General features: G+C 44.9%; 2 protein-coding genes across 2 annotated transcripts in view; both read left to right on the top strand.

Moving 5' to 3' along the window:
• Positions 1-393: 393 nt before the first annotated feature.
• Positions 394-97,520, top strand: LRRC43 (leucine rich repeat containing 43). Its single transcript, XM_033956000.1, has 12 exons — positions 394-480; positions 13,658-13,915; positions 18,762-18,872; positions 22,477-22,616; positions 32,739-32,977; positions 36,015-36,196; positions 49,912-50,059; positions 60,038-60,174; positions 74,634-74,729; positions 86,971-87,174; positions 89,579-89,660; positions 97,201-97,520. The coding sequence occupies exons 1-12, from the start codon at positions 394-396 to the stop codon at positions 97,332-97,334; spliced, it is 1,818 nt and encodes a 605-aa protein (XP_033811891.1). The 3' UTR covers positions 97,335-97,520.
• An 11,484-nt stretch (positions 97,521-109,004) lies between these two features.
• B3GNT4 (UDP-GlcNAc:betaGal beta-1,3-N-acetylglucosaminyltransferase 4) overlaps positions 109,005-121,896 on the top strand; it is a 25,623-nt gene continuing 12,731 nt past the window's right edge. Inside the window, exon 1 of the mRNA XM_033953575.1 lies at positions 109,005-109,223. The gene's annotated coding sequence lies outside the window, so the exon portion shown is untranslated. The remainder of the gene's footprint in view (positions 109,224-121,896) is intronic.

Genomic DNA, 121,896 nt, shown 5'->3' with positions numbered 1-121,896 from the left:
GATTGAGAAACTGGAAGAAATAATTGAGCACTGGATTTTTGTTTGTTTTAATTTTAAAGAGAAACGTTATTGGCCTCACAACTTACCTTGTAAGTTTCTGCTGTTAGCCTTTCAAAGGTTTTCTTTTCTTGTACATGACATTTGCGTTTACAATAAAGCTGTGTTAAAAAAAAAAAAGCAATTTCATTCATAGCATTTAGCAAATAGAATCTGTCTCCTAGCAACGCACGTTGACACAGTGCAACCTCCTGTCAATAGTAAATACACTCAGGCACTCTGCTGTTGTTGCAGAAAATCAATGTCCTCACACCTCTAAGAGGCTTATACAGCCATTGCATGGGAAGGGGAGGGTATCATATTGCTTCTCCCTGCCTTGGGGGGTGAGTGGCCAGCATGACCCAAGCCACAGTGTTTGCAGCCTTCACAGACCAGCTGAAAGCCTTGTGCTTGAAAGAATTCCCTTGCGGCGTTGGAAGCTGGGTAACTGGTTTAACTCCTAACTCTTACCAATGTCTGTTTCATCATTCCCTCTGTGAGAAATGCCCTAATCCCTATTTGTCCCATTTGTTTTGATTAGTTTGTAAGCTCTGTGAGCAGGGATTGCCTCTTACATGTTTACTGCATAGTGCTGCGTAGTGCGTAGGTCTGGCAGCGCTATAGAAATGATAAATAAGAGGAGGAGGATTGTTGATATTCCTTGTGGTAGTCACTGAGCCTGCCTCTCAACTGACAGTACAGGAAAGTGTGGTGCTGTAGGGTCATGAAATGGTTAAATGTTGTTTAAAATATTGCTCTGGTCTACATAGCTGAAGAAAGTGTACAATCTATTGACTTCATCTGCCTAAAATGTATGTCCCTACCTTACCACATTGTAAGCTAAATAGATAAGAATTTGAACCATGATGTACCCTGCTCTTCTGTACATTTAACATTTAGAACTGTAAGAGTTAGATAAGTGACCTGCTAGTGTGAGCTTAGGACCAATAATAATTGTAGAAAAGTTATAGAAGTAACAAATGAAAATTGTAGTTTTTGCATATATTAGTTTGCAAAAAGGGCATAAAAGTCTGTGTATTTCCTGTTTCTGACACTCTAGTAGGCAGGCTATTAACTGTACTAGAGTCCGGTATACCGTAATAAATTTCTTGTACTTTTTTCACACCTCTGACTTTGTGTGTCCAAGTGACCTTTCAGTGCCATGAGAATCTGTGAGGGCGAATGATTGGGACCAGAGATACTGTTATGCTGTTAACCAATTTGTAAGTTTTATGTTGGATTATACATGCTGTAAGCCAGGGGTGTCCAACCTTTTGGCTTCCCTGTGCCGTATTGGCCGAAAAAAATGTTTCTGGGGCCGCGCAAACGCTGCTGCAAGACAGAGGAGGGAGCCGGCAAGACTGTAAACACCCGGGGGCAGCAGAGGAAAACACTGCATCGCCCTCGACCGGGGCCGCACAAAATACTTCATGGGGCCGCAGGTTGAACACCCCTGCTTAAGCCTTGGGTGAATCTCTCGATATAGGCGGTTAATAAATCCCAATAAATAAATATCACTGGAGTCTTTACAAGTGTGCAATGGGAGGGGGATAGGAAGGAGATGACAACGAATTCCATGGAGATGTGCATTGCATGATTAGGAGAGTGATGGTAATCCATTGGGGGAGTTCATTGAAAGGAGAGGAATCGAGCACCAACCTGCTACTTACCTGTATTGTGCTTTGAGTCTTGATCATGTTGATTAATTTAACAGGACATTAGAATATCAGGCGGGGAAAATGAATTCTTGGATAAGCCCGTTGATTGTCCAAGCTTATTCTTACCCTATATTTAGGAAATTGTTAAAAACTCATTTATTTGATAAACAAGAATGTTCATTTTTATTAAGTTATGTTTATAATGGTATTTTCATTAGGTTATGTTTTATTCAATTTTCTTTTTTAATCAATGTTGTATTTAACTGAGGTATTAACAGCTGTGTGTTTGAAACTATACTTTAACTATGTTGTATTAATTTGTTATATTAGATGCATTGTGCACGAGATTGTATTTTGTAATTGAAATGTCTCAATTTTTTCTGTTGTGAACCGCCTAGAACTACTGGTAGGGAATGGTAGGGCGGTATACAAGAAAATAAATTATTATTATCAGTGGCGTACCTAGGGTATGTGGCACCCGGGGCCCATCATTTTTTGACACCCCCCCCCCATGTAAAAAAATATTTTTTGTAATGACCATGAAACGGAATAAATGGTCAGAATAGAAACAGGCAGTGAAAATTTTCTTATATTCCAAACATAACATAACATAACATAACATAAATTATGTCTGAATTGTCATGACATCAGAAGTACATATGGAGTAGTTGCAGGTGATGCTTGGGACATAAGAACATAAGAACATAAGAAGTTGCCTCCACTGGGTCAGACCGAGGTCCATCTCGCCCAGCGGTCCGCTCCCGCGACCTGTGAAGTGGTTTCTGACCACTTTTATAACCTACCTCAAGTTCTATCTGTACCCCTCTATCCCTTTGTCCTCCAGGAACCTATCCAAACCCTTCTTGAACCCCTTGTACAGAGTTCTGGCCTATCACTTCCTCCGGAAGCGCGTTCCATGTGTCCACCACCCTCTGCGTAAAAAAGAATTTTCTAGCATTTGTTCTAAACCTGTCCCCTTTCAATTTCTCTGAGTGACCCCTAGTGCTTGTGGCTCCCCTCAGTTTGAAGAATCTGTCCTTATTTACTCTCTCTATGCCCTTAAGGATTTTGAAGGTTTCTATCATGTCCCCTCTAAGTCTCCTCTTCTCCAGGGAGAACAGCCCCAGCATTTTTAACCTGTCAGCGTATGGAAAATTTTCCATACCTTTTATCAGCTTAGTCGCCCTCCTCTGCACTCCCTCGAGTACCGCCATGTCCTTCTTGAGGTACGGCGACCAGTATTGAACACAGTACTCCAGGTGCGGGCGCACCATTGCGCGATACAGCGGCATGATGACTTCCTTCGTCCGGGTTGTGATACCCTTTTTGATGATGCCCAGCATTCTGTTTGCTTTCTTTGAGGCTGTCGCACATTGCGCCGATGGTTTCAGTGATGAGTCGACCATCACCCCCAAGTCCCTTTCCAGGTTACTCACAATCAGTTCTGATTGTGTTAGTTCGGTTTTATGTGTTTTTTGAATAGAAGGGTTTTTATTTCTTTTTGAAGGTTTTGCAGTATGTGGTCGATGTCAATTGGTTGTAGGGTTGGGGGTCGAGTGTTGCAGCTCGAATGGCTAGGAGGTTGTCGAACAGTTTTTTTCCTTTTGACGTTTTTGGTTGGAGGGTGTGTGAATGGTGTGTGAGTTCTCCTATGTCTGTCTGAAGTGGATTGAATTATTTAGCTGAAGAAATTAGTTACCCCCTCATCCCACACACATTAATTCTCTTCCATTTTTGTTCCCATTATAAAAAACACTGATAAGTTCCCAGAAAAAAAATACATTAAAATAAGAAGTGAAAACAAAGTACCCTACAGATGAGAACATAACATAAGAATAGCCTAACTGGGTCAGACCAATGGTCCATCATGCCCAGTAGCCCATTCTCATGGTAGCCAATCCAGGATACTAATACCTGGTCAAAACCCAAAGAGTAGCAACATTCCATGCTACCGATCCAGGGCAAGCAGACACTTCCCCCATGTCTTAATAACAGATTATGGACTTTTCCTCCAGGAATTTGTCCAAATCTTTCTTAAAACCAGCTACACTATCTGCTTTTACCATAACTTCTGGCCACTTCATTTTTAAGTTTAGATCTTTCCTTTCAAACAGAGACCTTGCTAGATGTCAAATACAGCACAAGGTAACTTCACATGGACTTAGCTGTGCAGGAAATGTGAATCTCCTCATACACCCACCATATAGTGCAAAAATGTGCAAAGGTCTGTTTTTTTCTTTCGATCACTACATAGCCTAATGCCACACAAGCAGCGCTGTTACAAACATATTCTGTAGGTCAATGCTAAGGATAACAAAGTTTCCTTCCTTGGACCAGAAGGAGATACTGATAAACCACTGGAAGAGATCCCAACACAACACCCAATGACCCACTCAGTGTGTGAACCAGTTGAGTGGAGTGGACTAACTGGGGGGTGGAAATGGGCCTGGAGTTTGCTCAGCAGAATTTCCCAGACCACCTCTTCCTCTCAACACATTGACACGCTGCCACCACCACCACTAGAAACACCTCACTGGGTAGGCCAGCTATGCTATAAACTTTATAAAACACATTATTATATTTTCTTATAAAGCACATATTTTAACTGAACTCTCTGACATCCTCAGCCTTTCCATTCACAAAAATAGAAGGAAGAAAAGTTCCCATTTCCTGCTGTTTCATGTCCCTGGCCTATACAATATTTTTTTTCTGCAGACCCTTCAAAAGTCTGACCAAATCCTCGTTTCACTTGCATTATAAAGTACTGAGGATGCCATCTCTCCCCAATCCCAGGTCCTAAAGTCTAAGACAGTAGCGCAAACTAATGCTGCCAGATTCAGGAAAAAAAAATTTCGATTCGATTCAGCCTATTGAAGTGGTTTTTCAATTCGATTTTCCTGCCCAGTTGGGTGATTTTTTTCAAAACTCCTGGTGGGTTTTATAGCTTTTTCACCCCCTTTGGCTTCTCCTAACCACACTGGCGCTGTGGTGTAAATAAAATAAAGAAACAAAAAGGACTTTTCCTCTCTCTGTTAAATCCTAGCTCACGTTTGCAGTCCAACACCAGCTCTGTCAGGATATACATTTCAAATCTGACATATTATAATCACAAAACAGAAAATAAAATTAATTTTTCTACCTTTTGTTGTCTGGTTATATTTCAAATCTTGTTGGTCCAAGGCTCTGGTTTTCTTCTGATAACTTGCTTGCCAGGGTCTCCTTCTTTCTTCTTTCTGCGTGCTAACCATCCATCTGCCAACTCTGTCCTCCCTTTCCATTTCCCTTCCCTCCCCAGGAAGTCTGGTATCTTTCCTTTTTTTCATCTCCCTCCACAGATCCACCTTTTCTTAACTACCCTTTCATCCGGCATCTCTCCCTCCTTCCCCACCACCCCAGAGTCCACCATCTCTCCCTTTCTTTTTCCAATTACCCTCCTATCCAGTATCTCTATCCCTCCTCCACACCATCCCTTGTGTCCAATTTCTCTCCCTTTCAGTTCCTTCCCTCCCTAAATCCCAAGGTCCATCATTTCTCTCCCTCTCCTCTATTTTCAGACCCATTATTTCTTCATCCCCCCCCCCAAAGTTTGGCATATGCACGTCTCTTTGAACACCCCCTTCCCTCTGTGTACTTCTAAACCAGGGTCCCCCCCAAAGGCCTGTCCCCCCTTAAAGGTCTGCCTGTCCCTCCTTGAAGGCCTGCACCCCCCTTGAAGGCATGTCCCACCCCCTTGTAGGCCTGTCCCCCCCCTTGAAGGCCTGTCCCTCCCCCTTGTAGGCCTGTCCCCCCACCTTGAAGACCTGCCTGCCTGTCCCCCCCTTGAAGGCCTGTCCCCCCCTTGAAGGTCTGCACCCCCCCGAAGGCCTGCACCACCCTGAAGGCCTGTCCCACCCCCTTGTAGGCCTGTCCCCCCTTTGTAGGCCTGTCCCCCCCTTGAAGGCCTGTCCCCCCCCCTTGAAGGCCTGCACCCCCCCCCGAAGTCCTGCACCCCCCCCTGAAGGCCTGCACCCCCCCTGAAGGCCTGTCCCACCCCCTTGTAGGCCTGCCCACCCCCTTGAAGGCCTGTCCCTCCCCCTTGTAGGCCTGTCCCCCCACCTTGAAGACCTGCCTGCCTGTCCCCCCCTTGAAGGCCTGTCCCCCCCCTTGAAGGTCTGCACCCCCCCGAAGGCCTGCACCCCCCTGAAGGCCTGCCCCCCCCTTGAAGGCCTGTCCCACCCCCTTGTAGGCCTGTCCCCCCCCCTTGTAGGCCTGTCCCCCCCTTGAAGGCCTGCCTGCCTGTCCCCCCCTTGAAGGCCTGTCCCCCCTTGAAGGCCTGTCCCCCCCTTGAAGGCCTGCCCCCCCCCCCCGAAGTCCTGCACCCCCCTGAAGGCCTGCACCCCCCCTGAAGGCCTGTCCCACCCCCTTGTAGGCCTGCCCACCCCCTTGTAGGCCTGTCCCCCCTTGTAGACCTGTCCCCCCTTGAAGGCCTGTCCCTCCCCCTTGAAGGTCTGCACACCCCCCCCCGAAGGTCTGTCCCCCCCCTTGAAGGCCTGCCTGCCTGTCACCCCCCCCCCCCCTTGAATGCCTGCCTGCCTGCCTGCCCACCCGCCCCACCCCGAAGGACCGCTCGCCCCCCTGGCCTCCCCGCACCACCTATGAAGCAGCACTACCTATGCTCCCGGCCTTGCCGTTCAGTCCCCACCACCACCACCACCCCCGAAGGACCGCTCGCCCCACTGACCTTCCTGCACCACCTATGAAGCAGCCGCAGCAGGATCGCGACGTCAGCTATCCCTGCGCTGCTTCCTGCGCCGCGTTCCCGCCCCTCCTCTGACGTCAGAGGAGGGGCGGGACCGCGGCGCAGGAAGCAGCGCCCAAGCAGCTCAGGGATAGCTGACCTCGCGATCCTGCTGCTTGCTGCTTCACAGGTGGTGCAGGAAGGTCAGTGGGGCGAGCGGTCCTTCGGGGGTGTGGGGGGACTGAACGGCAAGGCCGGGAGCACCCCTTCAGGGCTGGCACCTGGGGCGGACCGCCCCTCCCGCCCCCCCTTGGTACGCCACTGATTATTATTATTATATGCAAACTTATATTCTGCTTTCTTCAGTTTCAGATAACTGCACTGAGCAGATAACACCCCCACACCCAGTGGTGTAGCGAGTTTGAGAGGCATCCAGGGGGGTGGCACCCACTCACCCACCCTCTTCTCCACGCCTACACTCTCCTTTCCAGCCCCACCCCCACCCCCACTGCTGTGCGCACTGTCAGAAGAAGAGATGACGCAGGCATGACAGCAGGTTGGGGGTTACTGCTCACACCAGGAATGTTACAAAGGTTCAGGGGAACGGAAGTGTCGTGCGTGTGATAGTGGGGGGGGGGCAGATATGAGGATTTATTTATTCAATTTTCTGTACCATTCTCCCAGGGCTTACTGGGTGCCATGCCACTATCGAGACAGCTCCCTTACTCTGACACTGCTCACACCACATTGCACACAACTCCAAGCCATCCTACCCCCATTGACAATCTGCATCCAACCCCTCATCCCCTACTTAAAATGTTCTTAAAAAAGCCAATGTTCTTCATGAATAATCCTGAGCCAAAATTCATGTACTACCCATCTCTCAAACCTTAATTCCCAGTCCACTAGCATAATAAAGGTGGACAGTCTATTTGGTAAGTTTTCTTGTTTCATAGTTAGAAAAGGCATAACGCAGTGCAGGAGATAGCGGTTGACTTCTGTGGACATAAATGATTAAACTGACTTAAGTGTTAATAGGTAATTTACTGCAAAGTAAGACTTTCCCACCCCCTTGTTAAATGCATGTCTGTGCACTAACTGCAATTTATTTTTTTAACAATTTTTTTCATGAGGGAACATTTGTGCAGAGAAGCATTATCCAGCTAATACTGTACATTAGTGCGCGATACGTAACTGGCTAATTTAACTGGCTAAGTTAATTTAGGTGCACTTTCCACCAACTAAATAGGAGGCAGTAATGATGCCTGCAACTTTTTTTTAACCAATATTAGATTCTAATGTAAACATTAGTGTGTGACTTGAAAACCCATTCACTATTCTATTACCCACCATCCAAAAATGTCAAACAAAAAAAACTCTATGACAACTTAATAGCCTCCAAAGCACTTAAGTTGGACAAACAACTCACCACTCTGTTATCTCCATCCACAGATTACAAAACCTTCAAGAAAGAAATTAAAACCATACCCTTCAAGAAACACATTAAACCTATCCAGCACAACAATCTTAACCCAACATCCAACACTCTATAAACCTCTAACTTTTTTTCTAATTACCAAACATTATCTAAAACTCATAATTATCCCTTAAAATTTTATCTCATCGTTTATTCTATGACTTCAAAGTTGAAATGTAATTCTTGTTTTTAGTTTGGATGTAATCCTCCTTGAACCACAAGGTAATGGCGGAATAGAAATCACGTAATGTAATGTAATATTCAAAAAGCCAGCAATTATATACACTTCTCCCTCCGAATCCGCGGGTTTCGTACCCGCGAATTCGGTTATTCGTGATTTTTTGCCCCTAGTTTTAAAACACTGAATCACTGCGTCCCGGACCTCCCCAGACCTTACCTGGTGGTCTAGTGGTGACACGGGACAGGAGTGATCTTCCCACGCTCCTGCCCTATGCAGAGCCGTCATAAAAATGGCTGCCATGAGTTCCCGTGGTCTCACGAGACTACAGCGGGAACTCACAGTAGCCATTTTTGACAATGGCTCTGCACGGGACAGGAGCATAGGAAGATCGCTCCTGCCCTGTGTCACCGCTAGACCACCAGGTAAGGTTTGGGGAGATTCAAGATGCTGGAGGGAGGCACGGATTTGGAGGGAGAAGTGTGCAAAGGGACAGTCATACAACATGTGTCTGAATGTCCCAGTATCAGCCTGCCACATGTTGTTTGACTGTCCCTTTGTATATAAATTCTAGCAGTCAGTAGGGGGGAAATAGAATCTATTTTTAAATTTCATATTCCATTCACATATGAAATAATTATTTTATATTCCACAGTCTTTTTTCTTAAATAAATATGAAGCTAGATTACTAAATACATTCATGGGACTGGTACTTCAGCATGTTCTAGCAGATTGGAAGAATAGCTCTGAGCTCTCAGAGAGTGCTTGGTGGAATGTTTTATGTCCAGTATGAAAATATGAGGAGACTGCAGCAGCAAAAACATTGTTGTCTACAGCATTTTAGAAAAATTTGGTATTTTATTAAATTCTTATTATTTAAGTGGTTAATATCTAATGTTAATATTTAAATGGAGACTCAGCAGGTATTCATGATTTCTAAGAGGGATGTATTATACTGTGATACTCTACCAGGGATTTCAAAGTCCCTCCTTGAGGGCCGCAATCCAGTCGGGTTTTCAGAATTTCCCCAATGAATATGCATTGAAAGCAGTGCATGCACATAGATCTCATGCATATTCATTGGGGAAATCCTGAAAACCCGACTGGATTGCGGCCCTCAAGGAGGGACTTTGAGATCTATGCTAGTCTATAAAAAAATATTTTACAAAAAAAAAAATAAAAAGCCAACATTTATGCTACACAATCTGTCCTTAGAACACAGGAAAGTCGCATGTTAAAATGCACTAAGGCTGGATTCTAGCATGGTCCAGTAAAAAGAGCCTATAGTAGAGGGAGCTCAGACAGGCCTGGAACATGACAAACACAGCCACACTGAGGTTTAAATGTGGGTCTTTTCTCACATTGCTGGTGGGCAGCTGCGATCTCCTGTTGAGTGTCCCTCCTGTCCAGCGGTATCGGGAAACATTTTATGAAGGCATTTCCTGCTGCTAATGGACGAGGAGATCATTTATTTTGCCTCTGGTCACCAATCATCTGTGCCGGGGTGGAGCAATGGGTGGAATGTTTGTCCTCGGCACCAGTGGCGTGCCTAGCATATGTGGCACCCGGGGCCCATCATTTTTTGACACCCCCTCCCCCATCTGTATGAAAAACATGATTTTTAGTAACAATCCAAACGTCACACAAGAGTATACCTAGGAAAAGGCAGCATCTTACATACTGCAGTGAGAAGTGCATCAATACACCCATTGTAAAACTAAACAAGCCAGACTAGTACAGATCAATCCTGCAGTCAGTCCTAACAGAAAACCATGTCTTTTGAATACACAGAAAACACCTTCGCCTAGTATGGAATATGTAATCACAAACTAACCCATCCCCCTTTTACAAAACTGTAGTGTGGTTTTTAGCCATGGTGGTAGAATTCTGAACATCAGAGCTGCTACCATCATGGCTTGCGCTAAAAAACGCTCCACAGTTTTGTAAAAAGGGGGATAAAATAGAAATACATAGACAAAGGTTAAATTGAACCAGCAAGAAGCTGGACTCTGCATACAATGCAACACCACAGAAACAGTGACACATGTCTCCTAAAGCAATAAATAAATAGAAAATTTTTGTTCTACCTTTGTCTTCTCTGGTTTCTGCTTTCCTCATCTTCTTGTTACTCTCTTCAAGTTTCAAGTTTATTTATATATTTGATTAATCGCCTATTAAAATTACTAAGCGATGTACAAGAATCAATAAAGAGCAATAAAAAGAAACTAACGTTATACACTGTCTGCCATCTCTCTGCCCCTATATGGCATCTCCTCTCCTTCTAAGCCCCTTCCAGAAACTGTATGCCTCCCCCTTCCATCTCTCCTTTCACCCCCATTGGTCTGGTATCTCTCTCCTCTCCTTCCCTCTCCCACACCTTCTCCTCTGCAATCCCTTTCCCTTTTTCCCCTCATTTTCCTTTTTAATTTATTTTCTGCATCCATCTAGATTACGTTCTTACTACCCTCTCATCAATTTCCTTTTTTACTGTCTTACCTACATACAGCTCACCAACTCTTTCCCTCACCCCTCCAGTATTTCCCTAACTCAATCCATTCCCCCCTACATCATGTGCCCTCCTTTTATTTATCCCCTCCTTCCATCAGGTGCCCACTTTCTCTCTCCTTTCCATCTAGTACCTTCTCTTCTCTCTGTCCACTTTCATCGTCTGCTCCCCTCTTTCTCTCCTCCCATTTCCTTCCTGCATTTGCTCCCTTATCTCTCCCATCTGCACTTCCATCCAGCATAGGCTCCCCCTCTACCCTCCCCATTACCATCCAATGTCTGCCCTTTCTCTCTCCATCCATCCCTCTTCAATCAGCATCTGCCCCTTTTCTTTCCCTCCAACAAATTAAATCCAGTATCCTTTCCCCTTATGCTTCTCTCCCCTTTCCCTGCACACCAATTCCATCAGTACCACCCTTCCATATCATCCTACCCCCTTTCTCTCCCTCCACCACTCTTCTATACCAGAAGTCCTGCTCCCTTCTCTCCCTTCATGCAGCAAGGTCCCGCGATGAGTACGTGTGCCAGCTCTGCTCCGGAAGAAGTAAGTTACATCGGAGGGTGTGCCCCGTGGACCCGACAGATGCAGTCATCGCAACTCCCTGCGTCTGCCGGGTCCACCTCCTCCAACATAACTTACTTCTTCCAGAGCAGAGCCAGCAGACGTACTCATCGTGGGACCTTCCTGCACCTCAGTGCGGCTGCCGACTCTGCTCCAGAGCAAGTACATCGGAGGGGGTGCACCGGCAGCCGCGCTGAGGTGCAGGTATTTTTCAAGTAAGGCAGGACGTTCCGGATCGCTATGCACCCCCCTAGGGCGTGCACCCGGGGTGGACCGCCCCCCCCCCCTTGGTACGCTACTGCTCAGCACCAGCCCTTTTTGCGCTGAACTTCAATGGAGGTAAAGGGCTGTCTATAAACAAAGCATGGCAACCACTCATCCAAAATAAATTCAACGCAAAAAGGACTGGGGCTGAGGACAAACACCTTCTCCCTCCATTTAAAAGCTTCCACCCTCCCGTTTTTATCTGACAGAATTCAAAAAATGTGACCATAGTCTTCCCCGCCAGAATTTAAAATTGGATCCAACGGACATTCCCATCAAAATTCAGATTTCCCTGCCAGAATTCAAATTTGTGACCAACAAACTTTCCCGCTACATTTCAAATTTGTGATCATTGAACTTTCACGCCAAAATTCAAATTCATGACCAACAGACTGCCCTGTTCTCAATCAGACCTGGTAGCATACCCTGAAGAAAGCCACAGCATGATGGCTGAAACGTCAGTTCTACTTATACAGACGCAGCGAGACCCAGGAACAATCAAGTTATCAAATATACTCAAATATAAACCGAGGGGGTATCCTTTTATACCTCCAAAAAGGGGGAAAAAGGTTGACTCGAATATAAACTGAGATTAGAAATTTGGGTTATCACGGTGAACCAATCTATAAAGACTGTTCACCCTCCCTCCCCATCAGCTATCTCATAAGTCACTAAACATAATATAAATTTCTGTGATGCATATATCCCAAAGCTAACATATTCACAACAAGACCCCTACATAGGAAAACACAACTACAAGCAACCAGAAATGTAAATGAATGTAGACAAAAATCAAACTTAAACTTAAGAAGCCATATGCAGTTCAACACCAGAGAAAGAGAAACAGCACTCGAAAACAGTGCAAATTTACAGTAAAACTGCATTTTGTGCTCATGAAATTAAAAAGAAATTTATTTTTTTCTACCTTTGTTGTCTGGCCATTTTATTCATGTTTTTCCCAGTTTCTGCTTTCTTCTGGCTTTTCTTAATTTTCTTTCCAGTGTCTGCAGTCTATCTGCCTCTTCTCTCCCTCCTGTCTTTACTTCTTCTCCTACATCCTTCTCTGACTTTAACTTTTTCCTTTGTTTTTCTCCATTTATTTTTCTGCATCTCTATCTTCTTCTATTTCTCCAGTTCTTTTTGCTAACTTTTCCCTCTCTCCCCTACCAGCATCTTCTCTTTCCCTTTTTCTGACCAGTATCTCCTCTCTTGCCCTGCAGCATATCCTCTCCTCTTTTCCCATCAACACCTCATCTCTCTCCCTCCACCTACATCCAAAATCTCTCCCCATCACCTTTTACCCTTTGCTTCATCCAATAGAGTCACGGGTCAGGGGCAGGCACAACATGCAAGGTAGGCAGTTGATTCCTCCCACCAGCGGCCGCAGCGATCCTCCCTGCTGTTTGCCAGCTGCCAGGAAGAGGGGGAGTGAAGAGTCAGCGGCGCATCCAGTTTGTGAGCAGCCCTGCCTTCGGTCCTAACCCAGTCCCGCTAAACCAGCTGGCAACAACAAAGCCAGATGCCATGGGGTCCTTCCCTCTTGCCAAATCGCTATAGGCTCTGCCGGTCTCGATCCTGCCCCTCAAAATCAGGAAATAACGTCATGGGGGGGGAGGATCGAGACCAGTAGAGCCTTTAGTGATTTGGCAAGAGGGAAGGCCCCCGTGATGTCTGGCTTCATTATTGCCAGCTGGTATAGTGGGACCGGGATGGTCACAATCTGGATGCACCGGTGACTTCTCACTCCCCCTTCCTCTCAGCGGCCGGCAAACAGCATGGATGACTGCTGCAGATGCCGCCATGAGGAGTCGGCTACCTGCCTCGCATGTCAGGCCTGCCCTTGACCCATGACTCCATTCCCCACAGCCAGGTAGGCTTAAATGTGGATATTTTTTTCTAACTACGGTAGTAAACTCAGATATAAACCAAGACCCCATTTTTAGGTCATTCTTTGGCTCAAACATCTCGGTTTATATTCAAGTATATTTGGTAATACGTTTCCTATACTGAATCCAATAGTATGGTTACTGTGTTAGTCCACTTGATTTTGCACTGTTCTGTTAAGGAGCATAATTTTTAAAAGTTGCTCATAATTGTATTAGATTAGTTAAAAAAATATATCACCTACAACTTGCTTGTTGACTTTTAATATTGCATCCAAAAGAACTCTTCAAAATAAGCTACTCTAAAGAAATTACCTTGGAGCAGTTGCCTCTTCTTATTTCACATTCTGGGTGTGCTGCAATTGACTTGTCTACAGAATAAATCACGTTTTGAATGGCGGAAGGGTCGCCTTCTCAGCATCACGGGCTCAAAAGAAAAGGACATCGAAGCCGAAGAGGAAAGCCCAGAATCTTTACTAGAACTTCTAAGGAGCAGCTACTCCCCCTGGGCTCTAGAGGAGAACTGGAGTGCTGAGGCTCAGATGCTGAGAGAACTGGCAGTGACATCCCCTCAGCTTACCCGGAGCAGTTTCATCTTCCGATACATCAGATCTCTGCGGCTGGTGAATAAAGGGGTGAGTGGGCACTCAGCTATAATAATAATAATAACTTTATTTTTATATACCGCTATACCACAAACAGTTCAAAGCGGTTTACAGAGGAGGAGACTGTATACAAACAGCGATATAACAGGAAGCTTTTCGAGGTTACATTAGTGTGTTAAGAGTGGTCAAATTTATCTGGAAGTGGTCTAAAAGTACATTAAGGCAGAAGTGGGCTCAGAGAAATTTATCAAAAAGATAAGTTTTGATTGACTGACTTCCTGAAAGTTTGATACTACACTTAGGCGCTCAAACACACCTTAATATAGGGTTACTATATTTTATTCCTGTAAAATCCAGACCCATAGCCCCGCCCCAAGTTCTACCCAACCTCGCCTCATTATGCCCAAGTCATGCCCTGTTCTGCCATAGCCCTGCTCCCTCAACCTGTTCTCAACCTCGGGACCGCGTCGGGAGGGTATTTGCACACGCATGGATGCAACATGATGATATCGCATGCATGCCCATGATGTCACCGGAGGACATAATTTGAGGTTGAGGGGTGCTAGATTCAAGAGCAATGTTAGGAAATTCTACTTTATGGAGAGGGTCGTGGATAGCTGGAATGCACTCCCGAGAGAGGTGGTGGAGAGGAAAAGGTGACGGAGTTCAAAGAAGCGTGGGATGAACACAGAGGATCTAGAATCACAAAATAATATTAAATATTGAACTAAGGCCAGTACTGGGCAGACTTGCACGGTCTATGTCTATATATGGCTGTTTGGGGGAGGATGGGCTGGAGAGGGCTTCAATGGCTGGGAAGGTTTAGATGGGATGGAGTAGGTTTTGACGGACATTTTGGCAGTTGGAACCCAAGCACAGTACCGGGTAGAGCTTTGGATCCTTGCCCAGAAATAGCTAAGAAGAAAAAAATTTAAATTGAATCAGGTTGGGCAGACTGGATGGACCATTCAGTCTGCCGTCATCTACTATGTTACTATGTTGCAACGTGGTCCCGAGGTGGATGTTTTTCAAAACCCGGACAAGGTGCCGGGTTTTGAAAAGCTGTCCGGATGCCCGAACTAAAAAGAGGACATGTCCGGATAAATCTGGACATCTGGTAACCCTACCTTAATACCTAGATACACTAGTATTCTATAACAGCAACTGGGTGCCTAGGTTCCATTATAAAATAGGTACCTACCACATGGCCTCAGGGCACCTAAAGGAAGATGCCCACTTATCATCTAGGGAATGAGAGAGGGAGAAATGTCAGATGTGGCAGCAGAGGGGGTGGGAGAGAGGCCTGGATCTCTCAAGACAGATGGACAGTGAAAGAGAGAAAGGGAGACATGTTGCCAAGTGGTTAAAGCTATTGCCTCAGCACCCTGAGATTACAGGTTTGATTCCCAATGCTGCTACTTGTGTCTCAGGGTAAGTCACCCATCCTTCTATTGCTCCAGGTACCATAGTTAGAGGGTGAGTCCACTGGGACAGATAGGGAAATCCATCTCAAGCTCCACCTACTATACTATCTACTCCTTATCAAATCTAAAATGTTCAAATTACCCAACATGTATTACCTAATTTCACGACAATTCTTATGTAATCCGCCTATATATTTTCTAACTTCATGACAACTCTTATGCAATCCGCCTTGAACCGCAAGGTAATGGCGGAATAGAAATCACTAATGGAATGTAAATTACTTCAAGTACCTGATTACTTGTTCACTTGGGCTTCTGCGCCTGGAGTCATTATTGTTGCAGTTATCCAGATCTTGCCGCATCTCGGTAAGTAGAACTAGGGTTGCCATATTTTACTATAGTAAAATCTGGACCCTCTAGACCCGCCCAGTTCTACCCATCCCCACCCTGTTACATCCCGATCCTGCCCCCCCCCCACCCCCACCCCGCTGCCTGCTCTCGTTGGGCAGGAGAAAATCCATGCATGTGCGGATTTCCTCCTGCCCGATGTGATTTAGAGGAGGCTTTTCAAAACCCGAACAAAGTGGCTGAGTTTTAAAAAGCCGTCCGGACCCCCGGACATGTCCTCAAAAGGAGGACAAGTTCAGGGAAATCCGGACGTCTAGTAACCCTAAGTAAAACCAGCGTTTCAGCCATCATGCTGTGGCTTTCTTCAGGGTGTGCTATGTTTGTCTACAGTTTGTCTGTATAGAAACTAAAACATGTCGGCAGATAAATGCCAAAAGGCCCATCCAGTTTGCCCATCCACGACATCCGCTATCTCCTCCTCTCCCTAAGAGATCTCACAAGCCTCTCCCATGCTATCTTAAATTCAGATACAGTCTTCATCTCCACCACCTCCATTAGGAGACTATTCCACTTATCTAGCACCCTTTTTGTAAAGAAGTATTTTCTTACATTACTCCTAAGTCTATCACCTCTTAACTTCATCCTATACCCTCTCTTTCTGGAGTTTTCCTTCATTTGAAAAAGATTCACCTCCTGTATATTAATGCCACAGAGATAAACTTCTCTGTTATATACACTCTCTCCCGTCTTTCTCCAGAGTTATACATATTAAGGTGTCTAAGTCTGTCTCCATATGATTTATGACAAAGACCACCCATCAATTTTGTAGCAGCCCTCTGGATTGACTCCATCCTATTTATATCTTTTTGAAGGTGCGGTCTCCAAAACTGCACACTGTATTCTAAATAGGGCCTCCCAAGAGACTTATACAATGGCATTAACATCTCCCTTTTCCTACTGGCCATTCCTCTCCTTATTTACCCACGCATCTTCTTGGCTTTGACTGTCACCTTTTCTACCTGTTTTTCCACCTAGAGATCATCAGACACAATCACCCCCAAATCCCATTCTTCTTCCATGCACAGAAGTTCCTCACCTCCTATACCAGTGTTTTCCAACATGCAGTACGTGTACCCTTAGGGGTACCTGAGCCGTTTGTTGGGGGAACGCAGCACTGGCCACTATCAAGGATATTTCCTGCCCACCCGCCGAAGCCGCTGCCTTAGATCCCTGCTTCCTGCCCTCCACTCTCTTGTCGAAGCTGTCGTCGGGATCCCTCCTACCTGTCCTCCACCCTCCTGTCAAGCTGCTGCCAGGGATCCCTCCTTCCCACCCACCTCCCTCCACCAAAGCCGACCCAGAGGACTTCCCTCCGATGTCAGAGGAAAGCTTTCTGGGTTAGGGGAGAGGGGTTCCAGTTACCTCCTTCTGCCTTCAACAGGACTCATCCAGGGTCTCACAGGCAGCGGTTCACACACTGCATGTAGCTGACCCAAAAACCTTCTCTCCAACATCAGAGTTGATGTCAAATGGAAGGCTTGTAGATCAGCCTTCTGCAGCGTGTGAATTGCTGCCTGTGCGTCCCTGCAACAAAAGCCGTTGACATAATCTGGGACAAAGGGAGAAAGGAAGGGGTGAAGGAGCATGTTGGGACATGGGAGGAGCATGATTTTGGGACAAAGGCTAGAAGGCGGGGGGGGGGGGCATGAACTTAGGACACAGAAGGAAAGGAGGGGCATGAACATGGGACACAGGGCTTGCTGGGATTGGTAGCATGGAATGATACTACTATATGAGGGTGTCTACCAGGCAGTGGCGTACCAATGGGGGGTGGGGGGAGCGGTCCGTCCCAGGTACATGCCCCAAGGGGGTGCACAGCTGGCAACCCACTGGGGAATAGGCTGCCGCCGGGGATAGGCTTCCACTGCTGTCATTGTGCCATCGGGGTGTTTAATTTTACAATGTATGTGTGGGTATTCTAGTGCTCACTGCAGTGTTTAAGATGCTGCCTTTTCCTAGGTACACTCTTGTTGTGCAATATGTGGATTGTTACTCAAAATCATATTTTTCATATAGATGGGGGGGGTTGTCAAAAAATGATGGGCCCCGGTTGTCACATATGCTAGGTACGCCACTGCTACCAGGTACTTAATTTAATGTGGTATCTTATACACCGCTAAATGTCCCAAAGGATTCAAAGTGGTTTACAACACTAAACTAAACTAAACCTTAAGTTTATATACCGCATCCTCTCCGTAATTATAGAGCTCGGCACGGTTTACAAGAGGTTAATATAGGAAGGAATACCATAATAGGGTTGGAGGTTGAGTACAGGGGGGAAGAGGGCATTACATTTTGTGAAAAGCCAAGTTTTCAGGTGTTTACGGAATAGTTGGGAAAGGCCATGAATCTAATCAGGTACTTTGAATTTCCCTCTCTGTCCCAATAGGCTCACAGTCTAACTATAGTACCTATGAAATAAATATTTACTTACATGCCAGGGATATATAAAAAGAAGGAAGACGGAAAAGATAATAAATTCAATCTGATTGATTTCTTTGACTGGGTGATTACATGTGTATAAAAATAGCACAACAGAAGGAAAAACTTCAATATCAAAGAACCACAAAGAAAGATCCTTGTACCCCAAAGAAAGGTATTTGTGACCTTGATTGGCCACTATGGAAACAGGATACTGGGCTAGATGAACCATTGGTCTGACCCTGTCTGGCTATTTTTATGTTCTTTATCTGTTATCATTTACCGTGTTACAGTGTTGACATTTGCACTTTTGATGGCATTTTATAAAATAGGTGTGGAAAAACATGTGATACCTACACGTGTAAAATGACTTTCTTAGTGGTGACTTTTAAACATACAGTCGAAGTCCCTTTGACCACAGGCCCGATGTTGCTTTTGCTGTCCTTTCTTTTTTTTTTTTTTTTTTGTTCAATATTTTTTATTGAGTTTTTTGAAAAAATATAAGAAACAGTTCAAGTACAAGATATCAAAAAATAAAACAAAACATTTAGTATTTGCTGTCCTTTCTAATGAATGAAGTGCACCAGCAAGACTGACGATTCATTTCAAATCTCTCTCTTCAGGTGGTTGAAATTGATGGTAATTTACTATGGTTTAAAAACCTGGAAGAGCTTGTATTAAGTACAAACAAAATCAGCAGAGTCAATTCTGTCAACCTTCCATGGACCCTAAAGGTGAATTCATGTACATATAATTTAAATTTTCAAAACCAGTCAATGTTATTTAAATGATTCGTTGATGCATTTCTATGAGCATTTGACCTATTGCAAGGATTAAATCTTTCTTCTTTTGTTTTCATCTGTTCTGACCTGTTTCAATATTTTATGTATGTAATTTTATTGTAAACTGTTTTGGAATAAAATGGTATAGAAATTTTTTTAGTATATAAATTGGCTTTCTTTTGGATCAGTTAACAATCCAACCAGAAAGAGGGAGAGGAGCCCCCTCTATTTGATTAAGGAGCCATATAGATTCAGGCCCAGCTGCACTAAAATCGTCATTAAAATTGGGTGGGTCGCTGTGGGGCCGATAATTTGTCCGATTTTAAAACGGCGATCAACATTCCAACAACTTCAGTCAGTCGTTTGGAAAGCGACTTCGACACATGTGCAGAATAGTCCACTTGATACAGGCACAAATGTACATTTACGCTAAGGAAAGTTACGTAGGCACGCATGAGCATCAGTCATAGATGTGCTTTATTGCGCACATCATCTCTTCCAAGGCCACCCATACACGAAGGCGGACAGGTACTAGAGTCCTCCGTGGCAGCTGTACCTCCCTCCTTCCATCGCTATCATTTCCTCTTCCTCTTGTTCATTTTTCATTCATAACTGAACCACTGAAACTTCTCTCATATGCTTCCCCCGTTTAACTTTATGCTTTTAATGGGTGCGCATAGGACGCGCCATCAACACATGCGCTTAAAACGTGCCTATAACACATGAGTATATGGCTTTCCCCGTGTATGATGATAAATTTTATATGTTGATTTCATAGCAGACTTGTTGGTAACACACTTTGTGACTGGTCTAACTCTAGACCTGTCATTAGAAGGCTGCACTACATTCTGTGTCTCGTAAAGTGACATTAGGGCATCAATTAGTGTATGAGGTCATTTGTATAGTAGAGTCGGAGGCTGCAATGAATGCACAGAAAAGCATGGTGAGCCATTGTGTACATCAGTCAGTAAATTACGTCGACGCTAAACCGGTTCAACTGCTTTAGCGATGATCTTTAGAGGCACAGTGAGTTTAGTGCATCCGCACCTTAGGCAGCATTACCTGCATAAATGTCAGTATTCTAGTCATGTACTGAATGCAAATGTGTCAATAAATCTCATTAGTCACTATTCCGTATAGTCTCCAAATTCTGTATATAGTGCCATAAGTTTTACGTAAAAAATCAGCGTGCACAGCCGATTTGCTTGTGCAACTTCATTTAATAAGACCAATTGGCACTGATAATTGCCAATTAACACCTAATAATTGAAGCTAATTGGCACTAATTAGAAGTTGCCCGCACAGCTTGGTAGGTGCATTCTATAAAGTGGTGCGCATCGTTTCTGGTGCGCGAATCTCAAAGGCTCAGTCAACTACGCACACATGATACTATGCCTTTTGGTCTGTTTTGATTGATGTTTTATCTCCTGTTATAAGAGTCATTTTCAGCAATGAACAGTTTACGGTGACCCCTGATGCAGGCATATTGTTACGCCGAAACACAGTGCTGTGTTGGGTCTTCATCACTATATACTTTGATTTGAAATAAACATCTTTGACTTCATCCAGCTGGCTCTTGTGGAAAGCTTTTTGTCCAGTCCCACTGTTTTCCCTGGTGGACAGGTGAGGAGCATGGGTGGATTGTGGACATTCCTAAAAGTTTGACACACTGTTATAGAATACATCCAATCCATGTTCAACTTAGGCACAGGTATTTTAGGCCTGGTTTTCCTTGGCCTAAATGGGTGCGTTTAAATATTATGCCAGATACAGCCACTAAGAACAATTCTATATATAGTGTGAGTCTTTAATAGAATCACGCTAAGTGCCGTGCTGATCAATTTGGGGTTTGTTTGTTTTTTTGCACCATATATAGAATTTAGGACTATGTGCATATTTTCAATAATGTGTACTCTGCTAGTGGGCATGCACATGGGTGGAGTCTGGGCAAGGCACACACTTTAAGTTATGGTTCTATGTCCCCAGTCTAGGCATGAGCAGTTACACCAGTTTTAGGCCTGGCATACTGTTGCCACGCCCTGTGTCACCCCCAGGCCCACCATGTTCCATCCCCAGGCCAGCCCCATTCTGCCATCAGCCCCAGCCCCTCATCTACTCCTAGTCCAGGCTGTGTCTGGAGGGCTTCTGAGCATGAGTGGATGAGGCACAGTGACATCACACTCAGACACGGCCCCGAGCTTGGGGGCCTTCCAAAACCCAGACAAACGGCCAGGTTTTGCAAATCCATCTGGGCACCTGGACAGTCCTCTAAAAAAGAGGACATGTCCGGGTTTTCTCAGATATCTAGTAACCCAACTAGTGGGCTCACATTCTAAGATTTGTACTGGGGCAATGGAGGGTTAAGTGCCTAGTCCAGGATCACATTCTCAGGGAACCACAGTGGACTGAAATCCAGTTCACCAGCCTACTGCTCTAACCATTAGGCTACTTCTAGATGATGACATCATGCTGCAGCTCTCTGCATCACTGGCATCCTCTTAAAGAATGATGTCAGAGCAAAGAAATCTCTGAGTCACTTGTTGTAAACGTGGCTTAAGCGATTAAATATCATTACTATTTGAAGGTGATTTGGTGAGCTTTGTGACATGAGGTAGTGTCTCGGTACTAGTGGCGTAGCAATGGCGAGCAGCGCCCGAGGCAGTGGTGCCCCCTCCTCCCCCACCCCCCATCACACATACGCACCCCTTTCCCGTACCTTTTTAGCTTCAGCGTGAGAAACCACCGACTTACTGCCCGCATCGGCTTCGGCACCCTTTCTGATGTCATTTCCAAGCCGTGGGTCCTGGAAGTGACATCAGAGAGAGAGCACAAGCCGACACAGGCAGCAGGTTGGTGGCTGGTTATGCCGAAGTTAAAGAGGTATGGGGGAAGGAAAGGGGCATATATGTGGCAGGGAGAGGAGTGAGAAGGGGGGGAGCACAGAGGAGGAAGGGCGCCAGTGTCCCAAGCAAGTGGACTGCCCCCTTACTACGCCACTGCTCGGTACAATGTCCAGTGTTCAGGTCTCCACATCACTAAAAACCACCCTCTAGTTAGGCCCCGATTGTCAACTTTCTTGGCAGACACAGCAGGAAAACCAAGGATTGTACCAGCATGGGGAGGAGGGGCAAGGGGTGGCTTATCCTCTCATCCAGAGCAAGCTAGTGAGGGAGAAATGCGCTGTGTCTGTTCTCTGGATTATTAGAAGATTTTTATGTGCCAGTGTTCCCATTCTTGCAAGTTTCATGACCCCCACTGAGAAGGTAAAAAAAAATAAAATAAAATAAAACAATATTTAAATCTGTGGAATTTAATATGTAGAACTGCATGTTAAGGACAAAAACACAAGCACTTTCTTGTAAGCCACTAACATTCTACATCTATATTTGATCTTTTGTGTATAAATCTATTGGTTAGTAATTTGGAGCATTCAACATGAAATTAGGTCCTTTATGGACGTTTCTATATAATAATAAGTTAGGCAGAGTCTAAGTCCTAAGCTAATATGCAGATGTTCTGAAGATGCAGTCTGTCATTATAACTGTTCTTATTCTAGGTGCTGGAACTGTGTGGGAATGAAATCACCACTCTGGAGGAGCTGTGTGTCGATCCGCTGCCAAACTTACAGCACTTAGGCCTGGCTTATAACAGGCTGCACTATTCCTCAGAAACTCAGTACTTTGCCCCACACGTCTGGTAAATATTGTTCGAACAGTGGTAACGCTACTCCGATAGCTTCATTCTCTTTACTATAACTAAGAGCAGAGAATAGATTTTGGACTGGACAGAGCGGTTCAACAGTACAGCTGTGGATGGGGATCTTGGAGGAATGGTACAACAGTCAAGCTGGGGGATCTTTAGGGGACATGGGATGGTACCATAAAAGAGTAGAGCTGTGGATGGGGGATCTTTGAGTAATTGTATAATGATTAATTGGGGGGGGGGGTACAAGAGTGGTGTGATGGATGGGGATATTTGGGGAGTATATAACATAGGAAATGACAGCAAACAAAGACCTGAATGGTCCATCCAGTCTGTCCATTAGTGACACACCTTATAAAATTCATGATTAAATTAAATTGTCTTTTTACTTTGATACTTCTGGGCCATAGACTGTAAAGCCCACCAGGTACTGTTCTTAGGTTCCAACTACTGGAGTTGCTCATTTAAGTTGGTGAAACTTTGGAGGGAGATCTTTGAGGAATGACAGAAAGGTAAAACTCTTGTGAAACTTGAAGGAGTGTCAGAAGCTTCAGGATCAATGCAAGGGCATTTGGACTCCTAGGCAAATCCTCAGCCTTACACCTCCTCCCAGCCAATTAAGTTTCAGCACACTAGGTCATCCTCCTGAGATTTTGATATTTAAAAAATATTCAAGATGATATAACCAGCTGGAAATGGCTTCTGAGCGGTTAAATTGCTTGTTTGGGGCTATCCGCTACTTTTCAGTGGCATTTTACCAGTTATCACCGCTGAAAATTAGCAGTCGGCACCTAAATATTGTACTCTTAGTTAGAAGGTTAACTATAAACCTTGAATACCTTACATTGTATGCTAGAATTATTTAGGATGTTTATAAATATGGTGATTATTGAGAGCTTCTATACTGCTACTAATGACTGGTCTACATGAGCCTCTGCAGAGATGTTACCATAGTACACATAACTAAAATGGTATACATAAATTAGAACGGTTAACCATAAACTTGAATGACATGCATTAATGGCTAGAACATAGCATATTTAGTCAGTGAAAAACATGTGAATCGGTATTTGAAAGCCATCACAGATATGCATGAAAACCGCTCTGAATTGATTCTTCAGTCATTAGCAGCGGTATAGACGTTTTCGATAAAGATGAGTGAAAGTCAGCTATTTTGGGGGGGTGTTCTGGTGGCAGAGCTGACACTTAGCCGACCAGGGTAACCCCATAAATGGCGCCAAATAAAACATGTGGCAACCAATGGCTGATCAGGTACTGAATATCAACTTAACCTGCTATGTGTTAGCTGCCTCCGCATAACCTGGATATTGAGTGCTGAAGCCCAGACATTGATTATCCAAGCATAATGTTGGTGGTGGTCCACAAAATGCTCACCGCCACTGGCTGGATATTTACCCCCCATGTCTTTAAGCTCTAAATTGGTTTTGCATATTAAATTATCCTCCTGAATCTATAAGTTTGCATGCCCAATTAGCACAGTTACTTACCGTAACAGGTGTTATCCAGGGACAGCAGGCAGATATTCTTGACTGATGGGTGACGGCACCGACGGAGCCCCGGTACGGACAATTTTAGAGTGATTGCACTCTAAGAACTTTTTAGAAAGTTCTAGCTCGGCCGCACCGCGCACGCGCGAGTGCCTTCCCGCCCGACAGAGGCGCGCGGTCCCTCAGTTAGTATAAGCCAGCTAAGAAGCCAACCCGGGGAGGTGGGTGGGACGCAAGAATATCTGCCTGCTGTCCCTGGATAACACCTGTTACGGTAAGTAACTGTGCTTTATCCCAGGACAAGCAGGCAGCTATTCTTGACTGATGGGTGACCTCTAAGCTAACAAAAAGAGGGATGGAGGGAAGGTTGGCCATTAAGAAAACAAATTTTGTAATACAGATTGGCCGAAGTGACCATCCCTTCTGGAGAATGCATCCAGACAATAATGAGATGTAAAAGTGTGAACTGAGGACCAAGTAGCAGCTTTGCAGATTTCCTCAATAGGAGTGGAACGGAGGAAAGCTACAGATGCTGCCATTGCTCTGACTCGATGGGCCGTGACAGAACCTTCCAGTGTCAGTCCGGACTGAGCATAACAGAAAGAAATGCACGCTGCTAGCCAATTAGACAACGTGCGTTTAGAAACAGGACGTCCCAATTTGTTCGGATCAAAGGACAGAAAAAGTTGGGGAACTGATCTGTGGGGTTTCGTACGCTGCAGATAGTAAGCAAGAGCCCTTTTACAATCCAAAGTATGCAGAGCTTGTTCCCCAGAATGAGAATGAGGTTTTGGAAAAAAAACCGGTAGGACAATGGATTGGTTGAGATGAAATTCCGAGACAACCTTGGGGAGAAACTTTGGATGTGTACGCAGAACCACCTTGTCATGATGAAAGACCGTAAAGGGTGGATCTGCAACCAGTGCATGAAGCTCACTGACTCTCCTGGCAGAGGTAAGAGCAATAAGGAAAAGTACCTTCCAAGTGAGAAATTTGAAAGGAGAAGTAGCTAAAGGTTCAAATGGAGGCTTCATTAAAGCTGAAAGAACCACATTGAGATCCCAGATAACCGGAGGGGCTTTAAGAGGTGGTTTCACATTGAAAAGCCCGCGCATGAACCTGGATACCAGGGGATGAGCTGAAAGAAGTTTTCCATGGACTGGCTCATGAAAAGCTGCAATGGCACTGAGGTGTACCCTGATGGAAGAGGACTTCAGGCCAGAATCAGACAAAGAAAGAAGATAATCCAACAACGTCTCCACCGCTAGGGAAGTGGGATCAAGATGATGAAGAAGACACCAGGAAGAAAACCTCGTCCACTTTTGATGGTAACATTGTAGAGTGGCTGGTTTCCTGGAGGCATCCAGAATGGAACGAACGGGCTGAGATAAAAGAGTATCAGTCGAATTCAGCCCGAGAGATACCAAGCCATCAGGTGTAGAGACTGGAGGTTGGGATGCAGAAGGGTTCCCTGCTGTTGCGTAAGCAGCGAAGGAAACAGAGGAAGAAGAAAAGGTTCCCTGGAACTGAGTTGAAGTAGAAGGGAGAACCAATGTTGCCTGGGCCACCTCGGAGCAATCAGAATCATGGTGGCTCGTTCCCTCTTGAGCTTGAACAAGGTTCTCAACATGAGAGGCAGAGGAGGGAAGGCGTACAGGAACAGATTCGACCAGTCGAGGAGAAAAGCATCTGCTGTTAGACGGTGTGGAGAGTAAAGTCTGGAGCAGAATAGGGGCAGCTGATGATTGTGAGGAGCTGCAAAGAGGTCTATCTGAGGAGTGCCCCATTGATTGAAGATAGAGTGCAGAGTTACGGGATCGAGTGTCCACTCGTGAGGTTGGAGAATTCTGCTGAGTTTGTCTGCTAAGGAATTCTGTTTCCCTTGAATGTATATAGCTTTCAGGAAGAGATGATGATCTATGGCCCAAGTCCAGATCTTCTGGGCTTCCTGGCATAAAAGGCGAGAGCCTGTCCCACCCTGTTTGTTGATGTAGTACATCGCAACCTGATTGTCTGTGCACAACAGAAGGACCTGAGGAAAGAGAAGGTGTTGGAAGGCCTTGAGGGCGTAAAACATCGCTCTGAGTTCCAGGAAATTGATTTGATGTTTCCTCTCCTGGGCTGACCAAAGACCTTGAGTCTGGAACTCGTTCAAGTGAGCTCCCCATGCATACAGGGAGGCGTCGGTGGTGATGACTAGTTGATGAGGAGGCTGATGGAACAGAAGACCTCTGGATAGATTTGAGGATACCAACCACCATTGCAGAGACTGACGAAGAGATGATGTCACAGATATGTGTCGTGAGCAAGGGTCCGACGCTTGGGACCACTGGGTCGCAAGGGTCCATTGAGGAGTGCGCAGGTGAAGACGGGCATGAGGTGTGACATGAACTGTGGATGCCATGTGACCCAAGAGCACCATCATTTGCCTTGCTGAGATGGACGGCAGAGGAAGTACCTGGTGACATAGAGACTGAAGGGTCTGAAGACGATTGGATGGCAGGAAAGCTCTCATGAGGAGTGTATCTAGGATCGCTCCAATGAATTGAAGTCTCTGAGTGGGAATGATATGGGATTTGGGTAGATTGATCTCGAATCCCAGAAGTTGTAGAAACTGGATGGTTTGGTTGGTGGCCAGAAGGACCGCTTGGGCAGAAGTGTCTTTGATCAACCAATCGTCCAGGTAAGGAAATACATGTAGGTGGTGAGAGCGTAGAAAAGCCGCCACCACAATGAGACATTTGGTGAATACCCTTGGAGATGAGGCAAGACCGAAGGGCAGCACCTTGTACTGGTAATGACAATGATTGATCATGAATCGGAGATATGGTCTTGAGGTTACATTGATCGGTATGTGAGTGTAAGCCTCTTTGAGATCGAGGGAGCATAGCCAGTCGTTTTGATTTAGAAGGGGATAAAGGATGGCTAAAGAAAGCATCTTGAATTTTTCTTTTACTAGATGAATGTTGAGATCGCGAAGATCCAGGATGGGTCTGAGATCTCCTGTCTTTTTGGGAACTAGAAAGTAGCGGGAGTAGAATCCCTGCCCCTTTTGATCTAGAGGAACTTCCTCTATAGCGTTCAGAAGGAGGAGGGATTGGACCTCCTGAATAAGGAGGGCTGATTGAGGACTGTTCAAAGCAGACTCTTTTGGCAGGCTTTGAGGTGGGAGAGTCTGAAAGTTGAGAGAGTAGCCGTGGCGGATGATGTTGAGGACCCATTGGTCCGAAGTGATTACTTCCCACCGGCTGAGGAACAGAGAAAGTCGACCTCCTATGGGTTGAGGCAGGAGAGCAGGAATAGGGATACTGGCTATACTGCGGAGAATGAAGTCAAAAGGGCTGTGACTTTTGCTGAGGAGGTTGTTTTACAGCTTGTTGCTGTTGCTGTTGTCTGGGAGGCTGACGTTGCTGTTGTCTCTGACGCCTAGGTTGTTGAGCAGTGGTAGGCAATGGACGGGCTGTGAAACGGCGTTGATAGGCCGATTGCTGCCTGTATGGTCTTGGCGGAGGAGGCTTCTTTTTATTTTTGAGCAGGGTATCCCAGCGCGTCTCATGAGCAGAGAGCTTTTGTGTGGTTGAGTCCATGGAATCCCCAAAGAGCTCATCCCCTAGACATGGGGCATTGGCTAACCGATCTTGATGGTTAACATCAAGCTCGGATACCCGAAGCCAGGCCAAACGACGCATAGCTACTGACATTGCTGTCGCTCTGGATGTAAGTTCAAAAGTGTCATATATGGATCTCACCATAAACTTACGCAATTGGAGAAGAGACGACAAGCATGTGTGAAAAGCGGAATGCTTTCGTGAAGGAAGGTATTTCTCGAAAGAAGCCATGGTGGTAAGGAGATGCTTTAAATAAAAAGAAAAATGAAAAGCATAATTACTAGCCCTATTAGCTAACATAGCATTTTGGTAGAGCCTCTTACCAAATTTATCCATGGCCCTTCCTTCTCTGCCAGGAGGGACAGATGCATATACACTGGCTCCTGAAGTCTTTTTAAGGGTGGATTCGACAAATAAGGATTCATGTGGTAGTTGAGGTTTGTCGAACCCAGGAATGGGAATTACCTTATATAGAGAATCCAGTTTACGTGGGGCCCCTGGGACAGTTAAAGGAGTCTCTAAATTCTTATAGAAAGTTTCCCTCAGGATGTCATGAAGAGGAAGTTTCAAAAATTCCTTTGGAGGCTGATCAAAATCAAGGGCATCCAAAAAAGCTTTAGACTTTTTGGATTCAGCCTCCAAAGGAATGGACAAGGACTCACACATCTCTTTCAAAAAACTAGAAAAAGAGGAAGTGGCCTGTTTGGAGGATGGGTCAGGGACAGCCGAATCCTCCTCCTCTGAGGAACATTCGCCTTCAGAAAGAAAGGGTTCCTCTGAGTCTCCCCACAGATCAGGGTCCCTTACATGGGAAGAATGGTCCCGAGACTCAGGTGTCGACGTTTGCATGTGTCGGGTTTTGCGCATCGACTTACCCGACCTCATCGATACCGTGTCCGGAGAAGTTATCGGACGCACCGGTGCCGAAGTCTGCACCGATTGATGGTGAGCTCTCGGCTCCGGTGCAAGGACTGGCATCGATACCGATGAGGTTAGGTGAAGCGGTACCGAAACAGTGGAAGCGGTTAAAACGGGTTCCACAATCGGTACCGATACAGGTTGTTCAACAACCGGTACCGATGGCTCGGTGCGAACTGGCACCGGAAGGTTCGGTGTCATGATAGCAGGAAGGAGTCGTTCTAATTGTTCCTTCAGCTGCACCTGAAGGATGGCCGTAATGCGGTCATCGAGGGATGGCACCGGTACCGCTTTTTTCTTCTGCGGTACCTGCGGTGCCGCTCGACGCCCCGGAGATGAGGAGCCCGATGTCGAGGGACTCACCTCTATAGGGGCGGAGCGCTTCCGCTGGTGTCGAACCGGCGGCAGGATTGGGCTCACTGCACTCGAGGCCGGAAGACGTTCCAGCGGGGAAGGCTTCTTAGCCGGCTTACCTGACTGTTGGGATGCCGGTGTGGAATCACGCGGCGTCGAAGACGAGGGTGCCGACTGAATCGGTGCCGAAGCCGGAGTCGAAGGAACGGGGTCGGACATCTCGGCACCGAACAACAATCGCTGTTGAATTAAGCGATTTTTTAAAGTTCGTTTTTTCAGAGTAGCACAGCGGGTGCAAGAGGAGGCCTGATGCTCAGGACCCAAACACTGTAAACACCAGTTGTGTGGGTCCGTGAGAGATATAGGCCTAGCACACCGCTGGCACTTTTTAAAACCCGGTTGAGGGGGCATGAAAGGAAAAACGGCTTCCGCCAAATCGAAGGCCGAGGCTTCGATGGTGGCAGAAGGCCCCGCCGGGGAAAACCGAAATTGAAGAAAAAATTGGAAAGATTTTTTTTTTTTTTTTTTTTTTAACAAAATAAAAGAAAGAAAAAAGGCAAATTAGCCAAACGTTTACGCGAGCGGGAAGGCAAGTAGGAAAAAATTTTCAACAGCCGTTGAAAACGTGTCTTCTTAGCTCCGCGGAAACTAAGAAACTGAGGGACCGCGCGCCTCTGTCGGGCGGGAAGGCACTCGCGCGTGCGCGGTGCGGCCGAGCTAGAACTTTCTAAAAAGTTCTTAGAGTGCAATCACTCTAAAATTGTCCGTACCGGGGCTCCGTCGGTGCCGTCACCCATCAGTCAAGAATAGCTGCCTGCTTGTCCTGGGATAATAATGCTTAGGAGTTAATTCTATAGATGTCACCTAAAAAAAGTCAGCGCACAACACGATTCTATATACTGCCGCCAGAGTTAGGCGCGGTTTCTAGAATCACACATGGCGCCCGTCCACGCAACTTAACATTTAGGCGCAGGCATTTATGCCAATAAAAACAGAATGTAAATGCCTGTGTCTAACTTGTGTGTGGATCAGGCGTAGTCTATAGGAATGCTCTTCCCCTGACCATGCTCCCCCCTCCTCCCCTTCGAGATCCATGCACTAGAATTTATGGGCACCATTTTAGAGAGTATGCTTAGAAAGTTGTGCACATAAATTCTAATGAGTGCAAATGAGTGCCAATAATTGCTTGTTAATTGGCAATTATCAGTGCAAATTGGCTTGTTATACAATTAAGTTACGCACACAAATCGGCAAAGGCACAGATTTGCATATACAACTTTGGCCGCAGTATACAGAGTCTGGGACTTACCATGCAAAGTTGTGAACACAGGTTACAGAATACTCTCAGTTGCATGCATAACTTAACGTAATAATTAGGAGCTAATTGTCATTAACAACCAATTCTTGGCTCTAATTGGCGCTAATTGGTACTAATTAGCAATTTTGAGCGCAACTGCCCTAAGTTAAGGTTCTGTAAATTTAGTTTATTTACTTATAATCTACTTTTTCCAAAGTGGAGTACAAATCCTACACAATAAAATCAGTATTCAAACATAGAATAACATCCTATAATCAAAGAATTACAATACAAATATGAAATATAAAATATCATCATAAAAGCCAAAGAGTTACAGTACAATCATAATTATTTCTTCTCAATAACAACTGATTTACAGTAGCATAACTTCTTTCCCACTGCGATCACATTTTCAATTCACATACTTCATGTGATAGATGACGCTTTTGCACTTATGCTCTATTGTTGTATGATATATAATGGAAGTCTTCCGGTCATGAGCAGGAGAAAACTGTCATTTCTTTCTTGTTGGTATTGACAAGTTCATTTGAGTAGCAGAACATAGTTTTTGAAGCAGAGTATACAAGGAAATACACACTCAGCGTTAGGCGTGATTTAGGCACTCTTTATAGAATCAGGGCCTATATGTCTAGTAGTGCTATAGAAATGATAAGCAGTAGCACAGGTACAAAATCCTTTATCTGAAATCCTTGGGACCAGGCATATTTCGTTTTTTGGAATTTTTCAGATGTTGGAACGATAATGGCTCTCCTTTCCACAGCCGCGCTAGCATTTTTAGTGCCAGCTGCGGCAGTAAGAACTAGAATTTCTATGAGTGTCAGAGTTCTTACCATCATGGCCAGCGCTAAAAACGCTAGCGATGCTATGTATAGGAGGGGAAATGTTAAGTCAGAGGTGTAGCGGGGGTGAGCGACACCTGGGGCAGTGGCGCCCCTCTCCCCCATCTTCCTTACACGCCCCTTCTCCGTTCCTTTTTATCTTCAGTGTCAGCAGCCATGAACTTTCTCGCATCGGCTTCAGCGCTCTCTGAAGTCACTTCCTAGGTGCAGGTCCTGGACATGACATCAGAGAAAGCGCCAAAGCCGACGCGAGCAAATTCATGGCTGCTTGCGCCAAAGTAAAAAAGATAGGGGGGGGAAGGGGTGCATGTGCAACAGGGGTAGGAGTGGGAAGGGGGCAGAGAGCAAAAGGGGTGCCAGTGCCCTGAGTAAGACCACCCCCTTCCCGCACCCCCCTTACTATGCCACTGTGTTAAGTCAAAAAAGACAGACCATAAGACTATAAAATGGTTCATAGACAACAGCGCGAAAGACAAAGGTGCGCCCGGACAATTGAGCGCAGCGCGGAGGTGCGCGCCACTCAAAATTACTGTTTTTAGGGGCTCCGACGGGGGGGTTTGTTGGGGAACCTCCCCACTTTACTTAATAGACATCGCACCGCATTGGGGGGTGTTGTGGGGGGTTTGGGGGGTTGTAATCCTCCACATTTTACTGTAAACTTAACTTTTTCCCTAAAAACAGGGAAAAAGTGAAGTTTTCAGTAAAATGTGGGGGGTTACAACCCCCCAAACCCCCCACAACACCCCCCAATGCGGTGCGATGTCTATTAAGTAAAGTGGGGGATTCCCCCCCACACCCCCCCCGGAGCCCTAAAAACAGTAATTTTGAGCGGCGCGCACCTCCACGCTGCACTCAATTGTCTGAGCGCGCCTTTGTCCCAGCGCGCTTTTGACCTGACACCCTATAAAATTGCCACCCTGAGTGGAATCTGCAGCTCTCTTTGCCATTTTTTCCAGCGCTGCAACACGAATTGTGCAGAGAGCAGAGAAACACATGCACCTACGTTGGTTTCAGCATTTGTCATGTCGGGGGAAATTGACTACTTCTGGTTCGCATCAAATTTCGGTTTTCAGAGCTTTTTGTTTTTCAGAATTTTGGAAAAAGGATCTGAAGCACTATTTATAGTAGTAGTAAGTGTGCTATTTCAAAATGCCCAATAAAAATTGCACACTGACAGTTCTTTACTGTAGTTTCAAGACTTCATGTTTTGGCTTTGACTGCAGTGGCTCTTTGCTACCGGGGCACTAGGCAATAGCCTAAGCTGCGAATACACGAGTAAAACCAGCTCTGATGAACTTCAGAAAATTCCATCCAAAATATAACAATTATTCAGGAAACAACAACTGAGAATCTTATTTTCTTCTCTTTTATTGTAAAAACTGCAGATTATTGGCAATTTTTTAATCTACAAAATTTCCACTAGGGCTCATTGGAATGGCACACTTTTTTCATAGCCATTATACAGCAAATTCTGCAAACTACACATATATCTAGCTTTTCACACATTTTGTCTAGATAAATTACCCTTAAAATTTAACATCTATTTACCTATTTTACAACCTTCTATTCAGGCCGAGTCTTATCTCTCTTGATCTGAGCTTCAATAATTTCACAGATCTGGTTGGATTAGTCCTCAGGCTTTCTGACCTCCTGCAGCTCAGGTCACTGGTGCTGCTGGGAAATCCTCTGGCTTTATTCGCTGGCTATCGTGGCTTCATTATAGATGCCCTGCCTCAGCTCTGCGCACTGGATGATATCAGGATATCACCTGATGAGAAGTATCAGTACAAGGGAATGGCAAAATTGAAAGGTGAATGTTTTTTTTTTTACATCACTCTATTACCTGTTTCTTGATAGTGAGCACTAGCTCTCTCCCTGTGTTGTCTGATTTACCTGCCCTGTAATTTGTACCTCCTTTGCTTTAGCCTAGTGTTCTTCAACCTTTTCACACCTATGGACCGACAGAAATAAAAGAATTATTTTGTGGACCGGCATCGGTCCGCGGACCTGCAGTTGAAGAACACTGGGCTAAGTCGAGGGCAAGACCCCGCCCATCTCTACCCAATCTCCACCCCAGACCCCGCCCCAATAAAAGTATTAATTGTAACACTATTTTTTCCATTCATTTTTCATAGATACACACCATATAATCTTATTAACAACACATAATGGTTAACCACAAAATTAAACTACACAAAGCACACTGACAGCTGATGTAAATTCTCAAAATTGACATAATTCAAATACAAAATTCAAAAATAAAATCATTCCCCGTACCTTTGTTGTCTCCCTCCCTCCATGCTATGCCTTACCTTCTGGCCTGCTCCCGCCTGGCCATTTTATGCCGCCCCTGGTGTTATCTTCAGGCCGGCTCCCTCTTCCTCACTGATGCAGTGCACAAAGCTGCGGGCAGCGGCTCCTTGCGCGTCCTACGCCTCATCTGGAAACCTTGTGACGTCAGAGAGAAGGCTTCTGGTTCAGGCACAGGACGTGCATAGGAGCCACTGCCTGTGGCTTTGTGCACTGAATCAGTGAGGAAGAGGAAGCTGGCTCAAAGATAACGCCGCATTGATCGCACCATGGACCGGTGGTTGAAGAATACTGTTTTGGGCCTGATGCATAGGCCGGCCCTGTGGACTAGCAGGAAATTTCTGTGGACCTGCACCGGTCCACGGACCAGTGGTTGAAGAACACTGCTTTAGCCAATCTCCCTGGTACCGCTTGGCTTTTGGAATCAATACACTGTAACATGTCTCTTCACTCCTGACCTTGAAACATGCTTCACTCTATCCTGTTTCCCCGCATCCCCTGTGTCATCTCACCATGCCCTGGCCAACACTGCCTCCCCATATCCAGTCCCCCCTCTACTTCCTGCCCCCAGAAGGCTGTAGACACTGCCTCCCCAGTATCCAGTATCCATGCTGCTTCCCCAGTATCCACACTGCCCTTTCTACTGCTCTGTTCCCTTTTTCTATGCTCGGGAGTAGAGAATGACACGGGGGCAAATTTCTCCCCGTCCCCACAAGTTTTGTTGCTGTCCCTGTCCCATTCCTAAAAGCTCTGCCTTAACCGCACAAGCCTTGAACACTTATGATTTTAACGTGTTTGAGGCTTGTGCAGATGAGGACAGAGCTTGCAGGAATAGGGCAGGGACAGGAAAAGAACTCTCCGGGATGGGACAGGATGGGAAAATTAGTTCCCATGTCATTCTCTACTTGGGAGGAGGCCCAGCAGTTTCTGTCTCCATCTGTGGGGCTTCCAGCTCAATCAGAACCAGGGCTTAGATCCTGTACCATAACCTTTTAATAGTACTTATTTGAGGAATTTTTTCCCCTTGATTTCTATCCTCTCTCATCTATACCAGCAAGGACAGTCCAAAGCCAGGGGCCATGTGCCATGTGCCAGAATTGTCCAATCATCATGGAAACTGCAAATGCTGCCTCCCTAGTATCCAATTCCTGCACTGTCTCCCCAGTATCCAGTTTCCACACTGCCTCCCCATATCCAGTCCCCCCTCTACTTCCTGCCCCCAGAAGGCTGTAGACACTGCCTCCCCAGTATCCAGTATCCATGCTGCTTCCCCAGTATCCACACTGCTTTTCCCAGTACCCACGTAGCTTCTCCGAAATCCAGTCCCCACGCTGCTTCCCCAGTATCTAATCCCCACTTGATCTACCAAGTTGAAGATGTGAGTAACATGAGCCACAGGGCCGAACACGACACTACTACAGAGCTGCCAGATTTGACCCTCTGTTCACGATTCCTTAACATATACTGTGGAACTGTGGGCCTTTTATTTCAGGTGTAATGAATGAAGAATACTTAATGCAGTACAACCAATTAAATAATATGATTTCCTACAAACCACCATTATCTAACATAAGAAGAAGAATGTCTCTTTTCCTGTCGACTACGTACAGATCTTCTCCTAGCATTTATATAGGGTTACCATATTGCTCCAGAAAAAGGAGGACGGATTGAGACATCTGGGTTTTACTTCCGTTGCTTTCAGTGGAAGTAAAACCTAAATATTTCAATCCGTTCTTTTTCTAGAGTCAAATGGCATCCTTACATTTATAGGCTTTGATTTCTCAGTTCACAATAAAAAAGCCCAGCAGGGGCACAGCAAAATACCCAATATTGGGTGAGCAGATATCACCCTCTCCTGCCTGGGTGATTCAACTTCTGCCCCCGGCACTCCGGTGTCTCAGGCTGCCCGTCTCCCACCCAGGTGATTCCCCCTCTCCTCCAGCACTCTGATGTCTCAAGACCGCCACTGCATACCTTTTAGAGAGCCCATCCTTGCTGGCAGATTTATGTTGCTCGTGCCAGCCCCACAGCTTTTCCTCTGACGTACTCCACCTATGCGGAACAGAAAGTTGTGTCAGAAGGAAGGCTGTGGGGCCGGCGTGAGCAGCGTGTATCAGTCACGCTGCTCACTGCCAGCAAAGATCTTCTCTCTAAAAAGTATGTGGCAGGAGAGATTTAGGGAGTTTTTAGGTGGTGTGGCTTAGGGATCCCTACCACTTACATGTAGATGAACTGCTACTGGGTGGGCCTGAGGCCAAAGCGGGTGGTCCTGGGCCCATTCCAGCCTACGCCACTGCTGCTTGTGCATGCCTTTTGCAGACTGTGAGAGTTCAGACCCCAGGAGGCTACAGTTTGGGGAGATGCTCAGTGAACTAAAAAATTCTGGGTGACTCAGGACATAACTCGGTACATAAGCTCAGCCTTTGCAAACGCTTTCTGTCAGTGCCAATTTCTCTGCGCAGCTCTGTAGTAGAAAACAGCCTCCGCAGCTCAGTGATTTGTTTGTGGGATGTTTTTGGGTTTTTTTAATGTTTCAGATATCGTTATGAATAAAGCCAATGCCGTTGTGAACATCAGGAAAATCTGTGGACTCCAAAATCTCAGCCATTCCAAGGAGAATGAAAATGCCTCAGAGTTTCCCATCGTCACTATTAACTATTACCTTACCTATAGATTTATCACCAACGAACCAAGTGATAAGGTTGACGACCCTGTGCAGGTACATTTTTGAGGATATTTTTTTTATGCTTGGTCAGTAACAGTTCCTTAGCTCTTCCTGTGAAATTGCAACTGGTTGGTGATTCCACCTTAAAGATCTCTTGCTTATTACCTTTAAATCTCTCACTGTAGCTATGCACTTTTCTGTTATTGTCCTAAAATGCAATAAAATTCCAGGGCCCTGATTCTGTGTAGCTTAGGGGTCCTTTTATTAAGGTATATAATGGATGTCTTAGCATTTGGCGTGCGCTAAATCGGTTAGCACATCTTAATATAAGGATCCCTTATCCCCTCTTCTACAAAGCCGCATGGTAACGGCCCCGAAGCCCATATAGATTTAAAGGGCTTCGGGGCTGTTGCCGCGAGGCAGCCACTAGCGTAGCTTTGTAGAAGAGGGGGTTAGTTTCCTCACCACACATTTCTTTTGTTTCCTGATCTTTTTAGCTCTTTCTGCACAACCTCTTTCATCTCCTTCCATCTATCCTGATCATACTTACCTTCCTTAAGACCAGAATTGCCCTTCAAGGTTGAGACCACAGTGCTTTGGGCTTCATCAGGTTTAACATTCACTGGCTGTTCATAAACCTATTGATTTAAAGGTATTGTATGAAATTATAAACACCTTTGCAGTACACTCCGATGTTTTGCTAATAGAGGACTTCCCTTCTGTAGAAAATTTAAATCCCCTTTATACTACTAATCCCCTTCAGGAAAGCGCTGTTCATTGTTTTCACAAATTATTAGCTTTGTAAATATACACACACCAGAGAGTTTAACATAAGAGTTTTTGTAAGTAACTAAAATCATAAATGTTGCCCCGGGAGGAAGTGACGTCATCGCCGCGGATGGGAGCTTGATCTGAGAGCTCCGTTCGGGCCCGGCGTTCTAACTATTTATTGCTGTGTAAAAAGCGCAATTTTTCTGCCCCCGGGTGCTGGTGAGGTGTGCGAAGGTTTGGTGAACCCCATGGCAACGCGCAAAAAAGTGCCCGGCGATAAACCCGGCCAGCGCACGATGGAGCAGGCGCTGGGTTGGGCTGCACGTGGTGGGGCAGGCCCGGAGACCAGCAGTGGGGAGGCGGCGAGATTGAGTGGCGCCATCGCGGCGGTGGCCGATATGGTGGCAGAACCCATGCAGGAGGATGCCCCACCGGAACCGCTTACGAAAGCGGATATGCAACGCTGGATCATGGAAGTAAAATCTGAAATCTCGGCTGTGGCTGTTCAAGTCCGGGAAGCGGTGCAAGAGCTGCGCACTGACCTGGTGGAGGTGGGCACGAGGGTGGAAGTGGTGGAGATGCGGCTGGATAGTTGCGAGGACAATGTGATTGGTGTGCAAAGATCCCTGGAATCTGCATCTGCTGATTACCAACTCCTCCTGGATAAGGTCGAGGACCTGGAGAACCGCACCCGGCGTAATAACTTGAGGGTGCGGGGCCTACCGGATCTGCCGGAGTATAAAGATGTTCGGGCTACTACTATTAAGCTGCTCCGTTGGCTTCTACAGGACGACTCTCTGGAGCCGGGTCTGGAGCGGGCACATCGAGCTCTGGGACCCCGGACCTCGGATTTACCTAAAGACATTGTGATCTGCCTTCAGAGCTTTGTGCTTAAAGAACAGATCTTCCGCAGAGCCCGGGAGCTGGGCACAGTCACCTGGGAGGGGCATCGATTGGAGTTCTATCAGGACTTGGCTGCGGGCACGCTTCAGAAACGCAGGGCATTCAGGGAAGTGACTAAAGCTCTGCAGCGCAGCAATTTGCGCTACCGCTGGACTTACCCCTTTGGGGTGGTTATTACTATCAACGGAGTACACACCAAAGTTACCACTGTGCGGGAGGCCCGAGGCTTGCTGCAACAAGCGGGTATTGAAGTACCGGAGGAGGTTGTTCCTCCGGGAGGAGCGGCGCCCAACCGAGCGGGGAATCCCGCCTCCTCCCGATGGCAGCGTGTGGAGAGTGGATCCAGGAGCGGGAGGGGAGGCCGGGGGGGCGGACCCTCCCTTCGAACTACTGCTTCTACCTCGAGTGGCCCCCCTGAAAATTGACTGGTTGTGTTTGTTTCATTACTATTTTCCTTCTTCCCCTCAGAGTGGGAGAAGTGTTTTTGGTCACTCTCCCTGAGGATGAATGTTTGGGTTTAGGGTCTTGGGGGAGGGTTGTGTGGGGGATGTTCATGGACTGTTCTTGGGATGTGGTGGGAGGGGGAAGTGGGGGAATTTTTCTGTGATGGGTGGGGGTATAGTGTTGGGTGGGGAAGGGGGGATTGAGTATTATTGTGTGGAGGGCTGCTGGTTGGGAGAGTTGGCTATGGGGATTGTTGTGGGGGATGTTTTGATAGTTAGTACTTGGATGTGGGGACTGAGAAATGGGTCGTGGGGATGGTTCACTTTCTTGCAAGTTGGTGGGAGATCTGTGGACTCTCACTTTGGGAGAGGGAGAGGGAGGGGTGGGAGGGAGGGGGGAGAGGGGGGTATGGGGACGAATATGGAGAGGTTGGGTCTGCATCGTCCTTTGCTTCACTTAGACTATGGAGGGGTTTAGGTTGGTTTCTTATAATATTAGGGGTCTTAATTCCCCCAATAAGAGACGGGCTTTCTATAGAGAGCTGCTTCGTTTGAAGGCTGATGTTTGCTTTGTCCAGGAGACTCATCTGCTTCAGTCCCATGAATCCTTGGTCAAGGACACTAGGTTTCCTCTGGCCTTTTGGGCTTCCCGAGTAGGTACTTCCAAGAGGGGAGGGGTGGGCATTCTTATTCGTAAGGGGGTTCGCTGTGAGGTACATAGGGTGGTGCGGGATCCCCAGGGTAGATATATCATGCTGGAGGCTCTGATTGAGGGGGTCTTGTACTCCCTGGTTAATATCTATGCCCCTAACGAGGGTCAGGGGACCTATTTCCAAGAATTGGTGCCTCGAATCCTCCGGTTCAAGGGGGGTGCCCTGGTTTTGGGTGGGGATTTCAATCTTACCGTGACCCCTCATTTGGATAACTCTGGGCGGGCGGACCGGTATGGGAGAAAGGATCATAAATTGTTGCGTAAGGCTTTGTCTACCCTTAATTTGGTGGATGGTTGGCGGTGGTTACATCCCACGGTTAGGGACTATACTTATTTTTCGGGGATACACTCCTCTTATTCTAGAATTGATTATGTATTCATAGAGCGGGGATTGCTTCGTCGGGTGGAGTCCGCGGGGATTGAATCCGTCACGTGGTCGGATCATGCACCGGTTTGGGTGAGGCTCTTGGGGGAGGGGGGTGGGTCGGGACAGAAATTTTGGTGTTTCAATGATAGCCTTCTTGATGACCCGGAGGTGGGAGCGCAGATAGAGGGGTGGCTGCAGGAATATTTGGATGTGAATGAGGAGTGTGGAGCATCGTTGGAAGCGGTTTGGGAGGGATTAAAGGCTACTCTTCGAGGCAGATTGATTGCTTTGGCTTCAGCCAGGCAGCGTAAACGGCGGGCAGACGCGGCGGAACTGCTGATTCTGATAGGTCGGTTGGAGCACTTACACAAGCGCAACCCTTGGGATGCTGAGTTACGTGGGAGGTTGTTTCAGGGGCGCCGCGACCTCCAGGCTTTAGACTTGGAGTGCCTGCATCTTAATTTGCAGCTTCTCCAACAGAGATATTTTGAGTTTTCTAATAAAGCTAGTCGGCTGGTTGCCCACCGTCTGAAGGTGCGACAGACGCGTAATCAGATTCTCTCGATCAGGGCGGCCTCTGGGGAGCTATTGCAGAAAGAGGATGCTATTCGGGCTCGTTTCGCGGAGTTTTACTCCCATCTTTATACTCCAGAGGCTCCCGGGGCCTCGCAGGATCTGGACGCCTATTTAAATTCGGCGGCACTGCCCAAGATTGCTGGTGAAGATGTGGTACGGTTGGACTGTCCTCTCACGCTGATTGAGGCTCGTGGAGCGCTGCGCTCGATGAAACTGGGTAAATCGCCCGGGATGGATGGATTCACTGTTCGGTACTATAAACGCTTTCAGGATCTTTTGCTGCCTCCTTTGTTACGCTTTCTTAATTCTCTGCAAGAGGATAGTGTTCTCCCCTACTTCATGCGCTTTGCGGGGTTACGGTGCTGGCTAAAGAGGGAAAGGACCCCCTTCAATGTGCTTCCTATAGGCCGATCTCGCTGCTGGGGGTTGACACTAAGATCTTCACGCGAATTTTGGCGGATAGACTAATGAGTTGGGTTCCCCGGTTGATCCATCCTGATCAGTCGGGGTTTGTAGTGGGAAGACAGGTGGGCGATAACACTCGTCGGGTCTATAACTTGTTTGAACGGGCCAGGAGGGGTGCACGGGATACGGTGTTTCTATCTGTCGATGCTGAGAAGGCTTTCGATAGGGTCTCCTGGCCTTTTTTGTTTCGGGTCTTAGATTCTGTGGGTTTGGGTCCTCTATACTTGCCCTCTTAGTTGTGTTAAGGTTAATGGGGGGTATTCGGAGACTTTTTCATTAGCCCGGGGAACCCGGCAGGGATGTCCTCTCTCCCCGCTTCTTTTTGCCCTGACGGTAGAGCCCTTGGCTCAGCGGGTGCGGATGAACCGGGATATCAAAGGGGTTATGGTGCCGGGAGGGGATTATAAGTTGACCCTGTTCGCGGATGACCTTCTGTTTACGGTGGAGGAGCCTGAGAGTTCTCTGCCTGCAATATTGCGGGAGTTGGAAGATTTCGGTCAGGTGTCGGGGTTTCGTGTTAACGTAGGTAAATCGGAGCTTCTCAATATTAACTTGACTGGAGAGCGAGTGTCTTATCTCAGAGACCGATTTCCGTTTCGGTGGGTCCAGCATTCTCTACGTTATCTGGGGGTTTATTTTGGACCGCCGGGAGTGGCACTTTATGATCTTAATTTCCCTCCGCTCTTTCGGCGTATTCGCCAGGATTTGCTTGGCTGGAAAGATCAGTACTTTTCTTGGTTGGGCAGGGTGGCTTTGTGAAGATGATGATCTTACCCCGTCTCTTGTTCTTGTTTCAGGTGTTGCCGCTATGGGTGAGCAGGAGGGGGTTGGAGGGGGTTCAAAGGCATCTTTTTGATTTTATATGGGCGGGCAGGAGACCCAGGGTAAGCAGGAAAGTCTTATATTTGGGGCGGAGTGATGGGGGACTGGGGGTACCCAACGTGGTGAAATACTACCAGGCTGCTCAGTTGCGTGCCCTTCTAGAGTGGCAGACGCAAGTACCGAAACCATGGGTGGAGATAGAGCAAAGTTTAAATGATGGAGTGCCCTTGATGCATCGGCCATGGCTGCCGGGCAGGGTGCGACTAGGGGGTGAGTTGCCTTCAATTGGAACTTCTCTGAGGGTTTGGAATCAAACCAGAGGGGGCTTATTGCAGGGCAGGCGCCATTCCTGGTATACCCCGTTGAGACATAATACAGATTTTTTACCAGGCATGGAAGGGGGAGTATTTGCTGTTTGGGAGGCTACTGGTTTGGTATGTGTGGGACAACTATGGGATTCGATTTTGGGCCATATTCGACCCTTTTCAGAGCTCCGGGGTAGGTTTGGCTGGGGGGTCCGGGATTTGTTTCCTTACCTCCAAGTTATTCACTATATTCAGACTTCGGGTCTCCTGGGGGATTTGAGGGGGGGCAAGACCCCCTTCGAGTTGTTGTTGGGTCCAGTACTCCGGAAGGGAGTTCTGGCTGTTATCTATAGGTGTCTTAATCATAGGGAGGCCCCACATCCCTACATGAGGGCTTGGGAAGGTGATTCGGGGGCTCCTATTTCGTGGGACACTTGGGGGAATATCTGGACAGAAGTTTCCTCGGCAGGTATATCTGCTTTGCTGATTGAGAATGGTTATAAAGTCCTCTTTCGCTGGTACTATACTCCTCAGGCTGTGGCACGTTGGCAGGGGGGTGCAAGTGCACTGTGTTGGCGGGGTTGTGGGGTGGTGGGCACCTACCTTCATATGTGAGGGCAGTGTGGGCGGGTGCGTGGGTTCTGGAAGGAGGTTTTTTCTAGGGTGTCCCAGATCCTTGATATCCAGATCCCGGAGAGTTGGTGACATGCCCTATTGTATTGGCATCAATTAGATCTGGCCTGGGGAGATTCTATGTTTTGTAAGCTGGCATTCACTGCTGCCAGGTTGGCTTTGGCCTCCTTGTGGAATCAAGCGCTCTCTCCCACCTGGGATATGGTGGAGCAGCGCTTGCTTTCATGGCAACTTCTTTACCATTTAACGGCTTTGCGGCATGGCAAACAACATGGCTATGCTCGCATTTGGCGTAGATTTCGGGCTTCTGTGGAGGTTGGAGGTAGGGGCGGACCGGGGATTTGAGCTACATTTGGGGCTGAACTGGGTAGGCGGGGTTGTGGGGGATTTCATATTCCTATTCCTCTTCTATTTTCTGCTGTGTATGGGCTTTGATGGTTCTCAACCTTTTTAAATAATGTGGGTATTGTGTTTTGTCCCTGGGGGGAGGGTGGGGTGGGGGTGGGTGGGGGCTATTGTGGTGTGTTGTTGCTTGATCATAGGGATTGCACATGTTATTTGGTTTGCAGTTCTTTGAGTGTTTTCCAGAATGTTGCACATTGTGCCTTGTTGTATTTATTGCTGCTGCATCTACTATGTATACTTTATGTTGTGTGTATATCTCAATAAAAGCTTTATTTAAAAAAAAAATAAAAAAAAATGTTGCCCCTGTTATTGAATTAAAAGGAACAGAGATTTTCAAAAGACAGCTTTTCAAAGACTAGGGGACACTTGATGAAGTTATAGGGAAATACTTTTAAAACCAATAGGAGAAAAAAAAATTTAACTCAGAGAATAGTTAAGCTCTGGAACTCATTGCCAGAGATTGTGGTAAGAGCGGATAGTGTAGCTGGTTTTAAGAAAGTTTTGGAAAAGTTCCTGGAGGAAAAGTCCATAGTCTGTTATTGAGAAAGACATGGATGAAGCCACTGCTTGCCCTGAATGGGTAGCATGGAATATTGCTACACCTTGGGTTTTGGCCAGGTACTAGTGACCTGGATTGGCCACCGTGAGAATGGGCTACTAGGCTTGATGGACCATTGGTCTGACCCAGTAAGGCTATTCTTATGTGAGCCAAGTATAGGACATGGAATGAGGCATTATGACATCACAATCTCAGCTCTGGAATGTTGCTCTCATTGGGGTTCCGGAATCTTGCTATTCTTTTAGATGCTGGAATGTTGCTACTCCTTGGGTTTTGGCCAGGTACTAGTTACCTGGATTGACCACCATAAGAACAGGCTACTGGGCTTGATGGACCATTGGTCTGACCCAGACACTTAAGACTTAGACACTTAAGAACATAAGCAATGCCTCCGCTGGGTCAGACCTGAGATCCATCGCACCCAGCAGCCCGCTCACGCAGCAACCCAACAGGTCCAGGACCTGTGCAGTAATCCTCTATCTATACCCTTCTATCCCCTTTTCCAGCAGGAAATTGTCCAATCCTTTCTTAAACCCCAGTACCGTACTCTGCCCTATTACGTCCTCTGGAAGCGCATTCCAGGTGTCCACTACACTTTGGGTAAAGAAGAACTTCCTAACATTTGTTTTGAATCTGTCCCCTTTCAACTTTTCCGAATGCCCTCTTGTTCTTTTATTTTTTGAAAGTTTGAAGAATATGTCCCTCTCTACTCTCTCTATGCCCTTCATGATCTTGTAAGTCTCTATCATATCCCCTCTAAGTCTTCTCTTCTCCAGGGAAAAGAGACCCAGTTTCTCCAATCTCTCAGCGTATGAAAGGTTTTCCATCCCTTATATCAGATGTGTCACTCTCCTCTGAACCCTCTCGAGTATCGCCATATCCCTCTTAAGGTACGGTGATCAATATTGGACACAGTACTCCAGATGCGGACGTACCATCGCCCGATACAACGGCAGCATAACTTCTTTCGTTCTGGTAGTAATACCCTTCTTGATTATACCTAACATTCTATTCGCTCTCTTAGCGGCCGCTGCGCACTGTGCCGTCGGCTTCATTGTCATGTCCACCATTACCCCCAAGTCCTTTTCTTGGGTACTCTCATTTAATAACATCCCTCCCATCATATAGTTGTACTTCAGGTTTCTGCTTCCCACATGCAATACTTTACATTTCTCAACATTGAACTTCATCTGCCATCTCGTCGTCCATTCCCCTAGTTTGTTCAAGTCCCTTTGCAATTTTTCGCAGTTCTCCTTAGTCCGAGCTCCACTAGTTTATTGTCGTCCGCAAATTTTATTATCTCACACTTTGTCCCTGTTTCTAGATCATTTATGAATATATTAAATAGCAGCGGCCCGAGCACCGAGCCCTGTGGAACACCACTCATGACCTCCTCCAGTCCAAGTAGTGGCTCTTCACCCCTACCCTCTGTTTCCTACCTGCCAACCAGTTTCTGATCCATCTATGTACGTCTCCGTCCACCCCATGGTTCTTCAGTTTCTGGAGTAGACGTTCATGAGGCACCTTGTCAAAGGCTTTTTGGAAATCTAGATATATGATGTCTATGGGGTCTCCTCTGTCAATCCGTTTGTTAATTCCTTCGAAGAAGTGCAATAAGTTAGTTAGGCATAATCTCCCCCTGCAGAAACCATGTTGGCTGGTTATCAGAAGTTCGTTTCTTTCAAAATGTTCATCAATGTTTTCTTTTATCAGTGCTTCTGACATTTTCCCCGGAACCGAGGTCAGGCTCATCGGTCTGTAGTTTCCCGGGTCACCTCTTGATCCCTTTTTAAAGATGGGCGTAACATTGATTATCTTCCAATCCTCTGGGATCACGCCTGTTTTCAGGGATAGGTTGCAAATTTGCTGCAGTAGTTCCGCTATCTCCTTCTTTAGTTCCTTCAGAACCCTTGGATGGTTCCATCTGGACCCGAAGATTTGTCAGTTTTTAGTTTTTCTATCTGCCTGCGCACATCTTCAAGGCTCATTTCCATGGATGTTAATTTTTCTGCTTGATTTCCATTGAATAATTGCTCAGGTTCCAGTATGTTGGTTGTGTCTTCGTTTGTAAATACAAACGAAAAGAACATGTTAAGTCTTTCCACAACCTCTTTCTCCTTCTTCACCACTCCCTTTCTGTCACCGTCGTCCAGCGGTCCCACCCCCTCCCTAGCCGGCTGCTTCCCTTTAACATATCTAAAGAACAGTTTGAAATTTCGTGCTTCCCTGGCTAGCCTCTCTTCATACTCTCTTTTGGCTTTTCGAACCACACGGTGACATTCTTTTTGTGCTCTTTCCAATTCCCCTCGGTTTTGTCCTTTTTCCATTTTCTGAATGAATTTTTCTTATTGCCTATCGCTTCCTTCCTATATTAGTTATCCATGCCGGGTCTTTTGTTCGACTCGTTTTGCAACCCTTTCTGAATCTGGGGATATACAGATTTTGCGCCTCACTCACCATGTCCTTGAAAAAAGACCAGGCATGTTCTACCGTTTGCCATTTTTTGGAAATGTTCCTAAGTTTCTTCCTTACCATTCCCCTCATTGCTTCCGTAGTTTCCTTTCCTGAAGTTAAAAGTTGTCGCTATGGTTCTCTTTCCTTTCGGTATTCCTACTTCAACCTTGAACTTGATCATATTATGATCGCTGTTTCCCAACGGTCCCACTACTTCCACTTCCTTTTCAGGTCCCCTTAACCCATTTAGGATTAGATCCAGAGTGGCATTTCCTCTTGTCGGTTCTCTAACAAGCTGCTCCATGAAGCAATCTTGTGTAGCCTCCAGGAATTCTGTCTCCCTAGCACATCTTGAGTTTCCAAGACTCCAGTCTATCCCGGGGTAGTTGAAATCTCCCATAATAACCGTGTTACCGCTTTTGCATTCTTGCTTCATCTCGGTTTGGGGGTGGGGAATTTGATCCAACAGTTGTCTCCGTCTCCCTTTCTCAGAGTTCATTTGGAGCCTGGTTGGGATTTGGTACCACAAGCCTATATTTGCACTACCTCAGGGGTTTTTCCCCCTGTATTATAACCAATCATCACCTCCACTCACCAAAAAACCCACATTTAGTTGAGTCATTGCATTGGTCATCCTAACTGTTTGGAACCGCACAACCTTGGATCCTGTCTCCAACCATCTCTCCCTTGAGATGACTACAGCCCCCCTGCCTCTTCTGCCTTCACTGCATCCTCAGCTTTGGATGAGCTGGGATGCAGAATAATAATAATAATAATAACTTTATTTTTCTATACCGCCAACACCCAAAGAGTTCTAGACGGTTCACAGAATAAGAGGACTTAACAGTTCAGTGATACAACATAATACTTAAAGAAAGCACAGTACAATATTCAATTTATAAAACTACAGTAAGAAGACTAAGATGGAATCATTGATCAAGTAACAAATTTTTTGAACAAATAAGTCTTAACTGATTTTCTAAAAGTACAATATGATGCAGTCTGTTGAATCATATCATCTAACCAAGCTTGAACTTTACCTGCTTGATAGGCCAAGGATCAATCAAAAAAAATTTTATAACGACAATTTTTGGGATTAGGAAAAATGAATAAACAAGAACATCGAAATTCAAAATAAGATGAAGTTAATCTTGAAAACAATTTATAGCAAATGCAAGCAAATTTTAAAAAGTATTCTAGCTTCTATTGGCAACCAGTGCAGCTGACAGTAATAGGGGCTGACATGTTCCTGTTTTTCAATCCAAAAATTAGGTGGACAGCTGTGTTTTGGATCAGCCTTAATCTTCCTAAAATAGTTTTATAAGATCCCAAATAAATGATATTACAGTAATCGAGAATAGACAAGATTAGTGCCTGAACTAATAGTCTGAGGGAAGTGGGGTCAAAATATTACAAAAGTAAAATATGGTAACCCTAGATCAGCCCTGCACAACATACGGCTCTCACTGCAGTCCACGTCCTGCACCCGATATGGCTCTCACTCCCTAATCTGGTATCTTCCACCTCCTCTCAAACCAAAACCACAGTGTTCACCCTGAACTGAGGAGAGAGATGCCAAATCCTGAGGAGAGGGAAGACAAAGAGAGTGACAGAGACACAAAGACCTGGAATAAAGGTGGGAGGACTCAAAATATTAGCAGAAGGAAGGGGACAAAGGGGAGGCAGAAGAGAGGGGGGCAGATGTTGGCCTTGAGGGTGTATATCGGGAAGAGAGAGAATGAGACTGCAGAGAGGTGGAAAGATTCTGGACCAGGGAGGGAGAAAGGAAGGAGAGAGAGAGAAGCAGAGAAAGACCTGGAAGAAATGAGAAGAAATGCTGGGGGAGGAGTGGAGGACCAAAGGGGAAAGACAGGAGGCAGATGCTGGACTATGGGAGGTGCAGACAGAGTGGGAGAGACCCTGAGGAAGAACAGAGATATGGAAGATCATAACAGAGGAGGGAGAGAGAGGGAGACCTGGAGCAAACATAGAAACATAGAAAAAAGCAGCAGAAAAGGGCTATAGCCCACCAAGTCTGCCCATTCCAAGTATCCCCTCCTCTGAATTTACTCCCTTAAAGATCCCACGTGAGTATCCCATTTTCTCTTAAAATCCGTCACGCTGCTGGCCTTTATCACCTGGAGTGGGAGTCTGTTCCAATGATCCACTACTCTTTCGGTGAAGAAGAACTTCCTGGAGTCGCCATGAAACTTCCCTCCCCTGATTTTCAGCGGATGCCCTCTGGTGGTCGAGGGTCCCATGAGCCAGAAGATATCATCTTCTGACTCGATGCGTCCCATGATGTACTTATATGTTTCAATCATATCTCCCCGTTCTCTTCTTTCCTCAAGTGAGTACAGCCACAATTTTTAAAATCTTTCTTCATACGTGAGATCCTTGAGCCCCAAGACCATCCTGGTGGCCGTTCGCTGAACCGACTCGATCCTCAGCACGTCCTTTCGGTAGTGTGGTCTCCAAAACTGAACACAGTACTCCAAGTGAGGCCTCACCATGGCTCTGTACAACGGCATCATAACTTCAGGTCTCCTGCTGACGAAACCTCTGCGGATACACCCCATCATTTGTCTTGCCCTGGAGGAAGCCTTCTCCACTTGATTGGCAACCTTCATGTCCACACTAATGATCACCCCTAGGTCGCGTTCCACCGTGGTCCTAACCAAGGTCTCACCATTTAGTACATAAGTTCTACGCGGGTTTCTCTTACCCAGGTGCATTGTCTTGCATTTTTTAGCATTGAAGCCTAGCTGCCAAGTAGTTGACCATTGTTCCAGCAACAGTAGGTCGTGTGTCATATTATCAGGTAATAAGCTTTTGCCTACTATGTTGCAAAGTTTGGCGGCGGCGGCGAACAGTGATACCCTTCCTCTAAGTCCTTGCGTCATATCTCTTATGAATAAGTTAAATAGAATCGGGCCCAGGACCGAGCCCTGCGGCACTCCACTGATCACGTCCGATGCTTCGGATGGGGTACCGTTCACCACCACCTTCTGAAGTCTACCGCTCAGCCAATCCCCAACCCATGTAGTTAGAGTGTCTCCTAATCCTATCGATTTCAGCTTGTTCAGTAATCTTCAATGAGGGACGCTATCAAATGCTTTACTGAAGTCCAAATATACCACGTCCAGTGACTCTCCGGCGTCCAGTTGTATAGTAACCCAGTCAAAAAAGCTAATCAGATTAGATTGGCAGGATCTACCCTGGGTGAACCCGTGTTGGTGTGGATCACGCAGTTTTTCTTCGTCTAGGATTGTGTCAAGATTCTGTTTGATCAGTGTTTCCATGAGTTTACACACTATAGACGTGAGACTCACTGGTCTGTAGTTTGCTGTCTCTGTCCTGCAGCCCTTTTTGTGGAGTGGGATTACATTGGCGGTTTTCCAGTCCAAGGGGACCCTTCCTGTGCTTAGGGAAAGATTGAAAAGAACAGATAATGGTTCTGCCAGGACTTCCCTTAACTCCCTGAGCATTCTGGGGTGTAGGTTATCCGGTCCCATGGCTTTGTTTACTTTGAGTCTTGATAGTTCGTTATCAAGGTGGTGGTAGGTACAAAGGAGAACTGACACTGGACCTGGGGAGGGTAAGCAGAGGGAAAAGAGATAGAGACCTGGACCCAAAGGGGATGGAGCTGGATTGTGAAAGAAATGTTGGATGCAGTCAGAAGGAAGTCCAACCAGAAACTAATTAAATCATCAGACAACAAAGGCAGGAAAAATGATTTTATTTTCAATTTAGTGATTGAAATGTGTCAGTTTTGAGAATTTATATCTGTTGTGTGTATTGTGTGTATATAAAAAATGAAAGGAAAAAAATGCATTACAATTAGTAAAGGAGGCAGGATCTATGGCAGAGCTTGGGTGGGTTTAGGGCGGAGCTTGAGAGATATGTGGTTGGGGGTACTTAGCTTGAAGTAGTTGAGAAATACTGTGACTCTCCTTCTCTCCTGCCATCTTCCCTGCTGGCACCCCCTACTAGTGTCTGAGGGCCTGTCTGGAAGGCTTCTGTGCATGCATGGATGTCGACGTGATGATGTCACATATGCACGTGATGTCATCACAGCAACATCCACGCACTTCTGGGTGCCTCAAGCTGTGGCCACTACCTGTGGCCCTCGCTACATTTTCCGACTTGTACAGGCCTGCCTTAGATACTGATGTACAAGGAAACTAATACACATTAAATAATGTTTATGGAATCTGACTATCACAAGCAAAAAGCCCCTATGCTACTTTTCAGATATCCTTAGGCAGGAAGTTTTTGTATGTAGTTAGCTATTTTTGACTTCTTAACCCCTTGTTTCAGACACAAGAAGTAACACTGCATCTGTCTATTGCAGCTTGATGAGATCTTGTTAACGTCCACACCTAGCATCAAGGATGAAATTTCTGTGCAGTACCCTTCAAGGCCATCAGAGGGTAGCAGTGAACAAAAACCGTATTCTGTTCCTCTGGATCCTTTGCTGCAACAAACCTGCTTTCACTCTGGTACCAAGAAAATTCAGGAAATTGTGCAAGAATTAATGAACTTAAATTACTTGATAGACTGTTTTATTTTTTAACACCCCCCCCTTTCTGAAGCCACATTAGGGATTTTTATCGTCGGCTGCAGCAGTAAAAGCTCCTACAAGTTTTATTAGTTTTAATATACCGACCATTGACATACATCTAGCCGGTTTACAATGCTAAAAAATTTAAAGGTTAAAAAAATATATATAGTTATTATAAGAGGGGGAAGAGTGAACATTAAAGACAATTTACAAATACAGACTTGGACTTGAGGGTAAAGAGGGGGAGGGGGAGTCAATAAATACATCATTAAAAACAAAGTAAAAGAACAGGGAAGGGGGGATATGACATCAGGAGTAAGAATTTGTAATATAGCAGAAGAGCATACCAAATCTAAACTATTTGATATACGAAGGATTTCTCCAAAAATCTTGTATTGTATTACAGAAAAAGAAGAGAAAAAATGTAATCTAGATGACGCTGCTTGCAAAATGTTAGGGTGAAGAGGAAGTAAGAACAAACCTATTAAATATTCTGGCCAATTATCATCAGATAGTTTAAATATCAAGCAAGATAACTTAAAAGTAATGCACGCCTGAAAAGGTAACCAATACAGGTTTATTTGAGAGGCTCTATCAAATTTTTTAAAACAAAAATTCATTTTAGCAGCAATGATTTGAAATGTTTGAAGTTAATGGACCATTGGCCTTTATCTGCCGTCATGTTTCTATGGAAGGAAAAATAAGAACAAGGGAGAACCAGCTTGGCTAACTAAAGAGGTGAAGGATGCTGTAAGGGAAAAGAAGAACTCATTTAAAAAATGGAAACGTGAACACACAACGGAGGCCTGGAACAGTCACAGGGTTGACCAGAAGAAGTGTCACAAGGCAGTAAGAGACGCTAAAAAGGCCTATGAGGAAAAGATAGCTCGAGAAGCCAAAAACTTCAAGCCCTTTTTTAGATACATAAAAGGGAAGAAATCAGCAAAGGAGGCAGTAGGCCCTCTCAACGACCAAGGAAGAAAAGGGTCAAGGAAGACAAACAGATTGCGGATAGGCTAAACTCATTCTTTGCATCTGTCTTTACCAAGGAGGACACAGCATCAATACCCGAAACAGGGAAAGTATTCAAGGGAGAAATAGAGGAAAGCCTCACCACTGTGAATGTGGAATTGGACATGATATACTATCAGATCGACAAACTAAAAAGTGACAAATCCCCTGGACAAGATGGAATTCATCCGAGAGTGCTAAAGGAGCTTAAAGTAGAAATCGGAGAACTATTACAATCCCTAGCTAACTTGTCGATCAGAACCGGGCGAATACCAGAAGACTGGAAGATAGCGAATGTCATCCCAATCTTCAAAAAAGGATCGAGAGGAGAACCGGGCAACTATAGACCTGTGAGTCTTACATCGGTTCCAGGGAGGATGGTTGATGCACTAATAAAGGATAGCATAGTGCAACACCTGGAAAATCACGACCTGATGAGAGCAAGTCAACACGGCTTCAGGAAAGTCATGTTTGACAAATTTAATTCAATTTTTTGAAGAGGTGAACAAACAAATCGATAACGGTGAACCGATGGATATAATATACTTGGACTTCCAGAAAGCATTCGACAAGGTTCCACATGCAAGGCTTCTGAAGAAACTACAAATCCATGGAATAGAAGGGGATATACTAAGATGGAGAGGCGGATGGTTGGAAAACAGATTGCAGAGGGTGGGCATAAATGGGAAGTTCTCGGATTGGGGAAAAAGTGACAAGCGGTGTGCCCCAGGGTTCGGTTCTTGGGCCAATCTTGTTCAATATTTTCATAAACGACTTAGAAGAAGAAACAACAAGTAATTTAATCAAGTTTGCGGACGACACAAAACTGTGTAGGGCAGTTGGGACACAAAAGGACAGAGAAGAACTCCAGAGAGATTTGAACCAGCTAGAGAAATGGGCGGAAAAGTGGCAGATGAAGTTTAATACAGAAAAATGCAAAGTGATGCACCTGGGTAAGAAGAACAAGGAACATGAATACAAAATGTTAGGTGCAGCATTGGGAAAGAGTGAGCAAGAAAGGGATCTGGGGGTACTGATAGACAAGACCCTGAAGCCGTCGGCTCAATGTGCAGCGGCGGCAAAGAAAGCAAACAGGATGTTGGGCATGATAAAGAAGGGAATCACGAGTAGATCGGCGGACGTCATAATGCCGCTTTACAGAGCAATGGTCAGACCACACTTGGAATACTGTATCCAACATTGGTCTCCCTACCTGAAGAAGGATATAACCCTGTTGGAGAGGGTGCAGAGGCGAGCCACGAAGCTAGTAAGAGGCATCGAGAATTTGACCTACAATGAACGCCTCGGAAAACTGGGATTGTTCACCCTCGAGAAGAGAAGGCTGCGAGGGGATATGATAGAGACTTTCAAAATACTAAAAGGATTTGACAAAATAGAGCAAAAAACATTGTTATTCACATTGTCAAATGTGACTTGGACAAGAGGTCATGGACTGAAACTGAGGGGCATCAGGCCCAGGAAAAATATTAGAAAGTTCTGCTTCTCACAGCGAGTGGTGGACGCTTGGAATGCTCTCCCGGAGGAGGTTGTGTTGGAGACCACCATTTTAGGATTCAAGGGCAAGTTGGATGCACACCTTCTTGCAAACCACATTGAGAGATACGGGTAAACAAGGTCTTAGCAGGGAACACCGGGATTGGCCTCCGCATGTGCGGATCGCCGAACAGGATGGACCTAGGGTCTTATCCGGCGAAGGCATTTCTTATGTTCTTATGTAATAGTTGTGATACGTGAGGGACTTTGCTAAGTCTAACACAAGCAGAGTATTTGAGAGCAGGTGAATCATCTCTGGATTTTTGACTCCTGGATCTTAGTTTTTCGTATTGCTAAATCTCAAGGGACCTAGAAAAATACCAAGAGTGACTCACCAATTCCTTAAACCTGAAACTCCTTTTGCTCAATCTGTGCCAAAGTACTTCCTTTCATTCCAGCACTACCTCCATGCCAGTCCTTGATTCTTCTGGAATGACATCAATTAAGGAACTAGTTCTCAACATAGTCCTGAAAATGAAATGACCAGCCTAGTTTTCCAGCTAGCTATTATGAATATGCATGAGAGACATTTGCATTCAGTGGGTGAGATCAAATTGTAATTAGAGCATAGATTTGTTGCAAACCTAAGCTGCCACTCATTTCTTTTTCAGCACAGAATGTGCTTTTAGATCTGTTTGCTATCATTGTTACATGTGTTTCTAGGTCATTCACATTAGATCAGTTATCTTGAATACTCTGGTTAATTATTAAAGTCAGGGTTTGATGATGAGGAAATTAAAATAACAGCTGAATCTTTTGCTTGCTTTAGGGAAGTGACATTAGGTGAGGTGAGGTGGTAAATGTAGTGTAAAGGCTAAAGCCTACAAAATTGGAAGATGATCCATGTTCAAGTTCTGTGATGAGGGGGGTGGTAGAGAATCTGTTAAAATGCCATTGACAGAAATTATGAATATATTATTAAGAGATGGAGTATTCCCGGATTTACTTAAAGTGGCAACTGTTAAACCCACCTTGAAGGTAGGGAAGTCAGACAGACTTGTTTAATTATAGGCCTACTGTATATCTGTGTTACCATTTCTAGGAAAAGTTATAGAGAAACTAATTTCAGTACAAACTGATGTGCTCCTTGAGCAGATTGAGGTGTTTAGTCCATTTCAACGTGGTTTTAGAAAAAGGGCACAGCAAGGAAAGTCTTGTTAATTTTTACAACAGATGAAATTAGAATAAGCATTGATGGTGAACAGAGTGTTGGTTTAGTGTCCCTTGATATCTCCACTGCATTTGACACTGTTAATATTACATTACATTAGTGACTTATATTCCGCCAATACCTTGCAGATTATAAAAAAAGGTGATTGGACATTTCCAGGAAAATTACAAATGAGGATGGTATTTACATGGTTGAGACTTTGCTGGGAAATTTACAAGAGTGGGGATAGTCATGGAGATGTGTTAGGCTTTCTTGACAAATTTTTTGAATAGCAAGGTTTTGATTTCTTTTTGAAATGATTTGTAGTTGGTCGTTGTCAGCATATTGGAAAGGTGGTGATCAAAGTTTCGCTGCTTGTGTTATTGCAGAAATGATTACAATTGAGATTTCAAGCACTGTTATTGAGTGGTTTAGATCAGTGGTTCCCAACCCTGTCCTGGAGGACCACCCGCCAGTCAGGTTCTCAGGATAGCCTTAATCTTCAATCTCGATCTTCAAGAAAGGTTCAAGGGGAGATCCGGGAAACTACAGACTGGTGAGTCTGACCTTGGTACCGGGAAAGATGGTAGAGTCGCTGATAAAGGACCGCATCATTGATCACCTTGACGGACACAGCTGATGAGGACCAGTCAGCACGGTTTTAGCAAAGGTAGATCGTGTTTGATGAACTTGCTGCACTTCTTTGAGGGAGTAAACAGACAGATAGACAAGGGCGACCTGGTCAACATTGTATATCTGGATTTTCAGAAGGCATTTGACAAGGTTCCACATGAACGACTACTTCGGAAAATTGCAAGCCATGGAATCAAGGACATTGGTACAAGTGAGGTGATTAAATTTGCGGACGATACAAAGTTATTCAGAGTAGTGAGGATTGCGAAGATCTGCAATGTGACATAATCAGGCTTGAGGAATGGGCATCAACATGGCAGATGAGGTTCAATGTGGATAAGTGTATTTAAAGTGATGCATGTAGGTAACAAAAATCTCATGCATGAATGCAGAATGTCCGGGGCGGTTCTTGGAGAGACCTTCCAGGAAAGAGACTTGGGAGTTCTGATCAACAAGTTGATGAAGCCATCCATGCAATGTGTGGCGGCAGTGAAAATGGCAAACAGAATGCTAGGAATGATAAAGATGGAAGGTTATCATGCCACTGTACCGGGCCATGGTGCGCCCTCACATAGAGTCCTGCATCCAGCACTGGTCACCATACATGAAGAAGGACACGGTAATACTCGAAAGGGTCCAGAGAAGAGTGACTAAGATTAAGGGGCTGGAGGAGTTGCCGTACAGCAAAAGATTAGAGAAACTGGGTCTCTTCTCCCTCGAAGAGGAGATTGAGAGGGGACATGATCAAAACATTCAAGGTACGGAAGGGAATAGACTTAGTAGATAAGGACAGGTTGTTCACCTTCTCCAAGGTAGAGAGAATGAGAGGGCACTCTCTAAAATTGAAAGGGGATAGATTTTGTATGAACATAAGGAAGTTCTTCTTCACCCAGAGAGTGGTAGAAAACTGGAACGCTTCTCCGGAGTCTGTCATAGAGGAAAACACCCTCCAGGGATTCAAGACAAAGTTAGACAAGTTCCTGCTGAACCAGAACGTACGCAGGTAGGGCTAGTCTCAGTTAGGACACTGGTCTTTGAACAGAGGGCCATCGCGTGAGCAGACTGCTGGGCACGATGGACCACTGGTCTGACCCAGCAGCAATTCTTATGTTCTTAATGGAAATGCATGGAGCAGGTTTGCATGTCTGTCACCTCCATTATATGCAAATCTCTCTAATGCATATTCATCAGGGCTATCCTGAAAGCCTGACTTGCTGATGGTCCTCCAGGACAGGGTTGGGAACCACTGGTTTAGATCATTTCTGACCTATAGGACTTTTCAGGTTAAGATCAATGAACAATATCCGTTCTTTATCCCAGGACAAGCAGGCAGCATATTCTCACATGTGGGTGACGTCATCCACGAAGCCCCGAAGCGGACAGTCTCCAAGCAGATTTGCTTGAAGAACTTTTAGAAAGTTCATGAATGGCGCACTGCAGATGCGCGAGTGCCTTCCTGCCCAATGTAGGATACGCATTTCCTCAGTGTCTCCTCAGTTCTAAGTTTTCCGCGGAGCCAAGAAGCCCTCATTTCAAAGCTCTGCGTGAGAGTTAGTTCTAAACTTGTGTCTTCTCTCACCGCGGCTCATGTATTTTATTTTACAGGGTCGCTGTGTTAATTACTTGTTTCTGTAAATTAAAAAAAAGGTTAAAGTTTTGTTGTTTTTCGTTCTTGTCACGATGGGGCCTATGCCGCAGCCTCAGCCTGCGGGCTTAAATTTTGCTGCGGCCATGTTTCATTCCATGTCCCAGCTGGTCACAGGGTTCAAGAAGTGTAGCCGATGTCAACGCGCGATCTCCATCACTGACTCACACAAGTGGTGTGTACAGTGTTTAGGACCTGACCATTGTCCGGAGTTGTGCAACCGCTGGGCTACACTTCAAAAGCTAGCCCTTAAACATTGTCGAGTCCAGATAGAAAAAATATTCGGGGACATGGATCGGCCTTTACCTAAGGCCTTGACCCCCAATTCCAGCCCCGACCTCAACCTCGACTCCAGCAAAGTCTTCTACGGGGCAAAAACCTTTAACCTTAACCTCGCTTAAACTTTCCTCAATGGGGAAGTCCTCATCTTCAGGGAAATCAGCTAAATCTTCTCATGAGGCGCCGTTATCCTGTCTCCCTCAGGTAAGATAGCTCAGCCATCTCCTCCGAACATGCCACCCTTAGAACCGGTGGGTCTGCTACTCAGGAAACATGTCTCAAAATCGAGGCAGCACTCTTTCTCAAGGTCGTCTTCCTCAGAGACCATAGCCACACCAAATGTACCAGATCCAGTGGTCTCGGTGCTGGCTTTGCAGAATATGTTGTCTTCTATTCTGCATAAGTAGTTCGGCAACATGTTTGCCCAATTAACTCCTGCCTCGACTCTGCTTCCTGCAGTACAGCCTGTGCACTCAGCAGTATTACAAGGAGTCGAGTCCTTGAGAGTGCCTCAAGCTCAATCTACCCACTCTATGCAAGGAGTTGAGTCCTTAAGAGTGCCTCGAGATACCTCTACACAAGGAGCTGAGTCCTTTTCGGTATCTCGATGTCATTCTCCACCTTCCAGTCCTACCTCTTCACATAAGGCGTTGCCCTTTTCGAGACACAGGATGAGGACTCCTCGACATTCATCTTCGAGGCTGTATCCCACTCAATCACGGGACTGTGAATCGAGGCATGGTTTGCCACATCATCTGACGAAGTATTCATCGAGACCCAGGTCTCTTTCTCGAGACAGGTCTCACTTATCGAGGCATTGAGACTCTTCGAGACCATCAACTCCTTTGTCGAAGAGATCTGTTGCAGAGCCTCACCATTCTCATCAGTTGAGTTCTTCTCCTGCAAGGTTCTCTTCATATTCCAGAAGTGAGTCATCTTTGCCTATGGACTCAGATCTCAGGTATCAATACTCAAGAGAGGCTTCACCTTCGTTCTCTGCTATGAGAGGTATCTCGAGGGGTTCCCAGTCACCTTAGAAACAGAAAAATGACGGCAGAAAAGGGCTATAGCCCATCATGTCTGCTCATACTGAAGACCCACCCCCCTAACTTTACCCTCTTAGATATCCCATAGCCCATCAAGTCTGCCCACTCTGATGACCCTCCCCCCAACTTTACCTTCTTAGAGATCCCACATGCGCATCCCATTTACTCTTAAAATCTGGCACGCTGCTGGCCTTAATCACCTGCACTGGAAGTTTATTCCAATGATCGATCACTCTTTTGGTGAAGAAATACTTTCTGGTGTCGCCATTAAATTTTCCACCCCTGATTTTTAGCGGATGCCCTCTTGTGGCCGAGGGTCCTTTAAGAAAGAAAATATCATCTTCCTCCTTGATACGACCGGTGATATATTTAAAAGTCTCAATCATGTCTCCCCTCTCCCTACGTTCTTCGAGAGAATACAGCCGCAAATTATTCAGCCTATCCTCGTATGAGAGATCCTTGAGCCCCGAGACCATCCTCAATGAGGTCATTCCTCTTCAGATCCAATATCCTTTACCAAGTTTCTATGCCAAATGAGTAAAGATCTTAACATCACTTTGGAATCTGACTCCAAACACTCTAAAGAATATTTGGTAGAACTGGGTATGCCTCATCCTCCTAGGGAGTCTCTCAAATTACCCATTAATGCCATCCTTTCTCAAATTTTCAAAAGAAATCTGGATACACCATATTCCGTTCCTGCTGTACCAGCGAAGTTGGAATCTCGATATAAGACGGTCCATTGTAAGGGATTTGAAAAGTCTGAATTATACCATCAGTTTCTTCTTGTGGAGTCTTCTTTAAAACGAACCAATCCTGCCAAAGTTTATGCCACCATCCCTCCGGGCAGAGAAGGCAGGACCATGGACAAGTTTGGCCGTCGGCTGTATCAAAATTCTATGTTGACAAATAGGATTTTAAACTACAATTTTGTCTTTACATCATATCTCAAGCATTTGGTTAACACTATGCCTACTTTTTTCAAGTACCTTCCAGAATCGCCTTCCAGAGTTGCAACATATTCATTCCACTCTGGATCAACTTCACATGCATATGGTTCAAGCTGCATATGATGCGTTTGAAATGTCCTCTAAAGTCACTGCATTCTCGGTAGCAATGTGCCGGCTGTCCTGGCTCCGCACCGTAGATATGGACCCGAATCTACAAGATCGCCTGGCTAACATCCCATGTCAGGGCAATGAGTTGTTTGATGACTCTATTGAGGCAGCTACCAAACACTTATCTGAGTATGAGAAGTCGTTTGCTTCTATAATTAGGCCAAAGCCAAAGCTTTCCACCGCTAAGGGTTATAGGCCTATTCCATTCTCATGTGAGAATATGCTGCCTGCTTGTCCTGGGATAAAGCACAGTTACTTACCGTAACAGGTGTTATCCAGGGACAGCAGGCAGATATTCTCACAACCCACCCACCTTCCCTGGTTGGCTTCTTAGCTAGCTATCTGAACTGAGGGGACGCGCGGGAAGGCAGTCGCAAACTTTCTAAAAGTTCTTCAAGCAACTCTGCTTGTGAGGCTGTCCGCATTGGGGCTCCGTGGATGACGTCAACCACATGTGAGAATATCTGCTTGCTGTCCCTGGATAATACCTGTTACGGTAAGTAACTGCGCTTTATGGGAGTTCCGCAGGGGCAACACTTTCTGCGTTGTTGTTCATTCTTTAACTTGAGCTTTTGAGTAGGGTATTGGTACAGGCGCATGTAAGTGTTTGTATATATGCAGTTGATAGCTAGGGGTTTTTTTCCCCTGTAGTGAAGAATGAAAATGTTGCCACAAAAGGTAACTTGTATGAAAATTGTAAAAATAATTGATGAAAACTCATAAATTGTTATTGATTACAGCGAAAACAGAAATTCTGATGATAAATAGACAATATGTTCTGCAATTAGAGATTTAGATGGGTGGGTAGATGAGACCTTTTCATTTCAAGAACAAGTTGAGAAAGTGATTCATTTGTTTTTATTATTTGAGATTGATTACAAAACCATGAGGTCAGGGCTTTCCAAAACCCGGACAAATTACTGGGTTTTGGAAAGTCCATCAAGGCACCCAGACAGTCCTCTAAAAAGAGGACATGTCTGAGTTTTCCTGAACATCTGGTAACCCTAGTTAGGATGAATCCTAGGATGGGGTTTTGCCTCAGCTTTTCCTCCAGCTAGCTGACAGCTGGGAAATTGATTGAACTGATATGACCTGTCCCATGTTGAACCAGATACTGCTCTTGCAGAGAGGCCTGACTACTAGCCACAGTCCAGCACTGGATGCTTCTGCAAATTATAGTCTCTGTGGCATTAATTTACAAACCTGTCCTGGGGGAACCTAGTCAGTCAGGTTTCAGGATATTCATGAGGAGATATCCTCAAAACCTGACTGGTTGAGATTCACCCAGAACAGTTTTGGGAATCACCACATTATGGCTTGTGAATAGGCTATGTGGAGAAAGATAAGAGACTGGGAATTCCAACCAGAATGGCAGACAGGAGGGAATTCCTTCCAGAGAAGCTGATAGGTCTGCAGAGGAGATTTTTTTAAGTCTCTACTGAAAATCAGTGAAATGTCTTTCTTTTTGTCTGGTTGGCAGCCCTTTACAAGACCCCTGAAAAATCACAGGAAGAAGTTAATCAAATAAATTACCAGATGGAACATGAGCTGCTAGATGTGCTGGCATTAAAATCTTTCCTTTTGAGAGGAACTACAGTGACTTTCGTAGAAAAAAAGGTAAGGACTCTAAGCAGAGCCTCACATCTGTGTCCCATCAGGGCAACATCAGTACTTCTGTTTATGTTTATTCTGGAATTTGCTATACAGCATTTTGTATAATTACCGTATTTTCACATAGATAACGCGCACCCGTGTAAAACGCGCACACGGGTATAGCGCGCGAAAAACACAACTTTATGTACAGAAACTTTTATATACCGCGCACACACGTATACCGCGCATGCCGCCCCGACTCCCCCGTCGCCGCCCGACTCTCCTTTCGCCCGCCCCGACTCTCCTCTGGCCACCCCGACTCTCCTTTCGCCCGCCCCGACTCTCCTCTGGCCACCCCGACTCTCCTTTCGCCCGCCCCGAATCTCCTCTGGTCCCACTTGCTCGTTTCCAACCCTGCCCCGAGTCTCCTCTGGTCCCGACTGCTCGTTTCCAACCCTGCCCCGAGTCTCCTCTGGTCCCAACTGCTCGTTTCCAGCCCTGCTCCGAGTCTCCTCTGGTCCCGCCTGCTTGTTTCCAACCCTGCCCCGAGTCTCCTCTGGTCCCGACTGCTCGTTTCCAACCCTGCCCCGAGTCTCCTCTGGTCCCGACTGCTCGTTTCCAACCCTGCCCCGAGTCTCCTCTGGTCCCGCCTGCTCGTTTCCAACCCTGCCCCGAGTCTCCTCTGGTCCCGACTGCTCGTTTCCAACCCTGCCCCGAGTCTCCTCTGGTCCCGACTGCTCGTTTCCAACCCTGCCCCGAGTCTCCTCTGGTCCCGACTGCTCGTTTCCAACCCTGCCCCGAGTCTCCTCTGGTCCCGACTGCTTGTTTCCAGCCCTGCCCTGAGTCTCCTCTGGTCTCGCCTGCTCGTTTCGCCGCTCTGTCCTGCTTGCTGTTCTGTAAGCATGCGCAGACCATCTACATACAAAGAAGATGGTCTGAGCATGCTTGCTGCTCAGTTTTCTGCGCCGGGTTGTCGGGGCGCGCTTTTGATCTGTCACCAAGGCGGGCCTTTGTCATGGTGTGCTTTTGACCTTGTGGCTTTGTCTCCTCTCTATCTGGCTTTGTAATTTGCCCAGTAAATACCATTTTGCCTTTACAACAGCATCTCAGCCTTTGGGTAAGCCTATAAAAGATTAATGCTTCATGTAGAGCCCACATTTCAGTAATTTGATCTCTTCAGATTGGTATTCTGCATTTATCTACCCGGTAGTAGAGTTTATCAATTAAATTTAAATTTACCGCCATAATGGAAGGAATGAGACGAAAGTCATATACAGCGGACTTTAAGCTTAAAGTCGTTGCGAAAGCTGAGGAAATAGGCAACCGGGCCGCAGCGAGAGAGTTCAATGTTGGAGAAACATCGGTGCGTGAATGGAGAAAAGATAAGAAGGAACTGGAGAAATGCAATCCGCGAAAACGGGCACGTCGTGGGGCCAAACCAAAATGGCCTAAGCTGGAGGATGACTTGAAGCAGTGGATTCTGGAGAGAAGGGAGCAAAATGAATCAGTCTCTACTGTTGCGATTCAGATGAAGGCAAAACTACTTGCCAATGGAAGAGGAATACCCGACTTCAAAGCTGGCTTCACATGGATCTCAAAATTTATGAAAAGGAACGGACTATCAGTTAGAATGAGAACAACTGTTGGCCAGCGACTTCCGGATGACTGGCAGCAAAAATTGATTGATTTCCGTGACTTTGTCGCCAAAGAAATATCTGAACTTGGCATCACTGCAAAGGACGTCATCAACATGGATGAAATTCCAATGGCATTCGACATTCCACCGACAAGAACCGTAGCCCCCACAGGTACTAAATCTGTTGCCATCACCACAACTGGGCATGAAAGAACGTGTTTTACAGTAGTTCTTGGTTGCTCAGCTAGCGGGGTTAAGTTAAAGCCCATGCTCATTTTCAAAAGGGTCACTATGCCCCGTGAAAAGCTGCCCACCAGTGTGGTTGTGCACTGCAACAAGAAGGGATGGATGGACTGCGACGTAATGAGATTGTGGATAGATAAATGCTTTAGGGCAAGACAGGGTGGATTCTTTGCAAAAAAATCCTTGTTAATTTTTGATGCCATGGCTGCCCACAAAGAAAAAAATGTTCAGGCCTACATTAATTCTACTCGTGCCCACATCGCTGTGATACCTGGAGGCCTGACATGTAAGCTGCAGCCACTTGACATCGCAGTGAATCATCCATTCAAGACTTTTGTTAGAAAGGAGTGGGAGCAGTGGATGCAGAGCGGCACGCATGAGTACACACCCGCGGGGCGGCTGAAGCGGGCAACTTTCACAGAAGTCTGCAAGTGGGTGGCTTCAGCATGGGACAAAATAACCCCAAATACTATTGTAAACGGATTTAAAAAAGCGGGCATTGTTTATAAAACCAATGACACTACAGCTACTACCAGTGCAGCAGAAGGAGGCAACAACACGGATATCAGTGATGATGACGACGACGATGACGATATCACTTCAGAAATAAACGAGGATCGTCTGCAGGCCGTGCTCACTTTATTTAATGATGATGATGATGACAATTCAGATTTTGATGGATTCAAGGATTCAGATGACTGTGATGATGACTGAATAAACCTGTAAACTTTGTTTATTTACCGTACAACTTTACCGTAACTATGGTAACTGTATTTAGATTATTTTGTCCTCAATACTTCATTTGATCTACCGGTTAATGTTATAGTTTATAAGAATGAACATGTGATTTCTGTTCTTGTTGCTGAATTCATACTCACTAACTCTAGATTAAAAGTTATAAGGTTGTTTATAAGAATGAACAGTTTTTTTTCTTTTCACGTGTTTGGTTGGAGGGTGTGTCAATGGTGCGTGAGTTCTCCTATGTCTGGTTGAGGTGGATTGAATTACCGGTATTTAGCTGAAGAAATTATGGTAGTTAAACAACCCCCCCCATTCTACACACATTACGGTAATTCTCTTCCATTTTTGTTCCCATTATAAAAAACACTGATAAGTTTCCAGAAAAAATACATTAAAATAAGAAGTGAAAACAAAGGCCCCTACAGATGAGAACATAAGAATAGCCTAACTGGGTCAGTCCAATGGTCCATCATGCCCTGTAGCCCATTCTCATGGTAGCCAATCCAGGTCACTAAATACCTGGTCAAAACCCAAAGAATAACAACATTCCATGCTACCGATCCAGGGCAAGCAGACGCTTCCCCCATGTCTTAATAACAGACTATGGACTTTTCCTCCAGGAATTTGTCCAAACCTTTTTAAAACCAGCAATGCTATCTGCTTTTACCATAACTTAAATCATTCCTTCCAAACAGAGACCTTGCTAGATGTCAAATACAGAAAGAACAAGGTACCGTAACTTCACAAGGACTTACGGTAGCTGTGCAGGAATACCTATACCTATACCATATACCTAGTGCAAAAATGTGCAAAGGTCTGTTTTTTCTTTCCATCACTACATAGCCTACGGTAATGCCACACAAGCAGCGCTGTTACAAATATATTCTGAAGGTCAATGCTAAGGTTAACAAAGTTTCCTTCCTTGGACCACAAGGAGATACTGACAAACCACTGAAAGAGATCCCAGGAACAACACCCAAAGACCCACTCAGTATGTGAACCAGTTGAGTGGAGTGGACTAGGGTAACTAGGGGGTGGAAATGGACCCGGAGTTTTCTCAGCAGAATTTCCCAGACCACCTCTTCCTCTCAACATATTGACACGCTAGTGGGTTTATTTTATAGCTTTTTCACTCCCTTCGGTCTGCCTGTCCCCCTTGAAGTCCTGTCCCCCCTTGAAGGTCTGCCTGTCCCCCTTGAAGTCCTGTCCCCCCTTGAAGGTCTGCCTGTCCCCCTTGAAGGTCTGTCCCCCCTTGAAGGTCTGCCTGTCCCCCCTTGAAGGTCTGCCTGTCCCCCTTGAAGTCCTGTCCCCCCTTGAAGGTCTGCCTGTCCCCCTTGAAGGTCTGTCCCCCCTTGAAGGTCTGCCTGTCCCCCCTTGAAGGTCTGCCTGTCCCCCTTGAAGTCCTGTCCCCCCTTGAAGGTCTGCCTGTCCCCCCTTGAAGGTCTGTCCCCATCCTGAAAGCCTGATGCCCCCCCCGACGTCCGATACATCCACCCCCCCCCCCCCGGCAGGACCACTCGCACCCCCACCCCGAAGGACCGCCGACTCCCCGACAATATCGGGCCAGGAGGGAGCCCAAACCCTCCTGGCCAAGGCGACCCCCTACCCCCACCCCGCACTACATTACGGGCAGGAGGGATCCCAGGCCCTCCTGCCCTCGACGCAAACCCCCCTCCCTCCAACGACCGCCCTCCCCCAAGAACCTCCGACCGCCCCCCCAGCCGACCCGCGACCCCCCCACCCCCCTTCCCCGTACCTTTGGAAGTTGGCCGGACAGACGGGAGCCAAACCCGCCTGTCCGGCAGGCAGCCAACGACGGAATGAGGCCGGATTGGCCCATCCGTCCCAAAGCTCCGCCTACTGGTGGGGCCTAAGACGCCTGGGCCAATCAGAATAGGCCCGGGAGCCTTAGGTCCCTCCTGGGGGCGGGGCCTGAGGCACATGGGCCCAACCCGACCATGTGCCTCAGGCCCCGCCCCCAGGAGGGACCTAAGGCTCCCGGGCCTATTCTGATTGGCCCAGGCGCCTTAGGCCCCACCAGTAGGCGGAGCTTTTGGACGGATGGGCCAATCCGGCCTCATTCCGTCGTTGGCTGCCTGCCGGACAGGCGGGTTTGGCTCCCGTCTGTCCGGCCAACTTCCAAAGGTACGGGGAAGGGGGGTGGGGGGGTCGTGGGGGTCGGCCAGGGGGGTCGCGGGTCGGCTGGGGGGGGCGGTCGGAGGTTCTTGGGGGAGGGCGGTCGTTGGAGGGAGGGGGGTTTGCGTCGAGGGCAGGAGGGCCTGGGATCCCTCCTGCCCGTAATGTAGTGCGGGGTGGGGGTAGGGGGTCGCCGTGGCCAGGAGGGTTTGGGCTCCCTCCTGGCCCGATATTGTCGGGGAGTCGGCCGGGCAAGAGGGCTTGGGCTCCCTCTTGCTCCGATCGTGGATGCGGGTGCGGGTGGGAGCGCGTGCGAGCGGTCGTTCGGGGTGGGGGTGCGAGCGGTCCTGCTGGGGGGGGGGGTGAATCGGGCGTCGGGCGGGGGGGGGTGTTTAAAAACTTTTGTATACCGCGCTCACGCATATAACGCGCGAGGGGTATGCGTGGTAGGTAAAAACGCATATAACGCGCGCGTTATATGCGTGAAAATACGGTAGATCAATGCAGTTTACAATAATATAACTAAAATCAGAAAAAGCACAGTTGCTTACCGTAATGGGTGTTATCCAGGGACAGCAGGCAGCTATTCTCACATGTGGGTGATGTCATCCGTGGAGCCCGGATGCGGACAGCCTCGCAAGCAGACTTGCTTGTAAAACTTTAAGAAAGTTTGCGACTGCCGAACCGCGCATGCGCAAGTGCCTTCCCGCCCGACGTAGGGTGCGTGTCTCCTCAGTTCAGATAGCTAAGAAGCCAACCAGGGGAGGTGGGTGGGTCGTGAGAATATCTGCCTGCTGTCCCTGGATAACATCTGTTACATAAGTAACTGTGCTTTATCCCAGGACAAGCAGGCAGCATATTCTCATATGTGGGTGACCTCCAAGCTAACCAGAATGGGATGGTGGGAGTGTTAGCAATTTAGGAGAATAAATTTTGTAAAACTGCCTGGCCAAAATGGCCATCCCATCTGGAAAAAGAACCCAGACAATAATGAGAGGTGAATGTATGAACCGAGGACCACGTGGCAGCTTTGCAGATTTCCTCAATAGGAGTAGATCTAAGGAAAGTTACTGATGCCGCCATGGCTCTGACTTTATGGGCTGTGACTCAACCCTGAAGATGTAGTCCAGCCTGAGCATAGCAGAAAGAGATGCAAGCAGCCATCCAGTTGGAGATGGTGCGCTTGGAAATCGGATGTTCCAACTTGTTTGGATCAAAGGACACAAAAAGTTGAGAAGCAGATCTGTGTGGCTTAGTCCTTTGCAAGTAAAAAGCCAAAGCATGCTTATAGTCCAGAGTAAGTAGACCTGTTTCTCCAGGATGAGAATGAGGCTTTGGAAAAAAACATTGGAAGTACAATGGATTGGTTGAGATGAAATTCTGAAACCACTTTAGGTAAGAATTTAGGATGATGAGAATAAACTTTTGGAATTCTCAATCTCTATTTCTGGGGAAAAGGGTCTACCCAGATGTCACGAGGCAAACACAAGAGAGGCGAAAACTTTTCCTGATGATGAGATCTGAAACTCTGATACTTGGGGCAACTTTTCTTTTAGCCTACCCATGTAAATGTTTAGTAAAGTACCTTGGAGTTAAATATGTTTTCTTTGTGCCTGAACACTTGCGAGCATTTCTTTATATAAAGAAGTTGGGTACTGTTAGTGTTTAATGTTTGGAACACATACTATGTAACGGGAATCTATGTTAAGCCTTTTCCTTTTATCTTATGATTTTTATTGATATTAGTTTCTCTTCACTATTTTTCGGATCCTTCCTATTCATTTATAGTGGTCTAAGAAAGTTTATCTTATTACCTTTGGACTTTTGATACATTAAAGGGTTGTTTCATCTGTTTTTCTTGTGCAAGGTTATCTTGTGAATTATATCTTGTGAAAATTCAATAAAGAAATAAAAAAAAAAAAGAATTTAGGATGAGTATGGAGGACTACCTTGTCATGATGGAATACTGTGAAAGGTGGATTCACTGCTAAAGCTTGAAGCTCACTGACTCTGCAAGCAGACATGAGAGCAATGAGAAAAACCACTTTCCAAGTGAGATATTTCAGTTCATCCAAAACCATTGGTTCCAAAGGAGGCTTCATCAATTGAGCAAGAACAACATTGAGATCCCAGACCACTGGAGGTGGTTTGAGAGGTGGCTTGACATTGAAAGGTCCTTTCATAAATCTGGAAACCACAGGATGAGCAGAAAGGGGTTTCCCGTCCAGTGGCTGATGAAAAGAATCAATGGCACTGAGATGGACTCAAATGGATGTGGATTTGAGGCCTGATTGAGATAAATGCAACAGGTAATCCAAAACCGAAGACAAGGAGGTAGATTGAGGCTCCTTGTGATGAATGGTGCACCAAGCAGAAAATCTAGTCCATTTCTGGTTGTAATACTGCCTAGTGGTAGGTTTCCTGGAAGCCTCAAGAATGTCCTGTACAGATTGAGAAAACTGTAGAGTGGCAGTTAGGTTGAGAGGTACCAAGCTGTCAGGTGTAGAGACTGCATGTTGGGATGAAGCAGAGATCCCTGACTCTGTGAAAGCAGAGAAGGAAAAACTGGTAGAAGTAGTGGCTCCCTGCTGCTGAGTTGAAGTAGAAGGGAAAACCACGGTTGTCTGGGCCACCAAGTAGCTATCAGAATCATGGTGGCCTGGTCGTGTTTGAATTTGATGAGTGTCTTGAGAATGAGAGGAAATGCATACAGAAACTGATTCGTCCATTCCCGAAGAAAAGCATCTGCTTCGAAGCGATGAGGAGAGTATATCCTGGAGCAGAAGTGAGGCAGTTTGTTGTTGTGGGGAGATGCAAAGAGATCTATCTGAGGAGTCCCCCACTGAGAAAAAATGTGATGTAGAGGCGAGGAATTGAGTCTATTCGTGAGGTTGCAGAAGATGACTCAATTTGTCTGCCAGATAGTTTTTCTCTCCTTGAATATAAAATGCTTTTAGAAAGGTATTGTGAAGGATTGCTCAATTCCACATCTTTTGAGCTTCCTGGCAGAGAGGGAGAAATGCTGTGCTTCCCTGCTTGTTGACATAGTACATGGCTACTTGATTGTCTGTATGAATGAGGATTACTTGATCGTGAGGAAGATACTGAAAAGCTTTGAGAGCATTGACAATCGCTGAGTTCCAACAGATTATTGTGACACTGATGATCCGTGCTGGACCAATGGCCTTGAGTATGGAGACCATCAAGATGAGGCCCCCGCCCCAAGCTGAGGTCGAAGAATCTGTCGTAAAAACCTTCTGATGAGGGCGCATTTGAAACAGTAAACCTCTGGAGAGATTGAAAGAGAGTATCCACCAGTGGAAAGACTGTCTCAACGAAGGAGTCACTGTAATGTGCTGAGAGTGGGTTTAAAATCTGCGCCCACTGAGATGCCAGGGTCCACTGAGGAATTCTGAGATTAAGTCGGCAAAAGGAGTCATGTGAACTGTAAAGGCTATGTGACCTAGGAGAATCATGATGAGACTCGCTGAAAGTGAAGAGAGGTATTACACTTTATGACAAAGTTGACTGAGAGCTTCCTAAAGTTGTTGAAGAGGAAATGCTCTGATGCTCTGATGTGCACAATGTCCAGTACAGTTCCCATAAACTGTAGGAGTTGGAGTTGGAGTTGGGATTCTGGAAAGTTGATTTTTAATCCCAGTTGTTGGAAGAACCAAATAATCCGTTGGGTCTCTACAAGAACCCCCTGAGATGTTGAATTGTTGAAGAACCAGTCGTCCAAGTATGGGAATACCTGGAAACCATGGCTGCACAGAGCTGCTGCTGGAAGATGATCTAAGCCAAAAAACCAGCACCCTGTACCAACAATGATGATTTCCCACCCGCTTGCTAGAGGCTAGATGAATAGAAATGTGGAAGCCTCTGAGATCCAGGAAGCATAATCAAATCGGTTGACCCAGAAGAGGATACAATGACACTTTAGATAGCATTCAAAATTAATCGTTGACAAGGAATTTGTCCAGGATAGTCGCAGATCCCCCGTCTTCTTCAGACAAGGAAGCAATGGAAGCAAATCCCCATGTTCTGCTGGTCCAGAAGCACCTCCTCAATGACATGGAGACAAAGCAGAGCTTAAGCTTCATGAAGAAGAAGGGTGATCCAGAATGATTGAAAGGATACTCTTTTGTAATCAAAAGGAAGTGTAGAGAAAAACCTTCCCAGATGAGAGTGAGATGCCATCCTTGGCAGAAATGATGGAAATGAGCCCCCTATGGAAAAAAGATATGAGAGAGGTAGAATGAGTAAGGTTATGCTCTCTGTGTGAGTTGGTTAAAAAGACTGAGAAAGCTTAGGTGCAGCAGGAGTCTGAGGTTTATGCTGCTGCCATTGCTCTTGAGTCTGCTGTTTCTTAAGAGGCAGCCTTGAATCAGGTGCTGCTTTCTGAGGGAAATGCCTTTGGGAAGATGGCATATGCTGCACGGGCCAGTGCCCAGTCATTTTCCACCAAATGCTCACTGTTCCACCATAAGGGAAACTAGGCGGGCCTGAGGCGAGGAAGGGCAGGCAGGACACACCTATAGCTATGCCACTGCTTTATTGATTGCAATTTAGGCTTATGGAAATCCAAGGTGCTAGGTAACAGAAGACCCATAGGCAGAAAGGAAGTAAAAGGACCTTAAATATTGTTTGATTTGTGGAAACAATGGTTCAGATCTAAAATGTAGGTGGATAAATCATTCCATAGTTTCTCTTGTGCTCTTTCCCTCATTCTCCCCTTCTATGGATAGGTCAAGAGCTAAAGCAGTGTTGAATAGAAAGACAGTCAGTGTTATCTCCCCAGAGAGATTTCTTTAGCTATTGCAGCGGGTGTAACATTTGTCTGAGGTTTACTCTGGGGTAGGGTTACCAGACGTTCGGATTTCCCCGGACATATCCTCCTTTTGAGGACATGTCTGGAGGTCCGGACGGTTTTTCAAAACCCAGCACTTTGTACGGGTTTTAAAAAAGCTTCCAATGTCAGGACGGCATCTGTGAATGTGCAGATGCATCGCGATTGTGCAGATGCGACCCGATTACATCACATGTGTGCGCATGATGTCACTGCGCTGCATCTGTGAATGTGCAGATGCAACGCAGTGACATCATGCGCACACACGTGATGTAATCGCTTCGCATCCGCACATGTACAGATGCTGTCCTGACGCACGAACAGGTTAAGGGGTGGGGCTGGGGATATGATGGAGCGTGATGCAGGCGGAGCTGGGCAGGCCTGGGGCGGGGCCAGGGGGTCCAGATTTTCCTTCAGGAAAATCTGGTAACTCTACTCTGAGAAGTGGTAAGTGCTGCTTCCACAGAACCCAGCCCTGGCTGGCCTGAGGACCAAAAACGTGACCTGAATGTTAACAGTCAAGCCCCCTGCCAAGTACTTGGAGGGTAATTTTATAAAGTATATCTTTAGGTGGAGCTGGGGAGTAGCCTAAATGGTTAGAGCAGTGGGCTGAGAACTAGAAGGCCCAGGTTCATATCTCACAGTATCTCCTTGTGGCCTTGGACAAGTCACCCAACCCTCCAGAGTCTAGGACAGTTCAGCGCATCTGTTTCAGTGTGGCCAGCTCAGCACAGCCATTTCACCTCTGGTGAGTGCTTGCCTTGCTGAAACTGCCGTTCCATTGGACAAATGTGGTGAAAGAGGGGGCATATCAAAGAAGGTTTGCCCCCCCCCCCTTACTGGTGCTTAAATCCCAATTGGAAAGAAGGCTTCCAGGGCAGGCTCCATTGCCCCCTCAACTGGTGCTTCATGCCCAATTGGAGTGGTGAAAGAGAGGAGGCATTGTCCTTTCTATCCCCCCCTCCCCCGCCACTGGTGCTCTAGACCCAATTGCATCAAGGTTTGAAAGGGGGGGTTAATTCCCCCCTTCATCTCCCTCTGGTGCTTCAATAAAGTTATAAGGGACAGCATCTGTCCGACTCCTCAGCTTTTCAGGTGAGCTAGGTGGGGGCCAACTCAGCACGATGGGGCCGACTCAGGACAGCATCTGTCAGATTCCTCGCAAGCCGCCTGTTCAAGTGAGTTGGATGGGGGCTGACAACATGATAAAACAACCTGCTCTTAAAGGGTCACAATAAAACAGATGCAATTATAAATGTCCCACACTGAAAGGGCCGCAATGAAATGGCCACGCTTAACTGGCCGTGCTGAAATGGCTACACTAGATTGTCCCATTCTGACCCTCCATTGCATCGGCCCTAGTCCTGGGCAGGTTCTGGTGACAATGCCAGTCCAGGTCATGCCCCCGCTACATAGTCACACCTCAAACATAGTCACACCTCAAACTGCACAGGTAAAGGCAACAGCATGCTATTCCTGTATCAAGCCAGGAAATCCAGAAGGTCGGGGTGGGAGGGTTTCTCATGGCATGGGCACCAGGAGTCAGTTCAATTCAAGCAAAGAATTGATAAAACACAAATAAATCTGTGCCACAAAAGCAGATCATTGAGAAAAATCTCCAAACAAGAGCCTTACCCTTCTGGGGTACAATCAAACCCACAAGGCTATAGCTGATCACTGGAATTCCTTTGGACCAATGATAATCTGTATAGGTCTGTTGGTTCAACCGAGTTTTGAAAAGCTTCTTCTTTGGGACCATGTCAGGCCATCCGCGCATATGCGGATGCCATTCCTCCCAACGAGAACAGGTTGAGGGGGTGGGGCTGGGGTATGATGTGGGTGTAATGAGGCAGGGCTATGGGTCCAGATTTTAGTCAACTATAATCTGGTAACCCTAGCTTAAGAAATTCAAACACAGAATGGTTCCAGTTACCAGAGCCATTGTTTCAAACAGATACCAAATTGTGACAAAGGAAGATTCTAGAAGCTACTATTTTTAGAACAAATTAAAGTCTATAAAGACAGGTTGCAGCACCTTGATCTTCTTCTTGCTCAATCTTCTTTCTTGCTCCTTTCTGCATCTTCACACCTATACACCCACCATTCAGAAACACCGAAGCTCTCTCTTCTCTGCTCTCATTCATCTAGGCAGGGCATAGTCATATACACATAGAAGCAGCACTATATCTAATTTATACTCTATGGGCCATATTCTTTAAGCTCCAACACCATGAAGAATACCATGGTGGGAGCGATTTTTGTTTTAGTGGCGATTATCAGCAAAATAGCATGCTATATGTGCAGAAAATCACTGGTAAAGGAGGAGGAAGAGCTGTGCTCAGAAGAAAAATCGCTAGCACAGCTCTTCCTCCTGCCTGCCTACTTGTCAAAAAAAAGGCAGCCCCTACGCTCCCTGCCTGAACTGGCAAGCAGGGAGAGCAGGAGCTGTTTTTTTTAAATGGGCGCAGTTGTTGTGAGTGCACAGGACACACACAAGAGCTGTGCCTATATGAAAAAGCCCCCCTCCCCCGACAGCAAGCTCCCCCCCGACAGTCCCCCACCATATAAATCTGGTGGTCTAATGGGCCATCCCCTGTTCGCCCCACCCCTGTGACCACCAGCAGCAAGCTCCTCCCCCCCCCCCCCCCCGCAGCCCCCACCACACAAGTCTGGTGGCCTAGTGGGCAGTCCTCCCCCCCCCCCCCGCCAATCACCCCTCGTACCTTTTTTCAAAGACCAGCAAGAGGGATGCTCACTCACTCCCGCTGGCAGGCCCACTTCTTCAAAATGGCAGGCCTTCCCTTCCTGAGGGGCCTTAGGTGCCTGGGCCAATTGGAGTCTTACTCCCCTCCTTTCCAGTGCATCCCAGGATGCACCGGGAAGGAGACGGCCTGCTATTTTGAAGAGGTGGGCCTGCATTCAGGAGGGAGTGAGCACCCCATCTACTGGTCTTCTAAAAAAGGTACGAGGTGGAGTCAGAAGGGGATTTGTAGGGGGTTCAGAGGGGGTAAAGTTAGTCCACTAGACTCTCAGGCTTGTGTTGTGGGGGTTCTAGGAGACTGTCGGGGGGGGGGGGGAGGGGAGAAGCTTGCTGCCGATGAGTACTGGAGGGGGGCTGGAAGGGAGATGGCCCCACCAGGCTTGGGGGGGGGGGGGGCTGTCAGGGAGGAAGTTTGCTGTGAAGGGTCTTTTTTTTATAGGTGCAGCTCTTGTATGTGTGCTGTGCACACATAACAGGTGAGCCCATAAAAAAAAAAGCCTATGGCAGGAGGGAGAGGGCATCCTTCCTGCCGATCTTCTCCATGGGATGGGGGGAGGATTCTGTAGGGGGCAGCAATGATGGAGGGGGAGCACTAGACTACCAGGCTTTTGTGGGCCACATTCATAAGGAATTGGGGCTGGTGGCAGGTCTGAGAGCTGCTTTATTTTCCTGTTAGTTCCTGAGCCAATCAGCGCTCAGGCACTGACAGGAAAGTAAGGCTAAAACAGCTAAAACCCTGCCGGTAAATATCGGCACCAATTCCTTGTAAATGGAAGAGTTTTCTTTTTAAGAACTGCCCGGAGAGGTCATTTTAATACTAATGACTTCGTTAGATTACAGTTTTAATATTAATGACCTCATTGGACTACATCTGCATAGTACAATCGGAGGCTGCTAAAAAGCACAGAAAAAACCATGGTGAGCTGTTTTAATAATTGGGCAGTAAAATCTGTGCATTTAATGATGGTTTAGCACCACTGTTAAATGCCATCGTTAAATGCATGGTAACTTTAGAGAATTAGCTTCTATGTTTGTAAAAGCCTATTTCTATAAAATATACTTTTTATGCACTACCTGGCTCTTGTCTCATCATCTTACTTCCCACTGCCTCTGAGGTGAACCCAGGACCCAAAATAGACTAGACGATACACTGGGAGGGGCCTATGGCCCTAATTGGCTCAGGTGCCTAAGGCAGCATCCTCTCAGGGGCCGGTGATTTCAGGATGTCCTGCCAGCTCAGCTGATCAGGAATTCCTCTGCCACGATCAACTCAGCTGGCAGAGAGAGCAGCAGCAGCAGAAAACTTTTTTAAAGTTTTGCCAGAAGGGGATGGGGGGGGAAAGAGTCATGCTAGCAATCGCTTTTCTGAGCAAGCGCCAGGCACAGTTCATCACCCTTTACCCGCCTGCTCCATACAAATAGCATATATGTACTTTGCATGCTATTCATGGTGAGCATTGCTCATAAATATGGTTACCAGATTTTCCAGACCCCTAGACTCGACCCCAGATCCAACCCAGCCCCGGTACCGTCCCATCATGCCCCCAATCCCACCCGAGCCCCACACGAAATCTCACACCCTGCTGCCTGCTCTTGTTGGGCAGGACATCCACGCATGCGTGGATGTCCTGCCCAAAGGAAAGCTTTTTAAAACCCGGACAAAGTGCCGGGTTTTGAAAAGCCATCCAGATGTCTGGTACCCATAAACAAAAAATATCACTCCCACCTCTGTATTTTTAATCATGGTGTCGGAGCTTTTGTGCATTGGGAACTCTGTTCTCTAAGCCAGTACCTCTTCTCCTGTTACTTGTCCCAATGTTCCACTTCCTTTTTTGTCTACAAATTATGCCTTGTCATATGGACAAGAGAATGACACAGCGACAAACTTGTCTCCATCCCCGCAGGATCTATCTCCATCCCAATCCCATCCCCACAAGTTCTGTCCCCATCAAGGCTTGTGCAAAGGAGGACAGAGCTTGCAAGTATGGGGCAGGATCAGGGACAGAACTCATGGGAGTGAGATGGAAATGGAGATAGATCTCAGGGAGATGGAAACAAATTTGTTCCTGTCTTTTTGTAGTTACGGACCCTAACATGTCTGTGTTGTGCTTTATTAGACGCTTTCATGGCCAGTTGAACCTCCTGTAGAAATAGAAGTAAAGTCTGAGCCTTCCAAGAAGGGAAAAAAGGAGAAAGCAAAAGATGCAAAAAAGGTAAGAACAGGCACTGGAATATTTGTAAAAAGTGAATTTCACATCCAAGTGTCTTATTTAAATCCTGGTATGCCATGTTGTGCTTTCTACTATATGACCATTCTGCAAAAATCACACAGAGCAGCATTGAATGACTGATGGATATACTTAATATCACATTTCTTTCTTCTAAACCAGTTTCTCTCAAACTGTATGCCACAGCACAGTGGTGTGCTCCAAAGAGATTCCAGGTGTGCCACAAGAGATTTCAGAATTTTACTTAATTTTTTAAAATTCCCTTCCTAAGTATACACTAGAATAGATGACATGTACGTCGTGTACACAATATTACGAGCTTCTGTGTGTGTAAGGATACAACCGCCCAGAGAAGCATCATTCATTTACGTGATTGGTCCTTGAGGAAAACTAACAGCAAGTAATTTTAGTTTTATTTTGAATGCAGTAGTTATCCTAACTTGAACAAAGCAATCAAGACTTTGTTACCATTTGGATCTTCTTATCTTTGCAGGATCCATTGTCCCCAACTGGTGCTTTAAGCCCAATTGGAGTGGTGAAAGAGAGGAAGCATTGTCCCCTCTCACCTCCCCCCTTCCCCCCTCACTGGTGCTCCAGGCTCAATTGCATCAGGGTTTGAAAGGGGGGTGTAATGACAGAAATTAAATCGGAAAAAAAAAGAAGAGAGAGAACAACTTGCAGATGGTGGATGATGAAATGCATATTTTGCTTGTCAATTATTGAGCCATGTTTTGAGTTAATTTGCACTCAAAAACAAGCACATCCATCACAATTAATTAGAAATTCCATTCTATCTACTTTAGTTTCAGCATTGTTACAATTACATATACATAGCTTAAAGAACTTTCAATAAATAACTCTCAAATTTAATTTTTATAATTTCAGTTATAATGTGTCGTGAAAAACATTTGCTCCTCTGGTGGGGGAGATAGGGTGTCACATAATTTTATTTGGCTGCTATCATGGGGTTCAGTCACAAAAAGATTGATAAGCACCACTGCCCCGGGTGCCTCTCATCCTCACTATGCCACTGCTTTTAGCATCTTCCCTTAAGCTCTTTCTTTGACAATTTCTACAGTAAGAACAAAAGAATACCCTTACTGGATCAGACCAATGGTCCATCTAGCCCAGTATCCCGTCTTCATGGAAGCCAATCCAAGTCACAAGTTCCTGGCAAAAACCTTGATGTACTGTGTATAGTAGAAACCTGGCTATACCAAGGCGATGAAGCCTACTTATCTTTCAATCATCGAGCTGGAAAAAAGGGTGATGGATTAGCTTTCATCTTCAAATCCTCCCTCTCAGTAAGTACGGATACCTTTTTTTTTTTCAGTTCATGAAATTTTTATTGGTATTCAAAAAACGAGAAACAGAACAAAAGGGATGTACACAGGACGTAGAAAATAAAGATTAGAACAATCTCCAAGTTGAGAAATTATTGAACAATCGCAATCTAATGGGAAATGGTACAAAAAGAATCCAGTGGTACAGAAAAGAATTAAAATAAGAAATAATATTAATCACAAAGCATAAAATATACTATAAAAGATATGCGAAAGTACAACAAATGGAAAAAATGGAAAAATCAAACAAAAATTGAAATAATTAAATATAGTGAACTACAAAAGGAAAGGCAAAAACCTAGCTTAGTTATCAACATGGAAAACTGTAAAACATAATTGTAATTGGTTTCGTAAACATAACCATGAGTGAAATAGTAGCGTAGGTAGTCTAACCTGGATGAGCATGTACTCCATTCGAAAGAATAACAAGCAGTTCAGTTAGATGTATTTAAAAGTGTCTAATAGGAAAAATGCGTTAATTCAGACATAGCTATCATTTAGATGGAGGATAAGGAGAGATGGAGTATTTCAACAGTGGAGCCCAAAGTTTCTCAAATCTACTTATATTATGGGATCTATCAGTAGCGATGCGCTCATATTTGGCTAAAAGGCAAATTGTGTTCCACCAATTACCATACGCTACCGCTGTCAAATCTTTCCAATTCGATAAAATTATTTTGATAGCAACCATAGTAATCAAGTGTAGTAAGTCATTTTCATCTTTAGTTAGATTAAAATGATCAATACCTGCCCCAAGGATAATAATATTGAAAGTTAGGGTTTTTTTAATGTGAAACATAGCACAAATATCCTTCCATATTCTATTTCAATAGCTGTGAAGTAAGGGACAGTCGAAAATCATATGACGCAGAGAGCCTCCCGATCTTCCACAGGACCAGCAGTTATCCGTATTCTCAGGATTAATTTTAGATAAGCGCTGAGGAGTCCAATAGGCTCTATGTAGTAGAAAAAGCCCTATTTGTAAATAAGTAGCTGAGCGACACAGTTTAGAAGGTCTCAACCAAAGGGTATGCCACGTGTCCTCCGGAATATCCACACCCAATTCCACTTTCCATCTATTTTCAAGTTCCGTCAGGCTCTTAGATTTTTTCTTTCTAATGATTTTATACCACTGTAAGCTTTTTTCTTATTATAAGTCACTGAAGCACAAAGGTCAATGACATCCGGAGTGTTATTATTCAGTTGGTTGGTTTGGAGCATCTTTTGAAGAGAGTGCTGGAGCTGAATCCATTGATAATGACAACCAGGAGATAAATGATAGCGTTCAGCGAGTGTATTGTACGATATCCAACCATTGTCATCCTTCACGTGTCTCACTTGCCAAATGCCAGCACGTTGCCAATTTCTCCAATCAACGGTCTTGTGCTGTATCTTTATATGTTCATTTCTCCATAATGGTAGGTGCATTGTATCAGCCCATTTCACTTGCAATAAGGATTCAAGTTCTTGGAATACTTTTTTCTTGGATGAGAGCAAAAAATCTGATTCTTTATCTGATTTGAATAGCAACACAAAAGGTAAGTTAAGGAGAAAGTATGGTCCATAATGTTCTGCTTCAAAGTCGCACCAAATAGTATTTGAAATTGAAAGATCTTATCTAAGAATCCAACGGGCCCTTGACATAATAAAAAGGCACAATGATAATCATAAAAATCAGGGAAGTTAACACCACCATCTATCTTGGAAGCTTTGAATTTCTTCAATGTGAGCCTCGGAGATCCTTTACACCAAAGGTATTGAGTTAAAATAGTATCAATTTTCTTATAAAAGTGCTGTGGGAGAAAAAAAGGTAGCATATTTAGCGTGTAATTGATCTTAGGCATTATGATCATTTTGATGGATTCTAATCTTCCCCACCAAGAAAGCTTCAATGGCAACCATCGATGAATTAGGGAATTAAGGATTTGCATTATATGAGTCATACATAGTTCAATCGTACGATCGATTGAGTTGCCAAAGTTTATTCCCAAGTATTTGATCTTTGAGGGCGACCATTGAAAGTTAAGATCTTCTAATTCCGTTTTCAGAACTAAATTATTCAGAGGCATGAGTTCTGTTTTAGACGTGTTTAGTTTATAACCAGATACTTTGGTATATTCATCAATAGTTGATAACAGTTGAGGTAAAGAGTCCGGAGTAATATAGATTAGAACGTCATCAGCATAAGCCAAAATTTCACTTCCTTACTACCTCTTTTAACTCCTTTGATGTTGGGATTATTATGTATAGAGATTAGTAGTGGTTCCAGCACCAAATTGAATAATAATGGTGACAATGGACAACCTTGCCTAGTGCCCCTAGTTGGATGAAATGAGTTGGAGGTCATGCCATTAATTCTAATATTTGTAGTAGGAGCAGTATATAGTACTTTAACCATATTAATGAATCCATTACTAAATCCAAACCATTGTAGTGTATCAAAGAGAAAATCCCATTCCACGCGATCAAATGCTTTATCAGCATCAAGAGCAAATGCCAGTAGAGGATTTTTACCCTGATTTGCACATTGAATCACATTCACAAACGTTCTGGCATTGTTACTTGCAAGTCTGCCCGGCATGAACCCATTTTGTTCAATCCCAATCAAATTTGGTAACACCTTTTGTAGACGAAGTGCAAGAATCTTGGCATACACCTTCGCATCAACATTTATCAAAGACAACGGTCTGTAATTAGCCAAATGCAGAGGATCTTTCCCAGGTTTAGGTAGCACTATGATACTGGCCTCAGAGAAAGTACCAAACACCTGACCAGTATCAATGAGATGGTTGTAAAATGACAAAAGATGAGTGATTAGAGGATCCTGAAAGGCACTGTAAAATTCAGCGGTGAAACCGTCAGGTCCCGGAGTTTTCTTTTTAGCCATCCCTCTCAATGCATCCGCTATATCTTGAGTTGTAATAGGTATAGAGAGTAGCTTATTATCTTCTTCTGTGAGAATGGGATGCTGAAGATTTTCCTTCAAAAACATGTCAGATGGAGTAGACATACCCTGAGAAGTATACTAATTTTCGTAAAATGTTTGAAAACAATGCGGAATTCTCGAGGGATCTGATGTTTGTTGTCCTGACTGATCTATAATTGTGTGAATATTAAGCCTTTCTTCTCTTGCCCCGCCGACTCCCCAACAATATCGGGCCAGGAGGGAGCCCAAGTCCTCCTGGCCCTGGCGACCCCCCCCCCCCGCTAGTTGTTCGGGCCAGGAGGGAGCCCAAACCCTCCTGGCCACGGCGACCCCCTACCCCCACCCTGCACTACATTACGGGCAGGAGGGATCCCAGGCCCTCCTGCCCTCGACGCAAACCCCCCTCCCCCCAACAACCGCCCCCCCCAAGAACCTCCGACTGCCCCCCCAGCCGACCCGCGACCCTCCTGGCCAACCCCCACCCCCCTTCCCCGTACCTTTGGTTTAGTTGGCTGGACAGACGGGAGCCAAACCTGCCTGTCCGGCAGGCAGCCAACGACGGAATGAGGCCGGATTGGTCCATCCGTCCCAAAGCCCCTCCTACTGGTGGGGCCTAAGGCGCCTGGACCAATCAGAATAGGCCCGGGAGCCTTAGGCCCCTCCTTGGGGCGGGGCCTGAGGCACATGGGCCCAACCCGACATTTGTCAATTTCGTTTCTCTCTTTTTAACATAATTTGTAAAACGCTTAGAAATCTTGATTTGTGTTTAATCAAAAATTTTAATAAACATGAAAACTTGAAACCCAAATAGTAGTAGCGTTCCATGCAAGTAGTGGCTTCTCCCATGTCTGTCTCAACAGCAGTTTATGGATTTTTCCTCCCGAAACTTATCCAAACCTTTTTTTAAACCAGCTCCATTAACTGCTCTTACCATATCCTCTGGCAACGCATTCCAGAGCCTAACTATTCTCTGAATGAAAAAATATTTCCGCCTCTTAGTTTTAAAAGTATTACTCTGTAACTTCGTTGAGTGTCTTTGTAAATCTTAATGCAGTAAAAAATTGATCCACTTGTACCAGTTATACACCACTCCGGATTTTGTAGACTTCAATCATATCTCCCCTTAACCGTCTCTTTTCCAAACTGAAGAGCCCTAACCTCTTTAATATTTTCTCATATGAGAGAAGTTCCATCCCCTTTATCATCATCATTACAGTCCTATGGTCCACCTGGGCTATTTGATCTTTCTAGGACAGATCAGTCCTTCTTTCACTGGTTTTCTCCTACTCGTTAAGCTTGACTATTGCAACTCACTGTATAATGGTCTTTCTCTTATAGTTTTACATTGTCTGCAAATAGTTCTGAATACTGCAATTAAACTGATTACCCACGCTCAGACAGAAGACTATGTCACATCACTTCTCAAAGATGTTCATTTGCTTCCAGTCTGTTATTGCATCAAATTCAAATTACTAATCTTGTCCTACAAAGCTTTTTATAATGGTTTTCCATGCTACTAATATGATCTCTTGATTTCCCGTGTTCCTCATTGATGCTTACATTCCCAAAAGCTGAAAAACTGCTCATTGCTAGGAGATCACTAGTCAAGTGGCATTTTAGTACCCTGTACCAGTCCTCTGGAATTCACTCCATCAGTAGCTTTGGGAATCAAAAAATTTAAGAAGGGGCCAAAGATTAATATTTTCTTCATAGCATTTCCTGAGTCATATGAGAAGGCAGCAGCTGCTTCAGAAAAGACTACAGCTGGATCTTTCCTTGCTTCTTGTTTACCTCTCAGTTATTATTGGGGCCATTGGTAAACCATTGAGATAGATGACAGGAGCCTATGGGAGACTTTTACAGGTTGTGAGACCTATTCCTGCATTTTGCTGGAGTTGCTGAAGTCATGGGCCTGTACAAACTGGTTTCAATTCAGATGCTGAGATGTTAATGTGTGGCATGTGAATGTGTAGATTTCTTGCTGTGAAGTTTCTCAAGGACACCAACCAGTGCTGGAAAGACAATGAGCTATTTGACAGTGCTGAAAGCAAATGCAAGTCAGCAGACACTCCATCCGGGAACCTAAGAACTGATAAAGTGATGCCAGGCTAATGCACTGATACTGATGTACCCGTGTGAAGAATGAAAACTTCAAAAAGAAGAAAGTTCCAGAAGCTATACCTGTCCAGGGCCCCCCAGGGAAGAATGGAGGCGTGGACTAGGAGAGGGTTAGATAGGCAGTTGGTCTGCTCCAATAGGGCGTTACATATTCACAGTCAGGGGAATGGTCTAAGACACAGACACTTTCTGTATAAAACCCCCATGCTTTGGCAGAGTTTCTTTAGAGAAGCTGCGCCATACTTACAGAAATATGCTGGCACTGTTTGTATGAGTTTTTTTCTCTCCGTTGTATATGGCCAAACTGATTTATTTCTGATTTGACAATGCTGCTATAATACTTATTACTAGAATAAAAAGTTATTTGCTTTGGAATATACAATGTAATCTTGTGGGTTTTATTTTTATTTTTGGGATGTTTTTTTCCTTCACGACGGATCCCCAGTGAGGTAAAGTAAGCAGCCTTTTACTTTATTATTTCTGAGTAGAGTGGTACAGCACACTTTTAAATAAACACACAGTCCTGCTAAGAAGAGCTGACTGTTATGTACAGCAGCTTTGCTCAGCTGAATGAAGCTGTCTCTTTCCTCCATTACCCATTCATCCTTCTTTAACAGAGGCTGGATGACAAAACTCAAGTCTAACATATTACCTAGTCCTTATTCTTTTCATACTGACTTACTTGTGCACAAAGAACAGTTGAGAGTTTCAGATCCATAACTGGACACCTAGAACTTCCTGAACCATTAGGCAGTCAGGGTGATGGCTTAGGGTAGCAGCTTCTCAGGGATGTTACAGCAACTGCAGTCAAAGCAAACAAGTCAAAACAAAAGGTTCTGACAGACAGGCAAAATTAAAGATCCATAGGCATGTGCTTTTACCCCCAGAGAGGATGAACAGGTCCCAAAACCTAGAGAGTGTTCAAGCCAGGCTGGAAGACTTGAACAGTGGGGCCAAAAGAATTGCCAGAATAGATTCTCTCTCCCACATTGCTGGGCTAGAGATTCCGTTCTGTGAATTCAAATAACAGACATGAAGAAAAGCCATGTAATAATCAAATCAGTTTTATTAATAGTTCTCCTATGTCTGGGGAGAGCTAATACAAGCCATCATGATTTCAGTGCTCTCCGAAGGGAGAAAGCAAGGACAAACAGATTTATACCCTACTAGTGTTTAAGCCCGTTAGATTAACAGGTGCTAGAATAGATGTGTAGATTTAACAGATCACAAAATTTAATGAAAACTTACCATGTGAGCTGTCTGTCTTTTTTTTTTCTCTCTCTCTCCTTGGCCACTGTCTGTCTGTCTTTTTTTTTGTTTGTTTCTCTCTCTCCCCTTGGCCGCTGGCTGGCTCTCTGGCCCCCTGTCTGTCTGTCATTTTTTTCTGTTTGTCTCTCTCCCTGGCCTCCTGTTTGTCTATCTCCCTGGCCCTATCTGTCTGTCTTTCTTGCTTTCTGTCTCTCTTCCTACCCGCTGTCTTTCTATGTGCGTCTGTCTTTCGTTCTTATGCACTGCCTGCCTGCTTGTCTTTCTGTCTCTCTCTGTGGCCCCCTGCTTGCCTGCCTGTCTCTCTCTGTGGCGCCATGCCTGCCTGCCTGTCTCTCTCCCTGGCCCCCTTCTGTCTCCCCCCCCGAGCAAACCAAGATTGCTGCCTGTCCTCCAACACACCCCTCCCCCCAAAGCATAGCAAGTTTGCTCCTTGGCCCCCTTTCCCTCTCCCCCCCCCACTTCCCTGTGCATCAGCACCCCTTTCCTGCTTCCCCTGTCCTGCAGTAGCCCTTCTCCCTTCCTTTTGTCTCCCCCCATCCAGCAGCAACCCTTTTCCCTTCCTTTTTCCTCCCCCTGTCCAGCAGCACCCCTTCCCTGCTCCCCCTGTCCACGTGTTGCATTGTTGTGGGCGCTACAGGGTTTTTTTTTGTTTTCCTGCCACCTGTGCTCCAGCTGCCAGAAGGTGCACGTGGTGTCACTCGGGGAGAAGTGACAGGTCAGCCGCCTGCTGCCATAGGACTGAATGGGTCTAGGCTTCCTCCTCACCCCCTCAACTCCCTTCTGGAAGTCCTCCCCTCCTCTCAGCAAGGAAATAGTCCCGGCTGGCAGAATAACTCGACGTGTCCGCCCAGGTGCTCTGACTTTTCTCTTCACCTTGCAACAGAGAGAAGCCACTTTTCCTCTCCAAGCTGTTCTCCCCCTCCACCCCCAATAACAGAAACCCGGCAACAGCAGAAGGCATTGTCCTCCCCCAGACTTCCTGAAGAAGAAGAAAGTGAAGCCCCTGACATGTTGGACCTGTCGTCCAGCGAAAAGGAGTCGGACGAGCTGGTGGAAGAGGAGCAGCGCGACGTGCTGGTGGTGGCGGCCAGAGGCTTGCAGAGGTTTTTGCTGCCCTCTGGCCAGAACTGCCGAGAGCAGGCAGACAGACTGGCAAGCCTTAGCATGTCGGTGGGCGGCGGAGGAAGCAGTGACGGACCCGCGAGGAACAGGAGTAGTTACAGCAGGCGGACCTCTCATCCCCCCTGTATGGAACCCTCTTTATTACAAGCAAATCGTATGTGAGTTCTGACAGCATGGAAAAGAAAGTACTGTACTGTATGTTTTGTGTTATGCTGTTCTAGTGTTAATGCTCTGGCTTTTTTTTTCTGGTTTGACTTGTTGCATTATTGAGTTATTGCAAATATTGGTTGTGAACTACTCAGGATTATATGTAAGCATTTACATGAATGAACAAATGTGGAATTATTGGCAGACCCCTTCATGGATCACTGTGATGCATCTAAATACAGGTACCTGGCTGCTTTACAGAGTAAATAATATCCAGATAAGCTTTCCCCCACCCTCCTTTCAACAGAACTATTCTGCCTATTAATATGTTTGTTAAAAAAAAAAAAAAAAAAAGACACACTTCCTTTAACATCCTGTATAGCAGAACTAATATTCTTCTTTTTCCACAATCTGTAAAACATACTTCCTTTGAAAAAAGTTGCAAGGTTCTATATGTGGAGGTGGTAGAAAAGTAGCAGATCCCACAGAGTGAGCAATCGCTGTTCCTGATGCAGTTTAACAAAACACTGGCCATCATCTCAACAGAACCCCTTTGAAGAATATTTATAAATTGAAATGTTTAGAGCTAAAGGGCCTTTTTACTAAGCTGCAATAAGTGCTAACCCACACTTACTACAGCTTAAAATGGTTTGCAATAGGATGCATTCGGGAGTCCTGCGGTAAGTTCCAAATCAGCACTGTTGGCACATTCATCAATCAACTGCTAGGCGCCAATTACAGAATTATACCTACTGGCACCTAACTCCATTGCTGAAACAGCTTCATTATTGCCAGTCAAATATTGGATCGTATACAAAGTTCTTGTCCTGATTTTCAAAGATCTACATTATGAAATAACCTTAGTATCTGGCTCAAGTGCTGAAAGTGTATCGACCATGTAGGCCCTTAAGGTCGGAGGGAACATTAAAGTTGGTTACTGAAGAGCTGGGTAGTGTTCATCACACAAAAATAAGAACCTCAATAATTTCAGTGGCTGTGGGGGAAGGGTGCTTATGGAATAAATTGAAGAGTGTATTCAAAAATTGAAGAGTGTATTGAAGACAACTTTGCTCATGGAGGCTTTTTCTTGAAATCTTCTGGGGGGTTTGTTTTTATTTTTTTTTTAATTGAATTTCAAGTTTTCATAATCATAACAAATCATAAACACAGTAACTGTACAATGGAAATAACACCACAAAATATTATTACAAAATAAAATAATAGGAAACAATCTTTATATTGTACAGTTAATTAGTCCCCAATAATAGAGAGAAGGGCTGTGGGATCAACGGAAATTTTATACTGCTGCAGAGCCATCTCTCTCTCCACAGTCTGCAGGCTGGGCTGCGCAGCTCTCATCCTTCCCTGCATCGTCACACGCAGGAAGGGAGAGTGGTTGATCTGGAGCTCTTTGTTCTTCTGGGGAGAAGCTGACTACCTCAAGGGAGAACATGGAGTCCTCCGCTTGGCTCCTGCCTCCAGCCAAGGGCTTTTCACCTGGTACAGCTAATAGCCCTCGTTCCACAAAAGCATCCATTGAACCGGATAAGTGCTGTGCTGACCCGGGTTCAGCAGGATAGACCGGGGTCTTAGCCTTGTAGCGTCCTGTCGAGCGCTTCAGGCAGCCATCTTGTTCAATCTCTGCCCAATTCCAAAACAGTCATGAAATCTTCTGTTTTTATGATTTTGATTTAGAAGAATTTTTAGATGTATTTGAATTGTTTATTGTTGTATTGTCATTTGATTATGTATGTATTATGTGAACCGCTTAGGCCTAAGCGGGGTATAAATTTTTAAATAAATAAAATAAGTAAATAAATAACTCGACTTAAGCACCGGTATATTACACCAGGGTTTTCCTGCCCTAATTTGCCAATGTCTAAGTCCTACCAGGCCTATTCTCCACCCCTAACCAAGCCATGTAGGCATCATTGGGTGCCAGTAGGTGCCTACATGGCTTGGTTTTATTAATGAGCTTTTAATGGCACAGTCAGTTGCCACACCAATTAAGTTCATTAACCAATTTTGAGTTCTTATAGAATCAGGCCCTAAGTGCTAAAAAATATTTAAAATTTTTGTTGGAGGGAGTGTGTATGGGAGGAGCAAAGAGCGGGTGTTCCTGTGCTACTCAGAACAGTTACATTACTACACACTAACCGCTCCTTTTATATAACCATAGCGCGGTTTTTAGTGCCAGCTGCGGCAATAACGGCTCCGATGCTCATAGGAATTCTATGAGCACTAAAAACCATGCTACAGTTTTATTTTAAAAAAAGGGGGAGGGGGGGGGTAACTGCTTAGTCCAAGATCAGCGTGTAAGCTCTTACTGCCTACGAAACAGGTGTTGGTAAATGCGCTAATTTTTGTTTAATGGCCACACACTGATGGCAACATTAGCGCATGACCATTAATACAAAAATTTGAAAACTGGCCATTTTACTACTGTGGTAAAAATAGTCAGCGCACAGGGAAAAAAAAACATAATACAACGGCATGCTAAGGCCACTTTTTACTACAGCTTAGTGAAAGGACCCCCTAAGGTTTTATGGTTTGGGTTTTTCATTATCTGTTTCTTTGAAGTATTAAGAAAAAAAGTGGTTGATATTGAGACCATGGGAGGCAGATTGGCTAACTCCCCACTGTTGGCACTGACTGTGTACATTCAATGCCTGACTGTTTCCTGTGGCCAGCGTTGAATATCTGAAGCTTTTGTGGCTGCTAAAAAAAAGTTAACTGCCTAAGTCGATATTCAGCATTGACTGGATTAAGTTTATAGCAGCCAAAGATAGGACTGCTATTTGCATGGCTCAGATTGGCTGCTAAACTTAGCCGCTCAGTGCTGAAAATTGCTAGTTATTCTGCAATATAGCCAGTTAAGTTTGACTTGCTAACCACAAATATTAAGCAGAGATAACTAGTTATCTTGTGCTGAATATTTGCATTTAACCATCTAAGTGCTTATAACTGGTCAGTGGTTTCCAGCCAGTTAAACAGCGCTGAATATCAGCTGGATAGTGTACAAGTTCTTATTTTTTTCTAAAAAAACTTTTACCACCTGCTGAGAAAGGGAAGTATTTTTAGCCTTGGACTGTATCAATTAAGTACTTGAATAAAACTATTCTACTGATTTCTGAGGCTTTTATTTTTTTTTTTTTTTTACTTCCTTTCTTTGCTAACCAATAATATTTAAGTGAAGTATGGTCTTTTGGTTATTAGTTTTAACTTCACTTCCCTCTTATGCATGACACAATTGTATGCACGTGAAAGGATGCATGATCTGAAGGATGTGTTTGGGTTCCAGGACACTAAGACTGATGATAAGAAGAAAAAGAAAAAGAAAAAGTCACTGATTGAATTTCGGCCTGACCCACCAATCCTGAGAAACCTGGGATCCGTCCATGTGTCACTGGAGGTGCTGATGTCAGATCCACACCTAGAAATAATGTGTAACTTTGGGGTTCTGTATATACCACCAGTAGAGCGACCATCAACCCCAAAAATAAAGGTCAGACGCTATCCCATTTCCTTCATCTGATAACAGGAAACACCCCACAGACTTACACTAGGCAAAACTAGACCATATAAGCTCCAGAGTTAGATCTGAGTTGTGTTTGACTGATGAATGTACTTATATATGTATTTTCAATGCAAAAATATACAGGGTGCCCACAAAAACACTCCTTGATTTTAAATGGTTACAAAATCCAAACTTATTGGAATATGTTTATAAATAACATGACAGCAAATACAAGTCCCAAAAAGCATAGTTAGCAATATCTTACACAATCGCTTGCACTTTCACCATTATAAGCTGCAATTGGTGCAAAAGTTACAACCTTCAGACAATGCAACGCGACAAAATGACCAAGTGTTCCTCAAGTGGCCCCTGAGATCACCGGACATTACTGTTTGTGACTTTTTCCTTTGGGGGGTATGTGACAGACTACCCGCAACTATGGATGATCTGTAGCTATAAGTGCGATCACACCGGATATGCTTCAGAGAGTCTTTCCCAGCTCAATTAGCACATTGATGTTTGCCGAGTAACAGGTGGGGCGCACATCGAGTGTATGTAATCAACAGATACCATGTGAAACTTTATGAGTTGATGAAACCATAGCCTCAAAGGTGAAAGAATATTTCAATAAATTTTGGTTTTGTAACCATTTAAAATCAAGGAGTGTTTTTGTGGGCACCCTGTATATAGCTTCAAACTTGTATTTAGAAACATAGAAACATGATGGCAGATAAAGGCCAAATGGCCTATCTAGTCTGCCCATCCACAGTAACCATTATCTCTTTCTCTCTCTGAGAGATTAAACTTGCCTATCCCAGGTCCTCTTGAATTCAGACACAGTCTCTGTTTCCACCACTTCTTCCGGGAGACTGTTCCACACATCTACCACCCTTTCCGTAAAAAAGTATTTCCTCAGATTATTCCGGAACCTATCACCTCTTAACTTCATCCAATGCCCTCTCATTGCAGAGTTTCCTTTCAAATGAAAGAGACTCGACTCATGCACATTTATATTACGTAGGTATTTAAACGTCTCTATCACATCTTCTCTCTCCCGCCTTTCCTCCAAAGTATGTTCAGATTGAGATCTTTAAGTCTGTCCCCATACACCTTATCACGAAGACCACACACCATTTTAGTAGCCTACCTCTGGACCGACTCCATCCTTTTTATATCTTTTTGAAGGTGCAGCCTTCAGAATTGTACACAATATTCTAAATGAGGTCTCACCAGAGTCTTATATACAGACATCAATACCAGGCTCCTTTTTCCTACTGGCCATTCACAGTATTAATAGAGTATAGGGACCTTCAGATGATCAAAGTATTTCAGATCCAAGCACAGGTCAATATGGATCCATCACACATCCTCATTGGACCACATTTTTTTCTCTTTTTCAAAAATTCATAAATACTGTTTCAATACAACTCTTCACTAGCTTTTTCTTCTCATAGTGCAATATTATAAAATTTCTTATTTAAAATAAATAAAAATCATGTACTTATCTTATCAGAACATTTGGAATCATAGCATTTTCAACTCGTTCCATCACAAAAAAATCTTCAGCGTTTTCAACTCTTTTCATCGCAAAGAGCCTTTGACGTTATGTTTCACCTTTACGGCTGCATCAGGAAGGCATTTCTACATGATAACATCCAATTAGGTCCCAAGGAACTTGAGCACAATCTTCTGTTATAATGAAACTTCACTTACTTCTTTGCCACTACTCCGCTTTCTTCTGTTATATCTCAAGATGGCGTCTGATGTCAAAGACCCAGACTGTCCAATCCCCAAGCTCCAATAAGTGATGTCAGCATTTAAATAGCCAAACTTATCCAATCCCCAATCTGAAATCGGTAATGTCCAATCCAATTCCTCATTTTGCCCTCTGTAATTCAGCTTTTTCCATAATTACCAGTTACCTCCCTCCCACTGCCACTATCTATGCATTAGAGGGGTAAAGAGAAGCTGGCACCATAATATATTCCAGTTACCCCTTCATTCTCTAACTGAAACCCCCTCCCACCCCGGAAATTCAATGCTTGTACCTGGCATTATATTTCCAGGTTTAGAAGCATCAGTTGGCAAACACTTATCACCAGCAGTTGAATAGCGACCCCCCATAGATTATGTTGGGCAGATGAGTGAAACAAACACCTATTTTAATGCATTTTGAATCATCTTTTTTAGACACTGGATTTTAACATGTACTGTACCTAAATCCCCTCCCCAGGAAAGAAAATACTCTGGTTGGGATCCTCTTAAACCTTCTGACATGCCCTGAAGATGTAATGTAAATAGGACATCAAAGATAAAAGTTATTAGGGTCACACACACATGTAACCACTCCTTCCTTTTTTACGCTGTATTAAAATCTAGTTCCTTTCTTTAGGAGAATAAAGTGAAAGACAAAAAATCAAAAACTAAGAGGAAAGGCAGTGCAAAATCTGATAAATCATTGTCATCTATAAAAGGTAACATCTTGTTGCAGGATTAGGTGGAGAATAAAGTGATGTCACTCTATCAGTTTGCTCAGCTTTCCTAAAGTCTTATGGGTCAATACTTAGCCATACAAAAGAGTGGAACAATAAGCCCACAGTACCCAGACGAATAAAGGAATGGTGTAAAAATGGTAAATTCTAGCACAACTTTTTTTATAGATGTGCAATTGGTTTATATATCTTAACGCTAATATCCAATTTGTGTAATTATTTTACAATTCGATCCCACGCTGAACCTTTTATACTGATTGATTTGCATTTTCATGGTCCAAAATTTTAGATCATGAGCAGTTTTCGTATATTGAGTTCTCCAATTTTTATATATTAACATGTTTTAATTATTTCATCTTGTTCTTTTTCTAATTTTATATTCACATTTTTAATTGTAATTTTAGTGTATGTTGGTATATTGCATTTAATGTAATGTCATTTGGTTACACTTTTTAGTCCTTTATTGTCCCCTGAGGAAGGTGACGCCGTTGCCGAAAATTGCATCCTAGTCAGGACCACATTTGTTTTGCATGTCAAGGGACAGACTATTAATAAAGTATTTGTAACTTCAGGTTGGTCTTGACATCTCCAGTGCCTCTTCTTTCATTTTACTCCAAGGCTTGGTACCTTCTTTCCTGTTTTTTTGCACATATTGTAAAAGTCCCAATACAGCATAAATGAAAACCCAATAATTGGCAGTCAAACTCTAATTGTAGGCAATGTGCAAAGGAATAATAGGACCCAACATGGTCTGTGTTTCGGAGATATTAGCCTTCCTCAAGAGTCCACATATCCTGAAAACACACCAACTGTATAGCGAGCAGCCAAAGGCATCCTATTTTAATTGTCCGCAGTGGAACAAAGCACAGCTCGCTATATAACTGATGTGCTTTCAGGATGTATGGACTCCTGAAGAAGGCTAAAGTCGCTGAAACATGGCTGTCAATTATTATTGATTTTTTATTTATGCTATGTGTGGACTTTTATAATAAACAATTTTATACCATTTACTGTATTCATCTGAGTACTGAGGATTTATGTTTAAATCTTTTTTATTATTGAACAGATACAACCATAACAAATACAAAAGCACAATTCAATTGTTACAATAGTATTTATCCACCATGGAGGACTGTACTCTTATATCCTCCACAGCTACACCAAGACACCAAAACCCCCAACCAAGAATCCCTCCTTAACACCCTCCCCCCATATTTGGGTACTGTAGATTTATTGTTCCACTCTTTCGTATGGCTTTTTGGTTTGTGGAACGCTTACTTCCCCCTTCTTTTGGTTTTGTCATTACTTAGCCATGGCAGTCAGCACTGTTATAGCATTGCAATGGAATGTCTTCCTCCAATGTGCCAGAACTGCTGCCCTACTCTGCTCTTCTGTAAAGCTTTTCTGAACTAAGTTTTATGTAATTTTCTGGTTTGTGGAGGTGTAATTAGCCCCCCTCCCTTTTACAAAGCCTACTACACTGCCATATAGGTGACATCTATAGCCATAAGGGCTATTGATGTGGGAGACAGAGGTTATAGTAGGTTTTGGGGGAGTTTTGGAGAGCTCATCATACAATAAAAGGGGGTCTGATGGAATATGTACCTGGCACCCTTCATGTGAAGTTCACAGCAGTGCCCCTAAAGGTGCCCCACTGCCCTGCTAGCATGTCTGTATGGCCAGTCCATTGAGATACTGTTCCCTCCCAGATCCAAATGGGCTTGATTTGGATGTTTTGAATTTGGACATTTTTGTATTTGAAAATGGCCAAAATAGTCTTCCTTTGCTAAATATTTAAAAGTTATATTTATCACAATTGGTGTGTTTGCACAAATATATATATATATATATATATATATATATATATATATATATAAAGGATCCAGTGAAGAGATTGGCTCGTGCTATTCCTAGATGAAATACACGCAGAAGGAATGAGAGCCTGCTGATGATTCTACGTGCACAAAAAAAGTTTATATATAAAAAATAGTCAATATATAAAATGCAGAGTGGATATTTATGTATGTGGTAAAAAAAAAAAAAGTGATATTAAATTATCTACTGGGCAGCTGGTGTTGGTATATCAAAAAAGTTAAGGAATCCTAGTGCCAAGAAGTCTAAATAGGTCATTTTCAAAGAAAAAATTTGGACGTCTAGTGGTTTTGAAAATGGATGTTTCCCTGCCCCGAATTTTGAGCATCTTGCGGAAAACATCCAAAGTTGGACTTAGACACACTATTGAAATCTTATTTTAGCACATCCAAAGGTCTGGTAAAATCTAAGGTAGAAGTAAAAAAAAATATATATATATATATATATATATCTGTGGTAAAAATCATTTTAGACTTCCAGTATGTTTATGTTTATTAAAATCTTTATAAACTGCATATACAGCCAAAAAGGATCAACGCAGTTTACAATATAACTGAATCATGAAAAGAACTCCATTTAAATAGAAAAGAAAAAGAAAAGAAGAAAAAGAATAACATTTCTAATACATAATATCCTATAACATCCAAATTAATAAATGAAATTAAAAATTAATTAAGTAATACAATTTAGAAATATATAAAAACTGCAGACTGCAGTCCCAAATTCATCTCATCAATTTAAAAAGGCCACTTGAAAAAAATATGCCTTTAAACGTCTTTTGAAATTTTGAAAAGATTCTTTCTTTCTCAATTCTATAGACAAGCTGTTTCAAAATATTGGGACTAAATTTAAAAAATGTACAATTTCTAGTTGAGGCAAGGTGAACCTTTGAAATATGGGGAACAACTACTCTGTTATCGTTCAAATATCTTAATAAACGCCTAGGCGCATAGAATAACACCAAGTTAGAAAGATATAACGGTTGTAACATAGTAGATAAAGACCTGAATGGTAACAAACAATGCTCTATGTGCTAACATCAAAATCTTAAATTTGATCCTAAATTCCATTGGTAACCAGTGGAATTTCAAATATAAAGGAGTCACATGATCACGAATATGTGCATGGCCTAACAATCGAATCGCAGCATTTTGTACTGTTTGTAAGCACTTTAATTGCCCTGCTGTTATTCCTGCATATACTAAATTGCCATAATCCAATTTAGATAATACAAAAGCATGAATTAAAGTACAATCTCATTACATCGGCCCCAAGAAGGGAAGAAAATTTTAAAAACGCTTGTTAGACTATTTCTAGCAATATGGTAGAGAATGGATATACAATGTTATATCAAAGATATTATACTCCTGTACGTTTAAAAGCTATGGGCTCCTTTTACTAAGGTGCGCTAGTATTTTTAGCGCACGCTAACCCCATGCTACGCGGCTAGAACTAATGCCAGCTCAATGCTGGTGTTAGTGTCTAGCATGCGCATTGTAGCACGCGCTATTCCGCGCATTAATGCCCTAACACAGCTTAGTAAAAGGAGCCTTAAGTCTGGTAAAGGTACAGATGAATGTTGGAGAATATGTGGCGTTCAAGGCTCTTTTATCCATATTTGGTGGAATTGTCCTAAGGTACAAATTTTTGAGGAACAACTAATGATTTTTGTATCAGAGGTATTGGGTATTCAGGTGTATAAAACTAAAGAATGTTGTTTATTGAATATGGTTACATCTGAAATATTAGATCATTATATGAAATGGATTGGGCTAGTTATGACATCAGCACGAATGGTATTAGCTGCATATTAGAAAAGAAAATATATACCTTCAATTAAGATAGTACAATGTAAGATAAAATTTGTCTATAATATGTCTAAACTTATGTCTAAACTAGCTTTATAGCCTGTTACATTAACGGGTGCTAGAATATATGTGTGTGTGTCTGTCTTTATTTCTTTGTCTCTCTGTCTCCTTAGCCACTTTCTGTATTTCTGTCTTTCTTTCTTTTGGCTGTCCACCACCACCCCTTCACTGCTCCCCTTATCCAGCAGCAGCCCTTCTCCCTTTGTTTTACCTCCCCCCTGTCCATCAGCACCTCTTCCTGCTCCCCCTGTCCAGCAGGCCTCCCTTCCTTTTTTTCCCCCTCTCTTCCTGCTCCCCCTGTCCAGCATCATGCCCTTTCTCTCTCTCACAATATCTAAACAGTTTACAATACTTTTACAATGAAAAAACCAAAGCCAATGCTTAAAAGAAACAAAAAAAGTAATATTGAATAAAATAAATTATAATAAAAATGATTGGGGGTTGACAAATTGAAAAGTACTAACTGGAACAGTGGGAGAAGGGGGGACAGGGGAGTGAAAATTACATCAAGATTGAAAATTTAAAAAGGGGCGGGGAAGGAGAATACAGTAGGATGGCTTCGGTGGTTTTTACTTTTAAATTGTCTGGCCCCTTGCAGCCGCGCGGCGGCTCCTCCCGCACGGAGAGGGGAGGAGGGCCTCCCTTCCTCAGCTGGCCACGGCTTCACACCAGCGAGAGCTCATTCTTCCAGCACAGGAAAAAGAACCTTTTTGGAAGCGGGCTCCACCAACAGCCGTAGCGGCCGACATCCGCCTTGGGGGGGGGGGGGGGGCAAATCAGGGCAGTAGCCGTCCGCAAAGCAGCCTGTTTAGAGTGCTGCGGCCCTTGCTGTAGTAAGGATGTTTGTCGGGGCAGCAAGGGACTACGGGGGTTCGGGTGTGCCGGGGAGAGGAGCGAAGAAGACGCCGATGACCAGCCAGAGATATTCACGCGCATGCGCACTCCTACCTGAGGTGCCCTACATCTCATGGAAAACGGAGGCACGCAGTGGGAGTGCGCATGCGCGGCTTACGTTTTATTATATTAGATTAACTGCAATGAGAAGAAACCAATTATCCATTTTTTTAAAAATATGGTCTAAATTTAAAATCTAGGAAGAATCTACTATATTAGATTAGATCAGAATGGTTTGAATTTATAGCGATTGTGTCACCTCCTAGCCTTAGGGTGGGGGGTGGTTTGGGGTTCTTGGAGGGGGGCGATGGGGGTTGGGTTTTAATGATTTTGATAATTATAATAGGAAAGAATATGATCTTGATGAGTAATGTTATTTCTTCTTGTTAGTTATTATAATAGTGAATGGGTTGGGGATAATTTGGAAGGAAGGAAAATGTTATTATTATTATTATAGTGATGTATATGACTGCTATGATATATGATTTTGAAGCTTTGTGGTTTGAAATGCTTTAATAAAGAATATTTAAAAAACAAACAAACAATTGTTAGACAGTGGAGAAGCTGTGTGGTTGCAGCAACAGCTTGAGAAGCAGAAAAGCCAGAGTTCACATACTACTGACACTTTTTGTCTTCCTAGACAAGTTACTTAACCCTCCATTGCCTAAAGCATATGTAGACTGTAAGCTCACTGGAGCATGGCACTGACTCATGTACTCAACCAAGAATGTAAGTTGCCTTGAACTCAGATTTAGAAAAAGCAAGTACTAAATCTAAAATCCAATTCCTAATACAGTCAAACCTCGGTTTGCGAGTATTTTGCAAGACAAGCAAAACAAACCTGTAAACCTTAACTCGCAAACCGAGTGTTGGCTCGATTTGCGAGCACCCCCCTATAACCGGCATTGCTCCCCCCCCGCTCGAACTGGCACACCCCGCCCGAACAACTTAAACTTACCCCCCCCCCCCTGTCTGGCACTGGCACGCAGCCCACAGGACGTGCCAGTGCCGCTAGAAAATCTTCGTGCTTCTGCCGGCCTTGAGCATGCATCTGCGCATGCTCAAGGACTTCTAATTCTCCCTCTCGCCGAGGGAGGGGGGGTGGGAATGTATCAAAGCGAATTTCCATTATTTCCTATGGGGAAACTCGCTTTGATATACAAGTATTCTGGTTTACGAGCATGCTTCTGGAACGAATTATGCTCGTAAACCAAGGTTCCACTGTATTTGGCACTCACTGCTATCCAAAGATTGGAAAGATGTACAATACCTAACGTGACCATTTATTTTTTTCATCAAAATGGAACATCTATTAATTGTCAGTCCCGCCCCCCAATCCTACCCTAGCCCCGCCCCCAATTTCTTCCATTCATTTTTCATGTACACATAATATCTTATTAATTCATATTAGTAACCATAAAATTAAAAAACAAACAAACCACAAAGCATACTATATGCAGAGAAAATGTTAATTATCATTTATATTTGGGGGGTTTTCAAAGATGTCAAGGCAGATGACTTTAAAATAAGCAATGTCACTTCAGTATTATTCCGCAAGCAACTGAAAACCTGGCTTTTCACTAAAATGTAATTCTATCCCCCTTACTCTTCTCTTCTATATATAAGTTCATGTAAACCTTTTTTTTCCTTCTCTTCCTATATTTTAAGTTCTTGTAAACCGTGCCGAGCTCCGCTTCTGTGGAGATGATGCGGTATATAAACTTAAGGTTTAGTTTAGTTTAGTAACTATAGAAAAATAGACAAATATAGTGCAAAATATAGACAGCAGATATAAATTCTCAAAACTGACACATTTTGATCACTAAATTGAAAATAAAATCATTTTTTCTACCTTTGCTGTCTGGTGATTTCATGAGTCTCTGGTTGTGTTTCCTTCTGACTGTGCATCCTTTCTTTCTGCACTCAGGCCCAACAATTGTCCCTTTCTATTCCCTCCCTCCTTCCTTCCTATGTTCTTAGTGCCCCCATTGCCTCCTTCCTGTGTCGTCAGTGCCGCTTCCTGTGTCCTTAGTGCCCCCAGTGCCTCCTTCGTCTTTAGTGCCCCTTCCTATGTTCTTAGTGCCCCCAATGCTCCTTCCTATGTCTTTAGTGTCCCCAGATCATGTTATGATCTTGCCTCTCTCTGCTCTTCCTCAGGGTCTCACCCCTGTCTGCACCTCCCATAGTCCAGGCCTTTCTCTCTCGTCTTTCTTCTGCTTACAACTCCCCCCCCCATTCTCTGCCTCTTTCTCTCCCTCCTTCCTATGTCCCTCTCACTGCTTTCCAGCCTTTGTCCCACCCCCTCCCCGAAGCTTACCTGCCTGCCTCCTTCCTCCCTCCCTGCCGCGCCAAAGCCAGCCTCCCTCCAGCGTTGATTCAAACCACCATCCCCCGGTCCGCCACTGCTGCTTGCCACCCAGAAGCCTTCTTCCCGATGTCAATTCTGACATCGGAGAGGAAGTTCTGGGCCAGCCAATCGCTGCCTGGAACTTCCTCTACAACATCAGAATTGACATCCGGAAGGCTTCTGGGTGGCAAGCAGCAGCAGCAGACTGGGGGGGGGGTTGAATTGGCACCGGAGGGAGGCTGGTTTTGGTGCGCCAGGGAGGGAGGGGAAGTGATCGCCTGTCCCGTTGTCCCCGCGCACAGCTTTGGGATGCTGTCCCTGAAAACGAGACATTTCTGCGTCCCAAAGCTATGTGGACGACGGGACAGGGTATCTAAAAACAGGATGGCCCCATTCAAAATGGGATGTATGGTCACCTTAACAATACCTGAACTAAGTGCAAATTGTCATCATATTTAATTAAGATTGTTAGCAGTTTCAAGGCTGGTATTTAACAGCGAGACTGAAGATATTTAATGAGGGGTTTTGTTTTGCTTTTCAGGAAAACAAAAAAGCAAAGAAATTGTTGACCAAAAAGAAGTTGAAGACCAACCAACTGTTGATAATGTTCCTTTAACAGCTGTATTCCAGGTGCATCTGCTCCAGTGGATGACAGTAACAGATGCATTAAATTAATAGTGGCATAGCCATATCAATTATACAACAGTCCTGTAAATAGTTAATCTGAAAATCTAACAAAACGTTCCCAAGTTGTGCATCTCAAATTAGTATTCTTTGGTATAATGTTTAGAGGGAATGCTAGCAGTTCCATTCTGTATGCCCAAGTTCTTACATGCCAGGACTTTGCCATCAATTGTTTAAAATGCCTCTCAAAAGACTAATAGGCAGTCCAAGAATGTAAGAACTTGCTCTAATGCCTTGTGAACCCTAGAAGGGAGTGTCATTTTCACCATCATTCAGACATCAGCTCTGGTGCTGGTGTATATATGTTCTGGTAAGAGTACTGTGCAGGAGCACTCATGCACAGAAAAGCTGACATAGTCCTCAGCCATGCAATGTGGCTGGTATCAAGATGTATATACTTAAATTCAAGTTGTCAGCAGAATTGTTCTTTCAGACGTTTGTCATGATTAGCAATGTCTTTGCTTTAATGCAACCTATTGAACAAAATCCTGATCTTTATCTTCATTCATTCTTCCACCAGTCATGTCCTTTTCCCCTACCAACTCATGTTCTCCTACTGATGTTGATCTATCAAAGACTCTGGGCAAGCAGCACCTAAAATCTAGGTGCTCACTGGTTGGGCATCTGTATCCTGAGCTCTGTATCTGAGGATCTTTCTTCCGATGCCCGCATCAGTATAAATATGCAAGGATACAAAGCAATGTAGACCGAGGGAATTTATCCTAAAGCTTTCCTTGGAACCAGCCAGCTGTGCACTTGACTGATTATCCAAACTCTGCTTTAATCATCTCCATACTGAACTTGAGAAATTTTGAGTGAATATATTCTGGTTGGGTTGTGCATTCAAGGTCCTTACAAACTCCAGACCAGGGCTGCCCAAGTCCGGTCCTCGAGACTACTGGCAGGCCAGGTTTTCTGGATATCCGCAATGAACATGCATGAGAGAGATTTGCATACCAAGAAGGCAGTGCAGGCAAATCTCTTATTCATATTCATTGCGGATATCCAGAAAACCTGGCCTGCCAGTAGATCTTGAGGACCGGACTTGGGCAGCCCTGCTCCAGACCATCTTCATGCATTTTATAATAAAACCAAAGTTTGGTTTCAGTCTGTCACCTGTGAAATATGAAGATGACTTCCTAAACGTACAACACGAACAAACCAACAGACAACCTTTAGGTTTGCAAAGCTTCTGCTAATATGAATAGCAGCTTTGTGTGTACATGTGACATGGAGGCAACCTTCTGTGATCTGCTGTAATAAAAGAGGACAGGGACAGTGACAAAACTTGCGGGGACGGTACGGGGAAATTGAGTTTCTGCGGGGACAGGAACAAATTTGTCCCCGTGTCATTCTCTACCCTGAAAATAAGAAAAAACCTCCCAAACCCCAAGAAAGGAAAAAGGATAAGGGGGAGAGACAAAGGTAACCAGAACTGTACCAAAGATTAACCAATTATAACAACAAATTTTGTAAGAACAGGAGAACCCTCAGTCACACAGCCACCTACTGGGAATTCCCAGAGGAAAGGCTGTCACTGGCTTACACCCAGAAGAGTGTCAACTGTGAAACATCCCCGGGTTCTTCCGTTCATGTGAAAAATCAAGTGCACCCCAAAAGTGCAAAGTGTGAAAAAATGTAAATAAATAAATCAAAAAAACACTCTTCTGGGTGTAAGCCAGTGACAGCCTTTCCTCTGGGAATTCCCAGTAGGTGGCTGTGTGACTGAGGGTTCTCCTGTTCTTACAAAATTTGTTGTTATAACTGGTTAATCTTTGGTACAGTTCTGGTTACCTTTGTCTCTCCCCCTTATCCTTTTTCCTTTCTTGGGGTTTGGGAGGTTTTTTCTTATTTTGTGATTGTTACCTCCCTATCTTTTGGGTTCTATTTTTATTCTCTACCCTGAGGCATGTAAATCTCTTTCCTGAAGATTCATTTAGAATAGCCTGAAAGCCACACCCACTGATGGCCCTGGAAAATTGGAATACTACAGAGCTACAGCCTTCTGAAGAAATTAGAATTACAAGTTTATGCATTTAGAGTAGAGATTCTCAACCCAGTCCTTGGGACATACCTAGTCAGTTGGTTTTTAGGATATCCACGATGAATGTGCATGAGAGTTTTGCATATGATGGATAGTAGTGCATGCAAAAGTACCTCATGCGTATTTTGTGTGTCTTGAGGAGTGGGTTGAAAACTAGATAACGACATGGGGACAAATTTTTCCCTGTCCCTGCAGGAGCTCAATTTCCCCATCCCAGCCCCATGGGTTTTGTTGCTGTCCCTGTCCCATTCCTGTAAGTTCTACCTTAACTGCACAAGCCTCGAACACTTGTGATTTTAAAGTGTTTGAGGCTTGTGCAGATGAGGACTGAGCTTGTAGGAACGGCATCTAGTAGTAATCTGCATGGAGCAGTGTTGCTAAGTTATCCAGTTCCAGAAAGGAAATTTTAAGCCAGTCCTGGATTTCTAAAACCCCTATACTGATGCATTATAGGTGCTAAAACACTGATTTCAATGGGAAGAATCTGGAACTACAAATAATATACTGCTTCAGGTTGTACATGTAATTTTAAAACCAGGACTGGTCAAAATGTTTGTCCTCTGGAACATGGTAACTTGGCAGCTCTGCACAGAGAGGCAATTTCAACCCTACCACCTTAAATTGGGCAGACTGGAGTTGCTATAAACTTAAGGGTACAATATACAAAGGAGAAAACAAAGCAAATCTAGCCACTCTTCTGTAGCAATGACTTGATCATGTAGGCACCTTGGAGGGGGGTCTTCAGAGGGAAGATCTGAGATTGTGACCCAAAGTGATTGTTGATTTCTTCTTTCTCACATACTTGCCTGTTAGTTATGGTATATTGGCTTGTCGTGCCATTGGGGCTTGTGTGCACCTGAGAAGCTGAAAGCTATGCCGTCAGGGTGTCCCAAGGCGGACAGGTTTCAGTGATGTCAGACTAATGATGTACCACCCATCTGGGCAGCAGCAGATGGGCAGTGTTGGAGTCAGAGGATTGCATTTGATGCGACAACAGCAACATCATCAAATTTATACTGCGCAGGTCCAGCACTCTACTTCTATATTCTGCCATGAAAACTTGATGTTCATTAAGCCACTAGGACTCGAATGCAAGTTGATGGCACCTATATATACATATATATATATATATATATATATACAGTCAAGCCTTGGTTTGTGAGTAACACAGTTTGCAAGTGTTTTGCAAGACACTCCAGAAACTGTGACTCGCAAACCGAGCGTTGCCTCGGTAAACGAGCACTTATGCGCCGCCCGTGAGTCTCTGCCAGTTGGTGTCTACTCTTCCTTTCTCTATCTGCAGCAACTCTAGCCCAAGGCCGCGCTACCAGGACACAGAAGGCAAAGGCTGCATACATCCGCCGCTGCTGCCGATTCAAACATCGCCGGAGTCTGAGAATGTCAGTGTGGTCGCATAGATGCCTATTCTCCCACCAGCTGCAGTGAGCAGTACATCAATACACCCATTGTAAAACTAAACAAGCCAGACTAGTACAGATCAATCCTACACAGTCAATCCTAACTGAAAACCATGTCTTTCAAACACACAGAACAAAGAAAACACCTTCGCCTAATATGGAATATGTAATCACAAACTAACCACTCTCCCTTTTACAAAACTGTAATGTGGTTTTTAGCCATGGTGGTAACAGCTCAAACTCATAGAATTCTGAGCAATTACCACCATGGCTGGTGCAAAAAAAACGCTCTACAGTTTTGTAAAAGGGGGGATAAAATAGAAAAACGTAGACAAAGGTTAAATTGAACCACCAAGAAGCTGGACTCTGCATACAATGCAACACCACAGAAACAGTGATGCACCTCCCCTAAAGCAAAAAAAAAAAAAAATGTTTTTCTACATTGTCTTCTCTGGTTTCTGCTTTCCTCATAGTCTTGTCACTCTCTTCCTTTCATCCGCTGTCTACCCTCTCTCTGCCCCTTCTATATGGCATCTTCTCTCCTTGTATTCCACTTCCATCTCTCCCTTCACCCCTATTGTTCTGGCATCCATCTTCTTCCCTTCCCTCCTCCAATGCTCTGGCATCTCTCTCCTCCTCTTCCCTTCTCTCTCCCACACCCCCATGGTCTGGTATTTCACTCTCTCCTCTCCCTTCCCCACACTTCCATCAACATCTGCCCCCTTTCTTTCCCTCCAACCCAATTCCATCCAGTATCCTTCCCCTTTATGTCTCTCTCTCCTTTCCCTGCACACCAATTCCATCAGCATCTGCCCCTTTTCTCTCCCTCCACCATGCTTCTATGCTCCTCTCTCCCTCCAAACCAGCAAGGTCCCATGATGACTGCTTCTGTTGCCTCTGCCTCTGGAAGATGTAAATGACATTGGAGGGGGTGGGCCGGCAGACGCAGGGAGTCGTGGCAAAGTTCCGCAATGACTGCAACTGACGATCCACCCCTTCCAACGTCATTTACGTCTTCCAGAGGCAGAGGCGGCAAATGCAGTCATCGCGGGACCTTCCTGCACTTCAGTGCAGCTGCCGACTCTGCTTCAGAATAAGTACGGCAGCCGCACTTAGGTGCAGGTGCCATTTAGAGCAGCTCGGAAGGTTCTGGATCCAGCCGGCTGTGTACCCCCCTAGGGCTGGCACCCAGGGCGGTCTGCCACTCTATGAGAGAACAAAAAAATAATAAAAAGAATGGATAACTTGACTGATTTAGACATGTCATACAATTATAACCACAAAAATATGTCATAAAATGTAATTCTAAACTCAAAAGACTCCAAACGAAAAGCAGACTATAGAAAGGAAACCAGAAAAGACCAAACCCATAGTACTAAGATCCAAATGCTAAAATCGGACATGTCCATTATGAAGAGACGTGTGGATCACCGCTAATTATAATGAGTGAGCCTTTAAAATATGAGACGGTAACGGATAGCCAGACCTTGTGGACGGAAGTGACAAATACTGGAGCCAAAACCAGAGCATCGTGATGAAACTTGAATGGAAATATGGATACCTATTTATACTTTTGAGTAAAATTGCGATGCGAACATGTCATAGAAAAGAATAAATAATGTGTAAACTAAAAACCAAGAACAATATATTGTAACACCGAACTCAGAATTAATGAAATAACATGCTAAAAGAACTTACCCCACCCCCTAAAATAGGGCATATACATACTTAAAATGATAGCTGGTAACAAACAGTATGCCTAGACTATATAGACCTAAACAGGGCAAAAGTAAACATATGGGAAATGAACAGCTGATAATACAGAGTGTATCTTGAAAACATAAGCCGATAGTAGCTCAAAGACAAGCCGACTGGGTAGATGAAAAGTGAAACCTGGGAAAGATCTAAATTATTGTTCAAATGAGCTTCTATTAAAACCAAAGAATAAAACCACAGCACTCGGAAAAGTAAAAAAGGGAGAGTAAAATGGACTTACTGAAAAGGTCTCTGCACTGATGAGATAAACTCGTACACAGAATAAATGTGAACACAAGACAGTGGGGCTATGATATTTGATCCGTTGAAAGAGGCGCCAAAAAAATGTCGGCAGTGGATTGGATGCACACTGATAGGGGAGGGGCATCGGGCTGTTAAAAAAGGCTGCTTTAATAAATAAATGAAAGTACTGGTGAAAAACTAAATAAAAAAGCAAAACCATGATAAAATGCCAAACCTGACTGCAAGTGGTAGTGAAAGTAGCATAAGGCACCCGTTGTACTGTTAGTGCCAGAGTTGCTTAGAATAAAGAACCGTGCTGTACATGAGAAAAAAGAAAGAATGAGGTGATAAGATGTAAAGTGCTGGCCCTTCACTGCACCACTTGATAAAACTAAGGAGTGATTTTCTAGAGCAGGGGTGCCCACACTTTTTGGGCTTGCGAGCTACTTTTAAAATGACCAAGTCAAAATGATCTACCAACAATAAAATTAAAAAAAAAAAACACAAAGCACATTGTACGCATAGAAAATGTTAATTATCATTCCTATTCCGGGGTTTTTTCAAAGAGATCAAAGCAGATGACTCTATGCACTGTCACCTCAGTAACAACCATACAAAAAAAGACAAATATACCCCCCTCCCTTTTTACTAAACCACGATAGCAGTTTTTAGCGCAGGGAGCTGCGCTGAATGCCCAGCACTGCTCTCGACGCTCATAGGCTCCCTGCGCTAAAAACCTCTTGCGGTTTAGTAAAAGGGGACCATAGTGTAAAATATAGACTGCAAATATAAATTCAGACACATTTTGATCACTAAATTTAAAATAAAATCATTTTTCTTACCTTGTCTGGTGATTTCATGAGTCTCTGGTTGCACTTTCTTCTTCTGACTGTGCTTCCAATCTTTCTTCCCTTCTTTCAGCTGGTATGCTTCCTCTCCTCCAGACCTCATTCCCTCCCCCAACTTTTTCTTCCTCTCTCCCTACCCTTTCTTTCTCCCTGCCTCCCTTTCTTTCTCTCTTCATGCCCCCTTTCTTTTTTTCTGTTTCTCTTCTTTCCTTCTGTCTCCCTGCCTGCCCTCTTTCTTTCTCTCTGCCCTCCCCTAAGCCACTGCCATCGGGGAACAGACCCCCAAGCCGCCGCCATCGGATAACAGGCCCCAAAGCTGCAGCCGCTGCCCCAAGCTCTCCCTGCTTCGGGCCGACCAGCATTCCTCTCCCCGACGACAATTCTGACGTCAGGGAGAGGAAGGCTGATCAGCCCAAGATCGCGATCAACCTATTGGGGAAATACTGCCGGGTCCTGCCTTCGTGGAAACAGAAAGTAGGCAGGACCCAGCAGCAAGAAGAGTAAATTGTAAGCTTCACTGACCTGTCTCCTGCCTTAGCCCATAGTGAACGCATGCTCCAGGGCTCTAACATGTGTGTGTTGGCTTCCCTTCTCTTCCCCCCCCCCGGACATAACTTCCGGTTTCGGAGGGAAGCCGACATGCACACGTTAGAGCCCCGGAGCATAAGTTCGCTATGGGCTAAGGCGTGAAATCTCCAAGCCGTTTTTTTTTTGGTGTTGAGCAGCACCGGCGGCAGCAGCAAAATTCACAGCGGATGATAGCCGGGAGGTCATTTAAATTACCCGGGCGTACCGCCCGGCTAAAAGGCCCTAGGGAGAACACTGCATGTTGTTATCTGTGAGTTGTTCAACCTACAGCAACCAAATTATCAGGATAAGTATAGCTACGGTATATGAAAGCTAGAGACTGAAGTCCTTGCCAGAGACAGGCCATGCAGAGAAACAGTTAATGTTTGCTGTAGCCCTTGCTACATTTAAAAACTTTTTTGTATTTTTTTCTTCCCCCTACCTGTAAATGGAACAGGACCCCTAACTCATAATATGCCATATTCTTTATACCTGTAACCACTTTAGGATGTTATTTTACCTGGGCTCTAGGCCAGCCCTCATTCACGTTACCACAGTTATCTCCAGCGTTGCTTCTCTGGATTGGTGGGTTACCTGGATCTTTTCTTTTACTGTAATATGCTTTTCTTTATTCTCCTCTATGTTATGAGAAGTGGAACTGAATAATTTTTGGTTATTTTCATTGCTTAATACTAGGTTTCCTATAATAGCATTGTGCTTATTTGAATCAGTTTTTCTGTACAAGTTCCTCTTGAATTGTCTTATTTGAAACTTCATAAATAAATTTAAAAAGATTAACCCCCCTTTTACAAAACCTTGTTAGGCTTTTTTATCGCTGGCCACGGCAGTATTAGCTCCGACACTCATAGGAATTCTATGAGTATTGGAGCTTTTACCACCAAGACTGATGATAAAAAAGCTAACCTGGCTTTGTAAAAGAGGGGAGTAAAAAATTTTGTCTACAGGAGACATCACTGTTAAGACCAAACCTGTCTGCTTAGTGTGTCATGATGGCAACCCCTCTCCCCCCAAATATTAGGAAAGGAATAAAAAGAATCATATTGCTTCGTGATGTGATCACACACCTTGAGTAGTGTGTGCATTGCAAATTTGAGTGGATTGTTTAAAAAATAAAATAAAAAGGCTTGCAGACCACCCAACACACAATTAAGTTCTGAACTTGTTGTCATAAGATGTGGTAAAAAGCCATCAATGTAGCTCTATTTAAAAACAATTGGATAAATTGCTGGAGCAAAGCGTGTAACCTATTTAAGGTAGACCTGAGAAAGCCAAGTAGCCTTGACTCTTTGACTTTGCCAGGTACTTGTGAACTGGGCTGATGATCACTATTGGAAAACAGATTGTAAGGGGCTGATGAATCTAAAGATGGCTCTTATGCTCCTTGGTAAAAAGATCCCAAAGCTAGCAGTTTCAGCAAATATCAGAAATTTTGCTGCATCCAGACTTCACAATAGCACAGTGTATCTCAAACTGTATGCTGAGGCACACCAATGTGCCGTCTGAGATTTCAGGTGTGCCGCAGAACACTGGGGAAGAGGAGAGGTGCCGGCACCAGCTGTCTACAGGACATGCCTCTCGTGAAGAGCAGCACGTCCTGTAATCAATCTCCCAATGCTGGCACCTCTTCTCTCTGCTGGCCCTACTCTCCAGCACAGGTCCTTCTCTCGGTGCAAGGCCCATTTGAAGGGCCTTTACGCATACACTGACGTTGGTGTGCTGATGTCACGCATGTGCATGACATCATCACGACAACACACTTCCAGGTGTCTCAAGCAGGGGACACTAGCAATAGCAAGTTCCTGAAGTAATTAGAAAAATATCTTTATCAGCTTAGGTCAGTGTGTCTCAAACTTTCTCAAGACAGGGCACACTAAAGGTAGTGGACACGGCTTGAAGCACCTAGAAATGCGAGGACATCGCCGTGATTACATCACGCATTTGCGTGACATCATCACGTCGATGTCCGCACATGTGCAGAGGCCCTCCAGATGGGCCCTGAGATGCCAGTAGGGGGTGCCAGCAGGGAAGAGGGCAGGAGAGGAGAGGCACTGGCGGCCAGCTGATTGCCTACAGCAGTGTTCCTCAATTACTTTATTTATTTTGTTTTATTTCTTCCATTTGTGCATCGCACATACCTATACAAGCTCTGGGCGACATTACAGAGGAAGGGGTTAGACGAGGGTAGGGAGGACTATGGAGGGCAGGAAGGACTGGAGAGGAGAGAAGCATGTAGAATATTTCATAGAAATTCCTAACTTTACAGATAGAAGCACCAACTATGTAAATGATATCTAAATGAATTAAAGTAATATGTAAAAAGGAATAGAAGGGAGGAACCGTTAAACAATAGAATTCAGTTAATAAAATAAAAAGAATAGGGGTAAAAACAATGGAATAAAATTGAAAATAATTCATAATCTGGAAGGAAAAAAATTGAAAACCAAAATCAAATAAGTCTGGCAGAAGTCCAATTTCCTGAAGCAGCTCTGTTGCCTCAACATATTTTAAATAATCCCAACAGCAAAAGTTCAGACGGGACAGATATCACTCAGGTTTTCCAGCTGCTGCAGGCCTGACTCATTCCAGGCAGTAGAAGATGTTTTCTGACTCGCCCGAGTGAAAATTAAAAGAAAAAAGTACAGAACCCTGTAAAACTATGAATAAGGTAGATGAAAGAAACAAAATAAAGTAGAAACCAACAAAATAAAACTAAATAGAAGTAAAAACTTAAAAATATAAGAGAGAGACACTGAAGCCCAGGTCTTACTCAGGCAACATTCTAGAACAGCTAAGTACCCCTTAAGTCTAACAAATATCAACGGAGTACCCCAACCACAGATCTCCCTAGGCCCACCCAAGCTCTGCCCCAGATCCCATTCCTTTTACTAATTGTAATGCAAACTAAACTAAACTAAACTAAACTAAACCTTGGGTTTGTATACCGCACCATCTCCATAGTTGTGGAGCTCGGCACGGTTTACAGGGATTGTAATGAGAAAGGAACTCCAAGGGAGGGCTAGATGAAGATCAGAGGAAAGAAGAATGTTAGAGGGCTAGGAAGTCAGAAGAGGGGGGAGTGTTAGGTTTTAGAGAAAAGCCAGGTTTTCAGATGTTTACGGAAGGGTTGGAGAGCACTCAGGTTTCGAAGAGGGGAGGTAAGGTTGTTCCAGAGCTCGATGAATCTGAAGGGGAGGGAAGTCCCCAGTTTTCCTGGGTGGGAAATGCCTTTTAATGAGGGGAAGGTTAATTTCGATTTTTGGGTAGGTCTGGTGGTATTAAGACATGAGGAATTCCAAGAAAGTGGAATTAATGGAGGAAGGATGCCGTGGAGGATCTTGAAAGTTAGGCAGATGCATTTGAAGTGAACTCTGGAAATTATCGGGAGCCAATAAAGCTTGGAAAGGAGTGGTGAGATGTGATCGAATTTACTTTTTGCAAAGATAAGCTTGGCCGCGGCATTTTGAATCCGTTGGAGTCTGTGAAGGTTTTTCTTCGTTAGGCTTATGAAGATAGAATTGCAGTTGTCCAGTATGGAGAGGATGATGGATTGGACGAGAACGGCAAAATGTTTTTGGTGGAAACAGGATCTTACTTTCCTCAGCATGTGTAGGCTGAAGTAGCATTTTTTTTATCAGGGAGTTGAGGTGGTCATTGAAGGACAATGTAGAGTCAATGATGACGCCCAGGACCTTGCTGGAGAATTCGAGCTGCAGAGTGGAGCCAGAAGACAGTGGGATTGAGGTGAGTAGCTGAGCTAAATTTGGGCCAAGCCAGAGTAGTTTTGTCTTGGATTCATTCAATTTCATTTGGACGGTGTGGGCCCAGGATTGGAGGTTCGAGATACAAGAGGATATGTTCTCTGAGAGATTAGTGAGGTTCGAGTCGGTCTCGAGAAGGACGAGGATGTCATCAGCATAGGTGTAAATTGTTTCAAGGGGGGATAGATGGAGGAGTTTTAGAGAGGTCATATAAATGTTGAAAAGCTTTGCGGGACTCCACAGATTGGTATCCAGGGGGAGGATGAGGTGCCATTCCTATTGACAATGTAGGATCGGGAGCGGAGGAATTTTCCATTCATTTTTCATATACACAGCAGATATAACTTCTCAAAACTGACACATTTCAATCACTATATTGAAAATAAAATCATTTTACCTGCTGGAGATCCTCTGCAGGCTGCTGTAATTAGCTTTAAAGGTGAGGCCAGGGGGGCAGCCGGAGGATGCTAAAGGGGGAAACATGCAGGCTTTTGGCAAATCGGGCAGCGCTGGCACTGTACCGCGTAGGGAAGTCAGCTGGCAGGCGCCTCTCTTCCTCCTCGGTGTGCCAAGGCACACTTGGAATCTCAGGAGGCACAGTTTGAGATACACTGACTTAGGTGCTTCTCATTGAGGCTCTTTTCATTCAAATTCAGAACAGGTAATATAAAGAAATTAAAAAGAAAAAAACCAAAGGAAATAAGGTAATACCTTTTTTATTGGACTAACTCAAGGCAATAATAATAATTAAAAAAAGGTATTAGGTGGTTTTTTGTTTGGTTGTTTTATTTCTTTTATATTACGGCCACCACACCATTTCACTCAAATTCAGAACAGATACCGAGTATAACACATCTGTGGTTCTCCAAATTGAGGGCCTATTTCAATAGGTCATAAAGCTAAAAACGGCTTAATTTTACGAGAACCTTCTACAACCCAGCCCGCCCCCGGAAACCCCTCCCCCACCCCCCGCGCGGCTCTTTTCCATGACGACGGTGAGGCGCGCGCTCATTGGCCGCGCTCAGTCCCGAGCGATGTATAGCCAGCTGTGCGGAGGTTCTGGCCTCTAATCAAGAAAACGGAGTGGATGCGGGAGAAATTGCAAGCGCGCGTCTCCGTGCGGTGCATGTCGGGAGGGGGTTCGACCCCCCCCCCTCGTGCTTGAGGGTGGCTGTATATGTGATGCGGGCGTTTGTAGAGGAAGAGCAGGTGTGCGGAGAGTTAAGGTAAGGATGGCAAGTGGATTGCTCTGTTGCTTGCCGCATCATTGCCCGTGCACGGGGGGGAGGAGGGGGAGGGGACTAAAGATAAGAAACAGGTAGCACTGCGGGGAAAGGTCTCTGCAATTTGGAGGCCACAGTTCTGCCTTCAGAGAAGCCGATTGTCCAAACTGCACAGTACAGCTGCTGCTAACCCTCGTCGGGAGGGGGAGAAACGCCGGTCGAATAAAAGCTGATCGTTAAGAAGGTCATGGGGGGGGGGGGGGGAGAAAGGCTCAGGATATCGGGGCAAATTGGGCACATATTGCATAAGGAGACTGAATCCGAATTGGGTTTATTGGAAGCGACAGGAAATGAAAGAAGGGGAACTGTTGTTGGCCATTTGTAGACTAACCTCAGCCTATCTTTTTTTAACCGTATGAGCGGAAGTCCTTTCTTTTTCTTTTAATAAAATTTTAATATAACATTGAACAAACGAAATACAGAAAAAAATGCTAGGTGAACTTAGCACAATTATGAACGAATTGAAGATGGTTTCCATCTAATTCTATATAAAATGGGAAAGAGTTAATATGCAAGCAATAAATCAAAATAAGAAAAGGGGAAACCCCCTGCCAATCGCTATATTATGTAAATTTACGAATCATCCATTGACTCCAACCTCCCCCCACCCTTGTATCTTAGTAAGAAAAATACAAAGAAAGGGAAACTTTGGTCATCAATTGTAATGATGTCTACCAGATCGAGGAGACTTTAATTACTCTCCTGCTGATGATCAACTGGGTTGTTGCCTAAGAACCTGCAGAAAAGTATTGCCCCTTTCCCACTCAAAGCAAGTACCCTAGTCTTGAACATGGAGGAAGGGTCTTCTCTTCCTGAGCTTTCTGGATGAGAATAAAATATCTTGTAACCCAAATCTGTAGGAAGAAGATCCAATAGATTTAACTAGCACGTAGTGTAGGTCTTAGGACTAAAGATCCTATTTATAAGCATTTTCTCTCCATTGACAAAAAAGATGGCAACTCTTACTAAACAGACATTAAATTGTGAAATAAATGGTCTTAAGGTGTGATGGTGCATATTAATGGTAAAGACTGGATCTATGAACTGGTGCATAGCACAGTTCATATCCTTGTTTTTGTTTATGTAGCAGATTGCTTTGTTAAACTACTTGAGATTTAGCACAAACTGGCAAGTTCAGGTACAGTAGGCATATCACTGACACACACACACAGATTCTCTCTTCTCTCCCTTTTGGGCTCCAGCATATCTTTCCTTCTTTCTTTCCCTTCACTTCCCCCACCCCTTGAGCTGTAAAGACCTTACCTCCCTTCCTCCAGGGTAGCTATACAGCTTGTGACAATTATGGAAGATGTATTGTGGCCTGAGGGATGGGGGGAGCTTTTAGTATTTCACAAGGCCTAGCAGCTCCAGCTTCTTTCATACTTTCTGTTTGAGGAGTTGGGAGCCAACAGGTTTTGAGCAGATGCCCAAGGCCCAGTTCCAGCCACCATGCATTTTCTTTAGTTGCCAATGGCTGTGTTGCTGCCCCAGTGGAAGGGAGGTGAAACCTGAACACCTTGGGTAGAGGGAGGGAAGGAAGGAGCGAGAACCTGGAAACCAAGTGCTGATGCTGCCCTCTAAATCATAGAAACATAGAAAGGTGACGGCAGAAAAGGGCTACAGCCCATCAAGTCTGCCCACTCTACTGACCCACCCCATTAAGTCTGAGTGCTGCTCGACCCACGTAGGGATCCCACGTGGATGTCCCATTTATTCTTAAAGTCGAGCACGCTTGTGGCCTTGATTACCTGCGTCGGAAGTGTGTTCCAGTGATCTACCACTCTTTCTGTGAAGAAATACTTCCTGATGTCACCACTAAATTTCCCTCCCCTGAGTTTGAGCGGGTGCCCCCTTGTGACTGAGGGTCCCTTGGGAAGGAATATATCGTTTTCTACCTCGACACGACCTGTGACGTACTTAAAAGTCTCAATCATGTCACCCCTTTCCCTGCGCTCCTCTAGAGAGTACAGCTGCAATTTGCCCAGTCTTTCCTCGTATGAGAGACCCTTGAGTCCAGAGACCTTCCTAGTGGCCATTCGCTGGACCGACTCAGCTCGAAGCACATCTTTACGGTAATGTGGCCTCCAGAATTGCACACAGTACTCTAGATGAGGTCTCACCATGGTTCTATACAGTGGCATTATGACTTTAGGTTTGCGGCTGACGAAGCTTCTATTGATACAACCCATCATTTGCCTCGCCTTGGATGAGGCCTTCTCCACTTGTTTGGCAGCCTTCATGTCTGCACTGATGATCACTCCCAAGTCCCGTTCCTCTGAAGTCCTAGCTAGTGTTTCTCCATTCAAGGTATATGTTCTGCATGGATTTCTGCTGCCGAGATGCATGACCTTAGCAGCAGAAATCCATGCAGAACATACACCTTGAATGGAGAAACACTAGCTAGGACTTCAGAGGAACGGGACTTGGGAGTGATCATCAGTGCAGACATGAAGGCTGCCAAACAAGTGGAGAAGGCCTCATCGTACCACCCTGTGTGGCTACCTAGTGTATGGGCTGCTCCGGAAGCAATGGCGAGTTAAGTGATTTGCCTAAGGTCACAAGGAGCAGCAGTGGTTCTCAACCTGCTATTCTAAACTTTAGGCTACTCCACTGGAACCCTTGAATGCACAAAAATAAACAGAAAACTACAACTAACGAAAGAAAAAGCACAAAATAAGTGTGTTTTTTTCAGTACCAATTTCTGAACACAAGTCTTTTTTGCATGTCATGAAATCGTGAGTAATCACATCCAAGAAAGAAGCAGATTTGAATTTGTATGAGCAGGGACAGCTCTAGAAAACCAAACCATTTAGTAATGTGTATTTAAATCATGCATATTCATTGGATATCCTGAAATCCTGACTGGCAAGGGGTACTCCTGGACCAACATTGAACAGACCTACCTGAGTCAATATGTCGAGCTCCTTCTCTAGCAGTATTCAGATCCAAGCTAAAATCCCACTTTTTCCAAGGCTGCTTACAACTCCTAACTCCCACTCACTGTATGATACTCTCTACAAGAAACTCCCCAACTTCTATCTGTCCCATTTGTTGCTGTCTGTCTTGATTAGCTTGTAAGCTCTTCTAAGCAGGGACCAGTTCTGTCTGTCCTAGATTTTCAGAAAACTTTTGATAAAAGTTCCTCACGAGAGGCTCCTGAGAAAATTAGAGTCATGGGATAGGTAGCAAAGTTCAGTTGTGGATTAGGAATTGGTTATCAGATAGAAAACAAGAGGGTAGGGTTAAATGGTCATTTTTCTCAATGGACGAGAGTAAACAGTGGAGGGCCGCAGGGCTCTGTACTGGACCGGTGCTATTTAACTTCTTTATAAATGATCTGGAAATTGGAATGATGAGCGAGGTGATTAAATATGCAGAAGACACTAAACTGTTCAAAGTTGTTAAAACGCATGCGGATTGTGAAAAATTACAGACAGACCTTAGGAAATTGGAAGACTGGTCGTCCAAGTGGCAGATGAAATTTAATATGGACAAATGCAAAGTGATGCACATTGGGGAAGAATAACCTAAATCAGTTACCGGATGCTAAGGTCCACCTTGGGGGGGGGGGGGGTTAGCGCCCAAGAAAAGGATCTGGGTATCATTCTAGACCAGTGGTTCTTAACCTTGTTGGAGGTACTGAACACCACCAGTTTCATATGCATGTTCACCGAACCCTTCTTTATTGGAAAATAAAATATGATTTTTACAAATTCAAAACATAAGTATACAGTGAGGGAAAAAATAATATTAATTTTGAAAACAAAAAGTTCTCCTATATTTCGAATAATAATAACATAATAATGAAATTTACTGCAAATCAGTGTGACTTCTGCTGTTGCCTCTCAGAGGGATTAAAATATTAAGATAGGTATCACACGACGTACCATCACAACAGTTACAGTTCGACTACTGTGTGCATCAAATCCCCTGCAGCACAGATAGGCCAAGTGATGTTGCGTGATCACCTGCAGCCAATTATGGACAAGCGGGGCGTATCATCACGAATCATAAGCGCTTCGGTCACGTTCAGTCATCTATCAGTTAAATCACAAATTTATTGATTGATGTATATAAGGCGTTAGTTACAGATTGATAGATCAAGAAACCGAGTACACGATCAGTCTTGATCAAAATCACTGAATAACTGATAGATGATTGAACGTGACCGAAGCGCTATATGAGTCGGAGGTGTGTTTTGACCTCCGCCGAACCCGCGAGACTGACTCACCGAACCCCTGGTCGAACCCAGGTTAAGAACCACTGTTGTAGACAATACGATGAAACCTTCCGCCTAATGTCTGGCGTCGTCCAAAAAAGCAAACAGGATGCTGGGAATTATTTAAAAAGGGATGGTTAACAAGACTAAGAGCTCCTTTTATCAAGCCGCGCTAGTGGTTTAATGCGCATGTTAAACCGCCAGCCTCTAACGCCTACCTGCAAGCGGTAGTTTTTTGGCCAGCTCGGGGGTTAAAAGTCGTGGGCACTAACCACGCTAGCGTGGCTTGATAAAAGGAGCCCTAAATGTCATAATGCCCCCTGTATCGCTTCATGGTGCAAACCTTCATTTGGAGTATTGTGTTCAATTCTGGTCTCCTTATCTCAAGAAAGATACAGTGGCGCTAGAAAAGGTTCAAAGAAGAATGACTAAGATGGTAAAGGGGATGGAACTCCTCTTATATGAGGAAAGACTAAAACGGTTAGGGCTTTTCAGCTTGGAAAAGAGATGGCTGAGGGGAGATATGATTGAAGTCTACAAAATCCTGAGTGGATTGATTTTTCACACTGTCAAAAATTACAAAGACTAGGGGACAACTCAATGAAGTTACGTGGAAATACTTTTAAAATTTTTTTTCACTCGGAGAATATTTAAGCTCTGGAACGCATTGCCAGAGGATGTGGTAAGAGCGGATAGCGTGGCTGGTTTTAAGAGAGGTTTGGACAAGTTCCTTAAGGAAAAGTCCGTAGTCTGTTATTGAGAAAGACATGGGGGAAGCCACTGCTTGCCCTGTATTGGCCAAAAACAAAAAAGGAGGAAACAATTCCAAAAAGGAAAGTGTGAAAAATTCAATCTAAAAAAATAATAAACATGCTTACATGAAAGACTATAATGAAATCAAGAAAGTCTTTCAAAGACTTTTTAGTTCATATTCTCCTGTGTAGGAAAGTTATGTTCAGAAATATGGAGGAAAAAGGGGAACTAAGTCCCCCCCCAAAAAAAAACCTCACCACCCAATCATTGCAGTACTTCCACTTCACAAATTAATAATGTTGTACAATGCATCAAAAATAAATAGCACTTAACTTATTGAATAAAGTTCTTTGGCCTCGACGTGCCACGTTTCATTATTTCTTCAGGAAGCCAAATGGAGCATTCAAAATAGAGAATGACACGGGGACTGTTTACCTCGGTAAACCACGGGTCACCGCAGTAAATCTGCAGGAATGGAGACATTTGCAACTGGTTTACCGTGGGAACGGGGACAAGACCTTTCACCGCCCCGCGGGAACGGGGACAAGACCTTTTGGTACATGAGCCCACTAGGGCCCAGGCCATCCTAGATCTGGTACTTACGAACGGGGAAAGCGTCTCGGAGGTCTTGGTGGGAGATACGCTAGCCTCCAGTGACCATAACATGATATGGTTCAACCTTAGGAAGGGCTTCCCTAGATCACAAACAAAAACGAGGGTACTCAATTTCCGGGGCACAGACTTCGCACGCATGGGTGATTTCGTCCATCAGACGCTGCAAGATCAAGACGTAACTGATAATGTGGAAGCTATGTGGTCAACCCTACACGAGGCAACTATCCGCTACATAAAATCGGTAAATAAACAACAAAGAAACAAGAAACCCCAATGGTTCACTGATGAGATCTCGTACCTCGTCAAGGAGAAGAAAAGAGCATTTCTTTCATACAAATGCACGGGGAAAGGAGAAGCTAACATTGAATACAGGACCAGGTCTGCAGCGGTCAAAACAGCAGTTAGGGAGGCCAAACTTTGAGTGGAAGAAACTCTAGCAAAGAACATTAAGAAAGGGGACAAATCCTTCTTCAGGTATATTAGTGACAGGAATAAGAACACCAGCGGAATAGTACGCCTTAGAACACCGGATGGGAATTATGTAGAAGCAGACTCCGATAAAGCCAAACTACTGAATGAATACTTCTGCTCAGTCTTTACTTGCGAGGTACCAGGGCACGGACCACAGCTGGAAGCAAAGCCAAACGGGGAAGACCCATTTCAGAATTTTGAGTTCACACCAGCTAACGTTTACAGCGAACTGGCAAGATTCAAGGTGAGCAAAGCCATGGGTACCAGACAAATTGCACCAAGAGTGCTCAGAGAGCTGTGCGATGTCCTGGCGGAGCCATTAGCCATGCTCTTCAATCTCTCCCTATGTACGGGGAGAGTCCCCCTGGACTGGAAGACAGCTAACGTCGTTCCTCTGCACAAAAAGGGTTGCAGAGCAGAGGCTGCGAATTACAGACCAGTGAGTCTCACATCGATAGTGTGTAAACTCATGGAAACACTACTTAAAACGTAAATTAGACATGATCTTGGAGGAGGGGAATCTGAGGGATCCCAATCAACATTGATTCACTAAGGGTAGGTCATGCCAATCCAATCTCATCAGCTTCTTTGATTGGGTAACAAGAAAGTTGGACTCGGGAGAGTCTCTGGACATAGTGTACTTGGATTTCAGTAAGGCTTTTGACAGTGTCCCACACCGCAGGCTTTTAAGCAAGATGAAATCAATGGGGTTAGGTGAGACACTAACTGCATGGGTCAATGATTGACTGAGTGGTAGACTTCAGAGGGTGGTGTTCAACGGCACCTTCTCTGAGACATCGGAGGTGACCAGCGGAGTGCCACAGGGCTCAGTCCTGGGTCCACTCCTTTTTAGCATATTCATAAGGGACTTTACCCGAGGGCTTCAGGGTAAAGTAACATTATTCGCCGATAACGCCAAAATATGTAATACAGTAAGGGAAAGTAATTTGCAGGATTGTATGACGCAGGACCTGCATACGTTGGAAAGCTGGTCCTCGACATGGCAGCTGGGCTTCAACGCTAAGAAATGTAAGGTCATACACCTCGGTAGCAGAAATCCGTGCAAAACTTACACCTTAAATGGAGAAACATTAGCTAGGACTTCAGTAGAACGAGACTTGGGAGTGATCATCAGTACAGACATGAAGGCTGCCAAACAGGTAGAGAAAGTATCATCCAAGGCAAGACAAATGTTGGGATGTATCAATAGAAGTTTCGTCAGCAGGAAACCTGAAATCATAATGCCACTGTACAGAACCATGGTAAGATCTCATCTGGAGTACTGTGTGCAATTCTGGAGGCCACATTACCGCAAAGACGTGCTTAGTCGAGTCGGTTCAGCGGATGGCCACTAGGAAGATCTCGGGGCTCAAGGGTCTCTTGTACGAAGAGAGACTGAACAAATTGCAGCTCTACACTCTAGAAGAACGCAGGGAGAGGGGGGACATGATTGAGACATTTAAATACATCACAGGTCGTGTCAAGGTGGAAGATGACATCTTCCTTCTCAAGGGACCCTCGGCCACAAGAGGGCATCCACTCAAACTCAGAGGAGGGAAATTTAAGGGTGACACCAGGAAGTATTTTTTCACGGAAAGAGTGGTGGATCACTGGAACAAGCTTCCAGTGCAGGTGGCCAAGGCCACCAGCGTGCTTGACTTTAAGAATAAATGGGACATCTACGTGGGATCCCTACAAAGGTCTAGTTAAGGCACTCAGACTTAATGGGGTGGGTCAGTAGAGTGGGCAGACTTGATGGGCTATAGCCCTTTTCTGCTGTCATCTTTCTATGTTTCTATGTTTTTATGTTTTACCGCCCTGTGGGAGCGATGAAAAGTCTTACTCCTGTGGTAAAAAAAATTGTGCCCATGTCAGACTTGGCATCTTCTCCCCAGCTTCTCATGCGCCTATTTTACCTTCAGGAGCCAGCAATGCCACGATGAAGACAGAAGGAACCTAAAACCAAAGCCTGAGACCAATGTGATTTGAAGAATAAAATTACCAGACAACAAAAAGAAAAAAAATAGATTTATTTTATATTTTGTGATTAGAATATTTCAGATTTGAAATATGTATCCTGCTAGAGCTGGTATTAGACATAACTAGAGACTGCAAAGTCCAGGCTGTGCTTCTTTAGCTTCCAGCTGGCTTAGGGCTCTCTCTCTGACCAGGGGGCAGTTGCCCTCGTTGCACTCCCCTAACATTATTCTTGCCATGTGTGACTAAAGTATTCTGTTAGCTTGATGTTTCTATGTAGCATTTTTTAGTAATTTAGTTTGTTCAGTTTTCACAATAGTGAAGGAGATATTTGTGAAAGGGTGGGGAGATGGGTTTTGTTTAACCTTGCTCTGTTTTATTTGTGTTTATAAAATGACAATTGTGAGTCACGTGATGTGCTGGACCGGGTAAGACATGACTTACTCGTGCTCCGGGGCCCCGAGTCCCTTCGTGCCTAATTTACTTATCTTTGTGGGTCCAGTCTTTCCCCTGACCATCGGGGCGGTGTATGGATGGCTTCCTCCAGCGCACAAGCCCTGTCATGAGTGCCAAGTCCGGCCGCTTCACTAAGGATCGGGAGACGCGGTCAGCGTGGCAAGATTTTAAGATGGCGGCGGCGGGAGACTCGGGTTCCGCGCTCCCCTTATCGGAAGCCCATATTGCCGCATTGTCGGCGTCGGTGGTGCGGGCGTTGGATTCCTGCTTCGACCAGCTCTCCTCCTAGCTCACATCGCTTGAGTCCCTCTTGGGGGAAACCACCAGACGCACGGGAGAGCTGGAACACCGGGTCTCGCTGGTTGAGGACTCCCACGTGGCCTCTTCGGCGGATATGGCGTCCCTGAAGGCCCAACTTCAAAAACAGGCAGACAAGTTGGAGGATCTCGAGAATCGCTCAAGAAGGGACAATCTCCGTCTGGTGGGTCTCCCAGACTCTGTTTCTGAATCTCGCCTTTTATCTGTGCTGGAGTCATGGCTCCAGTCTGCGCTGCCCCTTCCGGCTGGAGTGGGTCCTCTGAAACTGGATAGAGCGCACCGCCTGGGCTGGCGCTCCGACGATCGAGAGCGTGCTAGGGTCACCATATTTAAGGTCCATCACTCGGCGGTCAAGGCAGAGTTGATGAAACAGTACCGCCAACATCGGAATATACTTCTTTATGAGGGGACACCGGTGCGCCTCTTCCAAGACTACTCGCCAGCGCTACAAGAGCGTCGTCGACGCTTCTCCAGAGTGTGTTCGGAGCTGTTCGATCGGAAACAGCGCTTCCAACTTCTGTATCCAGCGCAGTTGAAGATCTGGACCCCTAAAGGGTGGACAACCTATGCCTCGGCTGAGGCAGCTCAAGCCTACATTGATGCTTTGCCGGGAGAGTCTGGGCCTTCTTCCTCGCCCCCCTGAGATCTGTGCCTTGCGGCAGGGCTGGAGCGCCCTGTTCAGGACTTATGGCTAGCGGCGTGTATTTCTTCTTGTCAGATCTGGCCCTGCGGTGCTTTCCTGGTTCCTTGCACCTCCTGTACCTGGCTTGCCTTGGCGTGGGCTGGGTTTCCTACTGACTCCATATGGAGTTATCCTGAGCCACGCATTTAGCGTGCCTACACCGTGACCTGGCCCTTTTGACTTTTGTTCTGTTATCCTCTGGTACCTGTGGTGTCTATGGTTATACCTCTCACCATTTCTATTTGTTGTTTTGGTGTGAATGACTAAGGTTTCACTAGCTTTGTTAGATGTATACTTTGGGATGGGTGCCTGAAGGGCGCTGGTTTTGGTGTCGGGTGGGACTTTGATGTGAAGGTGCCTTTGGACCAGTGTACTCTATGTTCCTCGTGGTCCCGGCTGCCCTGCTTTGAGTGCACCTTTTTAGACCTTATGGGACTGGGGAATTGGTCCTTGTTGGTGTGGCTTCTATGGTGCCTGTCCCCCCCCTTTTTTGTCTGTGTGCCTGTTATTTTCTGATTGTTTGGTGATTGGTTGCGGTGATTGCGCTTGGTCTGGGGAAGTGGTGTGCATGAGCCCTCTTGGGATAGGGCTACTGTGAGGGGGGGTTGTTGTTTGATTTGCGTAGGACTTGCTTGTAGTGGAGGGTTGGATTTATTTGCCTGGGTTTTGGTGGATGTCTGCATTGCTTTGTGAGCATGGGAGGTTGGGTGGTATACTTGTTTCAGGTGGCTGGTTGGTTAGGTGCGTGTCTGGGGGGGTTAGGATGCTTCCTGCGGCCTTTTGGTGCTGAGAGTCTTGGGTTTAGCACCTTTCTGTTCTTTAGTTTCTTTTAGCTTTCCACCCTCGTTTTTTGGGGTTTGTTGGATGACTGGACTGGTGGTGGATGTACTGGGCTGTCCTGGGGTGTGTGAGGTGGGGGGATTGGGGGCCCCTGACACATCTTAACGTGGTTCTCTTTCCGTTTCTTTTATGGGATGGGATTGTTGGTGTTGGGATATTGGGTTGGGGGGAGGGTTTGGGTGGGGTGGGGAGGGGTTTGGGTGAGGGGGGGTGGGGGGTCCTCCTTCCGTATGTTTGGTTCAATTCTTTGCTGTGTTCCATTGTTTCACCTTTTTCTTCATTGTTCTTCTCAAGATGTCACTGCTACTCTGGGGGGGGCTGGGCCCTTGGGGTAGTTTTCTTTTGGATTCCTCTTTTCTTCTATCGCATCTTTTCTGATTTTCTGCTGTGAGTACCCCATTTAGAATTACATCTTGGAATGTAGAAGGGATTACATCACCTGTCAAGAGATCCAAAATAATTGCTGCTCTGCAAAGATATAAGTCCGATATTGCTTGTCTACAGGAAACTAGATTGACTGATGCAGAACATCTTAAGTTGCGCCGCTCTTGGGTGGGGGAAGTGTACTTTGCCTCATCTTCGGGTCGTCATGGGGGCATTGCTGTGTTAGTCCGCAAGTCTTCGCCTATTGGAGTCCAAGTTCTTGATGCGGCGACTGACGGTCGATCTTTGCTATTATGGATTACTTTGGGAAGTTGCTCCTATCTTTTCTTGGTGGTCTATGGCCCTAACTCAGGAGAATCTGCCTTCTTGCAACGCCTGCTTACCCTTTGCTCTCGTTTCCCGGGTGATCCATTACTTCTTCTGGGGGATTTTAATTTGGTCATGAATCCTGATCAGGATAAATCCGGGTCTCCCATCTCTTCGTTGGGTTCCAAAGGTCACCTTCTTTCTGACTTTTGTGAATCTCTTTTGATTGTGGACCCCTGGCGCCTTCTACACCCTGAAGTCCGTGATTATACTCACCTTTCTCGCGCACACGGTACTTGGTCTCGATTGGATCACATATTTTTGTCTTCCTCCATGTTTTCTTCAGTTCATTTGGCTGAGATAGGCCCTTTATCTATTTCTGATCACGCACCAATTTGGGTAGATGTTTTCTTGGATTCTACATATCTCCGGACGTCTTCTTGGCGGTTTCCCTTCTATCTTGCGCAGGATCCGGAATTTCGTACTTTTCTGCAGGCCCAATGGGATGACTATTCTACGAATAATGCTTCCCACTTGGATGATCCTATTTTGTTTTGGGAGGCTGGGAAGACGGTGATCCGAGGTCATATCATTTCCTTTCTTAGTGCTCATAACAAGCGTATTAACCAGGGGATCGTTACTTTAGAACGGGCTTTGCATTCGGCGAAACGGTCCTTTTCTCTTCACCCTTCCCAGGAGACTCGAGATTGTTATCTGTCTACTCAGGTGGCCTTGAATTCGCTTCTTCATTCTCGTTCCCAAAAATGCAAAGCCTTTTATCAGCATCGTTTTCTTTGCTATGGGAACAAACCTGGCCGTCTTATGGCCCGCTTGGTTACGGCTGCGGCTGGTAGGAAGCCGATTTCATCTTTACGGACCCGGAGTGGTAGGCTGGTGTCTAAGACTTCTGAGATCTCCGGGGTCTTTTTTGACTTCTTTCGTCGGTTATATGATGCCCCGGATGACACTTCTATGGACATGTTGACAGACTATCTTTACTCCTCTGGGCTACCTCGCTTATCTGCGGATGTGATTTCCTCTCTTAATAGTCCGTTTCGGGTGGTTGAACTGGAGTCTGCCATTAAAGCGCTCCGCTCTGATAAGGCTCCGGGCCCGGATGGGTTCTCGGGTGACTTTTACCGACTTCTCTCTTCTACTCTTTATGGACCCCTGTTGGCGTATTTTAATGCAGCTATTGCCCGTGGTTCTTTTCCGCGCTTTGCGAATGAGGCCCTTATTACTTTGCTCTTAAAGCCGGGTAAAGACGCTGCTTTGCCGGGGTCTTATCGCCCCATTTCTTTAATCAACTTTGACCTCAAACTTTTCGCATGCATGTTGGCTGATCGTCTTGCCCCTCATTTGCCCCAGCTTATTCATGAGGATCAGGTTGGGTTTGTTCGGGGCCGCCAGTCCGTACACAATGTTCGTAAGGTACTTCTTGCTCTTGCTCAGTGTCAATCTCGCCAAATTCCGACTTTATTCGTTAGCCTGGATGCTTCTAAGGCATTTGATAGCATTCACTGGTCTTTCCTGTTTCGTATCTTGGAATATGTGGGGCTCGGGGTGTTCTTTCTAGATGCTGTGCGTTCGCTCTA

This window comes from Geotrypetes seraphini, chromosome 8 (assembly GCF_902459505.1).
Source record: "Geotrypetes seraphini chromosome 8, aGeoSer1.1, whole genome shotgun sequence".
In the NCBI taxonomy this organism is placed as follows: Eukaryota; Metazoa; Chordata; class Amphibia; order Gymnophiona; family Dermophiidae; genus Geotrypetes; species Geotrypetes seraphini.
This window is presented reverse-complemented; position numbering and strand designations above follow the sequence as displayed.

What these genes read in the sequence shown, in the direction of transcription:
- LRRC43 (XM_033956000.1), top strand. Translation starts at nt 394, where the DNA reads ATGACCCAAGCCACAGTGTTTGCAGCCTTCACAGACCAGCTGAAAGCC. An exon ending in TACTTTGCCCCACACGTCTG is followed by an intron (nt 22,617 to 32,738) that starts GTAAATATTGTT and finishes CCTTCTATTCAG; the next exon opens with GCCGAGTCTTATCTCTCTTG. An exon ending in ATCATTGTCATCTATAAAAG is followed by an intron (nt 89,661 to 97,200) that starts GTAACATCTTGT and finishes TTTGCTTTTCAG; the next exon opens with GAAAACAAAAAAGCAAAGAA.